The sequence below is a fragment of the Stegodyphus dumicola genome, chromosome 5 (genome assembly GCF_044657685.1).
Source record: "Stegodyphus dumicola isolate Sdum_Otavi_A_Nest chromosome 5, ASM4465768v1".
Lineage (NCBI taxonomy): Eukaryota > Metazoa > Arthropoda > Arachnida > Araneae > Eresidae > Stegodyphus > Stegodyphus dumicola.
In genome coordinates, this window is record NC_140772.1 from 12,914,719 (window position 1) to 13,058,897 (window position 144,179).

Below are 144,179 nucleotides of genomic sequence, written 5' to 3' on the forward strand. Positions count from 1 at the left end.
ATTAATCAATATTGTTTAGGAAATAAATTATATATAATATATATATATAGTAAATAATGTATATTTTCACTATTCAAGTATTCACTGTGACAAGTATTCTTATCTTGTCACATGAACAGGCCTCTGTGGAAAGGGGCTTCTCTGTAAATAAAGCAATTGAAATTGAAAATTTAAGTGACTCATCATATATTTTTCAACATGCAGTATTTGATTACATAAAATTTTCTGGAGGTGTTCTTAATATCTAAATTAATAAAGAAATGAGATCAGCAGCAGCTTCTGCAAGAAGTGGAGTTTGTTATTTAGAAGTTCAGTATTTAGAAGAACAAAAATCTTTAACTAAATCTGAAAATTCAAAGAGGAAAAAAAATATTATTGAGGAAGAAATTGATTATATGAAGCAGAAGAAAAAATTTCTTCAAAGGGACATTAAAGATATTTATGAAGAAGTAGATGCTTTAGCAGATGAAGCTGAGACCAGCAGGAACATTGATTTGTTTATCAAAGCAAATGAACTTAGAAGAATAGTTAAAGAAAAGGAAATAGACATAAATAAATTAGATGTTAAAATAGCTGAAAAGATTTCAGATTTAAAAAAAAGCACAAATGTTTTGTATCTTTTATTTTAGCTTATTATTCTAGTATCTTTCAAAAACCCAAAGAAATAAATTGTATGTTTACAAATCAGTTATTTTAATCTGCAAAATATTCTTACATTGTGATTATAATAAAAGTTGACTGTGTTTAAATAAATATCAAATAATAATCATGTAAATCTCTAAAATAGTGACTGTTATTAGTGTAAAATACACTTATACATGTTTTTCAAGAAATTATGTCCCTAATTTAATGTTATCTACTTCGTAACTTGTAGGGAGTTAGTTTAATTTTCAAAATTGTTTTATGGTAAGTATTAAATTGAATTTAATAATAGTGCATAATACACACTTCTGTTAGTTTCTGTGAAAGTTACAGTTAGTTTCTGTTAGTTCTGTGAAGTGAAATTACAAGCATGAAGTCGGTTGTATGGATAATTGCTTTATTCTATTCATTTTTTTGTTTGCTGATAGGTCCTTAATTTGTTCTTTGATGGTCCTTAAAAGTCCTTAAAACTCCTTAATTTTCATGTAAGGAAATGTGTACGAACCCTGGAATTTTGAGTGTCACCGAATCTTCGGCATCGGAAGCATTCTAGGTGAATAAGTCTGTGCTGGTAGCTAGATGAATATACATTTAAACTAATATGGGAACATTAGGTATATCTGAAAAGTAAAAAAATATGTATTATAAATTATTCTGTGTGAATTAAATGTTCTTAATTTTTTATATCAGGAATTTTTATTTAACTGAATCAGATTCAAAAGTAAAAAAAAAAAAAAAAAGGAACTGCATCTGTTGCTATTAAATATCTTAGCTTGTTCATCAGTAACAGAGATTAACTTTAAAACATAAATATCTTATATTTTTCTGAATGAGGATACACAACACGTTAAGGTGAAGCAACACAAAATTGTGTTTCAAGACTATTGGTCCATTTGGGCTAATAAACTCATCTCTAATTTCTAAAGTTTTTCAAATTATTGATGCTAATAACTGTTTTTCTTGATCCATTGAATATTTATGTAAGAAAATAGTATATAATAATGTTATAATTTATATTGTAGTTTTCATAATAGCTGAGCAGTATTCTTTATAAATTCTTCTTTTTAAACAAATAATAACCTATATTCTGTTACTTAGGTCTTCTAAAGGATTGTGCACGCTCCCCCGGGCATCATTATGCCCACTGGCATCCTTTAAGCAGCCGGAAGCGAGGATCCGAGGGAGGGTGATTCGCACCCTGGACCCCTCGGAATACCCCGTGGCACAGATATGCTCCCTGTCGAGGCATTTCCCAGGTAAAATTAATACTTTATTATATAATTTTTTCTACATATTGTTGCATGCATACAGGTTCATAATAATATAGAGTTCGTACGGTCCTTAAGAGTCCTTAAAAGTCCTTAATTTTGCCCAAACTCGGCAGAAGGTCCTTAATTTTAATCATCTGAAATTTCTGTCTGGTTTTTACGACTGATATTTTGAGTGTAAACTAGCATTTTGGAAGAATATTTTTGGCAATTCGCTGACATATATGATTATCTTTTGAATGGGTTCATGGGTTATAATTTGTTTCTATTTCTAATATAAATAATAGGATATTCGAGTTTCTAAGCAAGAAATGAAACATAATCATTTCGAAATTCGTTTAATAAAGAGCTGTTAAACGTTGTTAATTTCGCTTTTGGGGATGTGAATTCTTTTATTAAACGGTTCTAAATTTGGCGACTTATCAACATTTTGGCGATTTTGAGATCAGTTTCTATAGAAAATTTTTAATTCCGAGATCTGAGAAATTTTCGATGTTTTTTTTAGAACATTGTAACATTGATAAATATTAATGTATTGTAATTATTTTTAAGAAATAACATTAAAGTAAAGCATTTTTATTTTTCGCTGCCATATTATAAATTCCATTTTGGCCACTTATACAATATCTTGAATCTGAAAAAATAAACGGTACTATTCGGTTTTGAGGGCCGTAAAAAAATTGCAGCGAAAATGTACGCGCAAAAGCACCAAATCTAGCAAACGCGCCCATTTAACAGCGCGCCAAATCTAGCGTATGCGCTGATTTCAGATTGCGTAAGTTTATATAGTTCTATATTTCTTAACACGCCATTGAAATACTAGATTAATTTTTAAATCCTTTTTTGATTTTAAATCCTTTTTTTGATATACTATGGATTAACAATTTGGGAATTGACCATGACGAAAACTCGGCAATAGAATTTTGGGTAAAATGCAGAATCACTGCACTGCTTGACGCGTTTTTAAGAATTGCACATATTCGGTATCCATGTACACATCGACCCATTTTCACTTTAAAAAAAAATCCTAGAATTGCACAAAAATGGCACTGTGCACACCCTTGACTTTATCTGTGTACACATCGACCTATTTTCAGTAAAAGAAAATTGACAAAAATTCAATTGTTTTTACCTTGTAAAAAGCGGCAAACAAATAAGTGAGCGATTCTGCACTTTACTAAGAATATTTTCAAAGAAAATGCATCATTCATTATAGAAAATTACGTTTGAACAACCAACGAGATGAAATTATGCTTTAGCGATAAGTCGGTAGCGAAATAGCGATGCAGGCATCCATTCAGTTATGTTTAGCAATTTTTATATAAATTATAAGAATGATCTGAAATAGTTATATACTCTTATGCTTCCATTCAGTCATGTTTAGCCTTTTTCATATAAATTATAATAATAAAAAGGTATTATATGAAATTAACCTTTCATCTAAATTAAAATATCAATCTTAAATAGTTATTTACTATTATACTTCCTTTCTTGCCGCAATTATTAGGGTTGTCGCAATTATTTTTGGCAGCATTGGCATCAACAATACTTTGGCGATTTTTTACGGCCCTCGAAACCGAATACAGTCAAAAGTCGTTAATTCGGACACCCGTAATCCGGAATGATCTATAATCCGGACCTCAAAGCTAAAATCTTTCTGCGCATGCGCCGCATCGACGCATGCGCATAAGCGTTTTACTCGTGCGCGCAAGACATTTACGACTGCGTAAGTGCAGAATACGTTTTCGCGTGCGCATTTAATGTATAACGGACGGTATAAGCTAAAATTATCTAATTATCTATTTCAGTTAATGTTGATAATTGCGTTGTTCCTTAATCTTCGAATTGGATCCGGCTTATTATTTTTTGAAGACTGTAGGAGCAATTTTCTAAAAGTAAGCTTGAACTTTCGATTATGTCAAATAGAATTTCCGATGCTGGAGCTCCCAAAGGATCTAGAAAACGAAAGTATGTTTCGATGTCCATCAAACAAAAAATGGATAAAAGCATATCCTTTGTTTATCTAACCATTCCGAAATCTGTATATCAATTTCACGCTGCTCTGCGCGGGGGGGGGGGACGTCGCAGCGTGCAATGAACTGGAAGTTGATCTGTCAACACTATCGTTATCTTCAGGGCAGATGTTTTTATTTTATTCGGCTTATAATTCCTTACTAAATGTAGTATTTAATTTCGATGTACTCCGTCTTTGATATGATTTAAATCAAATTCCATGTCATTATAAATATCAAGAATACAAATCAAATAGTTTTCTGGTTGCAATTTTCTAATTTCGGCTATGCGTAAGGTATGCTTTACGCATCCGCGCATTGAAAGAAATGTTTAATAAAGTAAACAAATAAATATTAGGCTTCTTTTTTGGTAAATTTTGATACCCTTTAGATCATAATTGCTCATTATTTTATAAATTACGGTTTCATATTTTTAATTTTATAATTTCTGCATGCCATCTTACCAGATTTAAACTGATGATCTATAATCCGGAAAAATCGATAATCCGGAATCGCCGAAGTCCCGACGAGTCCGGATTAAAGACTTTTGACTGTAGTACCAAATAAACAAGGTATAATGTTATAAAGCACAGTTTACAAAACATTTCTTAGCAAAAGCAAAATAGCTATGTAATTAATTAAAAATATTTTCTTTTTAATTTTTTTATGGTAAGAGTTGTCCCATTTTATTGTCACATATGCATCAGTTTTCTCTGAAATTAATTTTACATTTTCCCCCTCTGATTTTTTTTTCTGAAAATATTTCTGGAATGTTGCTGTTATAGAATTCGTAGGAGTAATTTTTCTTTAGGATTTTAGACATAGCAGCTTGGAAGGTTTAGAAGAAAGCAAGATTTATAGGCCCACGATTCTAGAAGATTTGAGAAATATGTGACAAAATTTGAAATGTCTCCATGGTATCTACACATAATGGATGCATTTTACAGAAAGTTTTCAATTAATTTCTTACTTTTTGGAGAACATCTGGAAGAACAATGAAAACATAATATTTGAATGTTTTACTTCTGATACTAGAATCTTTTTTTTTAACATGTTTATCTTCCCTTTATTTTCTCTACTTTTCACTAGACTCAAGCATGGAAAATATTAAAAGTGCTTCTAATCTTAGCACATGTGCAGGGATTATAAAAACGGATTTTTTTATAAAGAAATTGAAAACTTACAATTTAAAAGATTCATCTAATATGTCCTAATGCATCATACATATAGCTGGCATTAGGCATTTTCCCACCTGATGCAATCTCTGTGGATCCTAAATTCTGCTGCCTAGTGTCTTTCTAAATTCTGCTTCCAATGCCTCCTCTAAATTCTAAAAGTTCTGCCATGTCTAGATTTTGTTGTTTGGTGTGCCACTAAATTCTAAAAATTCTGCCACATCGGCTCTGTAATCGGCCTTTACCGTATATATTTTATATTTCTTCTAAATGTTCATATTACTAAAGAAATAAAATTAGCCACTTTTTCTATACATTCTAAATGCATTTAGTGTTTTTTAGAATAACAGAAATCCTTAATTAAATCCCAAATTCTAAAATGAAAAGGAAACATGTTGAAGAAAGAAACGGTATACATAAAGAAAATTATTCTTTAAAGATATGTGCAGTTATTATTATTATTTAAATTACCCAATTGTTTATGATCTCAGCTTTTACTATATTTTCCTGTTTCTGTTTCCTTATATGATAGAGTTACTGAACCAGATTAAAATAAATTGTATAGTCTTTGACCACTACTCCACATTATTAGTTTGAATTTGACTGTTCTTGTTTAATTATGTCATTATGAGCTGTACTTGATTTTGTTAGCATCAGAACGTGCCTTTATGTTCTAAGTTCTTTTTAAATAAGCCTCTTATTTAAACTGTTGTTTGATATTGTAGTTGTTTCAGACAAAGCGATAATATGCTTCACGTCTGCCGGAGGTTTTGGACTATTTAACTTTTAGCAGATAAAGTAAACCCTCGTAGGTACATTATGGAGAGGTTGACAAGTTAGGAGGTAAAGCATGCAGAAACTAGCAAGGGCAGTGGTTTGCATATTAAGACAAATCTCTAATTGTTAGAAAAGATGCTTAAAGAGAAGGAAATCGATATAATCTAGCCAAAATATTTGGGAAGGCTTTAAATTAAAACGATGGATAAACATTTTGTTGAGTGTTTTTGTTACAAAACATAGATGTTTTGTAGCTTTTAATGTGTAATAATCCTAATATCGTTTAAGAATCAATGCTATAAATTACGTGTATTTTAAACTATGAAATTTTATTAAATTTTGATTTTAGTAGGGCATTTTTAATAAATTTTGTTCAAAAATAAAATTTAATAGTAGTCATGTAAATCCATAATGACTAAGGATATCAAACTACCTAATTTAATTATTTATAACTAACTGCTTATCCTTAAAAATTATCTCTACATACGAGGGCCATCCAGGAAGTAGATTACGTTTCCGTCTGTGTCCGCTAGGGGCGGGGCTAGCGCGGCCATCTTGGGGTCAGAGCGTTGCGCAGCTCAGTCTGCATCTAGCCGTGCTAGTGAGAGGTTCGTGCTGTGCTCCGTTCAGATACTGTGACGGTTTGAAATGTCTGCGTTAATTGAAAATCCCGCGAGCTGCGAGGTGCGCTCAGTAATAAGGTTTCTGACTGCAAAAAACTGTAAATCGATAGAAATCTATCGGCAGCTTCGTGAAGTGTATGGGGACAACATTATCACTGAAGGTGGAGTGCGTCAGTGGGTCATAAGATTTCAAAATGGCCGAACCAATGTTCACGACGAAGATCGAAGTGGGAGACCCAGCATAGTGACCGCCGAACTTCTCGAAAAAGTCGATGCTAAAGTCCGTGAAAATCGAAATTTCACAATAACGGAACTTTCTTTGAGTTTTCCACAAATTTCGCGAAGTTTGTTGCACGAAATCATCAGCGAAAAGCTTGGTTACCACAAGTTTTGTGCAAGATGGATTCCAAAAATCTTGACAGAGGACCACAAAAATCAGTGAATGGCTGCAGCGTTGAACTTTTTGGACGCTTACCATAAGGATGGTGACTCTTTACTCGATCGCATCGTTACTGGTGACGAAACATGGGTGAAACATGTGAACTGTGAAATGAAATTGCAATCAATGCAGTGGGGGCACACAAGTTCTCCCCAAAAACCCAAGAAATGCATGCAAACAATGTCGGCAAGGAAGATGATGGCGACTGTTTTTTGGGACAGAAAAGGTGTAATTTTGGTGGACTTCCTGGAAAGAGGCACTACAATAAACTCTCAAAGGTATTGCCAAACTCTCCAAAAACTCAGAAGAGCAATTCAAAACAAGCGCAGAGGAATGTTGAGCTCTAAGATCTTGTTGATTCACGACAACGCCCGGCCCCACACGGCAAATGTCACTCGTAAAGTTCTTGAATCTTTTAAGTGGGAGTTGTTTCCTCATCCGCCGTACAGTCCCGACCTGGCACCGAGCGACTTCCACCTATTCCCAGCAATGTTCACGACGAAGTGGCTGGCTATGCATCGTTTTGATGATGACGCACAGCTGCAAGAAGAGGTAACGAAGTGGTTGAAGGCGCAGGTGGCCGAATTTTTCGACGAAGGAATTTCCAAGCTCGTACATCGCTACGATAAATGCCTTAATTTGTATGGTGACTATGTAGAAAAGTAGTATTTGAGTGTGGCTTTCATCTGTATATAATAAAATTTGTTTCCTATACTTTGTTTATTTTTTTATTCCAAAACGTAATCTACTTTCTGGATAGCCCTCGTATTATTGCCTTTCATTAATACTCACTGTGGTCACAAGATAAAATACAAAAATGTAAAAATTCAAGTAAAGCATATTCTAATGCATCTACTGAGACTTAAAATAATACAAAACAACATATCATATCTGGTGCTTTAATGGTTTATTGGAACCTTAAAGTATATTAACTGGGTTACAACCCCTGGAACTGTACATGAAGCTACGACACTAACTGCATCAAACAGAGCCTGACTAACTTTCAACACTTGCCAACCTCGCCTTCATCAGGCTTTTAATGTTTGTTCTAATCAGCAGGTCTCTCTCTAGACAAGCAGCAGCAGTGTCAACATTCAGTCTTTTGTTATGAATCATGCTGATTATGATCTTACTTCTTATTTTAAACTATGGAGTTTGACATAAAATTCTACCTGCTTATTTACTAAATCTCTAGACTGACCAAGTATGTAACATAATGGGACATTAAAAAAAATCAACATAAAGCTTATTGTTAGTAAACGTAAATGTCACTTCTTTCAAATATGTCCAATAAGTGTAAAATATTTAATGCTACTTGATCAGCTGCTTAAAGTTTATCTTATTTTCAAACTTATTAATAATTATGTTAATTCATGTTTAGTAATAATGCACACTACTTAGGGATCTATTTTATTTTTAGGATGTTATTACAAATGTGAAATGCAGGCATCGATAATATTTTTAATTGAATTTATTCAGTTTGCATTTGCTCATGGGTCCTTAATTTTTTTCATTAATGGTCCTTAAAAGTACTTAATTTCCGTGTGCAGAAATGTGTACGAACTCTGTAATAGATTGAGAGTTCACCAACGGCCGAGCGTTAAAAGTCACTGAATACTGGTAGTTCGGTCTGAGGTTCGAATCCCGCGAATGGGCTGACTGCATGGGCGCTTTACTGGTTTTCCCCATGTGTAACGTGTATACGAGCCAGTTTCCCTTAGAAAGTCCTCCACGGAGGCATACCTTCCCTTGGGCAGATAGCCTTAGTGTGCTTTGCCGTAGTTAAGTAAACAAAAACCAAAACAAACCATAATAGATTGAATGAATAAGTCCGATAAAAGGTTAATAAAATTTATTCTTATCAAATGAAATGTAATAGATTGCTGAAATTTTCTTCAGAGATATTCGTACAAGTGTTCACAGTATCACACAGTAATAATCAGTGGTTATACTCAGGGCTGTGGAGTCGGTAGGGAAAATGACTGACTCTGACTCCTGGAATTTTAATGACTCTCATTCCCTCATATATATATGTAAACATCTAACATGGGTTACAGCTTATTTTTTTAATATAAAAGAAGTAATAGATGCTACAGGAAAAAAATTGATGGCATAGCAAATTATATATATTAATTAGCATTTATTATGAAATGAAAAAACTGGCATTAGTTATTTCTAAGAAAATGTACAACTTCGACAAGATTTTCTTTGTTGGAGGGCCATAGATCAGATTTGATAAACTTCAGAGCTGAGAACTTTCCAGACTAACTTGAGTAGGAGGAAGAGCTATTACTGTTAGGCCTACTTCTTTTAACTATTCAGAATAGATTTTTATAAGTTCTAAAAGAGGTGTCTTGCAAGTATTTCTGTATTTCTTCAAAGGCCATGTAGAAATCTTGTTTGTATTTTTTCATTTTTCTATTTAAAAGCTCTTGTTTTTTTATTTTCATTCGCTTTGCTTAGCCTTTTAAGTATTATCCAAAAATATTTCTCAAAATCTAATTTATCAATGGAAAGGATGATAGAGACTCAATTGCTACTTTTGCAGTTTGACTGTCCTGATTCAAATTCTCCAATTGTTCTGAGAATGATTTCATTCTTAATGAAAGTTCATAGATGACTTTCTTTGCCTTTTAACTTCCTAAGAATGGCATCAATTTTAGGAGTTGTTGCTGCTATTGCTGCTTACCTAAATTTACCAGTGAGATTTGTAATTAAATGGACCAGTTTAATCATTAAATTCAAATATCACATCCATCCTCCTCCCTTATATTTATTTATTAATAGTTCAATAAAATAGAAAATAACCATTTATTAATATATACAGTCCATAAATAAAAATAACTCAGCTTGTCATTAATTTTTTTCAATTCATTTTATTTCAAATTCAAACTGTCCAACGAAAACTGGAGTCGTAGTAGACCTGATTCTAGTGACAACAGTTCTGACTCCTTTTACCCCAAAATCTGCCCGACTCCGATTCCGACTCCATGACTCCACATCCTTGGTTATACAGTCAAAAGTCATTAATCCGGACTCGTCGGGATTTCGGCGATTCCGGATTATTGATTTTTCCGGATTATAGATCATCAGTTTAAATCTGGTAAGATGGCATGCAGAAATTATAAAATTAAAAATATGAAACCATAATTTATGAAATAAAGAACAATTATGATCTAATGGGTATCAAAATTTACAAAAAAAAAGCTTAATATTTATTTGTTTACTTTACTTTCTTCGCTATCGGAAGCGAATTATAATGATGAGAAATTTGATTTAAATCATATCAAAGACGGAGTACATCGAGATGAAATACTACATTTAGTAAGGAGTTATAAGCCAAATAAAATAAAAACATCTGCCCTGAAGATAAGGATAGTGCTGACAGATCGACATCCAATTCATTGCGCGCCGCCGCGGCGTTCCCCCGCGGCAGAGCAGTGTGAAATTGATAAACAGATTTCGGAATGGTTAGATAAACAAAGGATATGCCTTTATCCATTCTTTGCAGCAATTCCACTTTTTGTTTAATGGACTTTGAAACATACTTTCGCTTTGTAGATCCTTTACATATTAGTAAATATATATCGAAAAATCTTTTTGACATAATCGAAAGTTCAAGCTTACTTTTATAAAATTGCTGTAACAGTCTGCAAAAAATAATAAGCCGGATCCAATTCGAAGATTAAGGAACAACGCAATCTGCAACATTAACTGAATTAGATAATTTTAGCTTAGCTTATACCGTCCGTTATACATTAAACGCGCATGCATAAACGCATTTTGGGCATGCGCACACGCATATTCACAGCTGTAAAGGTCTTACGCGCATGAGTCAACACGACACATGCACAGAAAGTTTGTAGCTTTGAGGTCCGGATTATGGGTGTCTGAATTAATGAGTTTTGACTGTATGTACTTAACTATTAAAAATGTTACAATACAATGCAATGCAAAAAGAAACTTAATCCAATCTCACGCTGAACAGCTAACTAAACAGTTGAACTGAGATGTTCTGTCTCTGGCATTTTTTAGCATTTTAATTGGTTACGAGAAGTTTCAATTAATTTCTTTGCTTCTTGAGATTTCTAGAAACCATTAAGAGGAATTACAGTTGCAGCTAGCAAAGTAGTCAATTACATTTATTCAAATTAAACATAAATTACTGAGATAAACGTTTACTCAATGTTGAATGCACATGGTCCTGTATTTTTACTTTTCTGGCAATAGCTTTCTCACATGTTGCATTTATCACGTGCTGCATTGCGTAGGAAAGTAAAACAATTATAATTCTACTAACATTAGCTATCTAAATACAAAATTTGTAACACTGCCCCCTTCCCAAGGACTGCACGTCCCAGGCAGTACAATCCCTGAACAGGAAGCCATGCTTATAACTAAAGCATCGGTGCACTAATACGCATTACAATACAGTAACAAACAACATAAACAATAAATGCAATAAGTAATGTAAAACAAATCAAATACTAAATCAATAAATGAGTGCAAAAATTTACAAATTTCGAAACAAAAAAAAAGAACCATGGTCTTGTACTATTTACATTATATACACCATGTACTATGGCTATAGCAAGGCGCTAACCTGTCGCAATGAACAACTTTAGGCTTAGAGATCGATAACCTTACAGATCTGAACCATGACGTTGTTCAGCCTGTTTAGGACTGCGTAAGGTCCATCCCAAGGTGACTAGCTTAGGACTGAGTTCTTTCCGTTGAATCGGGATTCCACAACCACACCATGTCTCCTTCATTGAATGGATGTCCTGTAGCTCTGGTGTCGCATCGGTCTTCATCTTCTTTGTCACCAAGTTGACTTGTTCTTGACTAGTGCCCAAAATTGTGCATCACTTCAAACTGTGCCTTAAGATCTTGGATGTACTCCTCGGGTGATTGAAGGCACATCCTGAGGGTGACCAAACAAGACATTGCAAGGCAGATGAAGGTCATAACCAAAGAGCATCTGAGATGCGGAATAGCTGATAAGCTCTTGGACAGTAATGTAGGAAGCTTTGTTCTATCCAGAAATATGATGAATGTGAACTTCCTAGGTGGCTGTCTACGGGCTTGAAATGACTAATCCAACTTACGATTAACTCGAACGTTTAATGGATTTTAGAAGCTTAAAATCACAGAGACTATTCAATATTAAATCACAGTTTTTATCAGGGCTTGACTCATAATTAATATGTAACAATTTACACACAGAAATAAAATCATATGGAGTAAGAGTTTTAAGTAATTTTTGTTTTGTTTCTTCAATATTAAAATCAGATGGAAAACCACAAGAGTTACGCAATCTCACTCTATTTTTTCAATTACCTAAAGTTCCAAACACAATTTGATGTAAGAGTTTAATGGGTTTTGTAGGCCCAGTTCTTAAAGAATTAGAAATTCTAGGTATCGAATTTAAAGTTGCCATCTTGATTCAAAATACAGTATAACACTATTCTTAGAAGTAACAATGTGAAAATAATCGAAAAAAATTACTTCTTTTCTTTTGTAATATTCGTCATAATTCTTCCTATGATTCTTCCTTGGCTCATCCCAGCTGAGCCCCCATTATTGTAGGAAGCTTTGTTCTATCCAGAAATATGATGAACGTGAACTTAATTCCTAGGTGGCTGTCTAGGGGCTTGAGATGACTAATCCGACTTATGATTAACTCGAATATTTAATGGAAACATAAATAAGCTGCTACAAACTACAAGGTGATTACATATGTGGCAGGAAATAGATGAATGTTATTTACAGGTGAATAGCGAATAACATCCTTTTATATACACGTCTTTAAATACCGGCATTGTTGTCCCTCTCTTACCAACATCCAAATAATTGTGCAGTTCACTCTGTCTTAGCACTCGGGATCCAAAAGTCCTTTCTCCTATGGCTTGGCTTTACATCCACTCGATGACGCATTCCCATAGTAATGCGATAAGTAAAAACAGATAATTTATTGTCCCAGTCCTGTTGGTTTTTTGAAACCACCAAACCAGAGGTTATTAAGCATAGTTCAATTAAATTTCTCTATCGTGCCGTCTGACTGGGGATGTAAAGGTGTAGTTTGAATTTTGCCAATACTAAGTAGCTTGCAGAGTTCTTTAATTATGGCCGAAGCAAAATTTCTTTCTTGATTGAAATGTAATTGAAGAGGCACTCCGAACCTGGAAATCCAGTGTTGTATCATTACCTCTGCTACTGCGACAATCTCTTGATCAGGAATAGGGTATGCTTCAGTCCACTTAATGAAGTAATCAATGGCAACGAGGATGTCTTTGTTGGTATCAGAAGTTTGTGGCAGAGGTCCCGAAATGCCAAAGGCGATATATTCAAGGATGTACTTGTATCTCAACAACTACATTGTAACAGTGCAGCTTGCCTCGACTATGTTTCTTCTGTTCTGATTCACTCAGATGTCACAAGATTGGAATCACATTTGCATGTCATCCTTTGCATTACTTCAGCAGAAGTGCTCATGAACTCTCTGCAAGGTCTTCATTATTCCGAAGTGACCTCCTGTAGGACTGTTATTCAGTTCTTTAAGGACATTCACTGATCTTGGTGTATCAGCTGCCATGGGAAAGCCTTTCCATCATCTGATTTGTATTTCTGGTACAAGACACTGTTTTGACTATGGAATGAGTCTCAATATTGTTTTGTTCTATAGTGCTCAATATTGTTTTGTTCTAGGACTGTAGATCGCAGTTTTCTTTCAGGTAGATTTTGTGTTTGAAGACTCCATTTAAGTCAATTATGGGTTTAATTTTGCCATTTTCTAGGTGGATTTTCCTGACTTTATGTCACTTTATGGGTCTCAATTAGCCAATGCTGATGTTGTAATTTTTCTTGTGACCGAATAAAGCAGGATGATTTCTTCTGATGATGGATAGTTATGTCCTCAAAGGCTGAATGCAATTTGTTATTTTTAAAGAGAAAGGAAAAATTGTATTTCCTTAGAAACTCCAGTCTGAGTATAATGTGATAGTAGGCAGCACTTCCAAACATGATGTTTACATTTAACTTCCCATCTATGTGTATTTTATCACCAGATGCCACATAATAGGAAAGCTTCTAAATGAGGATCAGGATGTATCCAAAAATACAGAATGGTGTCCAAATGAGTTCATTTTTAAATTATTGAACTAAATATTTCCGAATGATGGTAACATTTGCTCCTGTATCGATCACCATTTTGGAAGGAACTCCATTGATATGGCCCATGATAAAAAGTCCATTTTTGCCGCCACTCACTGCAGAAATCTGAAGTGCTCTAAAATGTGGCTTCTCATCATCTGGCAACCTCCACCCTGGGAGATGGCCACCTCCCGTCTTTGGGTGTTCTGATCAGTGCTGAAACGTGGAGTATAATATCGACTCGGAGCTTTTGTGATGGAAAGTGACATGAACAGTTCGATTAACTCTTTAGCCGCAGACCTCTTTGGTATTGAAAGCCTTTCACAGGTATGGCCATGGAGGACTGCCACTCCAACTCCAAAGCAGATATGATAGATCTGTTTGCGTGCTCCGCTGAGTTCTTCAGGGGAATGGTGCATTCATTTCCTCTCGTGTCCTGGCTTTTACAAATTGCATGAAACAAACCATTCCTTCGCACTGTTAGGTCTGTGGGCAGGGATGAGTCACAGGCTGTAGGCTGAGATATGGTTACTGCCACTAGCTAATCTTCGTCCTTGACCAGTTTCAGGCATATGGCATTGTTGGAGAGTTCTCTCATGATGGAACAGAGTGTTACCCTTCTGAAACCATATATGAACCATGCATACAGTGTTCGCTTCTTCCTCCTCATCATCTCATGCCTAGGTTAAATCAAAGACTTCCTCAACATACGAGGGCTATCCAGAAAGTAGATTACGTTTTGGAATAAAAAAATAAACAAAGTATAGGAAACAAATTTTATTATATACAGATGAAAGCCACACTCAAATACTACTTTTCTACATAGTCACCATACAAATTAAGGCATTTATGGTAGCGATGTACGAGCTTGGAAATTCCTTCGTCGAAAAATTCGGCCGCCTGCGCCTTCAACCACTTCGTTACCTCTTCTTGCAGCTGTGCGTCGTCATCAAAACGCTGCATAGCCAGCCACTTCTTCATTGCTGGGAATAGGTGGAAGTCGCTCGGTGCCAGGTCGGGACTGTACGGCGGATGAGGAAACAACTCCCACTTAAAAGATTCAAGAACTTTACGAGTGACATTTGCCGTGTGGGGCCGGGCGTTGTCGTGAATCAACAAGATCTTAGAGCTCAACATTCCTCTGCGCTTGTTTTGAATTGCTCTTCTGAGTTTTTGGAGAGTTTGGCAATACCTTTGAGAGTTTATTGTAGTGCCTCTTTCCAGGAAGTCCACCAAAATTACACCTTTTCTGTCCCAAAAAACAGTCGCCATCATCTTCCTTGCCGACATTGTTTGCATGCATTTCTTGGGTTTTTGGGGAGAACTTGTGTGCCCCCACTGCATTGATTGCAATTTCGTTTCACAGTTCACATGTTTCACCCATGTTTCGTCACCAGTAACGATGCGATCGAGTAAAGAGTCACCATCCTTATGGTAAGCGTCCAAAAAGTTCAACGCTGCAGCCATTCGCTGATTTTTGTGGTCCTCTGTCAAGATTTTTGGAATCCATCTTGCACAAAACTTGTGGTAACCAAGCTTTTCGCTGATGATTTCGTGCAACAAACTTCGCGAAATTTGTGGAAAACTCAAAGAAAGTTCCGTTATTGTGAAATTTCGATTTTCACGGACTTTAGCATCGACTTTTTCGAGAAGTTCGGCGGTCACTATGCTGGGTCTCCCACTTCGATCTTCGTCGTGAACATTGGTTCGGCCATTTTGAAATCTTATGACCCACTGACGCACTCCACCTTCAGTGATAATGTTGTCCCCATACACTTCACGAAGCTGCCGATAGATTTCTATCGGTTTACAGTTTTTTGCAGTCAGAAACCTTATTACTGAGCGCACCTCGCAGCTCGCGGGATTTTCAATTAACGCAGACATTTCAAACCGTCACAGTATCTGAACGGAGCACAGCACGAACCTCTCACTAGCACGGCTAGATGCAGACTGAGCTGCGCAACGCTCTGACCCCAAGATGGCCACGCTAGCCCCGCCCCTAGCGGACACAGACGGAAACGTAATCTACTTCCTGGATGGCCCTCGTATTTGTGAGCCATACTGTTACGCCTTGCAGAAAAGTAATAAAGATTGAAACGATGATTTTTTTTTATTTGCATTTTATGCAGTAAATTCTCTCGATTCCCACAAAGGCTGACCTTCTGGACCTGATACCATGGACTAGTGAGTTTTGAACTGCTACCAAAAGTATGAACTAAGATTCCATGCATTTGAAATAAACCAGGGGGTTGTCGTAAGACAGCAGCTTCCAGCCCATTATTCCAAGGTGCATGTTATCACTTGCAGATTTAAGTTGCTTGCAGCTCGAGCTTGAAACATGAATCGTAATTAAAAGATTCATGCAACAGAAATCAAATTTCCTGAATAAAGAAATTTAATTATACCCCAAAAAATAAAATAATGGTCAATGTATATTAAAACTTAACATTCCTTATTAACTCATTACAGTTTCATGTTTGCTGCATCTGATTCTTTACTCTATCATAGAAGAGGTGTATTTTTATGCCTTAGCATCCCAGCGATTTCGTAATGATGCTGGCACCTCTGTGCAAGTTGACAACTGTTAAGATAAGGATCTTCACCTGGACATCTCAAAATCCTGGTGAAGATTGCATTCTTCATAGTTTAAATTGACCTTCGTAAGGCCACTGGAACCTAGTGCAACCAACTTCCAATAAGGTGGATGCAGTTTCTTTGCAAATTGGCCGTGGGCACGAGCTCCTCTGCCCCTGAGCTTACAGCAAGTATTGCCAATCCATTTGTTGCCTCAGTCCTTTTTAGAAGAAAGATTTTCTTCATTGAACATTTTGCACAATAATCATAATACAAACAACTGCATGTAAATGACTAAGATAATTAGATTTATAGGAACAGAAGCTTAAAAAAAAGTTATTAGATTTATGCTTTTATTATTTTTGTGTTGTTATTTTTAATTTTATAAACATAAAGAAATTTCCCAAAACGCAGATTCTTACTGCACATAAAGTTCGATATTGCTTAATGTGATGGCTGTGGTTTAATCTACTGATGCAACTTTTTCAAATATTTGATTTTTCTAAATTTTATCGTTCTAAAATATTCAACATGTTTTCTATAGTAAATGAGAGGCTTAAGTCTTCCATTGTATATTGCAGTTATTGTATAGAGATGAATATATTTAAATATAATTGATCTGTAACATATATTAACACTAGAATGGCAGGAAAATCTTACCTACTGGAACGGTGGTAAGGGGTCGTTTTGACCCTTTGATGAAAGTACTAAAATAACAATGGTAAAACAATTTTAAATGTCATACATTGGCACAAATACGTCCTTTATATGTATTTCATAATTTATATTTAATATCACAAGGTAATTTATTGACTTTTTAAAATACTGTAAATGTATTGAGTATATGGCGATCAATTGGATCATATTACAATTACTCAAATAACTCAGTAATTTGATATAAGAATTGATTTCAAATAAATGATTTCACAAGTTAAAACTAAGGTTTTCTAAAATAAAACACAATTTATATAATAATATTTTTTATGTACTTACTCAGAGGATGATTCACTCTGTAAATGCAGAAATGAGAAATGTTCTCTGATGTTTCAGTTATATCATTATAAATGCAGCTGAATGGAATATTAAATCATTTCATTTCAATTTTATTTAATATTTAAAATATTAGAGATTACACATATGTATTAAAAATTAATGCAGTTGATACAAAAATAATTTTTAACAATTTTTCCAGTGCATTTTCCACACACAACTTTGGAACAAGATGCACAATATTCTTGAGATTTGTTTCCATTGCATGTCTGTACTTGACACTTTTCTCTCTTTATATCTATTTTCTTTTTATGTGTTTCTTCTGAAGACTCAAGAAGCATCTTTGGGAGTTTTGAAGCCATATGTACAACTCTTAACTTTACTCCTAATTTCAGTAGAAAATTTCTCCATTTAATGGTGTTTCCTGTTACACTTTTATAAATTATCCAGGTGTTCAAAGCTGCATGATCCAAAATATTGAAATGTTATGTACAGGCCATCGTCTAAAAGCCAAATTAACTGAATATTTTCGGTATATCTGATCATGAATATCCACACAATACTTGGTTGCGTTGTGAAATGCTATTGAATCGGGCAACTTCTTGAGACTGTCTTCAGTTTTTACAGTAGAATGTAATGAGTTCAGTAGAAAAATGCTTTTGTTTCTTTTGCCTTCATAGATGATAAATGTGATATTATCATGTTACACTATTGTCGATGAATAAAGATTACTACACATATTTTCAAAGATATAGAAATTTCTCTTCTATTCTTTTTCATTGTGCAGACCATAGTTGTATTTTTTTATTTTAGCATTTCTGCTAATTTAATGCTAGTGAAATAATTATCCGTGGTAATATTCCTCCCTTTGTTTAGATGTGACATTAATTTTATGACAACATTTTCAGACAAACGTAATTGAGGATTTGCTGTTTAATTTTTTCCTAGATAAGGAAATCCATTCAAGAGGTATTTAGTATTAACATCTACAGGTAACCAAAATTTTATTCCAAATTTGTATGGTTTATTAGGCATATATTGTGTAAATCTACACCTAGCTATAGATGGGAATAATTGTTCATCAACTGTAATATTTGTCCTGCTCGGTAGCACGTTTTGCAGTTTTCAATAAATTTGTTCCACATGTCTGATGCAAAAGCAAATTTATCAGTCTGTAATCGAGCAGATCTTGTTGTCTTTTCATCGAACCTTAAAAATCAGTTTATTTCTTTGAATCTACCTCTTGATATAGTTTCTTTGCAAAATGGCATTCCCCACGCTTCGGACCCAAAGGAATATAAATCTAAGCCCTTTGCTCCTATTACTCCTCGAACATACAATATAGTTACAAAAGCATCTTACTCAGCCGGAGATAACTTCCAATCTTTATTTCCAAGTTGCCGATGAGCTTCGGATTCTGTACATTTCTTCCTATGCAGCAAGATATCATCATCAATAAAAAGCTTGAAATTTGTCCTCAGAAACACGACTCTTTGCAAAAGATGTTAGTCTTGCTATTTCTTTTAGAACATTATATGTAGAAACACGGCCAAAGACTGTATTTTGGGAATTATATCATTCCATATAGTGCTATCAGGAGCTGTAAAAACAGTTTTGCAAATACCGTGATCCGTTTTTGCTTGTTTATTTCTGCTGAGTTCTTCTTCGTTTACTTCACTGTCCTCGGCTTCACTAATAGTTTGTGTCTGGAATTCATCTTCAGTTTCTACAGAAAAATTATCAATTTCACCTCTGTCAGACTCATTTTCAGATAGCTCCTGCAACAATTTTTTAATTTCTTCATCCTTAAGACCTCTTTTCCGCTTATTAAAAATATTTTGTAAAAGTTGAAAAAGTAGAAAAATATCAGACTATCAGAAAACGATAGGGAATATATTTTAGCATATGATTCTCACAGCGTAAAGGAAAGGGGAAAGGTGATAATGAACTTGACAGAATTCATACGTACTGAAATACTGATTTGGGATTACCAAGAAAACATCTGTCCTAACTGTTATCATCTGCAGTAAGTAAAATACATCTATAAAATAAACTATTTCTGGGGAAAAAAAAAGTAAGCATGAAAAAGACTGCATCTACCTTCCTTGCAGTATTTTCTTAACAAATAGATAATTGCAAATAAAGGAACAACAACTTATGTAGACATTAGAAAGTAGTGAGACCACCCAGGTTTTTATCCCTCTGGGAGATAGTATGAATACAATTGAAAAATCCTTATCAGTGAATGTTTTTCACAGGTTATTTGACAATGCCTCCAGCAGAAAGAGGGATAAAAGTAAAGGGGTCAAAATGACTCCTGTCCGCCGTTCTAGGAATACGTGCCATTATTTCAAAAACTAACAAACCTAGAATGCTGAAATTTGTTTTACAAATATTTGTTATCTATTTAGGAAAAGTAAAAAAATTCCAAATGATTTCTTCCAATAAAGCAAACGTAATCAATGGTCAAAAGTGTTCAGGGGTCAAAATGACCCCTACCTCCGTTCTAGTGTTAAATAATGTTTGTATATTTTTCCTCTTATTTTATGATTTCTTTCTTACTAAACAATATAGCTTTATATCAAGAAACAGTTAGGAATTTTATCAATAATTTTCGGTATTTAGTAGGACCTTAATTATGCTGGTGCGTTGCCAATGCGATGCATATTTGTCTATCGGCTTCCTTTGACCTTTAACTTTCCTCAAGGCTTAATTTCTAAAATTAGAAAAACCGGAGCCCTATGGAAGACTGTCAGGAAAAAACAAAATCAAGTAAATAAATAAAATGGGTAGAAAGTAATTAATAATTAATTACTAAAATTGAATAATTAATGATTAGAGTAAATAAATATTAATATTAAAATTTAATAAAATATAAAGACATAAAACATAATAAGTTATTAAATAAATGGTGAATAATTAAATATTAAAATAAAGTACTGGACCTTGACTTATTTGGGGGCTTCGGCTGGAATTACAATTTTGCACAAAAAATAAGAATTAGCTGTACTGGTCTCCAGTTTAATTTAAGCTCTGAATATAATGTACTACTGCAAAGGTTAATAGAAATGAAGACCATCTTGTTCCAGCACACTAATAAAAAGTGTTAAAAACGTTAAAGCGTCACCAATGAAAGTATAGAGAATGTTATAACCAGCAATAGAATATGGAGAAAATTTTAATGGATGACCTGTAGGTATTAAAAAAAAGAGAAGTGTCCAACATTTTCTGACTATGATTTCCTTTGAATATAATTCTAGCTGTCAAGCAGAATATGACAGGAGAACAAACTTTCACTGAATCCGAAGGTTAGTTGGGGAAAAAAAAAAAAAGTAACAAGTGAAAATTTTCATCATTTCATTACATGATTCCAAAAGTCTGCATGTGCTCTTTTCTGCAGGAAGACACTAGCGTAGGAACGAAAAATTTACCTGCTCTCATAAATTAATTGTACTTTCTGGAGAATAACCCCTTAACATGTAGATGGGGGGCTTCTCTTTCCTTAAAAATCTCGACCTCCATCCAAGAGCTCATTTCCCAAGAAAAGAGAATTATGCATTCAGAAGTTAGAATCGATTTTTAATATAATTTTATTTCTGTAAGTTTTCAAGATCTAATTTCTACTGAAATTGCTGTTCCGTTACATTAAAGAAGTGCCAAAGCCTTCTTATTTAGAGCTCCGGTGCGCTTTGGCTAGAATTAGGATTTATTCCCAAAACTAAGAAGCACCGGAGCCAGCTGACTTTCCTTCCATTGACTGCCTTTAAAATTTCATCAAGCCCTGGCTTTTAGTTTGAGAATCATGTAAAATTATGCTGGGGCTTATTTTTGAGAAATATTTTGGGTGAATAAAGCATTATCTGAGTGTACACTAATAAAGCATTATTAGTGTACACTCAGATTTTACATTATGCCCAAAGAGGCTTTTTTTTTAATGTTTTGTGGTTACCTTTATTTATTAAATATCATGTTCTTTGCACTTAAACCATAAAGTTGAGTTCAACAGCAATATCCCAAAATAATTTTAAATTGAGCATATCTTTAGAATTACCGATATGCAGTCTCACATGCTGGAGATAATTTTTTTTTGCCATACAGTGTTGCCATTACTTGCTTTGAAATCCCTGAGTTTTTTTAATCAAAAATTTGTTAGAAATGTATAATAAAAATTCTAATTTTCTTCTAATGATTATTTCTAATTAGACATCTCATGATTTTAATGCATGTTGCTATAAATCAGTATCATAAAAAGTAGAAAAATGTATTCGTAACCATGTTTATTGTTTTTAAATTGCTTTTTTATTACTCAATAAATGTCTAGATGAAATTTGAAAGTATTTTAGACTTAAATGAATGGCAATATGCTAGCAAGTGGAAGATAAAGGTATTCTATTTGAGGCAGAAGCAACACACTGCTTTCGTTGAACCGAGTTTCGAAGTTAAAATTGAAAGATTGACAACAGTCTGCAGATAAAAATAAAAATGCTTTGATTTGAACAGCGTTTCCACTGTTCGTATTCAAATTGTTGACATAGTTAATTAAAAATTCATTAAACGCTTATAAAATATGAAATAAAAACAGTTGAATAAATTCTAAATTCCGACTTCCAGGTGTACACATTTGGGTGGAGGACTAGGTTATTCAAAATTTGATGGCTGTAAATACCGTCGATATTTTTGGCAATGCAAGGAATATACATACATACATGTAGACTCTTCAATATTTAATAATGAGACAGGGTGAAAATATTTGGTAGCAACAATATGAAGCGCGATACGTCATTTATAGTAAATCGCCACAAAATCTCATTTCGAGACTGATAACCCTTTTTGGGCTAAATAGCATTAACAATTTACCTACATTTTAAGCATGTACAATTTACAAAATATGAAATGGATAATTAAAAAAATTCCAAATTTGGCCTTCCAGATGCCCATATACAGATGGAAACGTCCATTATTCGAAATTTAATAGCTCTAGTTACCGTCGTTTTATCACAATGCGAGAAACATGCATCCATTTATGCAGATTCTTTATAATTTTTTTAATATAGTATAAGTCTTTAATATTTGGTGGCAGCAGTTTGAAAAGTAAACCAACATTTTTTCAACAGTTTTCATCACAAAATGCCAAAATGAAATTAATAGCCCTTCTGGGCTAACGCCTCCCCCCAAAATAACTGCTGCTTTTACATTAAGAAGTTTGTAATTATCTTGTTTTAATTACAACTATATATTCATGACACATTTAGTTAAAATTTTTGTTGTTAATGGTGATGAATAAATTTTCATTTATAGGGAGCAATATCATGATAAAGCTCCGACAGCTTGCCAGGGAGCGAGAGGAGGAAGAGCGCAGGGAGCGAGAGGAAGAGGAACGTGCACAGGAAGCAGGTTAGCATATTTGTGATATGATAATTAAAAAGACAAAAATAAAAATTGTAAATGATATCTTCAAAAGCAATGTATATTAATTTTTGAGTGTATTGTTTGTAAAAAAGAAATAAATAAAGTAGGTATGTTAAACAGTTAAAGGTTTACAGCATTTAAATACAATAACCTACTTTCAGAATGCAAAATTAATGAAAGAACCAGGTAATCAACAAAAATATTCAAATTGTATCATTTTGTAAGAGTCCTTTCAATTATGTTAAAATCATGTAATGGTCATAATTCTGAAACTATGCACTTCGTTTTTATGTGTCCAGTTGTACATTACTTTACATGCCAATTCATAGAACTGTAAAAAACGGAAGAAGATTGAGATGACGTATTGTGTCCTTTGACCATATAAGCGCAATTAAATTAAGATTTAAAATAAGCCTATTTATTAAACCTTCCATAGCTGTAAGATTAAGCAATTATTTCTTCCTCAGCATGCATATCTGTCAGTCGCAAATTTGTGTTGCAAGTTTTTGCCTACTACGATGCATAACTAGAATGTAGGTAACTCATTGGATGACTGTCAAAAGGTTAACACACTAACCTCACAAGAATACGTGCATCTCCGCAAACACTTTGATAGTATTGTGGTTTTTGCTTTGGGGATTTCATCATTTTAGCTCAGTAAGACAGGAACAAGTACGGGGGGGGCACCACGACTTCGCCATTGACAAAAATGGTATAGACCTCCCATGCATTAACCTTTCTAGAGAACCGTTCCCTCTGTGGGGAACACAAGTGCCTTTTCAGGCATTAATTTAAGATCTTATAAAAAGGCTACATTTTTAGTATATTATTACATCTATGAATACATTGAATAGATGTAACATTGCTGTACTTGAAGTTTTACATTGGAGCTGGATTGCATACATTATTGATTGATTATAGTGGACTTAAGTCATATTTACGTTGGTTAGTGGTTGTAGTGGTATTGCAGTGTTTTTACATTGGCTTTTGGATTATATTGAGTGCACTTAGCAGCTCACGGTTTTGGATTATATTGAGTGCACTTAGCAGCTCACAGTTTTGGATTATATTGAGTGCACTTAGCAGCTCACAGTTTTGGATTATATTGAGTGCACTTAGCAGCTCACAGTTTTGGATTATATTGAGTGCACTTAGCAGCTCACAAGTATAAAAAATTATTCATGATTTCGTAATTGTTGCACTGTGTTAATATAATATTTATGGTAATTTGTATTTAGATGATATTGAGTTCATATTAGTAGTAAATAGTTCACTGTCTCTGGTGATGGGTATGCTATTTTTGTGCTTTTATTATTATTGAAGGCACTCCTTATATGGAGAAGTGCTGTGGAAATAATGCATTGATGAATGTCACCTCTGATGAAACTGAGTTTGTATTCGCTTAATCACTCAAACACCGAATCACTGAGTGGTGCTGAGCAGTTAGTCACCATTAGTAATACTTTGAGTTCATAATCATGATAATCACTGAAACATTGGCCGGGACACTATTCTTTGAATTGGTGGAACATGGTATCAGTGGGATTCTGAGTACTATGTCACATGAAGCAGTGGATTACTGATTTTTGATATTATTGATATTATCCATTGCTTTGCATCGTTTGTGAAGCAATGGATCCGTGGAAACTTGAGAAACTGGGGCATTGAGCCACATTGAGTAATGTTGTGCATCTTGTTTGATTTATTTTTGGGGGGGGGGCTGGCACAGCTCTAGACCATGTTGACGTAGCTTGTCAATTAGTGCTTTAATGTTATAGGAATGTCAATGTTTAATTGAACCTTTGGAATTCTACTCCTGATTGATTGAGGTGTGTACATGATGAGTTGATGTTAGTGGGCATTGTAGAAGGTAATGATTTGGATCACCCCTCTTCCCACATACAGACACATCTGATGTTGAGGGATTTCTTTTGCTAAAATATGTGGGGAAGGGGCTGTGGCCGGAGATAATACTGTGACAGGTAAAAATTGGATATGGTACCATTCTCGTCTATCTGTCGTAGAAGGCTGTGCGTACATCTGCCTGTTATTCCTTGTGACCATTATAGTTTCCATTCTGTTAAGCATGCTGTTTTGATTTCTATTTTAGGGCCGATTGTGGCCGTAGCATGTTTATTTCATCTCCAAGCTGTTCCATTGTGGCTTGCTTTGGCGAGGAAATCAGCTCTCTCATTGCCTTCACAATTGCTGTGCCCTCTTGTCCAGGTGATGATAAAGATTTTGTTACTGGAGGTGATGGTATCTTTTATTTTTTCTGCAACTCCTGAGGTGGTGCTTGAATTTTTAATCGCATATATTGATGATCGACTGTCTGTCACTATGTGGATATTATTGGTTTGTTCAGTGTTACAGTGAGCACATTTTGTGAGGAAGCATTCTTCATGTAGTGGAATATATCAGTTACCAATTACCACAGACTAAACTTATTATTTTTTCCATTTGCCAGATTTTACATCTAATGGATTATTAACATAATAAATGCACAATAACAAAAATGCAACAGGAAAGTATGGAACAGGTATCACGTGTCGATTTTAGCCTTCTTGTTTTAGGACTTCATTGCAAAGATAGATTACCTGTAATAAACTTTTAACTCTTTTAAATGGATAAAATTCGATGACTTCAGAAAAAGAACACAAGTCGTTTATTTTTTCATCCAATCAAATCACATAATCTACCAGTTGTTACTGGGCAACAATCTTATGTTGTCATCTTATGAAAATTAAAATGTACAGACATTAAAGATAAGAAGAGGAAACATAGAGGACACTACACATTTCCTTTCCAGTGAAAATGATTAGGAGACATAATCCTTTAAATGGGGTGAAAACCTGATGGTCCTTCCACTGCTTGTGGTATGGTTGTGATTGACACGGAGATTTGCACTGTGTGGGCGGATCTGGATAATCCATATGTCTGTGGGTTTCAAGAGGCTGCTCATCATTGTCTTTTATGGTAAAACATGGTTTTTCAGCATATCAACTGAAATTCTTTTAACGGTTCCATTAATTTCAATGCCAAAATATTTAGTGGTGTCAGTGGCGTAGTGAAGGGGGGCAAGGGGGTGTATGACGCCCCGGGCGCTGCTCGCAGAGGGGCGCCAAATGGTCTCCAAACAAGATTTTCCAGAAAATTTGTTTTTATTTCGATCAATTTCTGGAAAATATATTTAAAATGAATAATTAATGCAATATAATTAATTACTTATTTTCTTGATTTGTCTGATAAAATGTGTAATAAAATGTTTGCAGTCCATCAACCAAATATTTCCATATACAAAACATTCTTTCTGACCACTTTATTTCTCTAAGAGATATATTTTTCTTTTTTTTTTAAAAATGAAATGCATGTATAACTCGCATTTTTTTATTTTAAAACAATAACATGACCTTGTCCCGAATTTCTCAAACATATCCAGTTTCCAAAAACTGATTCCATAATCTGGAATTGACATTTTGGGAAACTCGTAAGGCTTCCGCTGAAATGGATTGCGTTTGACTATTCTGGAAACAACTGATGGTCTTCCTGGTTACTGATTCAACTAAGTCATCTTGCTGAGAGATCGTATATTCACTGCTTGAAAGCATTCAATACATGCTGATTGTTTTTAGTTTCCTACTAAAAAGGAATGCTACTGGTCGCTCCTTATCTAAAATGCTTAGTTTCCGACGTTACAGACTAAATTTGCATATTCCCAACTTTGTAAACATTATAATTTTCCTTTATAATCTCTTCTATTTCCTTTTGTTAAAAAGGTTGTCGATTACATGGTTATTTAATACCAAACTCGCAATGTCCCGTAATTCTTTTGAGCAGTGAATGTCTGCAAGGTGTTATTCCGCAGTAGAAAAGAAACTGAACCTAAAACTCCACTTCAGATCTATGAAGAAAATGTTTTTCCAAACCAAAGTGTAGCACTTCAAATACTCCTTACTATTTCATTATCAAATGCTAGCTATGTTTTAACTGTGATTTTTTTGGGGGAAGCCAAAAAGATATTTTGCCCCGGGCACCAGTTAGGCTCGCTACGTCACTGCTGTTTGACAACATAAGGCCAAAGATAAACTGGTTGCAAAGATGAAGTGACCGTGTTATTGTAGACGAAAATGTAGCAATTCAAAATGCATTTTGAGATGAATACGCTTGTATATCCATGGGTAGTCTTTGGAGAAGATTTCATGTTACAGATTATACTTTGTACTATTTCATGTTACGGATAATACTTTGCACTAACTCTGAGTGTGTGACATTAGGGATCGTGGTGATGAATTCTTCGAGTAAACAGAGGGGACTTGAACAAAGAAACTCTGCTGAAGAGTATCCTGTATCTTCTTTCAGTGCAGAGCATAATCCCAGAAGAACCAAGGGTAAAGTGTCTACCCAAGATTGTAAAACAATATTGTCTACCCAAGATTGTGCTTTGTTGTAAATGACATTTTCAAACCCAATTAGTCCATACAATCTTGAGTTGTCGCCCATTTAATCCATACGATTGTGGGATGGTATGCGGCTGTTTTGGATTTTTGAAAACTGAAGTATTTGCTCAAAGATGAGAAGAGTTGACTTCCAAACTGACATCCTTGATGAGAAGTAATATGCTGTGGTATTCCAAAACAAGAAATCCGGGTTGAGATCATCCCCTTCGCAATTTGTTTCCGCTAATTGATCTGCCATAGGAAAAGCTTCAACCGATCTTGATAAACTATCAGTCATCGTTAGTAAATGTATGAAACCTTGACATGAAGGTAAGGATCCAACAAAACCAATGTGAACGTGTTGAAAACACATTCAGGTGGAATGTTGAAGTCCTTAAGAGCTAACTTTGTATGTCTTTGAACCTTATATCATTGGCATTCCATGCGTTCCCTACACCATAACTGACAATCTTTATTGAAATTTGGCCACATGAATCTTTTCATGATTAATTTTCTTGTGCTTCTAATCCCTGTATGAGATAGGGTAGGAATAGAAGAAAATATTTGTCTGCGAAAGTTTGAGGGGATGTATGGGCGGTTACTGTTGGTAGAGACATCTCAGTAAATCATTTTGTCAGTACAGTGCCTGAATGGAAATCTGAACCATTCTCAGCCTCCAGTTGTTTCTTAAACTTGTTAACTCTTCATTATCTTAAAATTCTGCAGTAGTTGCGTAATCAGTTGGAGACGGTATTAATTCTGGAAAGAGCATCTGCAACAACACTTCCTTCTGCATTGACAAAGCAAATATTTGTTGAAAATTGAGCAATATAACTCGATTGTCTTGCTTGTCTGGGAGAGGCTTTGTCTAAATGCTGTTGAAAAGCGAAGGTGATAGGTCTGTAGGTTATAGAAATGTTGAAATTGGCAAAGTATAAAGTTGGTCATGGGCACGAGTGCTTTTGCCCTTGGGCTTGTAGCAAGTAATGCCAACTCATTTCTTGCCTCAACCCTTTCTTGAAGAAAGATCTTCATTGAACTCCTTACATTTTACATAATATACAGCATACAACATATTCATAATACAAACAACTGCATGTAAATATCTAAGATAATTAGAGGGAACAGAAGTTTTTTTAAAAAGATTGTTATTAGATTTATGTTTTTATCATTCTTTGTGCTGCTGTTATTTTTAATTTTATAAACATGTTTCAAGAAGCACAGATTCTTACCGCACATAAAGTTCGATATTACTTAATGTGATGGCTGTGGTCTAATCTACTGATGCAATTTTTAAAAATATTTAATCTAAAATAATATACCGTATTTGACGGCATATAAGATGCTGTTTTTTTCCTAAATTTGGTCTCGAAAAAGTTACCTGCGTCTTATACGTGAAGGTAATTAATTGCATTCAATAATTTTTTATTTGGCTTTTACAAAACGTGAGAACTAAAAGAAACCACGCTATTGAAACGTTTTTTCCTTGTGTGTGGCTGTCTAAATAAGGGTGCGTCTTATATGCCAGTGCGTCTTATATGCCATATATTTTCCTCTTATTTTATGATTTCTTTCTTACTACACGATATAGCTTTCTATCAAGAAAGAATTATGAATTTTATCAATAATTTTCGGCAATTAATAGGATCTTAATTATGCTGATGTGTGGTCAATGCATATTTGCCTATCAGCTTTCTTTCACCTTTAACTTTCCTTTCATGGAGTAGCTTTAAAATTTCATTGAGCCCTGGCTTTTAGTTTGAGAATCAAAGAAAATGATGCTGGGGCTTATTTTCCAATTAGATCTTTATAGTCTGAGAAATATTTTGGGAAAATAATGCATTATTATTAGTGCACACAGTTAAAAAAAAAACTTGCTTTTATATCAAGAAATTTGTAATTATCTTGTTTTAATTACAAGTATATATCCATGCCACATTTAGTTTCAAATTTTTGCTATTATAATTAATGATGGCTAATTTTTTCATTTATAGAGACCTGCGTGCCACCTCTGGTGCAGGACACCAGAGAGGTGGAAATGGTCGCGCTGGAGGAAGGTGCACAGGGGGAAGACACACAGGAGGAAGGTGCGCAAGAAGAACGCACGCCGGAGGAAGTCGCGTGGGAAGAAGACACGCTCGAAGAAGAGGTGTTCGAAGAAGAAGCAGGTTAGCATATTTCTGTTTGAGAATCTGATAAAAGAGTACTCAGTCTTGTTTGGTGTGGAACACTCGTGCTACGCACTGTAATCATGAAAGTTTGAGTTATCTGAAACTATTAATTTTCTTTAAACATCAAGTGGATTTTATATTTTGCAATTTCATAATAAAGTACTTGCTAAACTCTCATTGTATGCTTCAGACAGACGAAGCACAACTTAACTTTCAAAACTTGCCAGCCGTGCCTACAACAGGCTTTCAGGTTTTTCCTGATTAACAGGTTTCTCTCCTGGCAAGCAGCAGCTAATCTTCTGTTACAAATCATGCTGATTATGATTTTATTTCTAATTTTAACCTATGCCATTTGACATAAAATTTACCTGCTATTTACTAAACCTCTAGACTGAGTAAGTACATGGCAAAATGAGACATAAAAGAAAAAATCAGCATAAAGCCATTAATAAAATGTAAATGAAATGTCCCCAGTCTTCTTTCAAATATGTCCAACAATTATACATGTAAAATATTTAATGCTATTTGTAAACTTTATAATGTGGATTTCATTCTCAAATTTGTTTTAAAATTATGTTTAATAAGAATGCATCCTAGCTCCTATTTTTTAGCTCCTATTGGCTGATAGGTCCTTAATTTTTTTCATTAATGGTCCTTAAAAGTACTTAATTTCCATGTGCAGAAATGTGTACGAACCCTGAAGCTGTGTCCAAGGTAAAGAGAGGCTTGCATTCAGAAGTTAGAATGGTTTTTATGGCATAATTATTTTTAAAATAAAATTTTTCTGTTGAAATTGGGGCTTCTCTTGCAGAAAAGAAGTGGCAGAGCCCTTTCATTTAGGGCTCTGGACTTTAAGACACTCGCGAGCTCACTGACTGTCAGCTCGCTAGACGAGACGCTAACTCTGCATGGACCAACTGAGTCTCCACGTACCAGCAGGGCTCATACAGCTTTTGGCTTGTGTTGGAGAACATTCTGGGCTAAACCAGTAAGAATTCGTTCCAGAAGCTTCTCCATCCATCTGTGGCATATCGCCAATTTGTTCGACAAATGTGGCAACCCTATACCTGCCTTGTTGGGAAGCTATCATACCGTGCCTGGACACTTCGTAACAATAAATTATCTTGTACTAAACTTTAAGTAAAGTATGAGATAAACTGTTGTCTACAATCAGGAGAATTTTTGTGTCATCAGGCAAACCAACCGAATTCAAATATTGACGAGCATTGGGTGCAAAATGATTTTCAAACCAGTCATTTATTAATGCTTGTGTCATCCATGCTCTTTTATTTGCACAATATATAATGGGGGAAAATCTTTACTCCTCTAAATTCTGGATGCCTGTATTTTCCCCCGATTACGAAAAGTTTACACTTGTGCATTCCTGCAGCATTTGTGCATGCTAAAATTGTTAGTCTTGAAGAGTCACTGGGAAGTAAATGTGGAACATAGATTGGGAACTGCTGATTTAGAAGTTAGAATATGATATTTAAATTATGTTTCTGTTTATTGGAATTTTACGCACTGTATGGTGTATATTCTAACATAGAGAATGACTATTGTGTGCCTTTTCACAATACAAGGCCTTCTTTGTTTATCCAACTCTTCTCCTCCCCCCCCAAAAAATGTATCATGTTTGTAATTGGTTTTTAAGTCACAGTAATATTGATAATATATTCTTCAGTTAGTCTCCAAGAATATAACTGTCATTTTCTCATTTATCTGTCCACTTTGAAATAACAAATCATATTGATAACTAATTCTTTAAAGCAGCAGTCGTCATTCCTTTAAACAAAAACCCTTACCATAATCAAAGTGTTTACTGTTTTATATATATATATATATATATATATATATGTATATAAACTTTGAATTTTGTATGTGACGAATTACTCTTCCCATTGATATTTAAAAAAATCCGTGGCCTTCCAGTACATATCTCAGTACATATATCTTTTTTTTTTTTTTTTTTTTAAATTTCAGATAATATATTAATTCTTTTCTTTTGTAGAAATCCAGGAGGGAATGATGACAGATGAGGTTTGTATAATTATAATTAAACTTATCTACATTATCAATTTGTTTTCTGTGCATGTTGTTATCTAAGGGCAGTGGTCTCAAACATAAATTGAATGTGGGCCTAATGCCCGATCTGAAAAAAGCTTATTCCAAATAATTCTAAATATGTTCAGCACACCTGCGGCCAAGTTGCTGAACAGTGGTAGTTTAGTTGGAGGTTCAAAAGCCACTTACAGGTTGGCTGCATGGGCATTTTCGTGGTTTTCCCCAGGTGTAATATGTATACAAACCGGTTTCCCTTAGAAAGTCCTCCACTAATTGCCATTATCACGTAAACCAACCAAACCATCTAATTAAGTTGAATTACTGACTAACTTACTTCAGCTAAAAATAAGCATTTTACAAAATATTTCCAGGGTGACAAAATGTGAGAGCAAATAAAGACAACTTATTCTCTTTCTTATACTTATTAAGTTTTCCTTTGATGTATATAAAAAATATCCATATACAGTCAAAAGTCGTTAATTTGGACACCCATAATCCGGAATGATCTATAATCCGGACCTCAAAGCTAAAAATTTTCTGCGCATGCGCCTCGTTGACGACACACGCGCATAGGACCTTTTACCACTGCGCATATGCGTGTGCGCAAGCGCAGAATACGTTTTTGCGCGCACGTTTTATGTATAACGGACGGTATAATCTAAAATTATCTAATTATCTATTTCAGTTAATGTTGATGATTGCGTTGTTCCTTAATCTTTGAATTGAATCCGGCTTATTATTTTTTGCAGACTGTAAGAGCAATTTTATAAAAGTAAGCTTGAACTTTCGATTATGTCAAATAGAATTTCTGATTCTGGAGCTCCCAAAGGATTGTACAAAACGAAAGTATGTTTCGATGTCCATCAAACAAAAAGCGGAATTGCTGCAAAAAATGGATAAAGACATGAAGAATCTGACAGAGAGGTTAGTGAAAACGAAAAAATTTCGATTGACAAGTTAGTCGGTATTCTCGGCACAACAATTAACTGGACTTGAACAGCGGAACTTTGTAACTGAACAAGTATAGAATTAAAGAGAAAGTATTATCACATAAAACAAAGCAATTTAAAACAACATACATTGAAAGAAATGTTTAATAAAGTAAACAAATAAATATTAAGCTTTTTTTTTTTTTGTAAATTTTGATACCCTTTAGATTATAATTGTTCTTTATTTCATAAATTAAGGTTTCATATTTTTAATTTTAGAATTTCTGCATGCCATCTTACGAGATTTAAACTGATGATCTATAATCCGGAAAAATCGATAATCCGGAATCACCGAAGTCCCGACGAGTCCATATTAACGACTTTTGACAGTATTTGTTCATTAATGAGTGAATTTCTTTATTTCCGACTACAGATTTCAGCTGCACCACCTGATAAACATCAGTCAATCTCATTCTTTTCATATTAATTATCAACTGCACAGAAAAAATTTTCACATCTAAATATGTACTCAAACAAAGTGATTGTTCTTATTGCGAAAATTCAGATATGAGGATATTTTACTTTTTTTAGAAGTATGAATAAAACTTAGTCATATCTATAGCTTGAAATGTTTGAAAAAATTTATATGAATTAAAAATATATATTTATATGATTTATATTAAATAAATTAGTTCTGTTTGTGAATTTTTTTTTGCAGTTCTTATACTCGTTTTGAATCATAAGCAAAATGATGTAAAACCGGACTCCGAATCATTAAAGTCTTAAACTTTTACTTCAAAATCTTGTCATAATAATGCTAATTCAGTTGATGGGCTACCAGTTTAAGACGACTGCCTTAGAAAAGGTTTTCTTTCTTGTTAATATACTTCCTTTTCAAAGATTATCAAAATGAGATGATTTATTGTATTTAAGATTCAACATTTTGACTGCTACTTCTATGACACTTAAAGTTCTGTACATGACACATTATTTATTATATTGTTATGAATTAACTATGTAAAAGCAATAGATTCAGGCCGTGAGAATATTATTTCTTAATTTTTTTAGTATAATTGATTGAAATAAATATTTAATTAAATCATGAATTTTTATTTAAATCAATCAGATTAAAGTATTAAATACTTTTTATAGAATTATATAACATATTTTTCACATTTTAAATCTACTGAAAATACATAATATGCCTCAATGAATAGTCATCTAATTTCCTATAAAATGTTTTGCTATTCCACCCGGGCTATGTCTGTCCACAGTCTCAACTGATAAACTGTATTAAATTTAAGAAGATCCCTTTTAAGGAACTGTTAAATTTAAACCTTTTCAATATTATTTTTCTTTTTTATCTCATTCAATGTTTCATTATTTAATAAAACTGATGTACTATAAAGAAAATGCACTGTGTATTGAGTTTGTACTCTTCTCAACTTATAAAAGGACAGGCAATTTAAATGAACAGACAGTTGCTGATAAATACACTCCACACTAATACACTGCTGGCCATTAAAATTGCAATGCCAGAAAGGTATGATATGACAAACATCAAAATCATATGAAAGGAAGAAGAGATTGGGATATGCAAATGATTAGTATTTCAGCATATTTAGACAGTGCAGGAGGGAGAAACGACATCTGAAGCACTGCATAAAAGAAAAGTTGTGTATTGTATTTCTCATTCGGAAAGTGCTTTTTAAGATCGGAGTTAGCTCAGAATATCATTTTATGTCTCGAATAATAAGAAGAAATGCTTACCAGCAAGTGTCATAATTCGGTAGAGGCAGAATCGTTGCCTATCTAGAGTGTGGATTATTGTTCAATGGTATCACCCTGGTTGACATCCAACTATTGTCATGCGAATACAGAATCAGTGGTTTGTTGAGGGTCATACTGAACGGCATGCAGGATCTCGGCGCCCTCCATAATGAAAAATAATCATGGGAGGGTAGTGCGCGAGAGGACAGACATAGTGTGAGGTCAATTCTGCAAATCCGTACAACCACATTACGGACCATTACGCAAGAAGTGGGCATGTTTGCAGCATGCCTAGTATATGTTCATATGGTGTGTTGATGTTTGCAGTTGCATGGACTATCAGCATAGCAACCATTACTTTGGCTTCTCTTGACAATGCAGGATAGAGAGAGATGGCAACTCTGATGTGACGAATGACGAAGTTGGATACAGGAGTGGCACAATGTCATCTTTTCTGATGAGTCTAGATTCAGCATACAGTATTCTGATGGCCATAAACATATCTGGAGGTTCCGGGGAAACAGCATGTCACCTGCTTGCGTTCGATATTGACATAGGGGCCCTGCACCATTTGTGATTGTTTGGGTAGCCATTTGGTACATGACATGCACATCTGTAGTTTCGATTGACGGTAATTTGAACAAAGATCAGTACATTTCTGACATCTTATGTCCAGTAGTTGTGCAGGATCTTTGATGCCTGCCAAATGCCATCTTCCAACAAGATAATGCCATATCTCTAGTTGCATGTAGTGTTCTGACATACCTTGATACACAGGGTATTCAATTGCTGCCCTGGTCTGCAAATCTGTCATTCATTGAAAACCTGGTCATGGGTTGCTGAGAGACTGGCCCACCACCCCTCTTAATATGGTTGATGTTAATGAGTTGCCCACTTCTCTCACCCAGGCTCAGTTTGACGCCATGCCTAACCGGGTAGCGACTGTTTTTGCTTATCCTGTAAACCCCCAAAATGCCTACAAATTTAATCATTTTGTCTTAATGCCATACCGCATATGTACACTAAATTATCTTTTTTGTATTTGCTTTCTTTAAGGTGCTGCAGTTTTAGTGGCCAGGAGTTTATATTTATGAGAGTGGGAACTAAATAAAAATGTAAGAAAGAATGATTTTATAGGATACACACCTGATATTATAAAAAATTATTTTTACTCATATCTTCAGAGAAAAAAGAGGTGTATATTAAGGAATTTTATCAGACTTTTAATAAAGGTTGTAGATATCTTATGTGAGACACTAAATTGATTACACGATGGATCAGGCTATGTTAGATTTTTGTCAGGTTTCCTGACTGTTCAAGTTCACAAACTGGCAATTTTGATGAACACAAAGGATGCAATAACCAGTGGCAACAATACAAGGCATCGCCAAGATTAAAAAAAAATTCTTCTTAAAATCTGATTCTTGCATTTCTTAAAATCTTAATCTTACATTTGAACTATCAGGAAATCCAGTCTGTATGATGTATTAAGATCGGAGTTAGCTCAGAATATCATTTTATGTCTCGAATAATAAGAAATGCTTACCAGCAAGTGTCGTAATTCGGTAGAGGTAGGATTGTTGCCTATCTAGAGTGTGGATTATTGTTCAATGGTATCACCCTGGTTGACATCCAACCATTGTCATGCAAATACAGAATCAGTGGGTTGTTGAGGGTCATATTGAACGGCATGCAGGATCTCGACGCCCTCCATAATGAAATATAGTCATAATGAAAAATAATCATGGGAGGGTAGTGCGCGAGAGGCCAGACATAGTGTGAGGTCAATCCTGCAAATCCGTACAACCACATTACGGTCCATTACGCAAGAAGTGGGCATGTTTGCAGCATGCCTAGTATCTGTTCATATGGTGTGTTGACGTTTGCAAGCATGGACTATCAGCATAGCAACCATTACTTTGGCACTTTAGTACATCCATATACGCTGAAATGAACATGCTACTTTCAGCAAAACGAGTTCTTTTTTAGATTGTGTTGCACTATATTTTATTGAGTGTCACATTCTCTCCAGATCTGAAGTCATGGATTAGCCGTCTTGGATGGCCCAAATCTGGATTCCTTGGGAAAGAAAGCTTGGCTGCGCATTTGTCCAATCAAAGCTTGCATCCATTGGAAGATTTCTTCTCAGCTGTGAGACATTTTGACACCTGTTTAGATTGACTATTATTAGCAAATAAAGTTATTCTTTGAAGCGGTAATTTGTGAAAGACATTCACCAGTATCTCTTGGAACTAAAGTTGGCAGTTACCTCTTAGTTTACTTGAATGTTAGTTGCTAAGATATGTTGATGACTGGCTTTCCATCTTAGTGTGACTCATCATACGATGTTTTAATGCAAAATACTTTTTTGACTGAGCATTCTGAATTCAGATAGATGCAAAAATCTGCTTTTCCTACAACAAATAGTGCATGTGTACTCATGTCACATTAAAAAATTCTTTTTTGTTAATTTCCCTATTGAACAACTGTCTATGCCTGTCTTTTTATTATTCGGAATAATGAATTTTCTTTCAAAACAGTTCAATGAACAAGACTTAAGTGAACTGGCTTGAAATAAAATTTATTTCAAAATATTCTTTTCTGAAATATTCTGTTGACCAGCATCTGTACTGTATAAGTTTCCAGTTTTTGTGGTCTGTAGGCTCTACTTGCATTGTCTAATGCTGTACAGAAGCCCTGGTATAAGAGAAACTCTTTTTAGAATTTCTTTGCAAACACAAATACAAGTGCAATTTTTTTGTAAAAGTGCAGTGGTGTAAACAATTATAAAGTGAAGAATATCTATGTTAGAGATTATATGAAGTGCGATAAACTGCTTTCAAAGTTACTGAAGTTTTTATTTAAATGTAAACATTATTTATACAGACTCTTAATTCTGATTTTATCCTGTTCAGACAGGAGACATCTGCAAACTCCTGGATCTCTGCAGTGAGACCGAGAGGACATTAGAAAGTGCCCTCACAATAGGTAATCAAGAGTAGAAATTTTTTTTGGCATATGCCAGAATTGAATTTGTATGTATTTAGTGTCTTAATATGTTAAAACAGTGTTTACTGTTGTTTCTGCAATTTTGAATTTTCTATGTCGCCAATTGCTTTTGCCATTGACAGAGTTGCCATGCTACCTGGAAAACTGGAAAAAGTCAGGGAATTCGAAAATTGACCAAAAAATTCAGGGAAAAGTCAGGGAATTTAAATATTTTAGTCAAAATCTAGAAGAGTCACGGAATTTCATACAGCGACACCCGCCCCCCCAAAAAAAGCGAGTTTTGCACCGGCAATGGAAGCAATCACTTTCTTGGCTAATTGTGTATCGCGGAGTGTCATTTGGGCAGCTGGCATAGAGCCGATTTTTGCAGCTCCAATTAGGTTGTCTTTTAGAAAGGCAAAGCAAGTTTTCAGCAACTTTAGTTTCCAATAACCTCAAGAATTGCATGCACATGTGCAGTGCATGTTGAACTAAACAAAATACTTATTCTCGTATAAAACAACATCAGTTTAATCCTAATATACTGTACCAGGAAAATTAGAATAAAAGAACATGCATTGTTAAGAAGGAAAACTTCTCTGCAACAGGAGTGGCTCTGTTCCAACATAGAGGAAAACAGCTACGCATGCACGAAATATCTCGCCAAAGCTCGAAGCCGTTGTCGAAATTCAAAGGTCACGTTATCAAGATTTCATAAAATGAATTTCTTTAAACTTTAAAGCAAAAGATATTTTTTTTTTGAGCAAGTAAATTATTTAATGGGTTAGTTATTTTGAGAGGAGGGGAACTACAAAAATCCATGTTTAAGTTATTGAGAAAAATCAAAGAAGAAATGTTTTGTCAAAGAATGTTTCTTCTTAACTCGTTTTCCTCAATTTCCTGCACATATCATGGAGAGGGAAATTCTGGCTGCCAGGTTCCGTCGCCAAACCCCTTGGCGAGTTTTCCCTCCACTTTCTAGTGGTGTAATAGCATTACGTCTGTGGAACTTTTCCATCTTTACATAGACGTTCTTTGGTTAGAATAACCTCCATGTATTCTATTCTAACCTCCATGTCCGGTACACATGGGATATGGCAATATGATGAGCAGGAAATGGGTCATTTTATTGTTGGCAACAAATTTCAAAATCATGCCAAGGCCTTAACACTGTATAATAGGATGTTACCACAAAATCTTTTAAACTTTTTTTTTTTTAAATAAATGCCTTAGTTGTCATTTTGCAGTAAAATAAAAAAAATAGTAATCAGTCATCTAGGCTAACCATTAAATATAACTATATTCGCTAAAATATTGTTGATTATTCTAATTCAATTTTAAAGTAATTATCTTTATTTTTAAGTTATTTGTATCATTTAATGCAGCTTCTTCCCTCTAAATTTATTTATTATTAGTAAATAATACTTTCAAGTTTCAGGAAATTTTCTCTGGCAAAATCCTGAAATTAATTCTAGCAGTATGGATGACATGCCATTACGAAATTTAATACACATATTTTTTGCAAATGTATGCTGCTGAATAAATATAAAATATCTGAATTTATTTAAAAATATCATTAAATATATTTCTTTCATTGAGCTGCAAAATGTACAAAAAAGACATTTTTCTGGATTAAGATTGGGCAGATTCTAATCTCAATCTTGAGTGGAGAAAACAATTCCTATTATAGTTCAAATAGTAATGCTTTTGGGATTATATTTATATAAGTTATATGTAATTGTCAAATTTTTGTGTTCTCAAGTAATACCATAATTAGTTTACCTCTTAGCACAGCCAACGTGTATTACGTGGATAGATTGGAATTTTCTTAAAACACACCTGGAAAACCTGAGAAAGTCAGGGAATTTCATTCTCCTGTTTGAGTAGCAACCCTGCATTGATATTTAAAATCGTGGCTGCTCTTTTTGTGTAGAAATATTTTTTGTTGGAAAAATTTTCCTTTTTTTTAACTCAAAATTAGTACATATCTTTTTTTTTAAATTGAAATTAATATCTTGATTCTTTTTTTTTTTTATAGAGTGCGGAGTGCATCAGCTCTCCTTGCAAGAGGTTTGTATAATTATAATGAATTTTTTCCAAGACATTATCTGTTTCATTTTCTGTAGATGTTGTCATCTAAGAATATTATTTCTTTAATTTTTTAATATAATTGATTTAATTAAATATTGATTTAAGTCATGAATTTTTATTTAAATTGATCATATGAAAACATTAAATATTTTTATAGAATTACATAACACATTTTTTCACTTTTAAATGGTCAGAAAATGCGTAATGTTTCTCATGCCAGACTAAATGAATATTCATCTAATTTCATATGAAATGTTTTGCTTTTCCACCTGGACTATGTCTGTCAACAGTCTCAACTGATAAACCATATTAAATTAAAAAAGATCCCTTTTGAGCAATTGTTAAAATCTGAGCGCTTTCAATTCTTTTTTTCTTTCCTGTCTCGTTCAGAGTTTCATTATTTAATAAAACTAAAGTCCATATAAAGAAAATGCTCTCTATATTGAGTATGTACTCTGCTGAGTTGAAAATGGGATAGGCAATTTAAAAAAAAAAAACACTTAGCTGCTAATAAATATGGTGTACACTATTAAATATATTTTTGAATGTGAGAACTTAATAAAAATGTATGAAAAGATAAATTTATAGGAAACACAACTATTATAAAAAATTCATTTTTACACGTGTCTTTCAGAGAAAAAGAGATGCATTAAGGAATTTTGTCAGACTTTTAATAAAGATTGTAGATATCTTGAGTCTGTGGGAAACTCAATTGATTACATGAGGTTATGGGAGATTTTCACCAGGTTTCCCTACTGAATGTACAATAGCTAAAGTTAAAAGTCTATCAACAACGTATCCTGATTATGTTCTACTGGATTCAAATCTGAGCACCATTCCATATGCTCTGTCATTTTCTCCCCATGTGTTCAAGTTCATGAACTTGGCCATTTTGTTGTGTAAAAAAGGGTGGAATCACCAGTGGCAGCAGTACAAGGCTTTACCAAGATTTTAAGAATTTCTTCTCTGTACATTTGAACTATCAGCGGATCCATTTTAATTCCTTTTTAGACTGTGCTGCCCTAAATTTTATTGAGTGTTCTGTCCAGATCAGAAGTCATCGATTAGCCATCTTTGGACCAAATCTGGATTTCTTGTTGAAGAAAGCTTGGCTGTGCAATTGTCAAATCTCATAGTTCTTAAGACCAGTTCCTTCAAGCTTTAAACTGCTCTGAAGACAGAAATGCATATATCTAGCCCACACATGGAAAGACCTTTGTAAATTCTTTGTGTAAGCTACTTGTAATAGCCAGTGGAAGCTTGCTTTGCAGCTGGGTGGCATTTTGTCACCTCTTCAGTGCGACCATTATTAGCAAATAAGGGTCATTCTTTGAAGTGGAAACTTGTGAAAGACATTGACCAATATGTCTATAAATGCTTCCTACCTCTTGGAACCGGGTTAGGTGGTTACCTCTTAGCTCACTGGAGGGTTGGATGCTAGGATCTGTTGACGACTAACTTCCCATCTTGGTGTGGCTCATCGCATGTTGTTTTAACACAAAAACGTTTTGACTCAGGATTCTGATCTGAAGTGGATGCAAAAATCTGCTGTTACTACAATAAAGGTGCAAGTATACAGATTTAAAGGAAACACTCATTTTAGACATTCAGGTCACATTAAAAAAGTATATTCATTGTTAACCACATAAGTTTCTTTTCTCTGTCATATTATGACAAAAATAAGCATATTTTTGATAAACATTTTTATGAAGAAATTCATTATATAAACCCAAATCAGCAGTCAGAACTATTTTAAGTGTTGAATTTATTGATTTACGCTAATTTTTATTTTCATCGTAAAAAGCACATTTTCCCTTAAAGTTGGCTTTTTTTGAACAAGGGAACTGGAAAGAACACTTTACAAAAATAGATGTCAGAATTTAAAATGTTTTATTGTTATTACATATCTCTTAGATTCCAAAGAAGAATTATTAATATCAAGTTCACAAAAGTTCCGAATTTGCGCTAAATTATACTTTCCGTTTCTTCGTTACTAGAGAAGTCAGTCAACAAACTGTCATTAATTCCAGAATCATTTAGTGAAATTTCAGATTCACTATCTGAGTCAATATCAGAGTTATCTTCAGTTATAAGCTGCTCATTATCATTCATTTCTTCTTTTATTTTAGCTCCAAATTTAAAAGAAATAGTATTCGCAGTAGCCGGAACACCGAGCTAGTGAAAAGAAATTTTGCGCCTTTACTTACGTAAAAGAATTCAGTAAAACCTAACCTTGAAACCAGTTGTTTTGCAATTCTAACTTTACTGTATTACTAGCACCATCTGTTAGAAACATTATACACTAAACAAGCAAAAAATTCAGGCAAATCAGTGTATTAGACTAGAGGTGCTCGGGAAAATAAACAAAGTGCCATTTCCAAGTACCCGAATAGCATTCGGGCGAAACTGGGAAGTGGTTAATTTGCATTTTAAACAGCTTTCTGTGCTTGCTTTTTTCATTATCAAGAGTAATGAATTTCATTTCAAAGCAGTTCAGTAAACAACACTTTAGTGAACTAGTTTGAAAAAAAAATATATATATATTTTGAAAAATTCTTTTCCGTTGACCAATATCTTTATCATATAAGTTTCCAGTTTTTGTGGCCCACAGGCTCTACTTGCATTGTGTAAAGCTGTACATAACCCCTGTGTAAGAGTATACATATACAGCCCCCTACAGAGTATATATATATATATATACACATATGTACTCCTTTATATAGAGAGAGTTGCCCCTTTTTTATATAGAGTATACTCCTTTTTTATATAGAGTAAAACCCCCTTTTATATACAGTGTACCCCTTTTTATATAGAGTACACCTATATATATGGTCTCTGTTGTATTCTGTATAAAAACGGGTATACCTTTATATAGAGTATACCCTTTTTTATAGCATATTCTCCCTTTTATATAGAATATACCCTTTTTATATAGAGTATACCTATATATACTCTCTATGTATAGAGCATATCTTCTAAGGTATTTCTCCCGCTTTCCTAGCGTGCCTTCGTGGTGTAGTGGCTCTGCACGCTGGGCCGTTGTTCCAGAGGTCCGTGGTTCGATTCCTGGCGAAGGCATTTGCTCATTTTTCCTCTTGCCTGCTTCCAAAAAATACTTAATGTCTCTACAACCTACATATATAGAGTATAAGTCCTTTTTAGTATTTCTTTTGGTAAGCAAACACAAATACAAGTGCAGGTCTCTTGTAACAGTAGAGTGGTGTAAACTTAGAAAGCAAAGAATATATGTGTTAGGGCTTATATGAAATTAATGCTTTGAAATTTACTGAAGTTTTCATTTAAATGTAAAAATAATTTATACAGTACTTTAATTCTGATTTTATTCTTTTCAGCACAAGGAAATGAGCATGAAGTTAATCATGCTTGACGAATGGGAGGATCAGTTAGAGGCCCTCATTGAAACAGGTAATTCAGAGTAACATTTTTTAGCATATGCTGGAATTGTATCTTTTATGCATATTTATTATTATTTTTCTTTCTTAACTCAGTCGTTAGCATTATTTTCCAGTTGGCTTTAGTTAATCTTGTAATGGTAATAAAAGTTTCAGTAAAATTAGGCTGCTTCAGACAAACCTTCTTGGATATGAACTCGTAGAATTTTGCATTATATCCTTTTTCTGAAGAACATAGAATGAGAACTGAGTTCCAAGAAGAATAAAGTGATCTGTTTTATTGATAAAGCTTTAGGTGAATAAAAAGCATGATTCTGTTCATGTTTTAAAATGCTTTATGACTTCTTGGCAATCAGTTAGCAGAAAGTTTACCTTTGAATTTAAATTCATTCAATACTGGATGAATGCTTGAAAAATTGATGCTTGCATTGAACCAATGCTTCCAAAATAGATTCATAGTTAACAGGAATGACAGAAGTAACCATTTGTTGTGAGCATTGACTGGACTATTTTCTGCACCATTCACATGTAATACTTATCAGTAGTGAACTGACCTATGAAATTAAGTGTTATTAATTTGGCAAGGGGGAAAATTGTTATACTTTTTATGAGTGCCTTATGCTCTGTAAACACAATAAAGTTCATTTCTTCAAACAGATATCTGAAGTATTTAATAGTGTTAAATATTGCGAAAAGTCATAATCTGTTTGCAAGACTCAAAATTGTTTCAGTGTCTTTTGACCAATGTAAGTTTATTTTGTTATTTTTCTTACAACTTCCCAGTGTACCATTTAAAGGAAGTTTAACTTCACCAGAATGATTTAAAAACTTCTTATAGAAATTAAGAATTCTCAAAAAATGTCAGAGTTCAAAAATAGTTTTTGTTTTCAGGAAATCTTGGATAACTTCAAAAAGAATGATTCTATTTTTGTCAATTATGTCACCAAAGAATTTTACACGTCCTGCATTTAGGAAGGTTGACAGTCAACTTATGATTTTTTCCCCTCTTAAAAACTTCTTTGATATAAAGGATATTCATTGAGAGATGATGAAGGAATCAAAACATCCTTTCCATATATAGTAAACAGTAATTTAAATCGTACAGAATTTGATCTAGTAGTCTTTGTGAAGTTTGCGCAGCATTTCGTAAGGAAAATGTTATGCAGTTAAACTCAAATAATCCAATAGGGGTAACCAATGCCGTTTCTGGTATGTCCTCTTTAGTCATTGGTACCTGGTGATGCACTTTTTGAGGTATAATGTTGAAAAAATAGCCTTATTGTTAAAAGTATATGTAAAATCATATTGATGCCTCATTGGATAATTACCTGGAATGGTTAATTTCATTTACAGTAGTTGCCGCGAGGTCACAAAAATCCACCTGATTTTTTTACCATGTGCAGAGGGATACTCCATCAGCTTTTAGAAGGACTACATATTCCTTTTCATACTAAATAAGCAAAATCTGCTTTTGGAGCAGCCAGTTTTGTGAGGCGCTAAGCTCTAACCTTAGCCGCTGCTGGAGAATGTTTATGTTTTATTAAATGTGTAATACTACGAGTATTTGTATCCAAAAGCTGTTTTAAAACATCTTCAAATAAAGAATCATATTCATAAGTAAATAGCTAAATATATGTAAACTTGGTAAAACTAATTTTGGGCACAATATCTCGGGGTATCTTGTCATTTGATGCAGCATGAACTGTCAATTGTTTGGGGAATTTCAAATTAACAGCTTGGTTTCTAGTGGTTATTAAACACCAATTTGTAGATATGTACATACTGTTTAGAATGACTAATCTGAACAGTGAACATACAAAACAGATGGTAAGAGAGATTCTTTGCAGTCCACCAGAGATAAGATTGTGGTTGACCATGCTTTAGATGGAGAAATCAGGACATAATGACCACGTTGAAGTACAGCTTTTTTACCTTCCAAATCTTCTGTTTTGCATTCCATTTATCATTTATGTTTTGAGAATGCCTAGTGAATCATTTATGTCTATATGTTTTGTTGACTATAAATTATGAAAATGATGGCCTTTTATGTATGATGTTCAGTATCTCCACTACAGTCTTGCTGACTTGTTATTTTACATGGGAAATTCAAAATATCCAGATGGATGACATCCATGCTTTCCTCTATGCTTTCCTCGTTCAAATGCAACATTTGAAAGCAACCGTGGAGAATGCCTGCCTTTCAAAATGGCTCTCTACTTTTAGGTGTTTTTTTTTTTTTTTTCAAGCACTCCCTTGAAGTATATGTTTACAAAACAGAACCTTGTATCAGGCCTTCTTCATTCTATGGCATGAGCAATTAAACTATTATTGGTATGAAGAATTAAACATTTGGGAGGCTATTTGGTGTTCAAACTTTTCACTTGAATTTTGCCTTCAATTATACTTTTGAAACTAGATACTGCTTTACAGAAGCCTTGATATTCCATCAAATGCTTCCACTCTATATTGTGTACAGTGTGTTAAAATGAAGTTACCCAAATTAATATTAATAAAAATGTTCTCCTGTTGTTCTTCCCAGACATTCTTATTATCTTGTACACCATCTGATTTTATACTCCATCAGCTATAATAAAAGAAAGTAAGTAATTTCTTTTAAAAAATAGTGGTGAATACACTAAATTTATACCATTCACAAGAACACACAGTATTAGTTTAAAACCTTGGAAGCAGTAAAACACACAGCAAAACTATATTTATGTGAGTTTTGAGAAGCTTCAAGCAGATTTCAGAAATTCTGGAAGGACTGAGAGTGAAAAATTTTTCGTACGATGGTTCCAAGGAACATCCGAGCATTATTTTTCTGGAGAACACATGGAACATACATTGGGAACTAGTGCTTTAGAAGTATTATTATTTTATATCCTTATCTTCTAACTAATTAATCAAGGTAAAACAAAACTGCTTACCTTGTTCCAATGGGTTCGGCCAGGGCCACTGGATGATTTCTTCTCTGTGAATACCTGCAAAATCTTGAAAGGGATAATCCATAAATGATAAACTTTTGTAACACAAACATATTTAATGAAGAAGCAAACGGTTACTGAATATTTACATAATGAAAAGGTTTAAATGTTCGCACGACGCAGCGGCGACTTCTCAGTCCCGAGTTCTCGTGATCTCTAGCGAGAGTTCATAGTTTGAGATGACGTCACTCAGCCATCGGATCTCAGCAAGAGTTGAGTTGCAAAAAGAGGTTAGAATTCCCTATCAAAATTATGTTTCAGTTTATAAGAATTTTACATAATGTAAGGTGTACATTTCTAACACAGAAAACGGCTATTATCTGGTTTTTCACTATATGGGGCTTCTTTGTTTCTCTTACTCTCCCAACCCTAAATTTAAAATGTTTGTAATTGGTTATTAAGTCACAGTAATATTAATAATTTATTCTTCAGTTAGTCTCCAAAAAATTATAACTTTCGTTTCCTCTTTTATATAAATTAACAAATCCTATTGACAACTATTTCTCTACAGCAGCAGCACCTTTAAACAAAAAACCGTAGCATTTTCAGTATTTACTGTTGTTTCTGCAGTTTTGAATTTTATATGTCACCAATTGCTCTTGTCATTGAAATTCAAAACCATGGCCATTAAATTTTTATAGAGAGAGTTAAGCCTTTTTTTTACTCATAATCAGTACACATGTTTCTTTAAATTTCAGATAATACCTTGATTCTTTTTTTTTTTTTTTTTTTTTTTTCACAGGGGATGGAGAATACAGAAGGCGTGCCTTTCAGAAGGTTTGTATAAATATAATGAAACTTTTCTTCTAAGACAGTATCCATTTAATTTTCTGTAAATTTCTGTAAATTCTTCTGTAAAAATTTCTGTAAATGTTATTGAAGAGGAGTGGTCTCAAACATAAATTGAATTTGGCCAAATGCAACATTTGAAAGCAACTTGTTGCAAATAATTCTAGCATGTTGAATCAATGACTAACTTACTTACTTAAGCTAAAAATAAACAGTTTTCAATTTATTTCAAAGTATTTCTGGTTACAGATTTGAGCTGCACTGCCTGATAACCATCAGTCAATCTAGTTCTTTTCGTATAAATTTGAACTGTGCAGAAAAAAAGTTCACTTATAAATGTACACTCAAATAAAGTATTTTTTCTTATTGGAAAAATTCACAACTGAGGATATTTTATTTTTTTGATAAGTATGAATAAAATTTAGTCATATCTGTAGCTTGAAATGTTTGAAAAAATTTATACAAATTAAATATATATCTTTATATGAATTATATTAAATGAATTAATTCTGTTTCTGAAATTATTTGGGCAACTCTCATGTTTATTTTTAATGATAAGGAAAATAATGTAAAATTGGACTGTGAATCATTAAAATTTTGAACTTTCTCTCCAAAGTCGTGTCATAATAATGCTTATTAAATCACTGAGAAATATTCTTGAGCCATGTGAAACTGCTTCAAGGGAACATGTGCAGCCGGCAGGCCGCCAGTTTGTAACAATTGCCTTGGAAAAAACTTTTTTGTTTGTTAATATACTTCCTTTTAAAAGATTATCAAAATGAAACGTTTTATTGTATTTAACCCCTTCGAGCCTGGTAGCGAAAACGCGCGCTTATCGCGGAGGCCGGCAGTGTCTTCCGCGAGCGTCTCTCCAGGGCCGGGGGCTTTTTTGCTACTAAGCCTAAATCCATGAAATTTCCGAAGTATCAACACATTGTTTAATAATGCTCTATAGAGTATTTAAACGGCTTATGCTTTATAGATATTTTTATATATATACTTTAATTACCTTATTTCTTGTTTAAATCCATATTTTACACATTTTATTTTAATTACTCACCATTTTATGACTTTTAACATTATACATCTGAAAACTAAATATATTACTTAAAATTCTCTTTTCGTATGAAAAATTTTAAAACAGGGATCTACACACAGTCCTGCATTACATTTCTTGAACTCGTAATAACTCATTTGCCGTTTTGCCTCATTGCCTCTTATATGGGTAAAAATTCACTTTTTACCCATATAAGAGTACAGTGATCGATTGTCTGCACCTTTATGACATATGCCACAGTAATATTTAGGAAACTGCTGTAGCAAAAAGATCTTTGAGAAAAAAAAATATGCATTAATGAATATTATCAGACTTCAGAGTGTAGCCATCTTGAATCTGTGAGATACTAGGCTTCCCATCTGTGAAAAACTGATTGATTACATGATGGATGAAGTTTTTGGGGGATTCTTACCAGGTTTCCTGACTGGAAGTTATAGACAACAATGTATTCCCGATCATGCTCAATTGGATTCAAATCTGAGCACAATTCCATATCCTCTGTTATTTCCTCCTCATATATCACATTCATGAACCTGATCATTTTGATGCATGAAAAGAGGGAATTCACCAGTGTCAGTTGTAACATGCCATTACTAAGATTTTAAGAATTTAGTCTCTGTGAATTTTAACCATCAGCGGATCCATTCTGAATGATGCACAGGTCAGTACATCCATATGCACTGAAACAGGCAGGCTGTTTTCAGCAAAAGGAGGTCCTTATTGGATTGTATTACACTGTATTTTATTGAGTGTCACATTCTCTCCAGATCAGAAGTCATCAATTAGACATCTCTGAGCCAGATTTGGATTCGTTGGGGATGAAAACTTGGATGTGCATTTGTCCGATCAAAGTTAAGTGCAGTTTCTTCAAGCTTTAAACTGCTCTGAAGATAGAAATGCATAGGACTAGCCCACACCTTTGTATATTCTTTGTGTAAGTTTCTTGTAATAGCCATTCGAAGCCTTTTTTTGTAGTTGCATGACATTTTGTCAACTCTTCAGTGGGACCATTATTAGCAAATGAGATCATTCTTTGAAGTGTTAACTTGCAGTAAAAAATATTCACCAAAATCTCTTGGTACCAAATTAGGTGGTTGCTTCTTAGCTCACTCGAATGTTGGATGCTAATATCTATTAATGTCTGGCTTTCGATCTTGCTGTGGCTCATCATACGATGCTTTAATGCAAAATCCTCTTGACCTGGGGCTCTGATCTGAAGTCGATGGAAAAATCTGCTGTCACTACAATAAATGGTACATGTATACAGGTTTAAAAGAAATACTCATTTTAGGAGACTTTCAAATCACATTAAAAAAGTGTCTTCATTGTTAATTTGCATTTGAAACAGCTTTCTATGTCTGCCTTTTCATTACCCAGAGCAATGAATTTTGTTTCAAGGCAGTTTAGTAAACAATGCTTTAGTAAACTGGTTTGAAATAAAATATGTTTTGAAAACTTCTCTTCTGTTGACCAGCATCTCCAGTATATAATTTTCCACTTTTTTGGCCAGTAGGTTCTACTTGCATTGTGTGATGCTGTGCAGAAGAAGCCCAGTTGTAAGCAAAACTTGTTTTTGGATTTCTTCTAGTAAGCAAACACAAAGACAAGTGAAGTTTTTTTTAAAAGCAAACTGGTGTAAACTATTTTAAAGTAAAGAATATGTGTATAAGAGATTATATGAAGTGCAATATATGCAATATATTGCTTATATATAGTATAATAATGTGTATGAAATATATGCAATGCTTCCAAATTTACTGAAGTTTTTATTTAAATGAAAAAAAACTATGCAGCAGTTTAATTCTGATTTTCTCCTTTTCAGATACTCAAACTCTGCAACACGTGCCAGTCACTTCTCGGAAGAGTATTAAGAGAAGGTAATTAAGAGATTTTTTTTTCAGCTTATGCTGGAATTGAATCTTTTATATATATTTATTGTTATTTTCTTCTTTTTTAACTCTGGTTAGTGTATTATTATCTGATTGGCTTTTGTTAATCTTGTAATGGTAGTAAAAGCTTTAGTAAAATCATGCTGCTTTAGATGCATTGAACCCTGTCAGCTATGAATTCTTTAGAATTTTGCATTATATTCTTCATCTGAGGAATTATTTGTGCTAGAGACAAGCAAGTTAATGTATCATTTATAGAATAAAAACTGAGTGTGAAGAAGATTTAAGCAAACTTTTTGATTGAAAAAGCTTTGACCAAAAAGCATGACATAATTTAAAACTCTATGGCTTCCTGGCAATCATAGCAGGAAGTTTAGCTTTGAATGAAAATTAAATCAATGCTGGAACATACCAATGCTAGCAAAATAGACTAATAGTTAACAGGATACTTAGATACTGTGGCTATACTGGAGTTCTGCCATATTAAAGCGGTACTTCCCAGTAACCTGAGCAAGACTGCGAGGGGCATGACTTGAAATGAAAATATAGCAAGTGAATCATAGAACAGCAGAATATCAGTAGAAGAGCAGAAAGAAATAGCTTTAATCCCTGAGAAGCTTTGGGAAAAAGCATAGAGATGTCAGCATAGGTGTCGCATAGGTGTGGTGAAAATGGTGAGAAGATCTCAGAGAAGCTGGATGGTGAAGGCTGGGTCGCTGAGGATTAGGAGGCAGCGAAAAAACTTGGAGGAAGTAACACGTAACTGGGAGAGAGGATAACAGGAATGACATCAGTAACCATTTCAATGTGAGAAAGAGGATCAACTGGTCAATTTTCTTCACCATCCACATGCTGAATATCAGTAGTGAACTGACGAAGTTCAGTATTGATATTCAGCATGTGAATATACTGAAGCTGTGAAAACGGTCACAAGTCATTATTCAAGCTATGGGCTCTGTTCCAAAATCATCAACAAAACTTCCTAAGTACACTAAACCATACTGGAACCGGGAATGTCCTACACTGAAACAACAGAGAAAAGCTTGGCGAGTTTTTCATAAACACCCCACTTTGCCAATCCTTATTACCTTCAAAAAGCTCGAGCAAAAGTCACCCAGAGCAATTAAGAGTGAGGCAAGCCAGAGGGATTCGTGGGTGTCCTATGTGCCTGGAATAACATCTTCTACAGCTAGTAAACGAGTATGGGAAAGAGTTAGAAAATTATGCGGACTGAACAAAGACCACTCACTTTCCTTTCTGGAGAAAGATGGCCGAGTGATCAGCACAATGGAAGAAATTGCAAATGCAATTGGTGAGAATTTTGCTGCCATTTCTAGTAGCAGCAACTAGCCGCCTACATTTCTTTCTGTTAAGCGATGCTGTGAAATGCTCTCATTCAATTCAACTCTCCGATCTGTGAGCTGTACAATAGGGAATTTTCCGTGTTTGAGTTAAGTAGGGAACTGATGCAGACACACAGATCAAGGCCGGGTCCAGATAGTATGATACAGTTATATGCTGAATCATCTATCCTATAAGTCATTGGTTGCCCTACTCACCCTTTCCAATCGAGTGTGGACTCTGCCTTTCCCAGTGCAGGACAGAGAGCTGTTCTCATCCCCATAGCTAAACCAGGGAATAACTCTGAAAAATCCTTCCAACTACCGACCAATCACTCTTAACTAGTTGCATTTGCAAATTATTTCAAAGAATGGTAAACCGCCGCTTAGGCCATTATTTAGAAAAATACAGAGTAATCTCACCGTATCATAGTGGTTTCCATGAAGGTAAAACAACTATGGATAATATGATCCTTTTGAAAACTTCAATCCATAAAGCCTTTGTCAAAAGAAACCATTTAGTGTCAGTATTTATTTATATTCAAAAAGCTTATGACAAGGCAAATTACGTGATCTCTACAACAGTGGCTTGCATGGCAACCTGCCGATTTTTATAAGGAATTTCTTGAAACCTATGTTTCCATGTTTGAGTTAAGTAGGGAACTGATGCAGACACACAGATCAAGGCCAGGTCCAGATAGTATGATACAGTTATATGCTGAAGCATCTATCATATAAGTCATTGGTTGCCCTTCTCACCCTTTCCAATCAAGTGTGGACTCTGCCTTTCCCAGTGCAGAGCAGAGAGCTGTTCTCATCCCCATAGCTAAACCAGGGAATAACTCGAAAAATCCCTCCAACTACCGACCAATCACTCTTAACTAGTTGCGTTTGCAAATTATTTCAAAGAATGGTAAACCGCCGCTTAGGCCATTATTTAGAAAAATACAGAGTAATCTCACTGTATCATAGTGGTTTCCGTGAAGGTAAAACAATTATGGATAATATGATCCTTTTGAAAACTTCAATCCATAAAGCCTTTGTCAAAAGAAACCATTTAGTGTCAGTATTTATTTATATTCAAAAAGCTTATGACAAGGCAAATTACGTGATCTCTACAACAGTGGCTTGCATGGCAACCTGCCGATTTTTATAAGGAATTTCTTGAAACCTATGTTTCCATGTTTGAGTTAAATAGGGAACTGATGCAGACACACAGATCAAGGCCGGGTCCGGATAGTATGATACAGTTATATGCTGAAGCATCTATCCTATAAGTCATTGGTTGCCCTTCTCACCCTTTCCAATCAAGTGTGGACTCTGCCTTTCCCAGTGCAGAGCAGAGAGCTGTTCTCATCCCCATAGCTAAACCAGGGAATAACTCGAAAAATCCCTCCAACTACTGACCAATCACTCTTAACTAGTTGCGTTTGCAAATTATTTCAAAGAATGGTAAACCGCCGCTTAGGCCATTATTTAGAAAAATACAGAGTAATCTCACTGTATCATAGTGGTTTCCGTGAAGGTAAAACAATTATGGATAATATGATCCTTTTGGAAACTTCAATCCATAAAGCCTTTGTCAAAACAAATCATTTAGTGTCAGTATTTATTTATGTTCAAAAAGCATATGACAAGGCATGGAGATATGGCAAATTACGTAATCTCTACAACAGTGGCTTGCATGGCAACCTGCCAGTTCTTATAAGGAATTTCTTGAAAGCTATGTTTTTTCAAGTAAGATTTGGCTCAGTGGTATCAGATGTGTTTTGTGAAGAAGAGGTTGTGTACCTCAAGGCTGTGTTCTTGGTATAAACTCTGTTCTAAAGGAACTTTCTTCTTCCATATCAGGTTCCCTATATGTTGATGACTTGCAGATAAGTTGTTAAGGTGCTGATATGAGATACGTGGATAGACAGCTGCAGATTGCTCTGGATAGGATTCATAAGTGGTCAGAGGGTGAGGGCTTTATATTTTTAAAAGATAAGGCTGTGTGCGGGCACATTTGTAAAAAACAAAATCTTCATCCTGAGCCTGAGTTTTACCTTCAGGGTTTGTTGATCCCAGTTGTCTCTGAAGTAAAAATTTTAAGAGTGGTGTTTGATCGTAAGTTTACATTTCTTCCTCATGTGTTATATTTAAGGAAGAAGTACTTCAAAATAGTAAATCTACTAAAAGTACTGGTGAACACCTCCTGGGGAGCAGAACGTAGCTCTTTGTATTTACAGATCACTTGTACACGCCAAATTAGACTATGGCTCAATTGTGTATGGATGTGCATGGCCTTCTGTATTAGTGAAACTTGATCCCGTACATCATTAGGCTCTGAAGATTAGTTTGGGAAGTTTCAGAACATCTCCTGTGCAGAGCCTATATGTTGACTATTATGAATCGGCGCTTCAACTATGGCGTGTGCAATTGTGTCCTTATTTCAACCGTCTCTTTCTTTTATTTCAATATTATGTCGCAGTATGATCACCCCCTCCAGGTCTGTAGGCTTGATGACTGTCACAAACATTTATTTTCTGCACAACCTCTTAATATACTAATTAATAGAACAGAAACAATATAATAGAACATATTTCTTAATATAATAGAACAGAAACACTGATAGAAAAATTTTGTTTCTCTGATATTAAGGTCCAGGCAGTGAAGTATGTAGATAACCTTTAAGGTTCTGTGCCAGAATATCCATACATCCATCCATCCATCCTCCCCACCCCTAAATTTAAAATGTTTGTAATTGGTTTATAAGTCACAGCAATATTAATAATTTATTCTTCAGATAGTCCCTGAAAAATTATTATTTTCGTTTTCTCTTTCATATAAATTAACAAATCATACTGAAAACGGTATCTCTAAAGCAGCAGATGTCATTCGTTTAAACAACTACCCTTAGCATTTTAAAACAGTGTTTAACTTGGGTGTAAACGAGTAACTTGTAAATTTTTAAGTGTTGTTTCTGCAATTTCGAATATTATGTGTCGCCAATTTTGTTGCTTTTGCCATTGATATTTAAAACCATGGCCGCTATATTTGTATACAGATATTTTTCAGTAAGAAAATAAGTCTATTTTGTACTCGAAATCAGTACATATCTGTCTTTAACTTGTAGATAATAGCTTAATTTTTTTTTCAGGGCTTCCAAGAGAAAAGGAGGATATGATGAAGGTGTGTATATAATTATGATAAACATATTAAAGACATTATCCATTTAATTTCCTGTGGACATTATCATCTGAGAGCAGTGGTTTCAAATATGAATTGAATGTGGGCCTGATGCATGAAACCGGCTTATTCCAAATAATTCTAATTATGTTGAATTAATGACTAACTTATGGTAAAAATAGACAGCTTACAAAATATTTCCAAGTTTCCAAAACTTGAGTACAAATAATGACAACTTATTCCTCTTTTTTATTTATTTATTTATTTATTCAGCTTTGCTTTAGCATTTACAGAAAAATACATATATCTATACATCAATTAGTGAATTTCTTTATTTTTGGCTACTGATTTGAGCTGCAAGAACTAATACAGTCAAAAGTCGTTAATCCGGACTCGTTGGGACTTCGGCGATTCCGGATTATCGATTTTTCTGGATTATAGATCATCAGTTTAAATCTCGTAAGATGGCCTGCAGAAATTCTAAAATTAAAAATATGAAACCGCAATTTATGAAATAAAGAACAAATGATCTCAAGGGTATAAAAATTTACCAAAAAAAAAAAAAAAAAAAGCTTAATATTTATTTGTTTACTTTATTAAACATTTCTTTCAATGTAAGTTGTTTAAGTTGCTTCATTTCATCTGATAATACTTTCTATTTAATTCTATTGAACAGACATAATTTCTTGTTCAGTTACAAAGTTCCGCTGTTCAAGTCCTATAATTGCTGTGTCGAGAATACCAACTAATTTGTCAATCGAAATTTTTTCGTTTTCACTAACCTCTCTGTCACATTCTTCATGTCTTTATCCATTTTTTGCAGCAATTCCACTTTTTGTTTGTTGGACATCGAAACGTACTTTCGTTTTGTAGATCCTTTGGAAGTTCCAGCATCTGAAATTCTATTTGACATAATCGAAAGTTCAAGTTTACTTTTATAAAATTGCTCTTACAGTCTGCAAAAAATAATAAGCGGGATTCAATTCGAAGATTAAGGAACAGCACAATCATTAACATTAACTGAAATAGATAATTAGATAATTTTAGCTTATACCGTCCATTATACATAAAATGCGCACGCGAAAACGTATTCTGTGTTTGTACACACGCATATGCACAGTTGTAAAAGGTCTTACGTGCACGTGTAAACGCCTATGTGCATGTGTGAATGCGGTGCATGCGCAGAAAGTTTTTAGCTTTGAGGTCCGGATTATAGATCATTATGGATTATGGGTGTCCGAATTAACGACTTTTGACTGTAATTCACAATTGAGGATATTTTTAATTTTTGGTTAAGTATGAATAAAATTTAGTCAGATCTGTAGCTTGAAATCTTTGAAAAAATTTACTTCCGTTTATGAATATTTTTGAGTGATTCTCATATTTGTTTTGAAGGGTAAGCAAAATAATGTAAAAGTGGACTATGAATCATTGAAACCTTGAACTTTCTCTTCAAAGTCTTGTCATAATAATGTTTATTAAATTGCTGGGAATATATTCCTGAGCCATGTGAAACTCCTTCAAGGGGATATGTGCAGATGGCAGGCTATCAGTTTGAGACAACTGCATTGGAAAACATTTATTAAATTGCTGGGAATATATTCCTGAGCCATGTGAAACTCCTTCAAGGGGATATGTGCAGATGGCAGGCTATCAGTTTGAGACAACTGCATTGGAAAACATTTCTTTTTGTTAATATACTTCGTTTTAAAAGATTATCAAAATGAGTCGTTTTATTGTATTTAAGATTCAACACTTGACTGCCACACTAAAAGCTCAGAACAGGCCACATTATTTATTATATTGTTATGAATTAATGAACTGAACTATAAAGCAGTTGATGCAATTATTAAGAATATTGTTTCTTTGATTTTTTAATGTAAATGATTTAAATAAAAGTACATTTAATTAATGAATTTTCATTTAAATGAATCAGATTAAAATGTTAAATATTTTTATAGAATTATATAACTTATTTTTTCATTTTATAAATCTACAGAAAATACATAATATTTCTCATGTTAGTCTAAATGAGTATTCATCTATTTTCCTATGAAATGTTTTGTTATTCCAGCTGAACACTGGCGACAGTGTCAACTGATAAACTGTATTAAATTTTAAATGATCCCTTTTGAGTAGTTGTTAAAATCTGAACCTTTCAATTCTTGTCTTTCTTGTTCAGTGTTTATTTAATAAAACTGGCGTCAATGTAAAGTAAGTGCTTTATATATTGAGTAAGTACTCTGCTCAATTGATAAGGGATAGGCAATTTAAATAAACAGATAGCTGCTGATAAATATGTGGTACACTATTAAATATATTTATGAATGTGAGAACTTCATAAAAATTTAAGAAAGGATAAACTTATAGGAAACACAACTATTATAAAAAATTCATTTTTACACTCTTTCAGAGAAAAAAGAGATATGCATTAACTCCTTCACATCCAATCCGCCTCACACGGCCTTACATTGAAACAACGAGAACCGCCCAAAAATGGCCGAGATTGTAATCTTGTTTTCTTCCCTCCTCCTAAGGTATGCAGTAGCAGGTGCAGTTTCCCCAATTGCATTTTATTAGTTTACTGCAGACAGCTTGTCCTAAGAGGTTTCTTACCTTTTAGTTGGTCGTGACATTTCGTTGTTGATTCTTTTGTGGTACAGTGTGCTTTTAAGCTTTAAACAGCAATAAAAGAGCAGTTTAAAAATTTAAGAATTATATTTATTTTTAATCAATTTATTCCTTTCTATAAAAATAACGGAAATAAACAAAATCTCAGTCGTGATCATAACAAAGGCGGAAAGGCTTGTTGGTCTGACCTTCAGAATAGTTTTATAAAGAACGGGGTCAAAGGCTAATTGAATCTTTGTTAGAAAGTACACAGGATATCATTGGAAATCTTCACACTTATTTTCTGCATTAATGAACAGGGAGGGAAGGAAATTGCTGTCAAACTGGAAAACTATATCGGCGGTCCGGTATTTTGAGGATACAGGTTAGCAAAGGGTCTGGATTTCAAAGAGTTAAGGAATTTTGTCAGACTTTATTAAAAGTCTGACAAAATTCCTTCATTGTAGATATTTTGAGTCTGTGGGGAACTAAATTGATTACATGATAGATAAGGTTATGCGAGATTTCCCCCAGGTTTCCCTATTGAATGTACAGTAGCTAAAGTTAAAAGTCTATTAACAATGTATCCCGATCATGTTCTACTGGATTCAAATCTGAACACCATTCCATATGCTCTGTTTCTCCTCATGTGTTCAAGTTCATTAACTAGGCCATTTTGATGTATAAAAAGGATGGAATCGCCAGTGACAGCAGTACAAAGCATTACCAAGAATTTCTTCTCTGTGCATTTGAGCCATCAGGAGACAGATTCTGAATGATGTAGAAGTCAGTACATCCATATATGGTGAAACAAACCCCTTATTTTCAGCAAAATGAGTTTTTTGGAGATTGTGTCGCATTAAATTTTATTGAGTGTCACATTTTGTCCAGATCAGAACTCTGAAAATACATTCGTAAATTCTTTGTGACAAAAAGCTTACACAAAGAATGGACACTGGAGGCTTTTTTTGCAGTTGCGTGACATTGTGTCACCTTTTCAATGGGGACCATTATTAGCAAATAAGATCATTCTTTGAAGTGGTAACTCGTGAAAGCCATTGACCAAAATCTCTTGGTACCAAATTAGGTGGTTGCTTCTTAGCTCACTCGAATGTTGGATGCTAATATCTGTTGATGTTTGGCTTTCCATCTTACTGTGGCTCATCATACGATGTTTTAATGCGAAATCCTTTTGACTCGGGACTCTGATCTGAATTGGATGGAAAAATCTGCTGTGTATACAATAAATGGTGCATGTATATAGGTTTAAAAGAAACACTCCTTTTAGGAGACTTTCATATCACATTAAAAATGTGTGTTCATTGTTAACATTGTATTTGCATTTTAAACAGCTTTCTGTGCCTGCTTTTTTCATTATCCAGAGTAATGAATTTTATTTCAAAGCATTTCAGTAAACAACACTTTAGTAAACTGCTTTGAAATAAAATATATTTTGAAACGTTCTTTTTTCTTTTGGCTAGCATCTGTACTGTATAAGTTTCCAGTTTTTGTTACCCATAAGCTCTATTTGCATTGAGTAATACTGTGCATCTGTGGTAGAGATTATATGAAATGCAATAAAATGCTTTCAAAGTTACTGAAGTTTTTTGTTGAATGTCAGAGTAATTTATACAGCATTCTAATTGGAATTTTATCCTTTTCAGGTGTTGGAAAAGGTATTTGCATTTAAAAAAGACTTTGATTATTTCCTGATGAGGGAAGCAGATGCCCTGCTGGATGCAGGTAATTAATAGTATTTTTTTTTTTGGCATATGCGGTAATTTAATGTTTAATATAGTGTCATTTTCTTCTTTTTTAACTCAATATTTAGTGTATAGTTTTCTATCTGGCATCTTGAATGCATTTGAATATGTGTTTTTGTTGATCATATTTTGTTAATCATACAGAAAAGCTGATGATGTAGATAAAGTATTGACAATTTAAAATAAATTTCTGTTTTGAATTGTTTATAATTTTGGTTTTAATTAATTAATTAATTTTTTAAATGAAGTGCCTTTCTCAAGACTCTATTTCTTTGTTAGTTTCCATGTTAATGTTAATTTTTTGTTGAATATGCATTTTTGTTAAACACGCGTCATACATACAGGAAAGATTGATTTTTTTTTATTTAAAGGAAAGGGACCTTATCATCAGGAAAGAGAGCCAGAAGAGGAGGATGAGGTAATTTTTCAATTAATATTTTTCTAAAGCATATATATCTAAAAAATTCATGAGTTTTGACTTATTTTAAACATTAAAAGTATATTTTAATTGCTGCAGCTGTATTTTTAGCCAGGAAAGACTTGGTACTTTTTACAAGTATTGTATTTAGGAAATCCTTGGTAGATTTATTATTCATTTTAGTATGGAGACTTAGACTAAAAAAAGTTTCTATTTTTATAAAACAGGAATATTAGTAGTTCTTGAATACCATAATCCTACCTAAGTAGTTTCTCTTTTCAAATTTTAAAGAAAATTTAGCTTACATTTCTCATGATTTTAAGGCTTTAGCAGCATATATTTTGCTTTAATGTCAATTCTCATGCACTTGTGGTCAGATGCTGGTTGTACGCACAGTTATATATCACCATGTGTGTATCAATTGGAATTTTTAGTACTGGCAAAGTACATTAATCTTCAACGCTATTTCATTTTTGTAAAAGTCTGTCTCTTGGTGAACATAAAATTAGTGTCGTAACTGTAAATGTTGTTTATAAACCTGAAGCATCCTTAATGGGGATTTCTACCTAGCTGCAGATAGTTTGAGGCTAAAATACTACATGGTACCTTTGTTTTATAGAATCCATAGAATGTCTTGTTTTATCCAAAATAGTGATTTTCAGTGGTATGATAATAATGCTGTACAATATACAGTACACTCCCGATTATCCGCGGAATCGGGTGGCGCGGCCGCCGCGGATAATAAAAATCGCGGATAATCCGAAAAAAGCTAAAAATGGGAATAGCAAAAGAGAAAACAGTCATTCCAACTTTGAAAAATCGTTTTATGTGCAATAAAATGTAAAATAAACAGCAGTAAATGTTTAACTAACGCTTAATATTTTAGTATATCACTCAAAATTAACCTAAAATGCAATTTGTTAATGAAAACAGAAAAGTGCTTTGTATACTTACGAGAGGTGTCAAGGATACGCAGAAAAATTAATACATATGTACTGTTTTAATACTGTAATGTATTATGTAATTACAAAAGCATAACTGTAACAGTTATTTGTGTTCGTTTCTTGCTTTGGAAGCATTTTCTCTTGATCTGAGATTGCATTTTTCATAGCATAAGTTTCTCAGCCAATTTTGCATCGTCTGGTTCTTTAAAATAGCTCAGCATTCCATCGACTTGTTGCAAAGCCCCTTCGTGAGTCTTCCACTTCTGCACATTGGGCTCTTCTTTGCCTTCACTTTGCTGTCCTTCACTCTCAGTCTCTCCCCTTGCTTTCTGCACAATTTCGTCATCTGTCAAGCCTTCGAAGCCAGGTTTGTTGACGTCACACTCCAACCACTCGTTAATGTTTTAAGCATCGACGTTCTCACCACCTGGAACTGTTTTCACCATATCGGCAAGAGTTGACGTGGGCGTGTCTACATCTTCATTCTCTTCTTCACAACTCAAAGGGGTTACGTTGTTGTTGGCTTCAACATTAGGCATGAGTTTTCTCTTTGATTTTATGGGAGTTGACAGTTTCACAGTCCCATGCAGATGCAATATCGTAGATGCTGTCCAAGATTGTATAGTGTTTCCAAAACTCTTTCAGATTATAACCTTCTTCAATTTTGCTCATTAGCAGCTTGGTTCCGTATGTTCTCTTCATTGTTGCAATGACTCCTTGGTCCATAGTTTGGATTAGCGCAATAATGTTTTGGGGGAGAAAATTTGCAAAAATTTGTCCATCAGAAGACTTTAGCACGCTTGTTGCTGGGTGAGAAGATGCGTTGTCGATTAATAGCACAGCTTTTTCAGGCAGGTTTTATGATTTAAGATGTTTACGCACTTGAAGAACAAAGATTTTTTCGAACCATTCTTGAAAAATGTTTCGGTTCATCCATCCTTATTTTTGGTTAAAGTAATCAACGGGCAAATTTTCTATCCTTGGGCCTTTGAAAGATCTCAGTTTTTTTTTTTTTTTTTTTTAAACTTTCCAATGACAAACAAGTCTAAGTTTATGTCCACCGGTAGTGTTACTGCAAGACATGATAGTGATCCTTTTTTTGCTGCTTTTATGACCCGCCACTTTACTTTCACTTTCAAATGCTAAAGTGCGAGTGGGAAGACATTTCCATTAAAGTTCCGATTCGTCAGCATTGTAAGTTTGTTCAAAAGATTGCTCTTCTTTTAAAACAAATTCTTCAAATTCATGGTGGAAATCATCGGCTGCTTGTTGGTCACCACTAAGTTTCTCCCCTCGAATTCCATGTCACTGCTTAAAACGAGTCAACCAGCCAGAAAACGCATCAAAATTTCCTTTCAGGCCTAGCAACTCAAAAAAAGTTTCTGCCTTCGCCACAATGATAGGACCTTTTGCAGGAGTACCCTCTTTTCGAACTTGAGCTAACCACTCTGTCAATGCCGTGTCTAGCTCATCAAAGGTAGTTTTTTGCATTTTCATTGCGGAAGCACTGTTCGACATTGATGCAAAGTTCACCAGTTTGTCTTTTTGCCTTAAAATGTCACACACTGTTGTTTCCGATATTCTGTAATCCAGTTCCATCTGCTGCTTTGTAGCGCTGTTTGCTACTTTGGAAATTAATTCTAGTTTTTGCGCAATTGTCAACACAACCTTCTTTCGATTTCCTGACATTTTAAATCGGTAACGAAAAGCAAAAAACCAAAAAGCACAATCACTGAACACAGTAAAAGATAAGAAATTAACTCCGACCAGTTCGCAAACACTATCGGGCTTAAACTAAGAATGGCGAGTGGCAAGAAGTGGACGTGTCAGTAAGATTAAGACGAGAGAGGATGATGGAGCGGGCAACTGCAAGGGTGAGTAAGAAATCACTTACTCATCAGAGGGGAAGGTTCCGAGAAGGCCTGGGATATTTCTGCTATAAATAATCACGATGTTAGCAAATTAAACATTTCACTCACTTTTGTGAACATTTTTATTTTCTTTGCTTTAGGCTTGTAAAAAAAAAAAGAAACTTTGTGCGACAGGCACGGATAATCTGCCCGCGGATAATTGGGAGTCTACTGTATGTGGATCCTTCAAAGTATTTTTTCACATTTATTTTACATATGTGCATATGTGTTTCTTAAATTGTAAAAATTTCTGTATATTGAGCTTAAGATGCTCTAACACATTTTGCAAAATTATGTTGACAACAGAAAATTAGATGTTCAGAATTTCCATCATGCAGTTATTTTTAAGATTATAAAATGATGTTTGAATTGCAGTTAGATATTCTTTATTGTAAGTTCTGTGTGGTAAGAGATTTTAAAACTTCCCTTTTATAGAATCTAATGGTTTACTAACAGTTATTAAAAAAATTAATTCAATTGTTTTAGTTTTGGGATTTTGATACATGTTCTTCATTCCATTCTTTCAGAAATGTCAGATATGTTACCTTATGATCTTATGAACATCAAAATGCTTTTTAAAAATTAAAAGAAAAGAAATTTAATATTTAAAAATTTTGAAAAATATTTCATTAATTTTTGCATAGGATCTCAGTATAGACTCATGCATATCAACAACATATAGATTATCATTTTTTTTGCCTGGAATCTGAACTTTTAGGGGATATATTTCAGAATCAAATGTGTCATAGTCAGTTCCATTTAATTAACAATTCTGAGGTCTTTTGTGTGGATAAGTTCTTCATAATGTAGCATAGTATAATATAATGCAGTGGTAAGGGAACATAAAATAGAGGTAAGGGGACATAAATTAGTAGTCTAAGAACTTAGCCCTAAAGATGTGTAAATAAGTCAATCCCAATGGAGTCTATTCTACACCTAAATACTTTAATTATTAGTTTGTAATAGCTGACACAATGAGTCGTATGTGGAACTGCCTTTCTCAAAAGACTTTACAAAAGATGTGAAGGGTATTTTTTTATTATTTAGTGTTAATAGAAAGATGTTTGTAGGTATTCTGTTGTAAAATCTTATTTGACATTAGTTATTGCTGAACTGATCTCATAGATACATATCTGATGCCTTTTAATTTGATTCTGCACAATTTGATTCTGCACGCAGAATTCCAAATGAGTAATGCTGTTTGAATGCTTAATGAAGCTATTGTGAGGTCAGAAAATCTAGAACAAAAAAACTGTATCAAAAGTACATCCCATTCATCAGACTCCTGTTTTCATTCTCCTTTCAAAGTCCGATGGACATAGCTCAGGAGAAATGCACACAAAGCTGTTTAAAAAAGCTCAAAAATTCACATCCAGCAATGCAGAACTTTTCATAATTTATATTAGTTTTTACTTAATGTCAGTATCTCATAAAAATTGGCATACTGCTTTCTCAAGGTTTTTGACATCCGATTGTAAATGTAAAAAACATTTTTAATATGTGCAATAACTGTTGAAAATTTCTAAATATATTTGTTACTTTTGCAGGTTATAGCATGGCCTCTGAATCTTCTACCTCCTGGTCTATGGTCCGAAGTAAGTTTTCTGCATCGTCAGATATATATATTATAAGGAGAACAATTAAATATCCATCAAATCAGAATCTGATTGATGTTTTTAATTCATAATTTAACTAATGTTTTCCTCAAGATTTGACTTAGCTTTTTTATCAGTAGTCAGCTTAGTGTAAGAGCTTTTAGTAGACATCAGTGCTTAGTCATAATTTCCAAGCTGAAGATAAGTCTCGTTTATTGGAAGCATTATTTTGTTATGTTAATGTTTAAATAATATAACGTTCTTTATGGTTATTGCAAGGAATCATTTCTTTTTAATAGAAGGTAATTTTGAGGTGTGTGTGGATGAGTTCTTTATAGTGTTGCATAGTTTAGCAAAATGTAGCAGTAAAATAATATAAAATAATAGCCTAGAAATTTCCTCTTATTTCTTTTTTATAAGGAATGCATAATTTTCCTAAATAGAAATATGCAAAAAAAATTTACATTTTTAAATATATAATCTTTTACATTTAAAAATGACACAACAGGAATATTTGGGTTATTTAAAACACTTTTTAAGTGGAAGTATATATATCTGTGATAAACAGACAAACAGTTGTGCAAGCAAAGGCCAGGGAAGAAATTTTGCTAGATTTATCACATGGATTTTGCACATATGTGTGTTCAGTTTTGATTGAATTTTTACAACAAAATCTTATGTGCAAGTTGGCTTATATTTGGAAATTTTGGTACTCTGTTAAATGATTGCTGCTATTCCTTTAAGTATTGTTTTCTTGCACTTTTTCCAGTGTTGCAATAATAACAATTCTATTTTCTGTTGTCATGTATTTTCGTCTAGTAAATATTTCATACATCGAATACTCTATATTTCATAATTTCATTTCTTGTGTTATTGTGGACTTTAATATTTTACCAATATTTATTAAAAATTATGAGTTTAAATAAATATAGGTAAAATATTGAATTTTATTCTTGTTTTATTTTCTTTTGTCATTTAGAAACATATTTTCCATGCCATTCTTTTAAAAAAAGAAGCTCAGTTTTGGGAAATGACAATACAGATGTGTGGTTTTATGATTGGTGGCTAGTTACCATTATGATGTGAAAATGCTTTTTTAAAATTTGAGAAAAAATAATAAAAATTTTGAAATAAATTTTGTTTACTTTTGAATAGAAGCTCAATATAACAATATGCACATAAATGACACATAGGGTACCATTTTTGTTTGGAATCTGAAATCTTAGGGAATAAACTTAGGGGACTCTACTGTGAGAGGATGATAGAGGAAAACATTTGCTTGGGTATCATTGTATCATAAACCAAGAACAGCTATGTGCGAAAGAACTAGGATTTGACCGGCTAATGAAAGTAGTGAGCGATATAATCAATTTTATTCCCTCACATGCTTTTTAAACCACAGTCAATTTAAGGAAATCCTAGAACACACAGATGCATCACATAGTGATCTCATATATTACTCTGAAGTACGATGGTTGAGCCGTAGAGAAGCTTTGAAAAGGCTTGCTGATTTGATTGATTATTTCATCAATCAAATCAGCAATAATACAGTCAAAAGTCGTTAATCCGGACTCGTCGGGACTTCGGCCATTCCGGATTATCGATTTTTCCGGATTATAGATCATCAGTTTAAATCTGGTAAGATGGCATGCAGAAATTATAAAATTAAAAATATGAAACTGTAATTTATGAAATAAAGAACAATTATGATCTAAAGGGTATCAAAATTTACAAAAAAAAAAGCTTAATATTTATTTGTTTACTTTATTAAACATTTCTTTCAATGTAAGTTGTTTAAGTTGCTTCGTTTTATGTGATAATACTTTCTCTTTAATTCTGTAAACGGACATAATTTCTTGTTCAGTTACAAAGTTCCGCTGTTCAAGTTTTATAATTGCTGTGTCGAGAATACCGACTAATTTGTCAATTCGAAATTTTTTTTGTTTTCAATAACCTCTGTGTCACTTTCTTCACTATCGGAAGCGAATTATAATGACGAGGAATTGGATTTAAATCATATCAAAGATGGAGTACATCGAGATGAAATACTACATTTAGTAAGGAATTATAAGCCAAATAAAACAAAAACATCTGCCCTGAAGATAAGGATACTGCTGACAGATCAACTTTCAATTCATTGCGCACTGTGGCGTCCCTCCTTCCCCCCCCCCGCCCAGAGCAGTATGAAATTGATAAACAGATTTCGGAATGGTTAGAGAAACGAAGACTATGCCTTTATCCATTTTTTGCAGCAATTCCACTTTTTGTTTAATGGACTTCGAAACACACTTTCGCTTTGTAGATCCTTTACATATTAGTAAATATATATCAGAAATTCTATTTGACATAATCGAAAGTTCAAGCTTACTTTTATAAAACTGCTCTAACATTCTGCAAAAAATAATAAGCCGTATCGAATTCGAAGATTAAGGAACAACGCAATCTGCAGCATTAACTGAATTAGATAATTTTAGCTTAGCTTAGCTTATACCGTCCATTATACATTAAACGCGCATGCATAAATGTATTATGCGCATGCACACACGCATATTCGCAGCCGTAAGGATTAACGCGACACATGCGCAGAAAGTTTGTAGCATTGAGGTCCGGACTATAGATCATTCTGGATTATGGGTGTCCGAATTAACGACTTTTGACTGTACCATTCCTTGATGAAAATGGCAAGCAAACTAGGATGCTAAAGGAACCATCTCTTAAGTGTAAATTAGCATTTTTAGTTGATGTGAGAGCTATTCTGAATGACCTAAACAAAAAAAAAAAAAAATGATGGGAAAAAAAAAAAACAATTCATCAATCACCTGGCCAATGCAGTATCTGCTTTCAAACTAAAACTCCAGCTGTTCTCAAAGCAACGCTTGGCTGTCAAAATTTTGTCAATTTTTTTTTTTTTTTACTTGAAGAAACTGAAAGAAAATTTTTTAGATAAAGAACTGGCTTATTCAGATCAAATAAAGAGGCTGCTTATTTCTTTTGAAAAGCGATTTACAGACTTTGAGTTGCATGAGGTTAAATTTAAACTGGTCAGGGATCCATTGTAGTCGAAGAAGGTCCAGAAGATGTTCAATGAGAACTTATCAATTTTGTAGTTGAAGAAGGTCCAGAAGATGTTCAATGAGAACTTATCAATTTTGTAGTTGAAGAAGGTCCAGAAGATGTTCAATGAGAACTTATCGATTTACAAACTTCTGACTTTTGCAAATCCAGATTCCATGATTTAGATATTCTGGACTTTTATAGAACTCCACCTGCCGAATTTTTGCACTTAAAAAATAATGCAAGCAGATTTGCTACCATGTTTGGTAGCACATATATTTGTGAACAAACATTTTCTCTTATGAATCTAAAAAAAGTCAAAATTAAGAAATAGAGTGACAGATCAACACTTGCAATCTGTGTTATGAATATCAACAACTAACTTTAATCAAATATATCAAAAATTGTTCATAAAATTCAGTCTCAACCATCACACTAATGTATTTAACTATGGCTAACTTGTACACATTTTTATTAAAATATTTGTATACAAGTATTAAATTCTCATACGCAAAAGCTGAACTGTGTGTTTTGGGACCAGTAGTACATGCAAGGGAAAACCCATCCCTCTTAGCTTACATACACACATAATGGTCTCCAAATCAATTTTAATCTGATTACATGTCTGAATTGCAAATTAAACGACTTATTGCATTGAACTGACCCTCCCTTCAAAAAATGTTTTGCATACGCTTTTGGCCACTAACAGAAACAACCAAGTTGTTTCTTTTAGTGGCAACTTCTGCTAAAAAAGTTTTTGCATCCCTACTTTAAAGTATTTTTCCGCATTTACTTTGCACATGTGCATATGTGTTTCTTAGATTGTAAAAATATCTATATATTTAGCTATATTTCACATAAGATACTTAACACATTTTGCGAAATAATGTTGACTGCAGAAAAATAGATCTTCAGAATGTCCATCATGCAGTTATTTTTAAGATTTTGCAGTGATGTTTGGATTGCAGTTAGATTTTCTTTATTGTATGTTCAGTGTAAGAGATTTCAAAACCTTCCTCTTGAAATATCTGATAGTTTAACTAACATTTATGAAGAAAAAAAAATGAATTTAAAACTGGAGAGTTCTACGGGTGGGAGTTTTCAAAATGTTGCTTTTATAGATTTTAATAGTTTACCGATATTTATTTAAAATTATGAATTCATTTGTTTTATTTAGTTTTGTGATTTAGATGTATTTTTTCATTCAATTCTTTCAGAAAAAGAAAATCGTTTTTGAGAAATGAGAGTACACATGTGTGGTTTTTATGATCCGTGGACAGTCACCATCCTGACATCAAAATTTTTTTTGAAAATTAAAAGAAAAGGAATTTAATAATAAAAATTTTGAAAGATATTTCGTTTTTTTTAATAGGATCTCAGTATAGGAACACACATATAAATAACATATAGGGTTTTTTTTTTTTTTTTTTATTTTTTATTTTTTTTTATTTTTTAAATGGAATCTAAGCGTTTAAGGGGATAAATTTCAGAAGCAATAAATGTATCAATTCAATTCTATTTAATTCATAATTCTGAGGTCTTTTGTGTGCATAAGTTCTTCATAATGTAGCACAATAGTGCAGTGGTAAGGGAACATTACGTAGTTGCCTGAGAACTTTTCCCTGAAGATGTGTAAATAAGTAAATTCTAATGGAGTCTATGCCACATCTGATACTTTAATTATTAACACTGACTGACACAATGAGTCGTTGGTGGAACTGCCTTTCTGAAAAGACAGAAAGGAAGTCTTCAGGAAAGACCTGAAGGGTATCTTTCCAGATTACTTAGTGTTAATAAAAAGATCTTTGTAGGTCTTTTATTGTAATACCTTATTGACATTTATTATTGCTGCACTGAGCTCATAGATGCATGTCTGATATCTCTTAATTTGATTCCGCATATTATTTAGCACAATGTTTTTCGAATGCAGAATGCATGCAGAATTCCAGATGTGTAATGCTATTTAAATTCTTAATGCAGATATTTTGTGACGTCAGTAAACACAGAACGACAAAATAGTATCAAAAGCAATGTGTCATTCATCAGACTCCATTTCTCATTCTCCTTTGAAAATCCAACGGACATTGCTCAGGACAAATGCACACAAAGCTGTTTAAAAAACTCAAAAATTCACATCCAGCAACATAGAATGTTTTCGTAATTTATATTCGTTTTGTGAATATCATATAAAAATTGGCGAACTGTTTGCTCAATATTTTCGCCATCTGAGTGTAATTGTAAGAAATGTTTGTAATATGTGCACTAACTATTGAAAGTTTCTCAATATGTTTGTTACTTTTACAGCGAGAGGCATCCCTTTTCCAACCACCTTCTCCACCTCCAATTACACCACCTTGCCCACCTAAGGTAAGTTTTGTTCATCTTCATATATATTATAAGAAGTACGATTAAGTATCTGTCAATTAAGATTTTGAATGTTTTTAATTCATAATTTAACTAAAGTTCTTAAGATTTGATATAACTTATCAGTAGAGATTTTTATCAGTAGTCAGCTTAGCGTACGAGCTTTTAGTAGACATCTGTGCTTAGTTTTAATTTCCCATCTGAAGTTAAGTCTCGTTTATTGGAAGTATTATTTTATTAGTTTAATGTTGAAATAATGTAAAGTACAGTAACTTTTTTTTATGGTTTTTGCAAGGAATCATTCCTTTTATGGACATAGTGGAACTGACTTTCTCATCCTCTATAGCTGTAATAACTCAAGACAAGAAACATTAAGCACAAAATTGAATTAAAAAAGTATCAAAATACTTTGTTCAGAAATTGAGAGAAAATATATTTAATAAAAATTTTGAAATAAATTTAATTTACTTTTGAATAGAATCTCAATATAACAACATTGATGTAAATGACACATAGAGTATCATTTTCGTGTGGAATCTGAAATTTTAGCAGATAAATTTCAAAAGTAATAAATCATTAGTCGATTCTATTTAATTCATTATTTTGGGGTCTTAAGTTCTGCATAATATAGGGTAGTATAACAAAATCTGACATACATGGCTCAATGTAAATGCACACGAAACTTTTGAACTCGAAAAATTCACTTCCAGCAACTCATAATTTTTTCATACTTTATGTTAGTTTTACGTCAGGTCAATACACTCATAAAACTTGCATGCAGCAATCTCTAGGTTTAGATATGTGATTGTAAATGTAATAAAAGTTTTTAATATGTGCACTATTTATTCTGTTAGTTGTTTCTAAATATATTTGTTACTTTTATAGGGCAATAGGAAGAAGCGGAAGAGGACAGAGTCTCCTGTCCCAATGCCTCAAGTAAGTTATTTTTTGCAGCAGAATTGGAAGTAAATAGTGGTTCTAATCTGGTAGCATTTTAGACACCTTTTATTTAATGAGAACAATATTTTTTTTACATATTTCACAACACACTCTTAATACCCAAAATTGTTTGACAAAATATATTAAACACACCAATGTGAATTTGAATTTTTGACACTAAAACTGCATTAATCTTCAATACTATTCCATTTTTTGTATAAATATCTCTCTGTGTGACCACAAAAGTAGAGTTTAACTGTACATGTTGTTTAGAAACCTGAAGCATCATTAATGGAGATTTCTACAAATTTGTGTGTTTTGAGTCTAAACTGCTAGATGCTAAATTTTTTTCTTTAGAATCCATACAGCATCTCAATTTATCCAAAATAAGTGCATTTCTACAGTATGTTAATATGTAGTAAGGTTCTGCAAATGTATGCAGATCCTTAAGAAGTAATTATTTTTCCACAATATTTATTCTGTTTATATTTCCATTGTAAAAGTTTACGTATATTGTATTTCACAACATATTTTGAAAAATAATGTTGGCTATACGAAACTAAATCTTAACAATTTCCATCATACCTTCAACATACATATCTCGAAGATCATGCAATTATGTTTTTAACTGCAATTAAAAACTGCAGAATTCTATGTGGTGGGTGATTTCAAAATGTTGCTTTTATAGATTCTAATAGTTTACCAATATTTATTTAAAATTTTGAATTCATTTGTTTTATTTAGTTTTGTGATTCAGAGGTGTGTTTTGCATACCATTCTTTTAGTAAAAGAAACTCAGTTTTTGAAATGGCAATACAAATGTGCGATTTTATGATTTGTGGGCAGTTACCATTATGCCATCAAAATGCTTTTCTAAACTTTAAGAGAAATTAAATTTAATAAAATTTTTTAATTTCATTTACTTTCGAATAGAATCTTAACATAGCAGCATAAACATAAATGACATGCTGTAATCTCAAGCTTTTTATATGTGATTGTAAATGTGAGAAATATTTGTAATATGTGCACTAACTACTCTAATAGTTGTTTCTAAATACATTTGTTACTTTTGTAGGGCAAGAAAAAGAATAGCAGTATTTACTCCACACCATCCACCTCCTCGTATCCTGGTCCATCATTCGGTGGAGAATCAAGCGAAATACCTTTTTGGCATCCCCCCGAACAAAGTGATGTGATGAGGTTTTTGTTTGGGGACCATTTGGCATCCCTGTGTGAGGAGCGCCCGGAGCATCATACACCCCCTTGTCCCCCCATCGCTACACCACTGCCATCATTCCCTTCCGAAGTACGTTTTGTACATCTTCATATATATTGTTTGCAACAGAACTAGAATTAAATAATTGTTTAAATCTGGTAACATGATAGTTCCATTTCAGATAACTTAAAAGATTTTATTTTGTATTTAAAAACTTTGTTACAGCGAGTCATCCGGGCAGTGATGAGGTCTTAGTGACCAGGGCACAAAGTCAGGTCCCTGGGACGAGGACATCATTAATTTTAAGACAAATTTAATTAAATTTAATTTTATGTAATTTAATTTGTTTCATATTTTTCAATTTTTAATGGAGATATTTCGAGTTTTTATGTAATTTTGTATTGCCGCGAAGTGAGAATTGAATTGAATGAGAAATATATCTCAAATTGAAGGAATTAAGTTTAAATGAAATGTAGCAAAAAATTTGTATACTGTAATATGCTATTACAGTATACAAAATTTACCACTGAAAGTCATGTGGTGTCCACATCAGAATTTTTTATGAGGATTTGCCTTAAATAGAAATGGCAAAGAAATGTATAGAATGCTATATTTTGTAATTTATAATGTTTTATATTTAAAAAGGCCAAAAGATGAATATTTGGGTCAAAATATTTTTGTAAGAAGTATGTATATCTGTGGTAAACAGACAAACAGTTGTGCAGGTAAAGGCCAGGGAAGGAATTTTGCTTGATTTGTCATGTAACTTGATTTATGATGCAATTTGCACATATGTGTCTTCAGTTTTGATTGTGTTTTTACAAAAAATCTTGGCCTGTCTGCAGGTTGGCTTATAAACTGGTTATCATAAATTAAGGAAAAATCAGAAAAATAGCGATAACTCCCACAAAAATAAGCCAAACCGTGTAAAATTTGCAAAAATAAGCCAAACCGTGTAAAATTTGAATATGTTGCCAACTAAGAGTAGCTGAGTAAAACTGCGATATGCAAATTAGTGGCGCTGCTTTCGGAATACGTCATCTGCAAGGAGCATAAAAGTCCATGTTTGAGAGCAAGCCCACATATTTCACTGTGATAGTGACATCAGAAATCTGAGATAGCCAATTCGTAACAATGACCTCCAGCCATCGTCTGCCTGCAGAACTGCAATGGAGAGCCATTGGGAGACTAGAGGCAGGACAAAGTCAAACAGAAGTGGCCAGATGGTTAAATGTGAGTCCTTCTGTGGTTCGTAGACTTTGGAGGCAATTTCAAACCACAGATTCGGCATCTAGGAGGTTCAGCCAAGGACGGCCAACTGCTACGATGAGCGCCGATGACCGATATTTGAGATTATGTGCCAGACACCGGAAGGTTGGTGTCAACGTCAACTGTGTGTAGAAGGCTTCATGAAGGTGGTCTGTATGCGAGGCGAACAACCATTTGCGTGCCGCTCACGTCTTGCCATAGGAGGGACCATTTTCAGTGGTCACTACAACATGTCCACTGGAAGCTTGATCAATGGAGGGCGGTTGTCTTTACGGATGAGTCAAGGTTTAGTCTAGAAAGGGACAGTAGGCGTTATTTGATATGGAGAGAGAACCTAGAACCCGTTATCTGTCAAACATCCGTGCATACGGAAGGGGCAGTGTCTATGTTTGGGGTGGCATCTCTTTGGGTGGACGCACAGACTTCCATATCTTTACAAGGGGAACCGTGAATGCTCAGAATTATAGAGAATACCACCAATGCTCAGAATGCTCAGAATTATAGAGATGACATCCTTGATGTTTATGTGCGCCCATATTCTGGGGCAATAGGTGAAGCTTTCCTGTTGCAGGACGACAATGCAAGACCACACAGGGCTCACATCATAGATGATTATCTTCAACAGGAAACAATTATGCGCATGGAGTGGCCAGCTCAATCCCCGGGCTTGAATCCTATCGAGCACATTTGAGATGCTTTAGGGAGACGTCCAGCTGCTCTCAATCTGCCCCCTCAGACCCTTGTCGCGCTTGCAACTGCTTTGCAAGAGCAATGGCTCTCGCTTCCTATGGAACTGATAGACTGCGTAATTGAAAGCATCACACATCGCTGTATTGCTTCTAGAGGCGATCATATTCCATATTGAAGGCATAGCAAACTGACATCTTCGATTTGTTCATTTTATACGTGTACTAATTTTTATACTACCATATTTGTCTGATAATTTCTTTTTATGTTATTTGATACCTTACTATGTGTTGTATATTGTGAGTAAGTTTCATTAAATTCTACATGTAACTTTTTCAGTAATCGTGATTTTTTAAATTTTTCCTTATTTATGATAACCAGTGTATTTGGAAATGTTTGGTAGTCTGTTAAATGGTTGCTGCTGTTGCTTTAAGTATTGTTTTCTTGCTGTCATTTCACTGTTGCAATAGCAATTCTACTTTCTGTTGTCATTTATTTTTGCCTAGTAACTATTTCATATATCATATAATCTGTATTTCGTACAATATTTCATAAAAACGTTCTTAATAAATAAAGTTAGGAGGGAAATATATTATTTTGCATATGTGCACATGAATGTTTCTCCAGGGTTTGTATGGTCCTTAAGAGTCCTTAAAAGTTCTTAATTTCAACCAAATTTGGCAAGAGGTCTTTAATTTTAATCATCTGAAATTTGTCGGTTTTCAGGACTGCCATTTTGAATGTGAAATAGTACTTTGAATAAATATTTTGGCCTTTCACTGAGATATATAGTTATCTTTTGAATGGGTGAATAGGTTCATGGATTATAATTTGTTCCTATTTTTAATATAAACGGTGGGATACTCAAGTTTCTAAGCAAGAAGTGAAACGCATGCTTTTCGAAATTATTTCATTTTTTCTAATGAAGAGCTCTAAACAACTTTTTATGTTTTGGGAATGTGAATTCTTAATTGAACGGTTCCAAGTTTGGCGACTTATGAACATTTTGTCGATTTTAAGATTATTTTCTGTAGAAAACTTTTAATTCGGAAATTTGGTAATTTTCGACGATATTTTTTAAAAATATATCATTGATGAATTTCTATTCTATAATTAATAATGCTAATATATTGAAATTGTATTTAAAAAATAACATTAAAATGAAACATTTGTATTTTTTGCTATCATATAAAGTGACAATACTTTTGATTATAGCAACTTATTATGCAATATTTTGAATCTGAAAAATTAACAAGACAGTAAATGCTTTCCGCTTTAAAACCCACGTAGTCCAGTTTTCTCTATAAAATTGATTTTATACTTTTTCCCTCTGATTTTTTTTTTCAAAATATTTCTGCCTTTTTGCTGTTACAGAATTGGCAAAGGTAATATTTCTTTAGGATTTTAGACATTGCAACTTGAAAAGTTTAGAAGGATTTGGATATATGCACATAGAAAAAGAGATCGGTCACATTTCGCTTTGTGCCGGTATCTGTGCAATTTCTATTTCATTAAAAATAAGAAAACTTTCATGTAGAATTTTATTGAAAACTAAAACATTTTTATTGTGATCGCAAAGAGGTGGCACATGTTAAATGATTCCCAGGCACCCAGTTGCCCGTGGCTGTCATACAGTTATCTCAAGGTTTTTACTTCCCTATACGAAGTAAAAAGGAAGTATGGTAATCACGAAAATTTTCAGGCAACATATTTCAACAAAAATATCCCATTTTGACCTCTTTCAAATGCAATTTAACAATGTATTTCCATGATATTTGTATGTAAGGACAGAATAAAACACTCTTTTCCTCCAAAAAAATTATAAAACTGCTTTAAAATGAATTCTGAAGAGAATTTTTCGTTGCTTCTGTACGTACGTAAGTATCTCGCATAACTCAAAAACGAGTAGCCTCAGAACGTTGAAATTTTGTATATAGGACTGCTATAACATGTAGATGTGCATCTCGTATTTTGGTTGCAATCGGCCACAACAAATGTATATAAATATATTTATATATATATCCACTCTGTTACCCGGCTCAGTGATCTCAGTTTCTTTACTCTTATATGTTTGTAAATTGTACATTATTTGCTTTAAAAATGATTGAATTATGTTGTTCTTATCTTCCGGTTAAGGTTTTTATGCTTTGAGTAAATCTGCATGCAATATTTTTAGAATTATCAACAATTTTAAAATTGTTTAAGTGCTATTGCTTGTTTACGTTTGAAACAGCAGGATAGTGGATTTGTTGCCAATCTAGAGAAACTTAGCTTCGCAACAACAAAGATAACGCCTTAATTTATTATTGCGAATTAAATCATGCTTAATCCTTTCTATAATTTTTTTCAAGGAAATAAGTGTTTAAGATTTACTTCGTAATTTTTAATATAGATATTTTGAATTTTTATGTATTTTTGCCTTCTCGCGAAGTGAGAACTGAATTAATTGAATGAGAAATACTCAATCGTCCGTGAAAAACTGTTTCTTTTTTGTTTTGTTTGCTTAATTTCTTTTATACATAGTTCTAGCTTCTAGTATTTGAATAGAACATGTGGCAACGATTAGATAATTCTTTAAATGATATAAATTTTGTGCATTCTGAGTTATACTATGAACGAAATATAATACTGTTAAGTAAATCTAGCGCCAGAGTGTTGCTATGGTAAACAAAGTGAATTTTAAAGAATGCATTTATTCTATTGTGGTTCATGCGCTGTTGGAGAAGTAGGTTTAATTCAATCTAATAAGTTTAAATGAAATGTAAGAAAAAATGCATATAATTTAATGTTCCGTACAAGGAAGTCATGTGGTGTACACTTCATATTTTTTATAGTTTGTAAATGTGAGAAATAGTTGTAATATGTGCACTAACTATTGAAAGTTTCTAAATATATTTGTTACTTTTACAGTGTGTGGCATCCCCAACTTCTGCATCCCCTCCTTCACCTCCTTGCCTGCCTGAAGTAAGTTTTGTGTATCTTTATATATATTTAAAAAAGAATGATTAAATATCTCTAGGTTACACAGATTTTAGTAATCTCTGAGCAAAATGCTCTGGACATGCACATTTATTACTTCCTTGTATGAAGTAAAAAGGAAGTATTGTAATCGTGAAAAGTTTCAGGCAGCAAATTTCAACGAAAATATCCATTCTGACCGCTATCGAATGCAATGGAACGATGTTTTTGCGTGATATCTGTACGTAAGGACAGAATAAAATACTCTTTTCCTTCCAAAAAATTATAAAACTGCTTTAAAGTTAATTCTGAAGAGAATTTTTCGTGGCGTCTGTACAAACGTATGTATTTTGCATAACTCAAAAACGAGTAGCCTCAGAACGTTGAAATTTTGTATATAGGACTGCTATAACATGTAGATGTGCACCTCTTATTATGGTTGCAATCGGCCGCACCAAACGTATATAAATATATTTATATATATATCCACTCTGTTACCCGGCTCAGTGATCTCAATTTCTTTACTCTTATATGTTTGTAAATTGTACATTTTTTTGCTTTAAAAATGATTGAATTATGTTGTATATATTTTTTACTTTAATAGTGTGTGGCATCCTCAACTTTTGCACCACCTCCTTCACCTCCTTGCCTGCCTGAAGTAAGTTTTGTGTATCTTTATATATATTTAAAAAAGAATGATTAAATATCTCTAGGTTTTGATATGTGATTGCAAATGTTAGAAATGTTTGTAATATGTGCAGTAACTATTCTGTTAGTTGTTTCTAAATATATTTGTTACTTTTATAGGGCAATAGGAAGAAGCGGAAGAGGGCAGAGTCTCCTGTCCCAATGCCTCAAGTAAGTTATTTTTTGCAGCAGAATTGGAAGTAAATGGTGATTCTAATCTGGTAGCATTTTAGACTCCTTGCATTTAATGATAACGACATTTTTTTACTTATTTCACAACACACTCTTAATGTCCAAAATTGTTTGACAAAATATATTAAACACACCAATGTGAATTGGAATTTTTAATTCTAAAACTGCATTAATCTTCAATACTATTCCATTTTTTATATAAATATCTCTCTGGGTGACCACAAAAGTAGAGTTGTAACTGTAAATGTTGTTTATAAACCTGAAGCATCATTAATAGGGATTTCTACAAATCTGTGCATTTAAGTCTAAAATGCTAAATGATAAATTTTTTCTATAGAATCCCTGCAGCATCTCATTTTATCCAAAATAAGTGCATTTCTACAGTATGTTAATATGTAGTAAGGTTCTGCAAATATATGCAGATCCTTAAGAAGTAATTATTTTTCCACAATATTTATTCTGCTGATATTTTTTACATTGTAAATGTTTCTATATATTGGACAGAGCATATTTTGAAAAATAATGTTGACTATACAAAACTAAATCTTTAGAATTTCCATCATATCTTGAACATACTTATCTCAAAGATTATGCAATCATGTTTTTAACTGCAATTAAAAACTGCATAATTCTATGTGGTGGGAGTATTCAAAATGTTGCTTTTATAGATTCTAATAGTTTAACATTATTTATTTAAAATTATGAATTCATTTGTTTTATTTAGTTTTGTGATTCAGGTATGTATTTTGCATGCCATTCTTTTAGTAAAAGAAACTCAGTTTTGAAATGGCAATACAAATGTGTGATTTTATGATTTGTAGGCAGTTACCATTATGACATCAAAATGGTTTTCTAAAATTTGAGAGAAAGTAAATTTAATAAAATTTTAAAATTTCATTTACTTTCAAATATAATCTTTATATAGCAGCATAAACATAAATGACATGCTGTAATCTCAAGGTTTTGATATGTAATTATAAATGTAAGAAATACTTGTAATATGTGCATTAAGTATTCTAATAGTTGTGTCTAAATATATTTGTTACTTTTATAGGGCAACAGGAAGAAGAGGAAGAGGGTGGAGTCTTTGACCCCAGTGCCTCAAGTAAGTTATTTTTTCAACAGAATTGAACGTAAATGATGGTTCTAATTCGGTAGCATTTTAGGCTCCTTGTATTTAATGATAACGATATTTTTTTTACGTATTTCACAACACAGTATACTAAAGCAAGTCTCTTTCATTCAAATGCGAAAAATTGTACGACAAAATATGATTAAATATGCCAGTGCAAACTGATGGCACAGATGATATTTGCAACTGCGGGAAACTTTTCTTAAAAACCTGATATTTATAATTCTATATGTATGCTATAACTGTCATAAAATAGTTACGTTTTCTATTGTTGTCGTGTCGGTGTGAAGTTGGCATGTAGATTATATTTTCTAAGAATTATGTACTTCTCATAAAAAAACACTTTATACTAATACATAAAGAGAACACTTTATGAGGTTAATCAAAACAAGCCTTACACCGTTTATCAAAATCATAATAATCCCTCTAGATGCCAGACACATTTTTTAACTCAATCTTTTACAATCTAAGAAAAAATATCATTGTTGCCAAAACATTAAAACTTAAAATTATCCTTTATAAGCAAATACTGTGACATTGGAGGGTTATAAAATCTGTGGCTTTTATCAAGTTCCCCCGCTTTATGTTTTTATGCTTCTTTCCCTCAAACAAAAGCTTACTTAGTTAAGATATAATAATCTGCTTGCTAATAATAGAAAAAAGTTAATAAAATATTAGTAAATAGTGAAAACTATTGCCAGCTTGTGAATGAATTGCCGTCTAATTTTAATTCTCAATGCCATGGAAAGGGTTGGTTACCTGGGTAACCAAAGAGCTGACAAACTATGCCCAGTTTTATTTATTGTATGCTGCCAAATTTTTTATTGTTTATGAATGAAACTTTTTGCTTGAATTTCCAAAGATTATATTTCTAATTAAAAATTTTTGTTTCAGCACCGCCCAGTCACGAGGTCAATGACGAGAGCTTGTGGGACAGGGATGCCATTTCGGGTAAGACAAATGAAATTTATGTTTTATCATATTTTTCAATTTTTAATGAAGGAATTTTTAGTTTTTACATATTTTTCTCTTGTCACGGAGTGAGAACTGAATTAAATGAATGAAAATATATCTCAAATTTGAGGAATTAAGTATAAATTGAAATGCATTAAAAGTGTGTATAAATACTCCATACGAGAGAGTCATTGTGTTCACATCAGATTATTTTTAATAAGGAATGCATCTGAAAGATTTAAAATTTGCACATATGTGTCTTCAATTTTAACTGAATTTTTGTAACAAAGTCTGGATTGTATGCAGGTCGGCTTATATTTGGAAATGTCTGGTACTTTGTTAAATGATTGCTGCTGTTTTTTTAAGTATTGTTTTCTTGCTCTTATTTCAGTGTTGCAATAGCAATTATATTTTCTCAATTGTCTAGTAAATGTTTCAAATGTCATATAATCTGTGTTTCGTACAGTATTTCAGAATTTCATTTCTTATAGTATTGTCATGGAATTGTATTGTTGAAATGTGCCTGATCTTAAAGAAAGTTTTCCATCAAAAAAAACGTTCTTAATTGCATTAAAAAAACATGAAAGCGGTGTCTTTAGTGCAGGTAGTAACCACCACCGTTATTTTATGCCATTGTTTTGGTAGTTTTTCAAAACGTTTGGCCCAGAAACTTGATGACTGCGAGTCCAAAAACATATCAACTTCATTTTGACCTCCTGTGTGGAATGGAAAACAGCACCAGCAAGATGTAGCTGCAGTTGTAAAAAAAAAAAAAAAAAAAGAAGGTCTGTGAAAGCTCGAAAATTCACATCCGGCAAAACGGAACTGTTTGATAATTTATATTAGTTTTCACTTGATTTCAGTATTTCATAAAAACTCTCATATTGCTTTTTCAAGATGTTTGACATCCGATTGTAAATTTTAAGAAATACTTGGAATATGTGTACTAAGTATTGAACGTTTCTAAGTATGTTTGTTTTGCGTTTACAGAATGTGGCATCAGCTGTCCCACCTCCACCTCCTCCTCCATCATCATCACCTCTTCCTGCACCATCTCCTCCACCTGCACCACCTTGCGCACCTAAAGTAAGTTTTGTGAATCTTCATACATATTATAAAGAGAATGATTAAGTATCTGTCATTCAAATTCATAATTCAACTGAAGTTTTTCTTAAAATTTTATTTAACTTTTTTTTATCAGTAGTCAGCTTAGTGTAGGAGCTTTTATTAGACATCTGTTTTTAGTTTTAATTTACCAGTTGAAGTTAATGCCCTTTCGGGGAGCATTATATGTGTAAATGTTTAAATAATGTAAAAATAAAGTAACACCCTTTATGGTTATTGCAATGAATCATTTCTTTTTATAGAACATAATTTTGAGACGTTCATGGGTAAGTTCTTCATACTATAGCAAAATGTAGCAGTAAAGAAAAATAAAATAATAGCCTCATAATTTCTTCTAAAGATGCATAAAAATGTCAGTCCATAGGACTTACATCAGGTCAAGAAAATATCTTACACTGTTGTGAAGCTAGTTGTCAGCAGCTTGGAAAATGATTTAACTTTGTTCCATGTTCTAACAGAGTTTATGCCCCATCTCATACTTTAAGTGATGACTGACATAATGAGTTGTTCGCGGAACTGCCTTTCTCATCCTCTACAGCTGTAATATTTAAAGAGTAGAAAAATTAAACATGAAAGACACGAAGGATATTTTTCTTGATTATTTACTGCTTATAAAAAAATCTATAGGTCTTTTTTCTGCACTGATCTCATGGATATATATCTGGTACCTCTTTAACACAATATATTTCAATTTAAAGCATGCAGAATTCCAGGTGTGTTTCCTATTTGAATGCTTCATGCTTAATGTGAGTGGTGTAGTAATACAGAATGAGTATCGAAAACAGTATCAAAGTAATGTCCCATTCATCAGACTCCATTTTCATTCCTCTTTCAAAATCCAACATACACAGATTTGTTTGAATGCACACATATTTGTTTGAAGAAGCTTAGAAATTCACATCTAGCAACTCATAGATTTTATAATTTAGATTAATTCTACTTAATGTCCGTACCTCTTAAAAACTGGCCTACAGTTATCTCAAGATTTTCCCTACCTGATTCGAATGTAAGAATATTTAGAATATGTGCACTAAACTACTAAAAGCTTCCAAATATGTTTGTTTCTTTTGCAGGAGTGCGTGAGTTCCAGTCGGCGTCGGCGTCTTCCGCCTCGGCGCAAACCGCCCGTAAGTTTTATTGATTTATCATACATAGTTATTTAGTTTCAGTGGTTTTAGTAGACATCAGTACCTAGCTGTAATTTTCCAAAAGTTAGTTAAGTGTCGTTTGTTTGGAGTGTGGCGATACTGAAGGAACTTGTTTTTGTTACTCCCCAACTGCATGCCCAAATTTCTAGCTTTAACGGATATTTTCAAGATGTGTGAGAAATACTTAATGCTCCATCGCTGCCGCGCTTGGTCTGATTTATTCTCCAACTCAAATATCTTCAGTGTTGATTTAAGGAGTAGTTATGATGAGTAATTGTTGTGATTAAAAGTTTATTATTTAAAATCGATCATCTGTTTGTGTTTATTCAGTGGTTCTCAACCTTTTCACTAACGTGTACCATCTAAACAAAAACTGAAAAACTTATGTACCACCACTACATTTTACAATGATTATTTTTCAGTTTCTCAATAGAAATATTAAAAAATATATTTTGCCATTTTCACAACCTATTGGCTGTATGTATTTCATATGCACACATAAGAAATATTAGATTAAAAATTGGTTATGATTTTAATTATCAAAATTTCCTCTAATAGCTTTAATTTTAAAATTTAGTCTGAAATTTGGCTGTGCTTAAAATATTTGAATCTCTTTATGCCTGGTCTTATTTCACTTAGTTTTTAACCGTAAATTAGGATCCACTTATGATTTTATTCTGTATCTATTTTTCAAATTTAACATGGAAGAAAATCTTTGTTCACACAAATAGGTTGTGCATAATAAATAGGCGATATAAATTTAATAGGTTTATTTGAAAATGCCTTTAAATTTTTTTCAGTTCAGCCAGAAGTTAACAAATGTGCTATTTTTGAAATCTTCAGTTAGAGTTTGACCACAGAAAATTTCTCTGAATTGTTCTTTTTCCAAACGAGATAAAATTTCAGGTACATTTGAGCAAAATTTTCTTTTTCATAATCCTTGGGAAAATACATGTTGAAATTATTTATCAATTAAAAACAATTACTTTTAATGTCAGACATTAATTCTTTTATTTCAAATTATTTTCGATTAGAAAATTTTCTAAAATATGGTAAAATGTTTAAAATATTAATATATATTTCTTAAATTATTAGCTCGAGTTTTTTATCAGTGCATTTATTGGTAAATAAATTAACACATTGTCCTTGCTATCCTAAATTTTATTCATTTAACTTTCCCAAAATATCGGCTAAATATGCTAAACATGCCAACCATAATTCAGCGAATGAGCGAAACTGACCTGATGAAGTGTTGTGATGTTTTCAGCGATATCTTAACAGATGAAATTACTGGGTCGAATGTTGATGCTCATGATATATGTGCTGAATTGGGCAACTTAGCAGGTTTAGTGCAACAAAGTACTGGTGCTTTTAAAAGTCTGCAGTTCATATACGAGAACATTTTGCTAGATTCTTTCCCAAACGTCTCTGTTGCATTGCTTGTCACTTTGACATTTCCAGTAACTGTCACGTCTGCTGAACGCAACTTTTCAAAGCTAGATAATTAGATAATTTTAGATTATACCGTCCGTTATACATAAATCGCACACGCAAAAACGTATTCTGCACTTGCGCACACGCATATGCGCAGTGGTAAAAGGTCTTGAGCGCACGCGTAAACGCCTATGCGCATTTGTCTACTTGGCGCATGCGCAGAAAGTTTTTAGCTTTGAGGTTCAGATTATAGATCATTCCGGAGTATGGGTGTCCTAATTAACGACTTTTGACTGTAATAAAATTACACAGGGTGTTTTCCCATTAAGGTTTGAATTGCATATCAGGCTCCAATGCTTACATGTACATAATAAATTAGGTGATACTCAGTTTCCTGAGTCCTGTAACATGATGTAGATATACGGATAAAATAATTATTATACATTTACATGCACATATACAAGGCAGCACTTAAATTGTGCCAGAGCCTGCCTCCTGTACTTCTTAGTTTTAGGGATAAATCATAATTCTAGACGGAGTGCATGAATAATAAGGGTCTGGCACTTCTTGTATGCAGATGAAGAACAATTTCAGTAGAAATCTGATCTCGAAAATTTTATTTTTAGCAAAACAATATTAAAAATCGCTTATTAACTTTAATTTAGCTCTGTACATTTTATTTAATTCTAATCATTTAATTACTTTACTCTTTTATTATTTTAATGAATAATAATAATTAATCATTAATTAGTTGAACAATAATTATTAATTAAATAACAATAGGAATAATTATTGTTAATATTAATTAAAAATTATGAATACTTATTTAATAATTAATTAATCTGGTAATAATTAACTTTAATTTTTTAATTATTAATAATTTTTAAGGGCCTTTATATTTATTTATTTACTTTTGTTCCTCTTTCCTGATGGTCTTGCATAGAGCTCCGGCACATCTAATTTTAGAAATTAAGCCCTGATACAAAGTGTTTTTACATTAAGGTTTGAATTAATTGCATACTAGCCTATAATGCTATATTAGGTAATACTCAGTTACTTGCGTCATCAGTACACAATAGAGTAGATTCTTCTGGCATATTCATATAATATTATGTATGACATATATACAGATAAAATCCCCATTTATGTCTTCCCGCGGCATCCAGGAAAGGTCAGGAAATGTCCAGACTAGTTTTCCGACAAACTGCATACGTTACGCATGCCAATTAATTTTGCTCTTCTGGAAAGCATGCCTTTCAGTCAATTTTCACAGTCTCAGGGAGGGGGGCTTTTCCATGTTTTGCCTAGGGCCCCATAACACCTGAGAAGAGCCCTGGCAACTCTTATAATAAAACATATGTAAGTCCCGTTGCATAATTCTCCAAATAATCACTGCTGCGATAGTATTTGACCTACTTTGTAAAAAGGCTTTCATCGATTTCTACTATTTTGTTGGGCCTTCTGATTTTACTGAAAGCTTTGTTTAGTATTCCTGCAAGCAACTGTCCCAATCTATTAACATTTTGTCAACCGTCCGTTTAAGAAATAGAATGCAGTCACTGGATTTCTGGAGCTAATTTTGTAAAACAAAAGGGGGCTCATCGAAAATTATGCTTACATCAAATGAAAGCACATATATTATAACGTCATCCTTATCTGTACTTGGTGTTAAATTATGCTGGTTGGCAACAGTTTTATGTTTGAAGGGATAATATGTGAGTACGTTAGGCTAAGCTGTTACATTATAAGGCAATAATAATTTGCATGTTAAAATAAAGTGTCATTAAATAGTGGGAAAAATTACAGCTTGTCAATGAATTGCCATCTAATTTTAATTTTCCGTGCCATGGAAAGGATTGGCACTCTGGATAATTGGAGAGCTGTCCTGCATTTAAAAAAAACTTCCCGAGTCTTATTTATTGCATATTGCCAAATTTTTGTGGCATTAAATCAATTCATACATTGTTCTTTATGCTTATATATATGTTTTTAGTGTGCTAGTGTTAAATTTTTTAATGTTCCTGAATGCAACTTTTAGCTTGAACTTCATGTTAAAAGATTTTATTTCTAATTTAAAAATTTTATTACAGCGCCGACCCTGGACGAGGTCGATGTCCAAGTCCCAGGGTCTGGTGACAAGGTCCCAAGCAAAACGTCAGGGCCCTGGGACTAGGTTTTAAAAGAACCTCATTCTCATGTAAGCTTCATTTAATTTATGCATTTTATTTTATGCAATTTTTTCATTATTGCTAAATGGTAATAAACAGTGAATAATTAGGTATATTTGTGACTATTTATTTCTATTTGTATATCATGTTATGTAGGTAAAAAAAACTATAAAGAATGTAAAGAAGTAAAACTAATCATAATGAAGGATGTCACTTCTGACCTTCATTTAAGTTTTGAAATGGTATTCTATATGGAGCTGTCATAAGGCAATAACTGCCATTTTTCTAATGGTTCAATTTTTAAGCTTCTTGAGCATAGTTAGAGGAAACTGTCAATAAAAGCAGGGCATCTAACACATTGTAAAGATTTTTAACAGGGATTCAAGTTAGGTGAATTGGATGACCACTTCCTGTGAGCAGTGTTTTTATGTTTGAGGTACTCATTCAGAAATTTTGGTTTATGCGGACATTCATAGCTATCCATAAGAATAAATACTGGACAAACTGCTGTAGCATGCAGTCTTGCAGTGGGTTCGATAAAATCTCAGTGCAATGGAACTGATATACTTCACTTCTTGTGCAGCACTGCAGGATGTTAAAAGAAAATACGTCCTTCAGTATTTACGTTGCTGTTACAGGCACAGTGTCGAGTTCCATTCTTCTGAGCACTGTGACACTCACAGGAACAAAATCTCATGATACTGAGGAATACAGTTGTTTGGTAGGATGTTCAATATTACTCTTAATGTTACTAACTCTTAGAAAATAAAAGGTAAAAAGACTTACCTTGTAATCGATCTTCTTTCTTCTCCAAAGGCATATCCGGGAGTATTTTTCTTAAGTACATCTATACACAACTCACAGAAAGAGAGAGGCTTCTAAGATAATAAGATATTTAATTTACAATAACAGCACTAAACTAAAAAATATATATAACACAAAGATAAGGATTACATGTTTCACTCAAACGTCCATCACGAGTTCTCAAAGTTCAACTAAAAAGTTCTGATTTAGTTTTTGCTGCTCGCATGTGCAAATCACGTGGTTGTCGGTGAGAGTTTCAACATACTCCCATCTTTAAATTTGCTGAAAAATCAAATTTAAAACTGTAACCTTTGAACAGGCTTTACCATTCGACCACTTCTTGTAGTCATCGATGGAATCTTTTCGCTCTTCAGATCTTGAGGCAAGTCATTACGAATATCCGGTTCGCAGTAAGTATCTCGTTCATCAGAAGGGCTGCTTGCCACATTTCTAAATCTAGACTTTTCATTTGATGATGTTATCTCCAAAGGATACAATGCTTGGTTGGTCGCAAAACTTCTCCAAGCTTAGTCTTGACCTTAACTATACGCACGTGTCCATCTCGGTTACTTTCGCCAATAACCAGTCTGTTCGCTTCTTATTATCATCGGACACTAAAACAAGATCTCCAATTTTCAGAGGTTGTGAAGCTTTTATATGTTCATAATTTTTAACTGTCCGAGATATTCGATTCGAAATCTTTTACGTAGATCTTGTAAAAGTTTTTGTCGATAAATAAGCCTTTTGTTTAAAGATTTCGCATCTATGTTATCCAGATCAGGAACTCCAATTTGTCGAATCTCGTGGAGAAACATGGAAGGTGTGATCGGAGATAAATCTTCAACATCTTCCGCAGTGGCGGCTCGTAGCTAAAATTAGTGAGGGTGCTGTTCTAAAAAAGTTTAACCTTTGTTTTAAAATTGTGTAAAAGGAAACAAACATGTATAAAAAGAAAATTTATTTTGAAATATCCTGAAAGCTTACGAGAAAAAAATTAAACATTTCTTAATTACTTTAACCTAATTATTGCAGTTCAATCTATATTTATTTATTTAAAAATGAAATCCATTCTTCTTGTTTTAATTTGCGCGAAAAGATCAATAATTTTCTCCTTGATCTCCGGATGACAACGGAGGAAATTTTTCTTTATTGAAAGCAATGCAAGCGCGTTTAGTCTTTCCGAATTCCTAGTGCTTCTTAGAAAAGTTTTCATTCTTTTCAATGTTGAAAAGCAGCGTTCTGGCTCTGATGTAGTCATGGGAACTCTCAAGAGAATTTTTATCAGTTTCGTAATTTTACTAAGAACATCATCTAGAATTATTTTCGAAGATAAATTTCAGTAGCTCAATTAATTTACAATATCCATGGATATCAGACCTGCAACAGAATACTTTTAGTTCAGTTTCAAGCTTTTCTTTGTCAATCATTGGATATGCTGCAGTGGTCAGTATTATTTCTTCTGTAGAATGGTCATTCCTAAAACTAAGCATTTCTTGTTAAACAATTTAGCAGCTGCTAAGTGTTTACTGGAAGAATATCTGTGCATTATATCAAAACATAGTATAACGTCACATATTTAAACACACTAATTTCTCTGCATTGTATTTAGTTGTATATTATTTCAACATGAGGCATAATCTGATAAAAAAGCTCTAATCAAAACTAGAAATTATCATCATTTAGATATTTTAAAATTCCTGTCGCTTTTGCAATAGTTTGATCTGCATTTGATGTTGATTGAAATCCAGTAAGGCAATTTTTTAAAGGTTGCAAATTTTCATGAACTCTGTCTATGGTCCTTATGATGAAGTTCCACTTTGTGGAGGAATACGACACACGCGGAGTAAAAAGAAATTACGTTCTCAACAAGACGCAAGAATTTCGGTGCTGCAAGAGTGACAGTGCTTTCTCTCTCTCTGGTTTTCTGAGTGCGCATGCACAGAACAGCCAAATACCATGTCGCTGGAACTGTGAAGCGCACAGTTCCAAACAAAGACTTTTGTACTTTTTCACAAACTGGAAGATGGCTACTGCCATTAAACTTAAGGATTATGTATTGTAAAAGTATAAAGAAAGAAGTAAAGACTAAAGGGCACACTATATTAAATATTAAAAATTATAATAAGTGGAAATAAGGGGTGCTGCAGTTCCACAGTGCTCATTACGAGCCACCACTGATCTTCCGAGACATATGTCAATGGACGATTATTCATTATTGCTTCACAGTCACACAAAATTGTTATCATTTCTTCATAATTCAGAGATGATCGTCCTAAAACTTTGCAAAGGATTCTTCTCAGGGCTCCTATTAATCGCTCCCACCATCCTCCCCACCAGGGAGCTGATGGCGGAAGAAATTTCCATGTGATCCTGTGGATACTAGCTTGTTCTAAGATTTTTTCTCAATTTAAGCTTTTGAATAATGTATCACTTTCTTTGAAATTCGTTCTATTGTCGGAATAGATGGTGTGGGTCTTCCATGTCTAGCAATGAAATGTCTCAACGCTTGCAGAAAACTTTCAGTTGATAGCAAGAAAATCAATTCCAAATGTACTGCGCGAAAAACAGCACAGGTAAAAATCACTATCCATGATTTTTGATTTCCCTTCAATATCAAAGGTCCAGCCAAGTCAACACCTACAAAGGTCTTCAGGGAGAGGAGCACTGGGTGTTTTCGAAGAACTAGTATCGAACCTCTGACATACAGCACAGCTTCTTATGACTTTCTTGACAGTCTTTCGTGCTTTCAAAATCCAATATTGTTCTCGTAAAGCGGATATTAAAAATTGTACTCCTGCAAGATTGTTCATTTCATGTTTAGCTCTAATTAATTTTACTACAATAGGATGATCTGAAGGAAGAATAATAGGAAATCGAAAATTTTCTGTATTATCTCTTCTCAGAATTCTGGTTTTAACCCTAAGGATTCCGTTAGAATCAATCATTGGTTGAAGCACACACATAATCTTTTGTCATCTGATCCAGAAAATGATTCACTCTGCACTAATCTCAAAAGAGTTAATTCGGCTCCTTTAATTTCTTCTGCTGTAATTGTTATAAAAGTTCTTTCATTAGGACTTAGTCTGACATTTTTAACAAAATGGAAGATCCAAGATATTATCTTTAGAAAGGTATTGTACGAAGAAATCTTACCAAAATTAACTTCAGTCATAGCATTCGAATTAACTGCAGAAATTATTGTCTTCTTTCTTTCAGCATTTATAATGTCAAAATTAGGTACAATTTCGGAGGTAGGCCATTCTTGTGGATCATTTCTCAACCAATCGGGACCCTCCCACCATTTTGATTTGACTAAGGTTTCCGGACTGCATCCTCGGGAAGGGAGGTCTGCTAGATTTAGCGTTCCAGGAATATAATTCCAGTCGTTTGGCTTACTTAGAGTATAGATTTCTTTCACTCTTTTTTGAACGAAAACGGCCCCGTTTTCATTCTTTTTTATCCAAAATAATGCATCCATAGAATCACTCCAATCATAAATAGGCAAGCTTTCTAGTCTCAAATCTTCCTTAACATGAAGTGCCAGTCTAGCACCAATCATACAAGCTAAGAGCTCTAGTCGAGGTATGGAAATCTGCTTGATAGGTGCCACTCTGGATCGAGCTGAGATGAGCTGACATGTAACGGAATTTTCATTACAGCTTCGCATAAATATGCATGTGGCATGAGCAGATTTACTCGCGTCACAAAACACGTGTAAAGATAAACCAGAAATTCTTTCGAAGTCAGCAAAAATTCTTCTGGGTACAGCTATTTTTTCCAAATTGTGCAATTTATTTTTACAACTTTCAAATTTGTCAGAAATGCTTTTATGTAAATTGTTACCCCACGAAATCTTCTGTTTCCAGCATTCTTGAAGCATAAGCTTAGGAAACAGAGTAACAGGAGCTGTAAACCCAATCGGGTCAAAAATCCTGTGTACTATTGACAATATATTCCTTTTGCTGACAGGCTGTTTCACAGAACTGTCTTTAAAGTCACAGGACAAAATGTCATTTGATAAATTCCATTTCAACCCCAGAACTGATATGGTTTTATCGGAGTCTTCATTGCAAAGATTTCCTTTTAAAGTTTCACCACTAGTTTCATTGTAACACCATCCCCTTAAATCAAATTTAGCAGTCGACATAATTTCCTTCGACACATTAATGAAAGTGTTTAGTTCTTCAATAGTATCAACGCTGGCCACACAATTGTCGACATACATTGATTCACTTAATTTCTTAGCTACCTCTTGTTGATGTTCAGGAACACTCGAGATGATAATTCAGTGTGGCGGCGAGAAAAAATAGGACTGGTATTAGCGCCAAACACAACCCGCTTATGTTGATATATTTTCAATTTCTCAGAATCTCCTTCTTCCCACCAGAGAAATCTAAGAAAGTCTCTATCTCGAGGACAGACACCTATTTGCAAAAAGGCCTTACGTATATCTGACATAACCCCGTATTTACCTAGGCGAAATCTGTTTAAAATACTCGGTATTAATTCCAAATAATTTGGGCCCTTTTCTAAACGGTCATTTAAGGACACACAATTGCTTTCCTTCCTTGAGGCATCGAACACAGGTCTAATCTTTGTGATTGAACTTTCCTTAATTACAGCCCTATGTGGTAGGTAATGACAATTTTCGGTTTTCTTATCTTCAACAGATTCTATAATACCTTCTTCAGCCCATTTGTTAAAAAACTCTTTCAAACAGTTTTTTGACTGAAGATTTTTGACGCAGGATTTTAACCTTTTCTCTTCTAATAATCTGTTGTCAGGTAAAACCTCATGCCCTTCTAACCAAGGAAGAGAGACCTGATATCTACCCTCACTATCTCTCTTTAATGACTGATGAAAATATGTTTTAGCAATTTCATTAATTTCCTTTCTCGTGTGGGTTGTAGCAGGATCCGTTATTCCTAACGAGTCAAGACACCATAAATCTGAAATTTTAGCATCATTAACATGAAGTGACAATACAGTTTTCGTTCTATCAGAGAACTCACGCTTTTCAGTTTTCCCCATCATTGTCCACCCTAATCTAGTGTGTACGCATGATAACCCACATTTTAGTTGTCTAACCTTCCCTGTTAGAAGCTTTCCTGCTACATCTGCACCTAAAGGAACATGAATTTCTAAAGGTGATTTTTTATACATCAAATCCACAGATTTATTCTGCATGTCAGTTAAATAAATTCCATGTTTTCGCAGTTCAGTAAGATATGTATCTCTACGAATTTGAGGAATGTCAGTACATATTTTATCCTGATCCAAAACCTGAAAATTACAGTGATAATCATCTTTAAGACTACTCACTCTAATTAAATATTTACTATGAGTTTCTTTCTTTTCAGTTTCTCCGAACAAACCATGGATTAATTCTTCTTTACCACTTGTTTTAAAATTCATTATACTAACTGCATACTTCGAAATGTAGGATCACTGGGAACCACTATCTATTAAAATTCTCACATATTTTTCGATCCCATCCCCACGAAGGTTTACTACTAAAGTTTGCAAATTTACTAACTGCATGCAAGATTTATTTGTCAGAACACAGTCTTTTTTATTATTTTTATCCTCGATAATGTCTGTAGAATTATTTACGTGAGAGTTACACATTATTGACAAATGAGCTTTACCGCATATGGAACATTTAACTTTGGTCTTGCAGAAGCGATCAAATCTGCAGGCAATGCTTTAAGCAAAATAGGGGTTAATAAAGCTCCATATGTTTCCGAGGTCATATTTAATGATTGAAGACATCGAATATGTTTTTGTATGTAATTGAATAACTTACGAAAATTTTGAATGTCATTAGAATCTTTTAGAGGTCTTATTTTCAGTAATTTATCTATATGAGCGTTTATCAGTACATCTTTATTTCCAAATCTTTCTGTGAGGAGTTTAACTGAAGTTTTGTAATTTTCTTCGGTTAAATCGAAACCGTCAATGATGTTATAAGCAGTACCTCCCAAAAAGAATTTCAAATAATTGAATTTGCTTATAGCGTCGTGTTTTATTTTGGTGTATGGCTGATGAAAAAGTGTTCCAAAATGTCAGCCATTCGCAGCTCTCGCCATAAAACTTCAGAATCGTAAGTTTAGGAAGCTTCACATTATGATTTTCGGTTTTCACGTTTTCTATTCTTTCACTTAACTGTTCAGTGCTTCTTAACACACTAAATTTTTGTTGTTCTATATTAATTTCTTTCAATTTTTTGTTAGCTTTGTATTTAAATGTAGTTATTCTTTCACGATATTCGTCAACACCGTTTAATTCCTGGTCTAGATCCTTTATGTCTATTAATTTTTCTATATCGGCATCTATTTGTTTTAACTCGTTCGATTTTACATTTAAGATTCTAAGGAAATTTCTAGTTCCTCTGCATTCACTTCTGTTTTTGATTATTCAGTTTCGATTCGGCCAATTAATTTTGTAACGGCAGCTCTTATGTGGCCGCGTTTCCTTTTCAATGTATCGATGAATTCCGTCATTGTTTAATATATATTCAATAATTCAACAAATATCAACAATTCACTTTCATCCTGGCAGGGATGCCAAAAAATGTATAATTCTTAGAAAATAAAAGGTAAAAAACTTACCTTTTAATCGATCTTCTTTCTTCTCCAAAGGCATATCCGGGAGTATTTTTCTTAAGTACATCTATACACTATTCACAGAAAGAGAGAGGCTTCTAAGATAATAAGATATTAAATTTACAATAACAGCACTAAACTAATATATATATATATAACACAAAGATAAGGATTACATGTTTCACTCAAACGTCCATCACGAGTTCTCAAAGTTCAACTAAAAAGTTCTGATTTAGTTTTTGCTGCGCGCATGCGCAAATCACGTGGTTGTCGGTGAGAGTTTCAGCACTAACAGAGGCTGTTTGAAGTCTTTAACATGAATTTGCAATATTTTTTACAATAATTCCAAATTCGTCATAGTTTAAAGTGTTGTCTTTATTTTCTGTTTAACACTATAAGTGAAGGAGGCTTCTCACTAATCTGGGACACAAACAAAAAATCTAGAACACTCTCACACATATATTTATTTCAAATATGCATGCAAGCAATTTCTAATTCAATAAATAACAATCAGTCATATTACTTATTTCTATTACTTCATATTTATTCTAAAAATAAATAAAAATCTGAAAAAAAATATGGCGTCCAATTGCCCCTGCGTCGAAATGTTGGCGTCGAAACAACCTGCTTCGGTAAATACTAGTTACAAAGTTTTTGTTTTACCAAAGTTAGCAAATTAATATTATTACGTCTACCCACAAAATTAAAAAATAACTGTTCTTTATGTTTTTATAGCTTTTAAATAACATATTAGCAACATGATTTATTTATTTTGTTGTGAAGCAAAAAATCGACATAATATACCAGTTTTTGTATGCTGCTTGTGCTTATTTTTTATTATGTTTCACCCTTAAATCTTTATGTTTTTAGGTTGGAGAAAGAGTTAGATGCAGACGAGCCAAAAGACAGCGAGGAGTTGCAGAGTAAAAAGGACACTCAGAGGGGCCCAATAGCAGTCATAACTAACAGCAGTAGTTGTGAAGATGTTCGCAGGGCAGAGGAAGACGAGACTTCTAATGAAGCGGAAGTTAAAAAGGACTTAAACTCAGTAACTGGAGATTTAGATACAAGTAATGTAAATAATCTGAAAAATGGTGTAATCTTTGACTGCCAGGAGAAGAATATAGCAGCTAAAAATGGAACACCCATAACTTTTAGTAATGAAATAAATTCTGGAACTATTCTATCACCACCTGTTCCTTCAAGCTCAAAATTATTCAGCACATCGAAGAATTTCAAAAAGCCGGTGAAAGCAAAAGGTATAATAGGGTCACCGCCTACATCAACCCCTATAAAGTCTTATCCCACCCCAGTGAGCCTCCAAGAATGAGGAAACACCTTCCAGCTCGTCGAACGCGTAGCGACCCTGGATCTGCTGATCAACCCTCTCGCATTCCGAGGCCCATATTTACTGGCAGTCGTTCGTCCGTTTCGCCTACCATCACTAAATCCAGTCCAAAAGGCTCTCGGAGACCAAAGATAAATGTAGCTAAGAAATCAAAGGTTGTTGAAAATTCTAAATTGAACAGTAACAAGCATTCTATTTGCATCAAAATCAAAGATGCTCCAGCAGAACCTGCGTCTTCTGAAACCGAGCTCGAACAGAATGAGGGAATGTCCCCAATTAAAAACATTTTTTATGAAAATTCAAAAGAGATTGTAACACCTACCAACAATGGGAATGTGAAGGAAGTACCATCCGTGGATAGCAATAGTTGTAACTGCTATGAGGTTTTTGTTCGCTGTGAGTCTGACGCTTCCAATATTTCGAAAGTGGAAGTATTCAACAATGCAATGCCTGTCTTCGAAAATTCACTGGTTGATTCCGCTCCACTTAAGGTGGTTTCGAAAGAAATTTCTGGTACTAACCTTTTCAGAATGAGTGAAACGAATCCATTCAAGGGTGGCACAGATTGTAAATACCATTCTTGAAAATCACTAATCCATTCGAGGACACAGTGGAGGAAATTTCAGCCTTGCAATCAAAAGGTCAGATGTCATCGACTTTAATTCCTCCCCCAATTCCTGAGAGGTAAGTTACAAATAACCTTTCTAAAATTGTTTTAATAAAATAAGTTTGGTTATTTTCAATTCGAAACATTAAATTCAAGACACTTGTTGCGAAGAACACAGAAAATATATAAATCAAATATATTCAAAACAGTTCATTCAGTTGCGGACTGCCTCTAACCCAAGGCTGGGTGCATTATAAATAAAGACAAAATATTCTTAATAAACCATTCTTTATTTTCATCAAAACTGTCTCACTCTTCCGAGATCAGCTTTCGTACCGTCTATAAGCATTCCATTCGAAACACTCAGCACGCAGGCTGACGTCACGAACAGCAGCGCCTCGCGCCAGTTATTACTTCAGTTTTTCATTATGCTTTTGAACCAGTTGACTAAGGTATTCTTTTCTAAATCGTTGTCTCAGATAATTTAACAATTTAGTTCTATACTTTAATCTCTTATTAAGACTTGACGAATTTAATTCATCAAGATCTTCAACGTTGGAATTTCTGTTCTCGATAAGAAACATGGCGGGTGTCAGAGGTACTAATTCTTGCGGATCTTCAGAAACATAAGTTAAGGGTCTACAATTAATTATAGTTTCACAATCACAAATAATAGTATAAAGGTCTTCATATGATAACACTGATTTACCTAAAGTACATTTCAACAATTCTTTTACTGCATGAACCAACCTAATTAAAATTTTCTCAGGATTTTCAATTTCATACTGTGAAAGTTCAATGTTTCTATTCTTTTCAGAACCATCTTTACAATTATTTACAAATCTAAATATTCATGCAAATATTCTAATCATTTTATCATAATTGGATACACTGATTCGATGCCAAGGGGGTGCGTCTTTTGATAGATCAATTTTCACTATTTTTATCTTTTTCCTCTCCAATTCTACTTCTTCATGCAAACAAATAATCTCACCAGTGGGCCAGTTTTCAGGGCCTTCTCGCAACCACAAGGGGCCTTCCCACCATCTAGACCGAAGCATTTGCTTCGCAAAACATCCGCGCGATAACAAGTTGGCAGTATTCAGTTTCCCTTGGACATGTCTCCATGAATGACCTCGTGTCAACTCTCGAATCTCTTTAACCCGATTTTCAACGAAAACAGACCAATTTCCTTGCTCTGTTATCCACCAAAGGGCAGTGGTTGAATCAGACCAGAAGGTAACTTTTAAATCGGGCAAACTGAGAGCCTTGATAATATAATTTGCAAGTCTAGAACCTATACAACAGGCCATTAATTCTAAGCGAGGAAAGCTTAAACATTTCAAAGGCGATACTCTAGACTTCGCCCGTACGAGATTTATTTTTACTTCAGAATTAAATACTGATCGAACAAAGATACACGCTGCATACGCCCCCTTGCAAGCATCCACAAATACATGTAGTTCAGACATGTCATTGATAAACAAGTATCGAGGCAAAGTAACATCTTTCAAAACATTAAGTTCTTTAAACCAGTTCAAAAATATATTTACATCATTCGGAGACAATTCATGCAATTTTCACTTTCCACAATTTTTGCAACAACAGTTTTGGAAGCAATGTAGTTGGCGTTAATAAACCAATTGGATTAAAAATTGTCTGCACAATTGCTAAAATTGACCTCTTTGTGATTTTCGTATCACAGGTCAATGTATCTGTATCTGTGCAGCACCTCAGCGTATCATTATCCAAATTCTAAATTACCCATAAAACAAAAGTATCCCCTGAATGTTTGTCAACATTTGTACCAGCCACATTGCTTTCAAAACCGCTCAAGTTAAAACATCTATTTGACATGATTAATTTGGAATGTTCAATAAACGTATACTGTTCATCAATACTAAAAACACTTGATAAACAATTATCCACATAAAAGGACGATTTCAATTTTTGAGCAACTTCACTATATTGACGTGGACAGTTTTCTAATAGATGTATTATAGATGTGTTCAACAAGTAGGGGCTCGAAGAAACTCCAAACACAACTCTGCAATGCCTATAAATTCATTGCCCTTTATTGCATGGGAAAAAAAATCTGAGAAAATCTCTATCTTTAGATTCGACGGATAACATTAAAAAAGCTTTTTCAATATCGGCACTAATACCTATCGGATACATTCTAAAACGATCTATAATATCAGGTATTAATTCAATAAGATTTATTCTTTTACACAAACATTCGTTCAAAGAGAGTTTTCCTTTCTCAGATGCAGAAGCGTCAAAAACAGGACGAATTTTCGTGGTTTCACTTCCTAATTTGATTACAGGCTTATGCGGCAAATAATGACATTCATTATTCAGTTCGGTTTCTGGAACACTTTCAATAATATTCAACCTTTCCCATTCCTTGAACACATTTTGATAATCATTGAAAAATTTACTACATTTGAGTTTATAGATCATCTTTTGATACCTTTTCCAGGATAATTCTTTCTTATCGGTTAAATGTGTCGTATCACATTTCCAAGGAAGTTCAACTTCATATCTTCCATCTGGAAGAATTTTCATTTTATTCTCAAATTCAGATAAATTAAAACTTTCTTTCATGTTAACAGTTTCCATTCGAGCGCATATTCCTATATTTTCAAGTTCCCATAACTCATTCAGAGGAATTCTCCTGACATGCATTGAAAATGTTTTCAAAATATAATTATTTTCACCCGAATTTCGTTTTCCAAATACCGTCCACAGAAGTTTCGTTTCAGGGGTTACCCGGGACTGTAATTCAATAGAGTTTCCCATCAATAATTTTCCTATAACATCTGCTCTGATTAAAAGGTTAATTTCAGTTTCCTTTCGCAATGGATCAGAATATTCGATTTCTTTTCCTTTTAATTCATTCAAAATCTCTTTAACTTTAGGAATAAAACCGCAAATCTTTCTCAGAAAGTGCTTCAAAACTACATGCAAACGTTCCTTTTAAACTGCTGACCTGGACGGAAAACACTTCATGTTGTTTAGGTTTTGTTTCGTCCCCCCCAAACAGTGCATGTATAACTGTCTCCTCCGGAAGTGGAGATGCTTTAAGCTGACTCATCATACTTTCACTGCTATCAATTATGCAGCGAAAAATTTTCTCGCGACCTTGTTGCAAAAATACAGTTTCGCTTCTGCCACAGTTAGAAAGAGAACTCTCTTTTGAAACATGTATCTGATCGTTATTTTTTAGCTTTTGATTACACATTACATCAAAATGATTACAACTTTTGCAAATAGAACAACTTAACTTACCTTTCAAAGGACAAAATTTACTAATGTGACTCGCTCTTTTCAGACAAGAAAAACAAGCACCTTTTTTCAATAACAATTGTTGTTTTCAGCTAAAGTCATTTTTTTTTTTTTGCAGAGTAACATTTTTCACTAAAATGTTTCTCTTCACAAAAATTACAGTTCGGAACACTCCTACCTGAATTCTCAAGACTTACTAGAGCTGACGCTGTTACGGGTTCATTTTTCTTTACCTGTTCGTGGTTAAAGTCTTTATTCCAATGGTTCTGTTGGGAAGCGAAACCTGTATTCAAGGCCAGAGCCAATGCAGCTATACCAGTAGCATTTTAGGAGACATGGGATGGCAAAAATCATATCTTCGATTGTGGCTGTGTTATCTTGTGGAAAGATTACATAGATAATTGTCAGCTTGCATGAATGTACTTGATTGTCAAGGATGGACACCAAATTAGTTTAAAGTGCCATTTAGAGCTACTGTTAACGAAGAACACAGAAAAAATATAAATCAAATATATTCAAAACAGTTTGTTCAGTTGCGGGCTGCCTCTACCCGAGGCTGGGTGCATTATGAATAAAGACAAAAAAGTCTTAATAAGCCATTCTTTTTTTTCATCACAACATTCTCGCTCTTCCGAGATCAGCTTTCGTTCTGTCTACGAGCAAAACATTCGAAAAACTCAGCACGCAGGCTGACGTCACAAACAGCAGCGCCACGTGCCAGTTATTACTTCAGTTCATTTCACAACATCCTCCCCCCACCTTTGAGACTCAGGTTGAGTCTCAAGCTCATTAAAACATTATTTAAAAGATCAAGATTTTTTTTTTGGAGCTTTCACAAGTCGTCCAGAGGAGGAATATTGTTGCATCACCATTTTATCAGGTGCAATTCCCCTTTTTAACATACATCCAGCACTAGAATTAGATTCCTCTGCACCCAGTTTCTTAGCAGGAATTATGTTTCTATCATTGGCCTGTATCTCCAGAGGAAAGATGCATTGTATTGGTCGTACAACTGTTCCATGCCGGGTCTTAAGTTTAACCGTACAAATCTTTCCATCACGTCCAGGGATCAATTCTGTAATTCGGGCTAAGGACCAAAATAAACGTTTTCTGTTATCATCCTCCATCAGTACTATTTCTCCTACTGCAGGTTCCCGAGATCCTTTTTCATTATGCTTTTGAACCAGTTGACTAAGGTATTCTTTTCTAAATCGTTGTCTCAGATCATTTAACAATTTAGTTCTATACTTTAATCTCTTATTAAGACTTGACGAATTTAATTCATGAAGATCTTCAACATTGGAATTTCTGTTCTCGATAAGAAACATGGCGGGTTTCAGAGGGACTAATTCCTGCAGATCCCTCTCAAAATTGGGACAGAAAGCCAGGTTGGAAGTATACTTGCGAGAATGTACAGGTTCCGGTAATCATATAGTATGTGATCTACTGCTTTTAGTTAGTTATTTATTTCTTAGACTAAAACAACTTTAACCTTACGAATAAAACCGCAAATCTTTCTCAGAAAGTGCTTCAAAACTACATGAAAACTTTCCTTATCATACTTTCACTAATGTAGCTACTTTGGCTTCCGCTATCAATTATGCAGCGAATAATTTTCTCACGACCTTAACACCCAACTCTGCACAGCGCTTGCAAAAATACAGTTTAACTTCCGCCACAGTTAGAAAGAGAACTCTCTTTTGAAACATGTATCTGATCGTTATTTTTTAGCTTTTGATTACACATTACATCAAAATGATTACAACTTTTGCAAATAGAACAACTTAACTTACCTTTCAAAGGACAAAATTTACTAATGTGACTCGCTCTTTTCAGACAAGAGAAACACTTTTTCAATAACAATTGTTGTTTTTCAGCTAACGTCATTTTTTTTGCAGAGTAACATTTTTCACTAAAATGTTTCTTTTCACAAAAATTACAGTTCGGAACACTCCTACCTGAATTCTCAAGACTTACTAGAGCTGACGCTGTTACGGGTTCATTTTGCTGTACCTGTGCATGGTTAAAGTCTTTCTTCCGATGGTTCTGTTGGGAAGTGAAACCAGTTCTTGCAAGTAGAACCATCTCTTCCCCCTTAACTTCGTGTTTTAAGAAATTCATTAAATGTTGCAAGGATCGAGTCCCTTTAGTTTCATTGGAATCGTGATTTCTGCTTATTTACCATGCCATCAATACTTCTTCTGGTAAGCAACTTTCCACTAAGGGGGTCAAAAAATCCCCATATTTTTCTTGGGTTCTCCCCAAACTTTCCAACGCTCGCAATTTTCCTTCTAGTTCATCATAGAGAGATGGTAGATCAGTTTTTGCTCTTCCGGTTACAGCGTTCTTCATCACTAGGCTTAACAAGTCTCTCACATAGATTTGCACAAGTAAATCTTCGCGTCTAAAGCGCTCTCTTAGTTGTTTGATGGCTTTAGGATAATTAGCTGCCGTTGCCGGGAAGCTAAGGACTAGACGTCTTGCCTTTGATTTGGGTTCCATGGCCTGCAACAGATACTGCATTTTATCTTCATCAGCGATACTTTTGTCGTCGTGGATATTCTGGAACTGACTCCAAAAAGTCAGGTAATCTTTAGCTTCACCACTGAATTTCTTAAGCTCAATTTTAGACAATTTAAATTTCCTAGATTCGAATTTACTTGGAAAAGAGGGGGCTTGTATTTCAGCATCTATTTGAGCACGGCCCACCAGCGGCCGAGTGGTAAAGTGGCTGAACACTGGTAGTTCGGTCCGAGGTTCGAATCCCACGAACGGGCTGGCTGCATGGGTGTTTTCGTGGTTTTCCCCATGTGTAACGTGTATACGAGCCAGTTAGAAAGTCCTCCACGAGGGCATCCCTGCTCTTAGGCAGATAGCCCTAGTGTGCTTTGCCATAATTAAATACACACCTATTTGAGCACTCTGTTCTAGAAACTTATCTCGGTAATCCTCCGCTTCTTTAAAATCATCACTAAATAATTTTTCTCCATCTTCAGTCTGCAAAGTCTGCTGTGAAATAGCACTCTGCCATACGTCAAGTCTCTGGAATTTATCACAAAGTTGACACTTCAAAATCGAAAGTATTTTTAAATCTCTTACTTCCTTAGTTAATTCACTTTTGGTTTTCCTTGAGGTTTGAGAAAATGCTATTCTAAGTCCTCTTCTTTGAGCCTTTAAAGCGATCAAATCCATCTTCAAAGTATATTCAAAATCGAAGTTCAAAATCAAAAGTTCAATCGGAAAATTTCAATTCATTGCACCCGGTCCCGCCGAGGGTTCCACTATGTTGCGAAGAACACAAAAAATATATCAATCAAATATATTCAAAACAGTTCATTCAGTTGCGGGCTTCCTCTACCCGAGGCTGGGTGCGTTATGAATAAAGACAAAAAATTCTTAATAAGCCATTCTTTATTTTCATCAAAACAGTCTTTCTCTTCCAAGATCAGCTTTCGTTCCTTCTACAAGCAAAACATTCGAAACACTCGGCATGCAGGCTGACGTACGTCACGAACAGCGCCTCGCGCCAGTTATTACTTTAGTTCATTTCACAACACTATGGCTCACACAAATTCAGTTGAGAATCTGGGGAGTTCCATTGAAAGATCTATGCATGGCTAGGCTTCATGTGATTTCATTTAAGACCAAAATGTCTGATAAATCTGTCACAGATTTGAGATATTTTAGCAGATAAATACAAATAGAAATATGTGTGAATGAAAATATGATATTAGATGCTGGTGTGGTTGTTGAAATTGATGGAAATAAGCTTGTAAATCAAAAATTTCTGAATGATTAAAGAGTGAATGGAGTCTGGGTGTTTGGAAGTAATGAAACATCATGTGATTTTTGTTCTCCATCTGATGAAGTTATGAAGAAGAACATAAAGCAGAATCTATAATTGTCTGACACTGCTGGAGAGCCCGTTATTGTCTTCCAGTGAGTCACAGTGTGACATTTAAGGATTCTGTTTCTATGGCTCACACAAATTCAGTTGAGAATCTGGGGAGTTCCATTGAGAGATCTATGCATGGCTAGGCTTTATGTGATTTCATTTCTTTTAAGACCAACATGTCTGACAAATATGTCACAGATTTGAGAAATTTTTGCAGGGAAATATATGTAGAAATGCAGGTGAGATATGACATTAGGTGTTGGTGTGATTGTTGAAAGCAAAAATTTCCGAATGATGAATGGAGCTTGGTATTTAGAGACACTGAAAGAGAGAATGACTTCCACACCCTTATTGAAGTTATGATGTGAAATTTAAAGATGGGCCCTATAATTGCCTGTGCTAGAAGGCACATTGTGTTCTTATAGTGTGTCATTTAAGGTGACACTTCGTATAGTGTGCCTATTTCTAGGACTCTCACTACTCCGTTGAGAATGTGGAATGCTTCTAGGAGAAATATGTCATGGGTAGGAAGAACTTTCGCAGAGAAGTGTATGTAGAAATGTATATGCATAAAAATAATATGATTATAGAGTTATTCGTGTAACTGTTGAAATTAGTGGAAGCGCAATCGGAAAGTGGAAATTTAATCATGATAAAAGATTGAATAGAATCTACGTTTAGAGGCACTGAAAGAAGCTGCAACACTTTTTTCTTCTTTAGAATTTATTGGCATAAACTGAGAAGGATGTTGAGCTAAAACACATTTGATTAACTAGTCTGTTATTTGTACATTTTCATAAGTATAAATGGCATGTTCCTGTGTCCAAAAACTTAAAATGACAGAATTTACATTATATAGTTTAAGAAATTGTTTTTTTTACTTAAAACAGGGTTTTTAAAGAAATAAGCAGCAACATATGTGTATAAAAATGAATTCGATTCTTTTAACATTTTGTAAGGCTGCTTTGCAAATAAATTTTGTAAATATGAATATTCAGAAACAAATGTAAGACACTAAATGAATTCCTCCTGAATGCAGTTTCATGAATAATTAAATATAGCACTTTTATTACAATTTATTGTCATTAATGTATTCCATATAAAATACATGATTTGATATCCCCCCCTCCACACACGTGTAAAGAAGCATCACCTGACCTAATTATTTAAAGGGATCTTTATAGCACATAAACATATATAGGACAATTACAACAAATTATAGTACAAAGTCTTTAATCTGGACTCGTCGGGACTTTGGCGATTTCGAATTAGGGTTTTTTCCGGATTATAGATCATCAGTTTAAATCTGGTAAGATGGCATGCAGAAATTGTAAAATTAAAAATATGAAACTGTAATTTGTGAAATAAAGAGCAATTATGATCTAAAGGGTATCAAAATTTACAAAAAAAAAGTTTAATATATATTTACTTTATTACACATTTCTTTCAATGCGCGCATGCGTAAAGCATACATTATGCATAGTCAAAATTAGAAAATTGCAAACAGAAAACTATTTGATGTCTATTCGTGATATTTATAATGACAAGGAATTTGATTTAAATCAATCAAAGACGAAGTACATAGAGATGAAATACTACATTTAGTAAGAACTTATAGGCCGAATAAAATAAAAACATCTGCCCTGAAGATGAGGATAGTGCTGACAGATCAACTTCCAGTTCATTGTGCGCAGCGACGTTTCATGCCCGCAGAGCAGCGTGAAATTGATAAACAGATTTCGGAATGGTTAGAGAAAACAAAGTATATGCCTTTATCCATGTTTTGCAGCAATTCCAATTTTTGTTTGATGGACATCGAAACATGCTTTCACTTTGTAGATCCTTTTGCAGCTCCAGAATCGGAAACTCTTTTTGAGATAATCGAAAGTTCGAGCTTACTTTTATAAAATTGCTCTAACAGTCTGCAAAAAAATAATAAGCTGGATAAATTTGAAGATTAAGGAACAGTGCAATCTGCAACATTTCCTGAAATAGATAATTAGATAATTTTAGCCTAGCTTATACCGTCCGTTATACATTAAACGTGCATGCGTAAATGTATTAAGCACATTCGTAAATGCATTATGCGTTTACGCATAATTTCTGTGCATGCATTTACGCATGCACAGGAAGTTTGCAGCTTTGAGTATTAAGATCATTCTGGATTATGGATGTTTGAATTAAAGACTTTGTACTGTATTTTGAAAATATCATTTACAGTTGCTGTGTAATGAATACATTCTTAAAATAAATACTCTTCGGCAATTCATTTATCTTATTTAAACTAATAATTGAATAGAGTACGTTATATCAGTATTTTCATCTAACTTTAATGCAAAATACTTGCTGTGTTTTATTTTCCGAACAAGTGTCTTTGGTATGAATTTGCCATTTCATGAATTCATCAACTTACTAGATCATTTGATAACGTGATATTATTAAGTTCATTAGCTCCTTTTTCGTTTAATAATGTTAAAACGATATCTTCAGCTGCTGGTAATGTAAGGTTTTCTCCAATAGTGTGAACCTGCCCCAGTCTTGGCAATTCTTAGGCTTACTAGGCAACTAAGTTCCAAAGCTAAGTATTTTAGGAATTCTCCAAAGAATGATTTTTTAAAATTCTGTTCCTATTAACGTTACACTACAAATCCTCAGCCAGATGGAAGAACCAGCAAGATTGCTTATTTAAATCCATTGAAGGTGGTAGGGCTGGAAGAGTGGCAGGGACTGAGTCCCCTTGTTAGTAGGGATGTCATTAATGTTACGAATACGATTATTGTTAGTTGATTTTCCAATGAAATATTTATAGTTTCGGAAAGTTAAGAAAATTTTGGAAGCAGCATTTCATTCAGTGGGTATCGGTGGTCAATCTCATATGTGGCACTTCGTTCATAATGATATGGGCAGCTTTGGACTTTTTGTACTTAATTTTTGGGAGGAAGAAAATGTAAATGAATGTAATGCAAAGAAATGTATGAAATGTTAGATATTGTAATTTATAATCTCTTAAATATAAAAATACCAAAATAAAAGTATTTGGGTCAATTAAAACATTTTTGTAACTGGAAGTATGTATATCTGTGATAAACAGACAAACAGTTGTGCAGGTAAAGGCCAGGGAAGGAATTTTGCTGGATTTGTCTTATCAAAAATGCTGACAGAACATATCAAAAACGCAGAGATACATGACTATTATCTTGTTAATCACATCCAAAATGAACACCTCCATCTGATGGGCGAAGTGGTTCTCAAGAAAATAATTGCAGACACTCACACTATCAAATATGTCTTCATCATGGTAGATTATACTCCTGATGCAAACTATCAGGAGCAAATGACTATGATAATATGAATTGCCAATGTTTATGTGACAAAAATTGTGATTTGTAGGCTTTTTGGCAGTAGGTAGTAGCACAGGTTTGACAGAAGCATGCTTGAAAAAGCTTGATGAACTAAATTTGCTGCAGAAAATACAAAACTGCAGAGGGCAAGGATTTAATAATGGATCCAATATGAGAGGACAGAACAGTGGCAAACAAAAACGCATACTTCAGCTAAATCCGAAAGCGTTTTACCTTCCATGCGGTTCTCATGGCTTAATGTTCAGAGATATGGTGAAATCTTCGACTACTACTATCGACCTTTTTTTTGATTTTTTGCTGTTTGCTGCATCAACTCAGTTATGGTATTTGCTCAAGCGATATGTTAAATTGTTTACAGTGAAGCCAACCTCAGAAACATGGTGCGAATGTCGAAGAGATTTTGTTAAATCTGTGAGGTTTCAGATAGAATTGATTTATGGTGCATTATTAATTGAGGTCTCTGAGAGAAACTACCCAAAGGTAACAATGAAGGCTGCCAGTTTGGCAAACCAAATTAAACGCTACCCTTTCTGGGTATTGTTAGTAATAGGGTACGATCTCTTGGAGAAAGTTAATATTGTGAGCAAAATGTAGCAAAGTAAGGCTATGTAATTTAATGTTACTTTGAATTGTATTCAGAACACAATCAACTTCCTAAAATCCTTCAAAGAAACAGGTTTTAATTTGGCCAAAGATGCAGCTAAAGAGTTAGCTACAGAACTTGAGATGGACGAGGGCGAAATAATGTTTTCAACAGCTCAGATTGCAGGACTATATGAAACTTGTCATAATGGGATGAAAGCCCATTATGACAAGTTTAGTTTCTTGCTCAATTTCCGATGCATTATGGGAATAAGCGAAACTGACCTGTGATGTTCTGAGCATTATCTTAACAGATAAAATTACTGGGTCGGATGTTGATGCTCATGATTTATGTGCTGAATTGGGCAACTTAACAGGTTTAGTGCAACAAAGTACTGCTGCTTTTAAAAATCTGCTGTTCATTAAATTCTTTCCCAAACGTCTGTTGCATTCCTTATAGCTTTGACATTTCCAGTAACTGTCGTGTCTGCTGAGCGAAGCTTTTCAAAGCTCAAGCTGATTATGAGTGACCAGCAAACAAGCATGATGCAACAGCGATTGAGCACACAAGCATGACGCAAGAGCGTTAATATCAGTTGAGGTACAAAATCTCATGATACTGAGGAATACAGTTGTTTGGTAGGAAGTTTGATATTACCCTTAATGTTACTAACAGAGGCTGTTTGAAGTCTTTAACATAAATTTGCAATATTTTTTACAAATATTCCAAATTTGTCATAGTTTAAAGCGTTGGCTTTCTTTTTCTGTTAACACAATATGTGAAGTTGATGAAAATAATTCTTTCACGTCATGTTCGTTTTTGTTCTTTTACTGCTTGTAGTTGAAACGTATTAACTTATTTTTAATGATCAGCAAACAAATGCTTTTAGATAAATGTGAAAACAATTATATCGAGAAAATTATTTTTGTACACTGATAAGTGTACAGAAGTACAACGAAGTTTATAAATTAGTGGATGAATATTCATCAGTATTTAATAACTGATACATGATCAGAAAATTGCATGAGGCAAAAATGGCTGAAATTTTGAATTTTTGTTTTAGATGCCAAGACAAGAACGAAGTTCGTATGCAGGAGGAGGACAATGATGTGGAAACGTTTGCATTCCAAGCTGAGATAGGCTACTCATTGAGCATCATCATCAACACCTTCTATTCCAATAAAGAAAGGCTACTCATTGAGCATCATCATCAACACGTATTCCAATAAAGAAATCTTTCTTCGAGAGCTGATTTCAAACTCATTGAATGTAAGTAATTCTGTTGTATATTTAACGTGTTGTAACATGTTAAGATTGCAAACTAAATGAAGTACTATACAAAGTCAAGAAATAATGGAGGACCCTTGTGACCATCATTTGATTTCGTTGCAAAAATTTTTATTGGTCATAGATTGTTTCAGTTTTACCGAGGGCCTCAATAATTTTGTTAGCATGACTGCTGCTAGAGTAATATAGTACATCTTAGCTACCAAGTTTATGGCTTAAAATTAGTTCATTTGAATGACATAAGTAAATATAATGTGATATAAAAACTAGCATCTGATTTAAAGATATAAATTTTTTATTTAGGCACTTGACAAAACCAGGTGTGAATGTCTCACAGATCCAAGCCAACTGGACCTGTAAAGACCTGAGAGTTAAAAATCATTCCGAACGAGGAGGATAGAACCTTGGCCATCATTGACACCAGTATTGGTATAAGCATTGCAGATTCCGAATGAGGAGGATAGAAACTTGGCCATCATTGTCACCAGTATTGGTATAAGCAATGCAGATTTGGTAAACTTGGTGATTTGGTAAATAACAGATGTCTTATTTTTTAATTTTTTATCAAGGAAAATATTTTCCTATTATAAAATTGCAAGTAATTGTATTCTGAAAAGTGCATTGAACTCTGCTTAATTATTGATTTCCATACACCAAATGATGCAAATTTTTTTATGAACAAAAATGCTAATTGTGAAAATGGACAACCATAATGATAACGATAGTTTTCAAAATATAGAATTTATTCATCATTGGTTTTTATTAACATTGAACATTTGTACATATATTTAGCTACTAATCCATTTTTAATCCTTTTAGGTGCATTCTGATCAAAAATCAAAGATTATAAATACCTGAGTAAATTGGTTCATGAAATGCATGAATAAAATAAAATAATGCTTAATTAAGCATGAAGAAAAGTAAGAAATTATCACCTGATGGCAATAAATTGGTGAAGCTCAGCTCAGTTTTACTGTTGTTACAGTAAGCACCACAGATGTTAACAAGTATTTTACATGGAAGTTTGGAATTCTTTGCCCCACAGAAGACATTTCTCCACTATCCAGCAGGAATGGTCTAGAATCTGCAATCATTAGCATTATTATTGAGGAAAATTTTGGAAGTTCCTATGAAATCCAGACTGAGGAGAAAATTAATACAGACAATAATTCTGCCCTCTAAAAATTAATCTTTTGCTATTTTTATCCAATAAAAGATATTGGTATTGAGGATCCCCTTCCAATTCTATTCCAAATGCTTGTTACATTCATTAATTTATCCTGAATTTTAGAGATTTGTCTGTTTGTCCTGTGTATGATTATGTGATGTTTCAAAGATCTCTTTAAATAAGTAGAACAGATAATTGTCGTTCACATGCAGGGGGGGGGAAACACAAATCATAAACTTTATGGTATGTATTAATAAGAATAAAATAACTTGTAAGAATATTGTATTTCATTGTTCATGAAACTGCTGCCACAGTGAATTCGTGCAGTGGCTTACACTTCTTTTTAAATATTTAGGTTTACTTCTTTTTGCTAAACAGCCCTAGAAAATGTTAAAAGAAATAAATGATTTATTTTTCAACACATATAATATTGCTTATTTCTGTCACATACTGCTTATTGTTATAAATAATAAAAGAATTTTTTAAGTTGTATAATTTATTAAAGATATAACTTAAATGTTTGGGCATTGGAGGCTGCATTTTACGTTTAAGAAGAATGTACAAATAAAGGACTAATTAATTGAATATATTTTAGCTAAAATTGCACTTTAATGTATGCTCTGGCATGAGATTAAATTTTTCTACCCATTGAAAATTACTTTTCAAGAGTTATATTCTTTCCTTATTCTGTTTTGCAACTCATTTTACATGTTGGGTAAGTGTTTACATGTTGGCCAACTCATTTAAGTGCACAGAATATGGAGGAATTTTGCCAACATGTGTGCAGTTCTTCTATATATGCAATTCTATAAATGAGCACATAGAACTTTTATTTGGATATTTAACCTGGAAGAATTTTTTTATTTGAGTTAATGTGCAGTTATTTCTAGGTCTTAGGTCATTAGGAAACTTTTGTATTTTCATATTCTTATTCATATTTGTATGTTCATATATGTTGTATATTCATTTAGGAAACTTTGTATTTTGTATATCCATAGTGTTTGTTAGGAAAATTTTAAGTTTTTTAATTTGGAGGCAGTAAAAGATACCCAAACTATTATGCCTCCACCATTCGGTAGCAAAAGTATCTTTGTTGAATCTGAATGTGTTAAATATTGAGGAATTTGTAGATATTGCATAATGCATACCATTTTGAATTTGTTTTGCTGCAGCATCATACAGGTTTTGGTACATTAGAAAGTTCAAGACCTGCATTTGTCATAACTTCAGGCATTCTAGATTTGAGATTTTTCTCGATATTACCTCATCAGTTTAAATCTGATATGATGACATGTAGGAATTATAAAACTGAAAATATGAAATAATCTAAAAATTTATGACCATAAGATGAATAATATTGTTACGAAATGTACAAGCGCAGTAAAATGGCTTCCCCGCAAAGCAGTTTCAGGGTTGCCACATTTGGTGAGAAATTGCCCAATTTGCCGATGCCATGGACGGATGGAGAACTTTCTGGAACGAATTCTCATTAGTTTAGCCCAAAATGTTCCCGAACACAAGCCGAAAACTATATAAAACCTGCTAGTCCGCAGTCAGTTAGTGTGTGCTTTATCGAGAGGGCGAGTTAGTGTCTCGTCTAGCGAGTCAATCCCTGTGGAGTCAATCGAGTTGACAGCCGAGGAGCAAGTGCCGAGTGGGTCGTCGAGTGCAGTGAAAGAGTCTGTTAGTGTATCGTCGAGAGAGCGTGTTAGCTCCGGGAACGACTGAACCGAAGAGTTGGGAGCTGTGCTCGTGTGTTCTCGAGTGCATCGTGAGTTATAGTGTGGAGAGCCTTGAGAGTATGTGAAGCTGTGCGACACTGTGCCTCATAACCTGAAGGCTGTGTCGCTGATCGTGTTTATAGTAGTTCATCGACGACTGTAAAACGTGTTTTGGAGCTGTCCTGACATTATTGGCAAATAAAGTGTGTTTCGATACTTCATCAAGTGTCTCCATTATTCACTCCAAATCCTCATGAACCATGTACGAACATGAAGGAAGAAAATAAAGCAACAACTGGTGTCGGAAGAATAAAAAAAAGTAACAATATGACCTTAAGAGCACAAAAAGATGCTTTATTAAATTAAAATTTTTTATGCGTGTTTTGCATAAAAATACAAAACATGCATAACGAAATAAAATTAAAAAAAAAAAAAAAAAAAAAAAAAAAAACCCATAATGAAAGGAAATATAAAAAAAAATCTGAAAGCTTTCAGATTTTACATTATGCTCCAAAAGGAATTTTTTAAATGTTTTGTGTGTTACCTTTATTTATTTGCCACGTATGGCAATTGGATTTCATTCCAAATAAAGCTAATATTATGTATAGACATAATAATTATGTATAAACATAATGAAAGGAGAAATATATGTAAAAAAAAAAAAAAAAAAAAAAAAAAAAACATTATGCCCCAAAAGGCATTTTAAAAATGTTTTGTGTGTTACCTTTATTTAATTGCCACATACGGCAATATTTCATTCCAAATAAAGCTTAATATTATGTATAGAAGAATGAGATGTACTTAGTAGGGAAAAAAAAGAAATGAATAATGGTTCTTGTGGGAAGTTTCATTATAGCAAAATGAATGGGCATCATGTTAGAATGTCCATGATTAAATATGCCTGGTTTGGAGAGAGTGCAGTTGGTAATGCCATACATGGGTATAAAAGTCATCGATGGTTTAATTTGTTTTGATGTAGATTACTTTGAAAATTTTGTCACAGACTGGATGACATTTTTCAAAGAGTTATGTGTAGGAATGTGTGTGTGATGATAAACAGCATGATTGGAGGTTGTAGTGGGATTTTTAAGACTGACGAAAGCAAGTTTAAGAAGCTAAAATTTAACCATAACAAGATGTAAACCGTAAATGTCTGACAATTTAAAAAAAATATTTTTTGAGGTTCTGGAAAGAATTGAAGAAAACTGTTTTTCAAGTTATACAGAAAAATATAAGGCAAGGTCCTGTAAATGTCTCAGATTCTTACAAGGAAAGAAAACATTATTCATTGTCTGTGTCACATGTAAGGTGTGATAATGTGATATGTAAGGTTCTGTTCTTGGGGTTCACACAAAATTCACAGAAGGCTTGTGGATCTTCATTAAAGTTTTTTGCATAGAACTGGGCAGGCATGATTTAATTTCATATTGAAGCTTTGGCGATATGTGACACAGATGCAAGAGATTTAGGAGAGAAGTGAAAACAGAAATATATGTGAGTGAAAATAATGTGATTGAAGGTGCTGTTTTGATTGTTGAAATTCATGAAAGGAAGTTTGAAAACGGTGGAAATTTCATAGTGATAAGAGTGAATGGATGTTTGTTGGCACTTAAAAGGGAGGGTGATTTTTTCCTCTCTTCTTTAAAGTTATGAAGAGGAACATAAGGCAGGTTCCTGTAATTGTCTGGCATTGATGGAAGGCATGTAATTGTCTTTCAGTCAGTCAGATCGTGCATGGAACTTACCTCGTGTGATTTTATTTGTTTTCAGGCAAAATATATCACACAGTGGAGAAGTTTTAGCAGAGAAGTAGGAGTCATACTGTGTGTAAATCAAAGTATGATTTTAGGTGCAGGTGTGATTGTTGAAATTCATGAAAGCAAGTATAAAAAGTGGAAATTTCAGTGTGATAAATGAGTGAATGGAGCCTGGATGTTTGTTGGCACTAAAAGGGAGTGTGATGTTCCTCCCCCCTTCTTTGAATTTATGAACAGGAACATAAAGCAGGTTGCTATAATTGTCTGATATTGCTGAAAAGCATGTAATTGTCTTTCAGTCAGTCATAGTGTGGCATTTAAAGACCGTATTTCTGGGGCTCACATAAAGTTGGTTGAGAATTTGTGGAGTTCCATTAAAAGAGCTCAGCAAAGATCTGGACATTTGTAATTTAATTTCTTTTGAGATGTCTTGGTGATGTTTGTCATGGATTGGAAGAGCTTTTGTGGAAAAGTATGTGTATGAGAATATGATTGGAGCTTCTGGTGTGATTGCTGAAACTGATAAAAGCAAAATTGGAATGTGGGAATTTGATCATGATAAAAGAATGAATAACGTTTGGAGGCATTGTGAGAAATTCTAGCTGTGTTTTTCTTTTTTGAGTTTTCTTAAATGCAAATGACATCTTTTAGTGTCCAAAAACTTATGTTGCTTCATTTCCATTATATTTTGAATAAATTGCTCAACTTTAAAATATTTTACTTATTAATAACAATAAGCAGAATGTGAAAGAAATAAGGTGTGTTATACAGTTGACTCCCAATTATACTCGCTTGCTGCACAAAGTTTTTTTTTTTTTTTTTTACAAGCATAAAGATGGAATTGGATTACGGAATCGTAGAAACAGCAGTATGTGACATTCTAAAGCAAAAAGACAATCTGGTGAATTTTGCATCAATGTCGGACAGTGCTTCCGCAATGAAAATGCGAAAAACTATGAAGAGTTGTGCCTTTGATGAACTAGACATGGCATTGACATAGTGGTTAGCTCATGTTCGAAAAGAGGGTACTCCTGTAAATGGTCCTATCATTGCAGTAAAGGCAAAAACTTTTTTGAGGTGTTAGGCCTGAAAGGAAATTTTTATGCGTCTTCTGGCTGGTTGACTCGTTTTAAGCAGCGACGTGGAATTCGAGAAATTGGACTTCATGGGATGTAAACATGCCCACGCCAACTCTTGCGGATATGATGAAAACAGTTCCAAGTGGTGAGAACTTCGATGCTGAAAACATTAATGAGTGGTTGGAGTGTGAAGTCAACGAATCTGGCTTCGAACGCTTGACAGATGACGAAATTGTGAAGAGAGCAAGGAGAGAGACCGATAATGAAGGACAGCGAAGTGAAGGCGAAGAAGAGCCCACTGTGCAGATGCGGAAGAATCACGAAGCGGCTTTGCAACAAGTCGATGGACTGCTGAGCTATTTGGAAGAACAAGACGACGCAAAGTTGGCCGAGAAACTTATGCTACGAAAAATGCAATCTCGGATCAAGAGAAAACCCTTCCAAAGCAAGAAGCAAACACAAATGACTGATTTCTTCAAAAAGATGTAATTTTACAGTTATGCTTTGTATTAAATTTTCTGTGTATCCTTGACTCCTCTTGTAAGTATACAAAGCACTTTTCTATTTTCATTAACAAAATGCATTTTAGGTTGGTTTTGAGTGATATACTAAAATATTAAGTATTAGTTAAACATTTCCTGCTGTTTATTTTACGTTTTTATTGTACATAAAATGATTTTTCAAATTTGGAATGACCTTTTGCTCTTTTGCTATACCCGTTTATCTTTTTGCAGATCATCCGCCATTTTTGTTATCCGTGGCGTCCACGCCACCCAATTCCGCGGATAACCGGGAGTGTACTGTATGTGTAAAAAATGAATCATTTATATCTTTAACATTTTGCAGGGCTTTTTAGCCCAAAAAAAAAAAGTAAATATAAATATGCAACTGCATGAATTCACTGTGACTGCAGTTTCATGACTCATGAAATATGATATTCTTATTAGTAGGCATTTTATTATAATAAATACATGTCATAAAGTTCATGATTTGTGTTCCCCCCCTTCCCTGCATGTGAACGAGAATTATCTGGTCTAGTTATTTAAAGATATCTTTGAAACTTTGCACATAATCATACACAGGACAGACAGGCTGGTCTCTAAAATTCAGGATAAATCAATGAATGTATAACCAGCATTTGGAGTAGAATTAAGGGGAGAAAATCCTCAGTACTACATCCTTTATTGGGTAAAAATGGCAAAGCTAAATTTTTAGAGGGTGGAATTATTGTCTGTATTAATTTTCTCCTCAGTCTGGATTTCACATTAACTTCCAAAATTTTTCTCAGAACTAATGACGCAGCTCCCAGTCCATTCCTGTTGAATAGTGGAGAAACTTCTTCTGTGGGCTCCTTTTCATCCAAGGATTCCCAATTTTCATGTAAAACACCTGTTAGCATGTGTGATGCTTACTGTAACAACAGTAAAATTGAGCTGATCTTCACCAATATACTGCCATCGGTGATAATTTCTTACTTTTGTTCATGCTTAATTAAGCATTATTATTTTATTCATGCATTTTGTGAACCAGTTTACTCAGGTATTTATAATCTTTGATTTTTGATAAGAATGCACCTAAAAGGATTAATACAAGATTAAAAATGGATAAGTGGCTAAATATATGTACAAGTATTCAAAGTTAACAAAAATAGGAATGATGATTAAATTCTATATTTTAAAAAATATTGTTGAGTTATCACTAAGGATACAATTTCTTGCACTTTTATACAGAGGAAGTTGTGAGTAGGGTAGGAAAGCATTAATTTATGAAGGAGTTAGAAAATGAGGAATATAAAATGAATAATGAAGGTACACAGCACAAATGTGGGTAAGGTAAACTTCTTTGAAGTGCATTTATATTGGAGCAAAACAAATTAAAGTGCGAATATTAACACATTAAACAGTGCTTGAATCTTCATATAAAAGTCTATAAATAGCTACTGTAGAATGAGACTATTCAGATCAAATGAAATTTAAATACGAAAAATTTAATATATATATAATAAGAAAAACAGTTAATTTGAAATAAAAGGGAAAATCATTCTGAAATCCTCTAAAAGTGGGGAATGAAATTTGTAAAACTCAAATTGGAAAGTAATGAATGGAAAGTAATGCAAGTTAATGGAAAGTAATGCCAATGAAAAGCAATTTCCATTAACATCAGCAGTACAACTGGAACTTGGAACTAGTTGTTACGCTGCCATGCAACTATTATAAAATACCTCTTACAAGCTCTTTTGAGGGTCACCGAAGGCCATGACAAAAGTGGTAGTTCGCTAACAGAATTTCCCAGGAAAGATCGCAGAAATAAGGTAGGAAGCGAGGACACTTTATCCATCAATGTCCACCACACAAAAGCCATCCACTACATAGAAAACAACGGTGAGAACTGGAAGCAGGTGGTACATGTGGCTCCATCCACTGATTGGAAAATAGAAGATAATCATGGGGCAGAAGGGGCAAGAAAATGCTGATATGTTCAACTGATGAACCAGAAGCATTATAGTGGCGAATCAGGAAGGTTGAAGTCACACGAATTTTGTCAGCAGGTCCATGCTATGAGAAAATTAATTTGGCATTGCAAGTTCATCATTAGATGTGGGAATTAAAGCAAATATGTGGAAATATATTCGTAATTAATTTATATAACTTAATGAGCTGCATAAGGTCTTCAGGTGGAGAGGTAAATTGTGATATTCTTTGGGGAGGAAATCCCATCAGTCATGAAGTTCGTATATTCGTGATCCATAGGGTTGTTAGCTGGAAAAACCAACTTTAGATTTTCAGTTTTTGCATAAGGATCCCAGGTGCGATTGAAGTTTTTATGCAGGTGATTCCGTTAATCAAATTTTATGGTGGTGGTAGAGTTATACACAAAAAGTATGAGGATTTTGAGTGAGACGATAAATTTCAAAAATTATGAGAATTTTTAGCGAGACGATGAATTTCGAAGTTGGTATCATACTTTGAACTGAGTTTAGTGATATTAGGAGGTGATGTGCATGCAAGGAGGCTTAGAATCCCAGATTTTAGAACAGTGTGTGAAAATCTATGTATGGAAGTCCAAGTACCAAGTCCATTTTTCATGGAGTGATGAGAAAGAGGAGCAGTGTAATGATCGCAGTAAAACTGTGCTTAGCTACATTATTATTTTGAAAAAATGGCTGCTACCATTATAGACTTTGTTTTTATATTTTATTTATTTCCTTTATGCTTTCTGTGAAATTTTTGTGAAATGAGATTTCTCAGATTTAATATTACAATAATTAGAACCTGATATGAGTAACTTTAATGTCCTTTAAATTATTTTCATCTAAGCTGGGAACTGGAAACATACATTAAAGTAAAATAGCTTATTCACTAAAGCAAACATAAAAGAGTACAACACCACAGTTAATTTTATTTATTTATTCGTGATGTTATACATAGAAGGTCAGCTGTTGATTTAAAGAAGTGAAATATGAGTTTCTCTTAAAAGAAATTTCAGTGCTGAAAATGCAGCTGTGAAATGAATTGTTTAATTTCTAACTTAATCTGGACCTCGCCATTGTTACTGAGATTTTCCAGGTACTTTTGTTTTTTCTCAATTTTGTACTAAAATTGGAGGAAATTATATATGTCTCAAAGAAGAATTTCAAAGTAAAGAAAAATGAAGTTAAAGAATGAGAGGGGCATTCTAAAATACAATTTTGAAAAATAAAAATGATAATATAAAATTAAATTCAGTAGGTAGGCAAGCATAGAATAAAAAGGACGTGTAAATTTTATTATTATCCTCAGTATTGTAACCTGAATGGCATTTCACATGAAGAACAAAATATTTTAACACAAGTATATGGGTCTGTAACAGCTCTATTATTATATGATATATATACAAACAGTTAGAACTGGATTAACCAATAAGCAAAATAAGCATGTTTTTAGGGCAACAAGGAAATGGTCATTAGGAACAAAAGGTCATTAGAAACTCGAGGAATGGATGCACCACAAAAAAATTTTATGCCAGTTTTACTGTGAAATGAACCAAGACCAAGAGAAAAGAAATGGGAAGGGGGACAGAAGTAAATGTATATGAGGCTTAGTCTTAATCTGGCTCTACATATTTTATATATACAGTATAAATATATAAAATAATAATAATCTTCATAATATGCACATGGAACTGTAAATTTTAGTTTAATTAAATATTTTTATTTTATAAGGCAAATGAATAAATGTAAGTGAAAAAAAATTTGAAAATTATTTTGAGTTTTCTTTCTCTGTGTGACAAGTGAAATATCTAAAAGAAGTTACTTCATCCCCATACCAAGCATTTTAGGCCACTTTCTGTGGCACATGTTTGCATGATTTCTGAATTTTGCAGAATTACATAGTTGTTGTAAAGAAAATAAACAAATCATTAAAAAAAACAATGCAATGAACGCAGTAATGCAACATTTCTTATGACCAGGGCTGGCACTAGTAGGAATTTATTCATTCAGTGCCTAAATATATTATGCAAATCAGATCATATTCACACCACATACCTATGAGGGAAAAAAGTTAATTCCCTTTCAGTCCTACTATTATTTTTTGTAATAAAATATTATGATTGTGTAACCAGTTTTTCATAAAAAATTATTTTATATCAGATTCACATGCTTCACTAAACCATCTAAAAGACAGAGACAAAATTATTGTCATTCAATAAACAGACAAAATTATGTTTAAACTCCCCCCCCCCCCCGATTTACCAGAACTAATACTAAGTTCTGGTTTCTTTGCAACAGAACACTTTTAATTTTGTGTAGGAAATCTTTGCCTTCTCGAAAATATTTCTTTTAAAACACTGACAAAATTTATAAAAAATACCTTTCTGTCAAATTTTTCAAGTCTGGTTTAAGTAATTTATTATGCATGTAAAATTGCATTCTTATATATTTTTTTAATATCATAAGAACTAATATAATAATATAGTAATAATATGCAAGACTGTCTGAGTTCTACTCCAATAAAGTATTCATCTGAGAATTTATTACAAATTTTATGAGAATTAAATTACAAATTTTATGAAAGTTGATAATATATTTTTATTTCAAACTGTTTATTTCCCTTTTATAAACATGAAGTGGAACAAAAATTTCATATTATTCATGACATTATTAAACTACCTTCTCTATGGTCTTGCTGACCTCAGAGTATTGAGCTAATACTTTAATTTGAAAGCCTCTTATACTATTCAGTCACTTATAAATGTAATCCTTTTATCCTTAATTAATTTAAACTTGAAATGTTAGCATGTCTTCTGTGTAAAGCTTAAAATGTAATTATATAATTTATACATTTTAGGCATTTTAAATTTGTGTGTGCATTAAAACAGTTGTCAACACTATTATAATTTTTGATACTATGTTTAAATACAATTCATCATAGAAATTTTTTTAAAGAAAAAGTTTATTGTGTTAAGGCTATTGAAAATCTATACAATAATTTAATAAAAATCTTTTCCTTTATGCATATAATTTCTAAGTGAATATTTTTGTTTTAAAAATCTTCATGTTTAAAAAATTATTAAATAGATGCAAAGTAGTTCATGAAAAGTCAGTTATTAGGTTATTAGAGGAAGAAAATTTGCGTAGCACAATATATAGAAATGTGTAAATCTTTTCTGAAGAAATTTTAATCAATTTAATAATATCAGTGTTTGTTGAAAAAAAAATGTCATTTTATTATGAGGAGGGAAACTAATAAAATTGTATGCTTTAATTTGTGCATTTTCTTATTTTTATGTGCAGTATGTACTAATTCTGTAAAATATAAAAACATGACTGCACTTAGTTGAAACATGACTGTTTAAGGAAATCTGTTGTTTTATAAAAAATTTGTGAATATAACAGATTTTATTGTTTGAAATAATTAGTGAAATTATTGTATTATGAAGATTCATAAATACAATTTTTGAATGAAATTTTAACATGAATTTGTATTATATTTATATAAAAAAACCAATTTACTTTTTATTGAGATAATTATGTCCATCTTTTTTTTTTTTTGTGTGTGTGTGTCTCTTACAACTAAAAATATTTTATCAGAAATGCTAACTTTCCATAAAAGTTCTATTTTATTAGAACTGAGTATTTTTTTAAATTGTTTTTTCTTCATATATTGGTGAGCCAAACTACATTTGCATGCAAAAATGTTTTGTTTTATGTATTTTAATACATTTTTCTCATTTTATTGAACATTTGTAATTTAGAATAAATTTATACACAGTTCTTGGCTATGTTGACCCATTCTGGCATAATCTGTTATAACTTTCATCATGTTAGGTTATATTTCTGTGTATTTGTTTGACACATTAAGTTCTGCTTAATTCTGTAGTTTCATCTTCTGTTATATTTTGATGATAAAATCTAAGCATTTTGCTTTTAAATGATCCTCTATGCACTTGAAATGTTATTCATATTTTTAAATAAATTTGCTACCATTTTTGAAAAACATTACTTCACTACTGCATCTCCAGTAGGTGGGGGGGGCACTGAATAGGGCACACTGCTCATGCCCTCACATATATGCATTAGACACTCATCAGCTGAGCTGTAATACACAAGTTTGGACCGCAAGGAGAAAAAAAAAACTTTTAGCTCAGCCCAGAAATGAGAGATATTACTGGTGCATTAAAATTAAGTAACCAATTCTTGTCTCTCTTTGACTTTTTTTTATGATGTTAGAAATCGTCAAACTCACAATACTGCCAGCTCCAGCAGTTTACTAATTATGACTGAATTTGCTATTTCATTATCGTCTGAAAAACTGGATGAGAGTTATTGAGCGCCAACACTGTGTGATATGATTTTTAAGCTTCTCTTTCCAAAAGAGATCTTTTGGAAATCAAAAATGAACTTCTTAACTACAGTAAAATCCGTTGCCTTCATCATGCATTCTTTCTTGACTGCATCGTTTCCGACATGAGAGCTTTCAACATTTCTATGAACTCCTTTTATTGCCTAGAGCAGATGGATTTATTGGAAACAGCGTCCCACCTCCCATGGAAAAGAAATGTTGTCTGCTTCCCGTAATGTGCCTGCGACCTCAAGTCATGTGGAAAGAAATCTTTTCGTCAAAAATAATATCGATGCCGTCATTCCTCTGCAGTGTCACCTTTATATGTTCCCAAAGAAGGTGAGAAGAAGGTCATAAATGTTTAGGAGAATGTATTCTGAATGTTCCATGACTGGCACAGCAGAGAACGGGCTGTCAGTGCCTTTCAGTGCAAAAGAACAACTTCCACTTAAGGTTGTCGTATGTGGCTTAATCAGTGGATGAAAACTCTGACTCCACCAGAAGCAAAATACAGATCAGGGAAGCAACAAACCAGCAGCTGTTTCAGGTGTCAGCACTTTGGGCATATGCAAACTGGATGCCCTAACCATTCTGGATGTCTTTACTGCTTATCATATACCTGCAAGTTCCCAGGAAATGCAGAATACCTGCATAAAATGTAACTCAGACAAATTTGGTGACTTTTACAAAATGTCCTTTCCATCACAGCCATAGCCGGGAAAATTCCAGCTTCAACTGAAAGCCTAGAGTTTTGGACTTTACGAAACGACTCCCGAAAATCGAGCCATGTCAAACAATTTGAAAACAGGGAATTTGACCAAAATTTTTGTTTTAAGGTCCTCCATGATTTAGGACTTTCTGTGCAAAAATTTAGAGACTGTAAAATTGTGTTCACTTGCAAATTGTTTTGAGAAAAAACTGTAAAGGTGTCGACAATTTCCATAATAATGATTCGCCTGGACAGTTCCTGAGGAAACAGGGAAGAAGTGCCTATCTGTATTAATTTTTCTTACCCCCCCAGCAGAGGTAGCAAATCAGGTACTTTTTACTCCCGGACTCCATAAGGAACACTCTGAATGTCTGCGAAGTATCACTATAGCTGTGATTTGCCTAAGTTTGTAAGTTCACTGTGTGTGTTTTCGTAGGCGTTCCTTTCTAAGTTAACTACCTGAAAGGCAAGGACGCTTATTATGAAAGAGAACACTTATTTGTTATTTAACTCAGGACTTGCAGTCTGCATTGTTCAAATGTATGTTTCCTTGCTCCTGCTGACAGAAATGCTCACAATGTATTTCTAACATTACTTAAGCAGGAGAAACTGTACTTCGAGATTCTGTAGTATTTAAGTGGGAGAAACTGTATGTATTTCGAGCTCCCATAGTATTTGTTTAATACTTATTGATACATATACATGATGGCAATGAGTTTTTGCATCTATTATCTTTTTGTATTGTGTTAAATAACTGACGCTTGTGACAAATTCATCACTCCCCAGTGATCTGTAGTATTTAAACATGTACAGAAAATTTGTGTAAATGAATTAAAAAAAGAAATGTGAATATATGAATATGTTAAACAAGGCAAATAATTTTGTGTATTTAATAAATAAATAATTATTTTTTTAAAATTTATTTATCTTGTATATTTTTCAATTTAAATATTGAAATTAATTTTTATTAACTTTTTCTGCTGTTGATAAACATTTAATGCTCTGAACATTCATATTTAAAATAACTTTCTATTTTTTTTAAATCTTTTACCCTTTTTTAAAATTTATATTATATGGTATTATATGTAGTTCTTTTATTTATATAATTATTTTAATTTAGAAAAATAAGAAATCAGGGAAGTAAAGATAAAATTTGTCACTTTAAAAAAAAAAAAAAAAAAAAAAAAAATCATTCATGATGCCAGGATTTAACTGTGAGATATTATTTGCCAAATATGCATTCTCCAAGATATATGTTGTCTTTATTATTGATATTTGTTGCTATATCTGACGATGTTTTTCTGCTTGCAAAATTGCAACTTCATTTGTAATTTAGAACACCTAAATAACAACATAATGCTTTGTCATTTCAATATTTCAGAATTGTGCCATGAAACGTTTTATTTTTTTAATTTGGAAACATTATTTTACAAATAATTTGAAAAAGGAGAAAAATCTTTTCAATACTTTATATTTCTTACATTTATATTTTTTGCCTCCTCCTTGAAATTTTCCAATTAATATCTAATGTTAATTAGTTGTTAAAAGAAGATATTTTTGAATTTGATATCTGAATTTTTTTGTTTTCTGTGTCCAAAAAGTAAATAAATAAATAAATAAATAAAAAATAAAAATAAATAAAAAAAAAGTATGTCAGAAGACGTATTTTTAAGATTTTAAAATTGATTGTTTTTGACAATTACAGTCAATTTTCGAAGAGCTATTATTAGATTTATTCTGAATTTTATTAATTGCTTTATGTTGTTCAATATATTTAATGCAAGATATCTTGCATTAAACAGTCATACCTACTGTTTATACAGTCATACTATATTGTCAAAACTATATTGTATAGACAAACAGTCTTACTACTATTGTCATACCTACTGTTATTAAAAAAAAAAAAAAAAAAAAAAAGAAAGAAAGAAAGAAGAAGCATTTCTTGTGGAAAAAAAAGATTTGTAATTATAAATTTCTCTTTTGAGAAACGTTAATTCCTAATATTAATCAGAAGTTATTAATATGTTTTTATTTTCTAAATCTGTAAACATTATTTAACAAAATAAAGTGTTTTTCATATTTCCAAGAATTTTATTAAAAAAAAAAAAAAAACAGGAAGGCTGGGAACATTCTTCTCAATAGATTATTTTTTTCCTATTCATAGAATTGCTTCTGTCTTGAAAATTTGTCATTAATATCTAATATTCAGTAACTGTTAATATGAATTCAATTTATTACCTCAACATTTTATTTTATATATCTGAAAATCATTACAATTAAATATTGCTTCAGAAATAAATTTTATATGTTGTGGAAAAAAAATTAAGGAGGCTGGCAAAATTGTTATTATGCAAACCAAACCGTGGTACTATGTGTTACTATGGAAATGCATGTATTACCTAAGAATTATGTAGCATCTTTTTATGTAGAAAAACTTTGCATCTATTTCATATTTCATACGAAATATATTTGATATTTTTTGTTTTAATTATATATTTGTGAAACTTAAATTTACATAGCATTAAATACTACATTTCTCTGAAAATTTCAAATGAGAAATGACAGTTTTGCATTTTATATTATAGCTGGACTAATTTTTAGCATTCAAGAAGTATTTGAGGTCTTGTATTAAAAAAAAAAAAAAGAAAAGAAAGAAAAAAGCATCTTAGGTTAAAAAATAAATTCTTAAGAGGATTTTAATAATAGTGTTTCAACCTATAATTAATTGTTTTCTGTTAAAACCCATGAATTTTTATGCAGGATAAATCAAAGCACAGGCACAACTGTAAAGAACCCCCCCTTTTTTTTTCATTTTTTCTTTAAAATATAAGGCCATGTTGAATTTTTTAAAACTTTTCTGTTGTCATTCATTCTGAAATACTTCATTTAGCTGTGAAATCTGTAGAGTTCACAGCCAAGTGTTAAGGAAAAATATAATTTTTTATTCTTACATACCTTAACGTTTAGCTGTAAAACATATTATGCTTTGAAGCATTCTGCATATACTTTTTAATTGTAATAAAATATATGTTTTAATATTAATAATATATTAAATAATAAATATATATTATTTTATATATTAAATAATATATAATTTTATATATTAAAAATATATTATTTTAATTATAAATGAGTATTTTGTAAGGAGGCAAAGATAATGTTTGAGGAGTAGTATGCAAGTGCATCAAACTCTCTTCAGAGGATAATGCACGTGGTGAAAGGGAAACATGAAGTAATTTTCTTCCTTCGTTCTTAAACATCTTTCATGTGTTTTTTTAAAAATCAGCACGATTCATACAATAAAATTGTTGAAATGCAATTTTCACTGCAGGAGATGGGGGAAAATAATGCTTAAAAATAATTTTATCCAAGTTTTTTAAAATGGTTTAGTTTGGGTAAAGGTATGCATGTCTGTTGTAAAATAAATTTTTGTGAAAAACTGGTCACAAAATGATATTTTATTAAAAAAATAATTGTGAGAATGGAGGGGAATCACTTTTTTCCCTTCATAGATATGTAATGTGAATTCGATCCATTTTGCATTGGAAATTTCTTTCTGAAAGCAGTCCTTTTAATAACATTTCATCAGTCAATATTATGTATCATGTCTGTATCATGTATCAAAGAAAGAACAAGTCGAACAAATTTAGATGAAAAAACAAATTAATTGTAGAAGGACTGTATCCTGTCGTTTTTAAATAATTTATTTGCATGTTCTTATTGGATATTTTGTCTAATATTCATGAGGAGCGAGAATGAAAGTTTTAAAACTTGAATGTCTGAAATATAAAAATACCCTTTAGTTTAGAGAATTAAGATGTAGAGAATTAATTTTTAGTTCATATATATTTTAATTGTGTAAGTATATTCCTGAGATACCAGATAAATCATTTCATGTGAATAATTTATTAGTTTAGTCTTAAAGAAATCATTTCTACCTTTCCATGTCATTTCTACCTTTCCATGTGCATATTGTTTTTATTTAACATTTTGGGGGACAAATGATAAGCCTTAATAAAGATTTAAAAACATGCATTTTTGCTTAACTAATGAAAAGGCATTCTTTGAATTGAATTTGCGAGGAGAAGGAATAATTTCATTGAACATTGTGCAGGTGTTATTGAAATAAAAAAGTTTTTAACTTAAATAGAGAGAATAATTTATAAAATTTCTAAAACATTCATTTTGGTAAGTTAAAATGTCTTTACAAATAATTTTATGGAAGGATTGCATCCATTCACTTGCTAGTAGAAAATGCTGATTTTTTGTTTTAGAATAAATTTAATTTAAAGCAGTTTCCTAATTTCTGCACCAAATACTCAAAACTAGGCTTGATGTTTCATGCGTGCTATCATTTACCCAGGCTTACACATAGCTTGTGAGGCATGAATAATCATGAGATATTTAAGAATTAAATCTTAAATTATTTTAATTATTAAATAATAGTTGCATTCATTCCAAACCCTTCTTATGTAATTTTTTTTTTAATGTATAGCTTAATATCTCTGTTTCAATGAAGTGAATGAAAAGTGTGATTTTTTCGCTTTAAATCTATATTTGAACTATTTGAAATTTATATAGTTAAAATAAAAATGAGTAAACAAAATGAATACACTTTTAAAATAACTTTTTCTAAATTATAAATAAGAAATATTTGCTCTATATGGTTGATGATTTAAGTCAAAGATTACTGTGTGTTAATTACCGTATTTTTCAGCATGTGACGTCCACCAGTGTGTAATGTGCATCTATAATTTTACGCTACATTTTTTTAATTTTTGGGTGTATCGTCATATAACTCGCCTTTCGAACAATAATATACTGTATTGACAGGTGATAAGAGGAACAATATGTGTGTGGGTTAAATGCTTGAGGGAGTAAATATTCCTGCAGAGAGGATGGATTCAATGCAAATGTCCAAAAGAATGCTATGGTAGGGTTTCGAGAGAAGGTGGATATAATCTGGAGTAAGAATGCACTTCCAACATGAGAGAAGTCGTGGAATTAGATTTCAGATGTTTTCTCTTTCTGTAGTCATTTGAAGCCGTGATTTTCAAGTGAACATCGAAGGTTTTAGTTAAAATACAGTTCATCTTGTGTTAATTTTAGTAGTAAATATGGTTCCTGCAAAAAATACACTGCTGGTTTCAAATGCAAAGTCATTCAGTTTGTGAAAGAAAATGGAAATTGTGCTGCAGCAAGGATGTTTGGTGTTGGTGAACAATAGACCCAGTCATTTTTGTTTGCCTGAGGATATAACGGAATACCAGCATGTTGAACATTTTATGCTATCCGATAATGAAAAGATTTTAAATTTGAAAGGTATGCCATTTCTTTTAAAACGGCATAAGTAAACAAAAAATGTAACTTATGTATGCCGATTTTTTTCCATATTTTTAATTTATTATTTTTATATCCGTCGTGCACTCCTTTAACATGCACTCGTAAATTTCGATCATATTTTTGGCAAACGTGCATGTTATACACTGAATTATACGTTATGTACTGTGTAGAAATGCATTACTTTCCATTAAATGTCAAAATTAATAATATAGCTGCTAAAAATAGAACATATTTTGGGTTTCATATTTTAATTATACCAAAATGTATCATAATTGCATAAATTTATACATTTTGAGCAGAAGGCTTAAATATATAGGAGAGATAAATAGTATTAATTTGGTAATAAGAATAGAAAATAGGCAGAGTATAATTGAACATTTAAAAATTGAAATGAACTATGCTTCAACGCGTATGTTATTTTGTATATGAAATACTAATGACAATTTTAAATAATCAAAATGACAATAAAATTAATACATCAAAGGCAACCTTATGGACAAAAGACTGCATATCTAGTAGAATAACATATTGTTAGTACTGTCTTGAGACAAGTTTTCGAATTTTATTGTTGAGAGTAATAATGAATAGTCTTTCAACAAATTTTAATTCTTTTCTCAATTAAAACAATTTTAATTCAAAAATAAACACATAATTTTAGGAAGCTTATAGCCATGTCACAATATGAAAAAAAAAATTATTCTGCAGCAAACAGTTAAAACTGTCAGTTAAGCATAAATATGAGATTCTGAGACGATGATCATTTTAAACTGCTTAATATGTATTAAAGGAAAAAATTTGTCTATTAAATAGTTGATATTTTGAAATATATAATTATAAATTAAATAAAAATGTAAAAATTTATTTTGCTGCTGTCACAAAAGAAATACAGAAATTCATAATTTGTTTCACCTTTTCAACAGCATCTCTTCACTGAATATATAAATATTCATGATAGCTGATGATGTCCAATTATCTACATATCTTGTTTACCAATCACCAGTTTACCAATTATCTTGAGAGTTTATTGCAAATGTTTTGGTATCTGAATGTAATAATTATGATGGATGTAGAATTTTTGATATATAAACCAGGTTACGAAATGCTATGAAATAAAAAAGAACATTTATTAACACAATGTAAAGAGGAAAAAAGGGAGTCAGCAGCATTGCATGACCGAAAGTGTAAATCAGTCTGGTGAATACAGCAGCACTGCTATGATGACGTGGCTATTTGTAACAGTAATGAGCAATCTTCATCACTTGTAATATGCTGCAGATGTACAGATCCCATGTGGCACACAACCATCACACCTGTCCTGAAGAAGTGGATTGTTAATTAACTTGCTTGATATAAAACTTGAACTTACAAGAGCAAGTCCATGTTGTGCTGGATATATCTCTACTATTCTTCTTAATGGCCATGTAGCTGGGAAAATGTTGCCTTTTAGCAGAATAATATCACCATTTTCCAGGATTGACCATTCTCATCTGGATTTCATCATATGCAAGCATTCACTGTGCCATCTCTCTTCTTCATCTTTTATATTTTCTGCAACAGAAACCTCATGGAATGAAGGTGAGGCCTGATACAATCACATTCAGGAACACTTGTAGTAGTTTCTCATAATTCTTTCAAAGTTCACTCATTTTTCTCTTTGCTGCAATAAATTTACTTCCTTATCACAGGAAATGTGTCAGGTATGCCTTAGCTTCCAGCAAACCTCTTGAATGCAACAGTCACTTGTTAAATCTGAGAAAGCTTCTTGGTGAATAGCTAGCTGTTTTTGCCATGCAAAAGAATAATGCAGCATAGTTGTTAGTATTTTTCATTTACCATGTCCTTAGTTAAATTTTAAGTTACTGGGCCCACATAATTAATACTACAGTTAGCAAGTGCCTTTTCTAATTATGCTTTAAATTCTGGCAAGTTAAAAGTTACTTTTACACTTTACAAACTTTGCATTTTGCTTTAAAATCTTTTAATAATTTTCTTTGCTCCATTGATAAAACAGCTGTGTTTTAAAATGGAATTTACCACTATACAACTTGCATGTGTAATTTCATTCAGCTCAATCAAGAGTTCATCCAGTCTATTAGGAGATGGAATTATAAATGAATGCTTAGCGTTATAATTTATTTTAGTATGCTGAATACAACCTGCCACTTGTAGGAGGCCATCTTCAAAAAATTATTCGATGCCACCAACAAAATAATTTTCAAAGGTTTCTTGTAACTTAATAATTGTATTCCATCTTTAAAATGCACTTACTATACTCACAGTGCTAAATAATGCCTTGATGCTTTTCTACATTCCAAAGAGTTATAGAGAAAGGTTCACCCTTTAAATTTGGCAAACGGTTTTGTATCTTTTTGATAAGGGAACTGTGCTAATTTTAAGTTTCAGTTTTTAAACTATGCCATGAAAGTATGGTATTAGTCCTCTTTTCAGTCAATGCATCTGATCCTCAGTGATGTTACAGAATTCAAAACTCAGTCAAATTCAAGGGGCCTCTTTTAACCACCACAGTCAGTTTATTTTGAGCTTTTCTAACAGACTCCCCAGGAAGCAAGGCATGCTGGGTATAATTTTGATGGAATGTAATTCTGATCGAGACCTCACTAAAACTCCGAGATTTCCGTAATTCAGTTAACAATAAATGTTTTCCATCTGCGACAAGGTGATGATAACCTTATTAGTGCAACTTTAGACTCATCCCATGCAAAGATTTTAAATTTATAGTAACTCAGAATATTTTGAATCTAACCAACAAACTTTGATAGCATTCAATTCTAATCTAGGAAAAGAAGAATAACTGTAGTTATGACAGCTATTGTAATATTAAGTTCTTGCTGTTATAACTAATCACTTATTGGTATGCAAAATCTGATGCATCACAAAATGTATGTTAACTGCATTGTCTGTAAGTGAATGCATCTAGGAGGAATTTTAATATACTGAAACTGAATCCATTTTTCATTAATACTATTAGGATTGGAAGCTATTGGAAGGTTAAAAAATCTCCAATGATTGAAATTTTTCATATTTTAGGTTTTCTTCAACAGCCAAGACTGTCTTAATCCCATTATATAATAATGTTGAATCACATTATAATTTCAACAATTTAGACAATTTATTAGGCATAATTTGCATGTTGAGAGAACCAGTTTCGTAGTTCAACAAATACTGGCCAATCAGTAAGAAAGGCCAATCAGTTCACCATTTTTTAGTTTAAACCACTTCTTTAGTTCCTTAATTTCTTTAGTCACCAGTTTCGTAGCTTCTGATATATAAAACTGCCTACAAGTATCAAAAGCCTTTTCAGTGCTTCTCAATCTAAAGAAAAGATCATCGCATAAAAATAATTTCTTATTATCTCTGATACGTGGCAAATCTTTTTCACCATCCACTACAATTGTTTCAAAATGTCATTGGCAGAAATGAAAAGGAGTCATGAAATAAGTTACCATAATTAATCGATCCCATACTTCTGTTCTGCGAAGCATTTCTACATTCTTTAGCTATAAGAATGTGCTCATACAATTCGGCAGTATTAGACATAAACACTACAATATGTATTCTGAAACTTCCAAGTACCGAAAGTAATCACACTTGATAGTTAGGCCTGCAAATAATATGGAATTAAAAGACTTTACTTTATATTAGGCTTAGAAAAACCATAGCACTATTTGGTATAAATGCAGAATGTTGAGGAATGTATTATGCATTTGTGCCCAATGGCAATTAAGTGTGAAATTGCCACTTCTCTTATATTCTCTCATATTTTCAGCAGAATCTCAAAACTGAAGCTTTACAATGAGTTTTTAACTCAGTCCAAAAGTTATGTAATGCAATTGCGGTTTCATTATCACGAAAGAAGTTTCCAATTTTTCCAGAAAGTACCCGACCAAAATACGTGTGTTGTGCCACTACTGAATTTTTAATTATACCTGGCAACAAAAGGCAAATCCATTATAACTGCCAATAATAATGTTAATTTTTCTCACTATATTCAAGATCAGCTAACAACAGAATCTGCAGATGGCAGAATATTATGATCCGTACGTCTCGGTGGAAGAGGAGAGGTAACATAACACTCTTTTGCAGAATGAAATTTTGGAATCATGGGCAAAGCACATATTAATAAACAGTAGATAGAGCATAACTTCTTTTCAGTGGTAATTTCAGTGTACAAGACTCCGAAATAAAGCTGCATTCATTACCAGTATGCAGAAGAACAGAACAACTGTGCTGGTTTACCATTCTATCAAGTGCTTGAATGATTGCTGTGGGAAACAATATTTCTTATTTTTTCCACCAAAATAACATGCCATGTTAAGCTTTAAATTATAAGAATTTGAGATCACACCTGGATTTAAGTCAGCTGTAACAAAACTGACTGTTCTCATGTAGCAGTGTATTACTTAAATTTAGAAAAACTAATGCAAGTATGTTAAGTACCACAGAGGCAATTAAAGCACGCATTATATATTTTTTACGTTATCTTTTCCTCTGTTACATCTAATTCCTTAAATTTAAATATTTTAATGGTACCCATTCTTTAAACAAATAAGCATAATTTATTCCTTTACATTGATGAGAAGCAATTTTATTTGCACTTCTATTAGAAATACATTGGCATTTTCGGTAAGGTCTCTTTTCATGCTCAGTATTACGAATTTCTAATGAAGCACATCTATTACTTAAATTCTAAGAAGCTATCAGATAAGGAATGTCAATAGCTACTTTTTGAGATCATAAATAATGAGGATTGGAGTCTACTTTTTGACACAAAATAAATATTAAAACAACTGTTCTCTTGTAGAAGCTTCTACATGCAATGAATACAAGTTCCGAATTATCTCATTAGAAACATCACCCTAACACTGTAAGCTTGAATGATTTGTTGCTGGTTGATCTGAAAAAGTTTTTAATAGAGATATTGTTATCTCTTTTTGTCATTATATTGCTTGAAATTGTTGTATTCTCAAAAATAACAGTTACCCACTGATTAATATAATGTACTTTAAATACCCAAAATATTACCTGCCTTATTAAATCTACCTTAGCAACTAGAAGCATCTCTCATTGGCCTTACTGGGATACTGCACATCTACTGTATCTACATATATTATATATATAAAATCTTGAGGCACTTTGCATGTAGTATGCAGTTCTCCTGTATAAAGTCTGAAACTTTCTGAGTGAAAATTCACTTTGCAGCTCATAGCTACCATATCGAGTTAACACTAATCTAAACCAAATGGCCACTCTAAGATACACAATCTGTTTCTGTACTGTAATGAAAGTCGGTACAGTACAGGAAGTCTTTTTTGGAGAAGTCTGCTGTTACGAGAAGTTGATTCTCTCACAAGTGGGATGGAGTTGGAAGTTATCTTGTCTATAAGAAGATGTCCAAGACTGTGGCCAGTAATAGACACTTAGTAAGGTATCAGGATGGTAAGTAACATCATCATATTTCATCTATTTCGCAGAGTATATAGAGAGCAGTAAATGCTTTTACCAATTTCTACTGTTTATATAGCCTTAAGAGTAGAAATAATTTTTTATTGCTTTGAATGTTTAAATGCATCTTGAAAGATTTAATATCTAAAAATTTTTAACAAAAATTAATTAAAAAAATAATAAATAATTACTTTGAATGTATGTTTGTTCATTCAAATTAGAAATATTTTATTGTGTTAATTATATATTTTTATCTAATGAACAATGAAGCAAAAATAAGTAAAATGTCTGTCTTAATTGCTTAAAGCAAAATTAGGAAGCACAATTTACTGCATCTGTGTCATCTGTCCTTTTCTCAATTTTAGGGAACGACTTACTATATATGTATTTAAAAGAAGACTCTTAATTGTTTTAAAAATTTTAATCTGTTTGTTTTCAGTCCCAAATTTAATTTAGTAGAAACCTATATTCATATAGAAGAGCATCTTACTGCTAGAAACTAATTAATAATAGAGCCTTTTAATGCAATCTTCTGAGTCCTAATATCATGTAAATGTGATGTGTTTGAATTCTGCACATTTGTTATTGAGAAAGCTGATACAGATGACATGGCAAATACTGTCGTTCCATTAGAAGGTTACCCAGTTATGAAGTAAAAATGAGTATCATGTGTTCTGATTGATTTCTCATATCAAAAGTTACATGCTGATGTTTTAGTGACACAGCAATCTCATTGTGCATAATGTTGCAAAGTCGTAACATTATGTCATCTTTAATATGTCCAGAATTCCGCAAAATTCCATGCTTCTGCGACCATCGCAAAGATGTTGATTTCCCCCTCTTTACCTTCATGTAATTTCATGCAAAGATATTGCTTTCGCATCTTTCCATACCACGTTCTTTCGAAAAAACATACGATCTTAGGTTGTAACTATATGGTATCATGATGACATACTGAACATACCATTTTTGCTCAATTACTACAAAACTAATTCCTTATTAGTTTTGTAATTACCTCTTTTTGGGATTGTTGCAAAGGCTCATTATAATGCCTTTTTGTAAATATAGTCTGTTTTGTTGAACCATTGAGTGTTTTATTAAAAGATTTAATTTTTTTAATTTATTCTTTTCCTAAGTTCCGACATATATCTATTTGCTTGTTATTGAGAACATCTGAATATTGTGCATATTTAATATAAAACTACATCTTTTAACAAACTGTTCAGTACCTCAGATTGACTTATAAAATAATGAACTTAAAAAAGGCATGTTTAGATCTTTCTGCATAAAATATAACTGACCTAATAATATAAGCATCAGTATGAGTAACTGTTTATTGCTTGATTTTCATTGTTTTTGTACATAAAAAATTTATTAAATTTAGAAAATAAATTTTGCTGGAGTCCTGTTTCTTCCAACAATTTGTTAGGAATTAAAAATTCAGTGCATTGATTACAGATTTTTATTAAAATATTCACCTGATAAATCAAAGTACAGCAAAATATGATTCTTTATTTCTGTTGAACATACAGAGCTTTGTTTTTACATGCTGAGTTTTATATATTTTTCTTTTATTAAACACTACATACATTTCAACTCTTCTTCAAATTCACTGCTCGTTTGTCCCACATTTTCTCAAAATATGAATTGTCTGCTGCATTCATTTGTTTATTATCTGCTTCTATGTAAACTTTATATAAATTGTCCATTTTTGTCCTATGCATGATATACCAGTTTCATTAATCAGTGGCGCATAAAAAATGTTCCTAATTAAATTCCACAATATTGGTTATTAATTTACATAGCATACTATATAAAGAACAGTGTTTACTGAAAAGATAATAATGTTTTCAAATTCTGTTGATCCCTTTGGGGTACATTCATAAGCCGTTTTGACAGAAGTATTACGTAAAGTTCCTTTGTATTGGATTTTAGTGTGAAGGAATAACTTTTAATTGAACTGAATAACCTTCACTGAAATTTAATATAAAACAAATAACCTTTTAATGGCGCTGTTATGCAATAACAAAGGATATCGCAAACTACAGAGTAATCCATAATTTCATATTTTCTACAGCCCACTTATTAAATTGTAAATCCACAAGAAAATTTCTAAATCAGAAATCTTGCATCCGTAATTTAGAAATTAAAAACTACCTTTAGTTATGACAAATCTTATCAATGAATATTAAAACATTTTCTGAAATATTTTAAAATTAATATAATTGATTATTAAATTAGAAAACTTTTAAGCAAAGTTTTTAGCAAAATTTTTATTTTTGTTGTTGTCTCAGTTTCATTTGCTTCATCTAACTCCAAAGATGAAGGTATTTCGAGAGGGAATATTCTCTGTATTGGTAGAAATAATTCTTTAGACATGGTTCTGACACGAACTACTCGAATGTTCCCTCTTTTTCCTGGTTATAGCTCAATCATTTTTGCTAGAGGCCGCAGAATTTTGCGTTTGTGATCACACTCAGTGAGAACTATATCCCTGAATTTTTATTTGTTGAGAAATCGTCACTGTAGATCAATGTTGCATTAACAGCCCAAGATATTCATTTCTAAATCTCTTTCTCAAGAGTTCTCGTAAATTCTGTAGATATTTCAAAAATCAACTTTATCAAGGTGATCCAAGTCAGGACAGAGACAGGAATTTCACCTTTAAATAAGGACGGTGTCAAACGGATGAGATTATCAGAGTCCTTTGACAGATTAGTGAGTGGTCTGGCATTCACAGTCGCACATCACACTCATCAATTCTTAATACTTCAAACACGACTGGCCTAGGACTCGAAACAAGAGCTTATCAACCATTTGAACAAGTCGTTTCCAAAAGCCGCCCCACTATGGTGCTGCGGGTAGACTGAACTTCCAGTCGATCTTGTTTGTAGCAGCCAATATTAACCTCTTCTTTATTATGGATTGGGATAGAAAGAGGCCATTCTTCTGCCGCCTGTGTCAACCAAGGTGGGCCCTCCCACCATCTTGATTTAATAAGTTTCTTCGCGGAACATCCTCTTGATGGCATATCAGATGGTTTTCTGCACCGGACATGGTGCCAGTTTTCCTGGTCCGATAGCATTCTAATTTCTGAAACTAATATTTACAAAAGTGCTCTGAACTTCTACGTTCCTTATTCAGAAAAGTCCTGATGAAGAATCGGTTCAGTAATATGCCTTGGAAATTTCAACCTTATTCTTCATGACAAATGAGGCTTATCGCACTTCAGTAAGACAAGCAAGCAATTCAAGTTGTGGTATGCTTGTTTTTTTCAAGGGAGCTGCTCGTGCTTTGGCTTGCAGTAGAGTCACTTCTTTATATTGTCTTCTCAAATATACTACACTTGCATAAGATCTCCTTGAAGCATCGGCCAAAAATATGCGATATTGGGGATATTAGGGATGAAGGATGCCTCTTCATATTTATCCCACAGAAGATGAAGTACTTTCAATGGTTCGCCCACTGTAGATTTGTCACTGCTGAGTTCTGTTTATTCTCATCGTCTTAAGTCGAAGTAAGTATTTGCCATTAACTGAGTTGATTTTGCAGTAAATGATTCTTTTTTTTATTCGAATTCACTGAAGGTGACACAGTTGTCAACATAGAAGGAATTGTTCAGGTTTTTTAAATGCTTCTTCAAAGAAAGTTCACATTCGTATAAATGAGTGTTGATTACTGCTCCTAAAAGAAACATACTGCATTTTAGTTCAAACATTACTCTACAGCTGCAAAATTTTCTTATTTCCTTTTGTTCCCAGTTTATCCACCACAGGAATCATAAGAAATCACAATTATTTCTTTGAACAGATATTTGAAGAACATCTCTGTTATCTGAGATAATCCATATTTTTCTTTGTTAAATTCAAGAAGCAATCTAGGTATCAATTCAATTCATTTCGTTCCTCTTCTTCCAGTACTTCTTGTATTACTCCAGATTCGAGCCATTCTTCACACACTGCAATTTATGTGTCAAATTTATCTTTCAGCAGGAGCTTCTTTTTCATGGGAATCCATCATTTTTTAGCAACTTCTCTGTTACTTGGTAAAGCTTCTTTATCATTGAACCCAAAGTAAACTGACTTCATATCAACCGTGCGACCGAGTCTTGTGAAAATGATCCCACATTGCTTCTTCTAACTCTGAATGAGTTTTATTTTCTTTTAGCATCTGATTCCTAGTGCTTCCACAAGTTTTCTTGAGTCAACATAGATATTATTGTTATGTCATAGATAAGTAGTTTTTTTCTGAAACTTGATCATTTATCTTTCCCATGACTGCCCATCCAAGTGGTGATTTCACAGCAGTCAGCCCATTTTCTATTTCTGAATTCTTCCGTTTGTAAAGACATTAGATTATTTTGAAGCAGGAGAGATGAAAAATGAGCATTGCCCTCGCCCGAACTTGAAACCGCGGACTTTTCGAATACGCGCCGAGTATGCTAACCGTTACACCACGAAGGCATGCTATAAAAAGGTGGGAGAAATATCTTATGTGCTCCCCCCGTTTAAAAGGTGACTGGTTATTAGAGGACCTAGTTGCCAAATCCTCGTGGTGGAACATCATTATCCACCACCTTTTTTATTTCGGGCGCCGTTTAGAGACGTTAAATATTTTTTGAAAGCAGAAAAGTTTGAAATATGAGCAATGCCCTCGCCAGGATTCGAACCACGGGACCTCGAAAACGCGCCGAGTATGGTGAAGACACCATGAAGACATGCTAAGAAGGTGGGAGAAATACCTTACGCCTGCGGCATCAGCTCGAATAAGAACTTCTATTTTCAAATCCCTTCTTCCTACATCAGATATATAGATATTTTTCTGCCTTCTATCCATGGTCCAGGCTTTAAACTGACTACTAGTTTGCAAATCTTCGACTGATCCAACAAGATTAATCATCTAGAAAAATCACATTTTAGGCTTCTAACGTTCACTTCATAGCGTTTGTGAATTTCTCACTTTGTTATTACTTTTTCAAAAAGTGCATGAATTAAATATTCAAATCCAATTGTATGGCACCGTGTGTCTACAGCAGTCTCCTTTAATATATATGAACACTGCGATTCTGTGTCGATAAGGTCTTGTGTCTTTTGTTTGCATCGATATTAATTAATAGTGTTTGAAGAAACACTTCATCTACGAAAGTGGTGCTCGCAAATTATACGTTACAACAAAGATCCGACATTTACCACTTTTGCAATGGCAAACTATGAAAGAAAGATAATAAATGCATCTTGTTTCTGAAACCCTATGCTTTGCAAACAGAATAAACAAAAAATACTTAAAAAAATTTTCAAGCAGACGAAAACAAAAATGGACTTGTCTCTGAGTTCAGTGGTCCATCGTGATGTCTATGAGGCGTAGCTTAGAAATTTGACTTTCATATGTGTTTTTATTCACGTGATCGATCAATTCGAGTTCACAACAACGTATAATCAGACCGGCGAGGTATCATGATTTTTTTATTTTGATTTGCGTCTCGGCCGCCGAGAGTTACGGTCGCTCACTGACAAGCTCTGAGCTCAACAGTTTAGCTATTGCTAACATGAACATGGCTCCGCCAGCTGGCAGTCATCCTACTATAAAGGCGATTATGTAGCCTCTTGGACCTCTTCATGTTATTACGAACTCAGATATGGACACCTCAACTATCTCCAAATGAACTTCTCAGAAATATGATACAGATTTATGCACTGAAGAAGCACACGGAGCAGATATTCGAAATCACTTCAGGTCAAGCCGAACAAGGAGCCGATGCTGAAAAAATTTTATTTTACTTAAAAACGCTTTGTGCGAGGCTTGGGTGTTAACTTGTTTACACTACCAACCAAAGAACAAAAATTTTTGGCCAATTGCAACAAACTGAATTCTGAAAGCAGCAGCAGTACTGCTATTGGTATTCAACCCCTAACTTAGTTCTGCAAAAACTAATTCTCAAAAGCCTGAGAACAAAAAACAATTTCGACCAGTAGACTCTGAAGGATTTGCTTTACCTTATTGCAAAGAAAGTCCCAGGGACGTTTTTTCTAATAAGTCCCAGGGATTCTAATAAGTTTTATTAGTAATATTAATAAAACTACCAGCACATCTAATCAGTTTGAAAACTTGGAAAATTCAACTTAATGCTGAAAATAATACCCCGCAGCCGACCGTAAACCCTGCACCTAAAGTTCAGACCACCCTGTCCCACTACCCAACCCTGTCTCTATCCTGTCCTTTCGTTGGTCCTACCTTCAATGCAAATAATAGTTCAAATTATGATCGGCTGCAACTTTTACCACTTCTACTAAAGTTCTCCCCGGATTTTCACTCTCAAATGTTTTAACGAGCTCTCCAATTTTCTGATTCCCCCAATCATTAACATTCAATACTTTAAGAGGTTTGAATTTTTTAAAATTATGTACCTTCAATGCTAACTGCATTATTCGTGAGTACGTAGATGAGAAGGGCTTTGACATTATTTTTGTCCTAGAGACCAAACTCCAGCCAGGAAGAGCTCCCAGGCTTACAAATTATAATTTTTATCAAAATGACAGACAAGCCTCGGATTCTCGTGCTAGGTATCAGGTGAATTTTTATCTTCCCTAGTCTTGATCTCTGCCTATCTTTCACCTCATAAAAAATTCCTAGCCGAAGATTTCAACAAGGTGCTCACTATTTCAAACAATATCGCAATTGCTGGTGATCTAAATTGCCTCCTACAATGGGTTCAGTGTTGCTCCGGATTTCCCTACACAATGTGATACACAGGAGTCCCGTCATTTATTGATTTGGCTCTTTTTCGAAATATTCCATTTGGGTATCAAGTGACTGTAGAATGTTGTTTATCCTCAGAACACAACCCCGTGCTCATCGACCTTAACTGTAACTGTTTTAATCAAAATTCTCCGGCACTGGTCTCAACACATTGGGTGCACTTCCATTTTAAACTTAACACTAAAATTTGAAGCTCCCTTGAAATTAAATGCAGCGATGATGAGGCAGTTTATGAATTAACTTCAGTGTTAACAGATACTTACCAGACGGCTCAGTTTTTTCTAAACCACCAACAGAAAGTAAATTTAGAATTCGTGAAAAGAATAAAGTACGAAGACCTTGAGAAAGAACTTAGAGTTCTGAACTAAAATTACAACTTCGAACTCTCCAAAATGAGATCAAGGCATCATGAGAATATCCAAATCATGATACTCTGACCCAATCACAATACTCTGACCACATTCATACCGAAACGACCTCAGATAAATTAAACTTTGGCTTGCATCTGCCAGATTTCGCAAACATAAATCACTCATTCTGTCCTTAACTAAGGATGAAGTGGTGGTGGCCCATACAGACACGGAGAGAGCTGAGTTACTAGGCGATAGTCTCCGAACACAGTTCGCATCACATAGTGACGGAGTTTTTGCTAGCACCGCAACTTCCTTCCGACATGCTGTTGCATAATTTCTTAACTCTTCATACAGGAGAGATTTATGAATATGCAACACTGAGCAAAGTAAGCGAATATATTGCTAAGCTCAAACCTAAGAAGACTCCAGCATTGACTCTATTACTAATCGCATGATTAAATACCTTCCCACCTGTTATATATTTTTCTTAGCAACGCTGATCAGTTATACGTTACTGCGTTGCTGTTTTCCTCAAAGCTTGGAAGTGCACGCTCATAGTGCAGATTCCAAAACCTGGCTAGTACCCTTCAAATCCTCAAAATGACAGACCCAACCGGCCTCCTATCTTCATTATCTAAGATATGATTTTGTGCTACTTTTAAGTGCCTGAATAGTTTTCTCTAGAGCCAAAAAGTCCTTATTGACGAGCAATTTGGTTTCCGAGTACACTGCCCAACGCGCCAGCTTCTGAGGACAGTGGAGTTCATTTGTGAACAGTTACAGCACTAAAGCATGGTGGAAGGGAAGAGTGAAAATACCTTATAAGGTAAGAGAATTTAATCCATTTCATTAATTCCATTCATATTCCAATTTTTATTTACTAGGTTGGTAGATCTGAACTACATTCTGCTCAAGTACTTTTCTGTAATTTTGGTCAGTCCTATGAAATCCTACCCTGTTAAATATTATCCTATGAAATATCAAAATAATTAATAATTTCCTTTTGTTTTTTTTAATCCTTTTCGTATGCCCCAAAAACTCAGCACCAAATGTTTTCTCTGCTTGCTAATGCTGCAATGAAAATAGAAAATATATATCTATTTTTCTTGAACACTACTACAAGTTCAGACAGGAATTTTTAAACCTCTTCGCATTCTTAAATAGGAATAATCATTACATTATCTTCATCCTCGCCCATGAGAAATCACTGATGGATAAGTAAACTCTGATGCATCGCAAAATGTATGTAACTGTATGTAATTGTCTGTATATAAATGCATCTAGGAAATTCAGGATACTGAAACTGAATACATTTACCAATCACTAGTGTAAATCCAAAGACGTCGATACATGATCTTCACCGCCATTACTCCTGGAGGGTTAAAAATCTTCGATAAGAGTGATAGCATTTTTTGCTTGGTTAGATTTTCTTCAACATCCAAGGCTGTCTTAATGCCAGTGTATAATAATATTGAATCACAATATAACCCCAACACTTTGTGGGGTTTCTATCTGACAGATAAATGTGTAGGAACCTCGTTAAGGAATAAGCGAATAATCGCTTAAGAAACAAACGTAAAATTCAAGAAGGGTTAATTACCCTTTATTTCTCAAAATAAGAACTTAAAAGTAGTAGGCTCCTTTCTCAGAGCTTACAGCAAAGCCTCCAGTTGAGCTTGAACTCAAAGTAACAAGAAAAAACAGTTGGCTCCTTTCTCAGATCTTACAGCAAAGATTGATGTTGCATTGAGCTGATTGTATGGATTTGCTGGTAGCATTGAATTTCTTTAAAATGGTGTTTCAAATTATTATAATGAGTATAGTTCCGTATCTGTACATTGTTTAAATTAAAGATGTGTCCTCCACTACAGTTACTTTTTTTCCCTGAAAGTTTCGTTGTTTTTTCCAGATTGGATTTTATCCAAAATTAAAATACAAGTACCAGAAAGAATTAAATGAAGCTAAAAATTAAAAGAATGTTTAAATTTGAGAACATATAGTTTTTTCCAAAATATTACAATTTTAAAATTCTGATTAATCTTCATAATATGGTGATTTTTTAAATTATAATAAAACTAAAATGCCATCTACTGATGATCGTTATTATAAAACTACATAAATGATATTGTATTATTACATTATATTATTCAAATATTATTATAAATTCTTATACTTATCAATTTAACAAATGAGACATAGGAATAATTTTTTCATATTAACAAAGCAAACTGAAAGTACACTGAAGAATTTGAGTACTGAAACAATGTTTACAATGTTAGAGCGGTATGGCAGAAGCTTGATTTATAACAGTCGTTGATGATTTTTGTGTATAATGCTGATTTATAACAGTCATTGATGACTTTTGTGTATAATGCTGCAAATTTAGTTAGAAAGTGAGGACGTCATTCGAAGCTTAACGGCTCATCCAAAGTCATCAATAAAAGATCATATTTCAAACAGAACAGCTTTTATTAAACAAAGAGATTGATTGTTTGATTTATTGATTTATTGCAGCTTCTGGCACAAAACCATACGAGGTTATCTGCACCCCAAAATGGTTTAAAAACAGGGAATACAAAATATGTTAAAAGTTTCATATGTATAATTACTATACCTTTTAGGTTTGGTAAAATAGTATACATTTTAGGTGTTGTATATAATAAAAGTCAGTGTCCTTTAAAAACTGAAACAACTTGTAATGATGGTTTTTCCCTATTAATTTGTTTAAATCCGATTTTAAACATTTAAAATGTTTTTGGCAAAGATAAGTAAAACTCCAACATTATAACAAAATATGGCCTACTATCAGATTTTCATTACAATTTGTGCAATGGGGATTTCTTGCCTTTCATCAGATATTCCCAAGTCCATCGACAATGACCTATTCTCAACCGGGTCAAGATAACTTGTTCTCCTCTATTTGCCATATACAGCCAGCATTCAATTGTGGATTTAACATTTCTCAGATCGTTTATCGTTTGGTCATCTGACATTTATTAAAAACTAGCGACTCACTCTGCCTCTCTGACATTTATTAAAAACTTGCGACTCACTTCGGCTTCGCACGGGTATAAAATATATAGCCTATGTCACTCACTGAAAAAATAATTAAAATCGATCCAGTAGTTTTGATTTATTCATTACTGCCCGTGGCCCGCACGCGTTAAATTTGGAGTAAAACAATTCCTCTTTCCCTATACCATGAAGATTTCCTGCTATCTTTGGAATATCTAAATTCATACACTACATTTTTACTTATTTACTTTTTACATTTTTACCTATTTATTTTATTTTTACAACAATTAATATATTACATAATGTCTTTATATACAATGTTCACAGCTTTCTTGTCATTAGACAATACAAACATGTTTTCTCTAGAGGTTACTCTTGAAAGAGCGACATACAGTTGGCCATGTGAAAAACAGTCAACGCTGAAATCTAAGCCTGCAACGTTGAAGGTTTGACCCTGCGATTTATTAATGGTCATTGCAAAAGATGTCTTTACTGGAAACTGTAAATGTTTAAATTGGAAGGGTAAATCCGATGGTATCAGAGGTATTCAGAGAATCAATACATCTTCTCCGGTACCACATCCTGTGAGTATTGTGCAGCCCCGGCTGGCTGATACCGCCGCAAACACTACATCCCGCAATTTTTAAATCTGTAGACCTTTTCAATGTGTACAATACTTAGTACATTATTTTGATAAATATCGTAGGGTTCAGCCTGCATTTGCAATGTAAGCGGAAAAAATGTAATTATTTACGACATCACATTAGAAACCTAAAAAATAACAGTATTTCTCCACTATTTAATGGATGTTGTTATACACATAAACCTTCCTCTTCAATCACTCTATCTATTAAAAAAAACCGCATCAAAATCCGTTGCATAGATTTAAAGATTTAAGCATACATAGGGATATAGGGACAGAGAAAGCGACTTTGTTTTATACTATGTAATGAAGACTCGTCATTGTAATAATATCTATAAGTGGAATCTGGGAATTGAATATAGTAGTTAGCAGTTTTAGCTGTAATGTCAGCAAGTTCATTCGCTTTTATGCCACCCGGGCCAGGGATCCAGGAATAAAATTCTGACATCCCCGATATTTTAGTCTGATTAAGCTTCAAGATTCTGGTAATATTGTGATGTGAATTTATACTTAAGATCTTTGAATGATGTTAGGACACTCAAGCTCTTTGAATGATGTTAGTACACTCAAGGAATGTGTATAGATAACGAAAGTCCTGCAACATTCTTTTGACATAAATGTTAGAGCATGATAAACTGCAGAGAGTTCAGCGGTAAAAACGCAGCAAGCCGTGTGTAATCTCGATATCCCCAATTTTGTTTTTCCTGCTACAAAGGCTACACCAACGTGATCTCGAAATTTTTATCCATCTGTACAGAGGGATATCATTTCTGTATTTGTGTCCCTGTTTCACAATGATCTGGCTGTAAATAACATCATTTTATTCAGTGTGTTCTTTTTAGAAGTATACAGTGTGAACTCTGTATAGAAGACGAAGTAGCAAATACTCGATATGTCTTTGAAGAATAAATACTGCAGAAGAAAGTTCTAAATAACCTTTTTATTTCAACTAAATTAAACAGATGCATGTCCTTGGTGCTCACAATTCACTACCACTTATTGCTAAAGAAATTAACAGAAAATAAAAATATGAAATGCACATTAAATTAAGATGGGTATTGACTAGCTCAGAGACTGAATTTTCCAGTTCTCCTTTAGTGGCATCTCAAAAGGATTCTCCAGCTGTGTATTTAGGTTAGTCATATATTGTAAGTGTGCTAACTCTTAAACCAAACGATGGGATACATGTTGGGCATGCCTGATATAAACGGGAGCATGAATCATTGAGTAAATGTAGACAGATGGGATTCTGGTCTGGATCTGTGACATGATTTTAAAATACAGTACCGTAATCCGGACGTCTATTATCCGGAATGATCTATAATCCGGACCTCAAAGCCACAAACGCTTTACGTATGTGCGTAAAGAATGCACATACATTATGCGCCCTATACTTCCACAGTCATAACACCTTGGTTCTTTACTCTTATTAGGTATAGCGTGTGCTTTATTTTGTCTGTTAGCTTTGTGTGTTAGTCTTCCGAAAGCTTGACTTCAATCTACTGACCAGTTGGACTAGTGACTAGCCGGTTGACACTAGCAGTCACAGCTAAGTGCCTTCCGTTTAAGCAGAAACAGAGGCAATAGGATTGTGTTGGTGATTATATTTAGCCCATGAACTAGCAGGATCACATTTTCCTGCTGTACGAGTCTCCATGGATGATGCTGCACAGCTTCGACGTTAAACGAGCCCAAAGAGCAAACAGCAGCTTATAGTGGTTTTGCAAAAAGAAGGCATGCCAATTGCATATAAATGATGCACAAATCATTTTGAACGTTCTCTAAATCGGAAAGAATACAATTTCTCTGATCCAGTTGAAAGAAAATCCTTGCGTGTGTCATGGAAACCAATAAAGGATAGCATTTTCTTTAAAGTAGAGTGTAGTGTTATCATTATACATAAGAGATTTTCATATCACATACATAGTGATGTGTCTTATCTTCAGTTGCTAGATTATTTGATCCTTTTGGTCTTTTTGGCCCAACTATAGCCAAAGCAAAGATTTTTATGCTGAAACTCTGCCATCTTGAAATTGATTCGAATGATGGACTTTCTACTGCAGAAAATCAGGAACTACATCAATTTCTTTTGACACTAGAGAGCATAAACAACATCAATAATACAAACATGTAGTGGTTGATCAATCTAAAAATCTTGAAATCCATTGTTTTGCCGATGCTTATGAACGTTATTTCGGAGGAGCAGTTTATTGCAAGTTTGTAGATTCTTCTGGGAGAACATTGGTAAGGTTAATCTTGAGCAAATCAAGAGTTGCTCCTCTTAAGAGCCTAATGATTCTCGAGGCTTGAGCTATGTGTCACTGTCTTATTGCCCGAGTTGGTGAAAAACGCCCTTATCGCCTTGAAATTAGCAGTGACTCAAGTCTACTTATGGACAGACTCAATGATAGCCCTCGAATGGATATAAAAGAAGCCTATGGATGATAAGATGTTTGTTCAGCATAGTGCAGCCACAATTCAAGAACTTTTCATCTGTTCAACCATGGTATCCAATCAGAATCCTGATAAGCTAGTGTATCAGAAATCGTGTGGTCAGGCGCTTCTGGTGGGCAGAAATCATTCAACTCGGACATAAATCTGAGATAAAAGTGAATAACCTTTTACATAATTTACTTAAATTAAGTAATAATTATATAACTATTTTATATGTTATTAGTTATATTTTCAGGATTATTTGAAAAAGGCCCTGAGAAAGATTTTCAGGACCAATTAGTGTTCAGCATAGCGTGATACATCAAACAGAAAATGATTGCTTTGGAAAGGACATCCACCAATTAATACAGCACGGAACTGTCTTGCCTAAAAGTAAGTTAAAAAATGTGAATCCTTACCTG

The 144,179-nt window shown here is 33.4% G+C and overlaps 1 protein-coding gene across 1 annotated transcript; it reads left to right on the top strand.

Annotated features, from left to right (window-relative positions):
• Positions 1-20,926: 20,926 nt before the first annotated feature.
• LOC118180582 (uncharacterized) lies at positions 20,927-82,246 on the top strand. Its single transcript, XM_085817796.1, has 24 exons — positions 20,927-20,960; positions 22,951-23,046; positions 23,916-24,006; positions 25,172-25,320; positions 29,492-29,665; positions 31,680-31,708; positions 37,347-37,419; positions 39,458-39,489; positions 42,864-42,936; positions 46,650-46,684; positions 49,576-49,630; positions 54,122-54,153; positions 58,425-58,503; positions 58,895-58,941; positions 63,343-63,390; positions 68,749-68,811; positions 69,694-69,744; positions 70,823-71,053; positions 75,830-75,883; positions 76,685-76,735; positions 77,811-77,861; positions 78,783-78,839; positions 79,833-79,928; positions 82,211-82,246. The coding sequence occupies exons 1-24, from the start codon at positions 20,927-20,929 to the stop codon at positions 82,244-82,246; spliced, it is 1,737 nt and encodes a 578-aa protein (XP_085673922.1).
• The last annotated feature ends 61,933 nt before the right edge of the window (positions 82,247-144,179 follow it).

What these genes read in the sequence shown, in the direction of transcription:
- LOC118180582 (XM_085817796.1), top strand. Translation starts at nt 20,927, where the DNA reads ATGACAGGAGAACAAACTTTCACTGAATCCGAAG. An exon ending in CACCACCTTGCCCACCTAAG is followed by an intron (nt 68,812 to 69,693) that starts GTAAGTTTTGTT and finishes TTACTTTTATAG; the next exon opens with GGCAATAGGAAGAAGCGGAA. An exon ending in TGCCATCATTCCCTTCCGAA is followed by an intron (nt 71,054 to 75,829) that starts GTACGTTTTGTA and finishes TTACTTTTACAG; the next exon opens with TGTGTGGCATCCCCAACTTC.